The 144,179-nt window shown below is 41.0% G+C and overlaps 4 protein-coding genes and 1 non-coding gene across 8 annotated transcripts; 1 reads left to right on the top strand and 4 right to left on the bottom strand.

Moving 5' to 3' along the window:
* Window positions 1-27,493: 27,493 nt before the first annotated feature.
* Window positions 27,494-36,006, top strand: LOC138839341 (integrator complex subunit 6-like). The gene is made up of 5 exons (XM_070038913.1): window positions 27,494-27,568; window positions 32,922-33,111; window positions 34,828-34,932; window positions 35,366-35,459; window positions 35,793-36,006. The coding sequence occupies exons 2-5, from the start codon at window positions 32,928-32,930 to the stop codon at window positions 35,863-35,865; spliced, it is 456 nt and encodes a 151-aa protein (XP_069895014.1). The 5' UTR covers window positions 27,494-27,568; window positions 32,922-32,927; the 3' UTR covers window positions 35,866-36,006.
* Window positions 36,007-50,905: 14,899 nt separating this feature from the next.
* LOC138839340 (uncharacterized) lies at window positions 50,906-75,538 on the bottom strand. 4 transcript variants are annotated; one of them, XR_011375946.1, is made up of 11 exons: window positions 75,460-75,538; window positions 73,083-73,266; window positions 71,176-71,412; window positions 70,494-70,585; window positions 65,003-65,156; window positions 63,229-63,354; window positions 62,739-62,832; window positions 54,656-54,839; window positions 52,357-52,491; window positions 51,831-51,924; window positions 50,906-51,003 (listed from the first exon to the last, which is right to left on the bottom strand). XR_011375946.1 is itself a non-coding variant. In XM_070038912.1 (8 exons), the coding sequence occupies exons 2-8, from the start codon at window positions 73,258-73,260 to the stop codon at window positions 62,313-62,315; spliced, it is 954 nt and encodes a 317-aa protein (XP_069895013.1). In that variant the 5' UTR covers window positions 73,261-73,266; window positions 75,460-75,538; the 3' UTR covers window positions 62,102-62,312. The 4 variants fall into 4 exon arrangements, 1 of the variants encoding a protein (XP_069895013.1); XR_011375947.1 differs by having other exon boundaries at window positions 54,668-54,839; XR_011375948.1 differs by having other exon boundaries at window positions 63,265-63,354.
* A 7,922-nt stretch (window positions 75,539-83,460) lies between these two features.
* LOC138839339 (integrator complex subunit 6-like) lies at window positions 83,461-96,867 on the bottom strand. The gene is made up of 7 exons (XM_070038911.1): window positions 96,831-96,867; window positions 89,819-90,004; window positions 88,311-88,436; window positions 87,659-87,784; window positions 86,372-86,497; window positions 85,622-85,715; window positions 83,461-83,679 (listed from the first exon to the last, which is right to left on the bottom strand). Exons 2-7 carry the CDS (start codon window positions 89,997-89,999, stop codon window positions 83,592-83,594), a joined length of 741 nt encoding a protein of 246 aa, XP_069895012.1. The 5' UTR covers window positions 90,000-90,004; window positions 96,831-96,867; the 3' UTR covers window positions 83,461-83,591.
* A 30,927-nt stretch (window positions 96,868-127,794) lies between these two features.
* Window positions 127,795-140,840, bottom strand: LOC138839338 (uncharacterized). The gene is made up of 6 exons (XM_070038909.1): window positions 140,805-140,840; window positions 134,089-134,275; window positions 132,325-132,450; window positions 130,990-131,112; window positions 130,366-130,459; window positions 127,795-128,029 (listed from the first exon to the last, which is right to left on the bottom strand). Exons 2-6 carry the CDS (start codon window positions 134,267-134,269, stop codon window positions 127,912-127,914), a joined length of 642 nt encoding a protein of 213 aa, XP_069895010.1. The 5' UTR covers window positions 134,270-134,275; window positions 140,805-140,840; the 3' UTR covers window positions 127,795-127,911.
* A 2,739-nt stretch (window positions 140,841-143,579) lies between these two features.
* On the bottom strand, window positions 143,580-143,686 carry LOC138840617 (U6 spliceosomal RNA). Its single transcript, XR_011376169.1, has one exon. It is a non-coding gene; the product is annotated as a U6 spliceosomal RNA (small nuclear RNA).
* Between the last annotated feature and the right edge of the window lie 493 nt (window positions 143,687-144,179).

Below are 144,179 nucleotides of genomic sequence, written 5' to 3'. Positions count from 1 at the left end.
CTTTCCCATATCTTTTTTGCTCAAGGCTGGCACTCTACCATTTGAACTTCAGCTCTATTTAAGGGTTTCTGGTGGTTAATTGAAGATAAGAGTCTCACAGATTTTCCTGCCTGTGGCTTTCAACTGTGATCCTCCATGCTCAGCCTCTTGAGTAAGTAGGCTTACCAGCATGAACCACAAGCACCCAGCTCATGGTACTGTTTGAGACAACCATTTCAGGAAGTGCAGACTGTGACAAGTTGGTGACACAATGTTAGCTGTACTTCATAATGTTGTACTCCGTTTCCTGGAAGACAATGCCATGTTTATGAGTGATATAATTAATGAGATGGACATGACCCTTCCTAGGACTGCAGATGGTTCTACCAAAACATAATGGGTGTCAGTGAAAATCTAATCTACAATGAGTGCAAATAGATGTGCCTTTTCCATGATAGAAGCAGACCAAAAGAATCAACCTGCCACTTGGAAGCTGACTAAACACTCTGGGTTTTGTGCCAAACTGTGGGCCCAGTGTGAGTTACTATACTTTTGGCAGATTGAGTAGTTGCTAATAACTCTGCCCTCCATGGTACTTCATGGTTCTATGCATAACTTCCTTCCCTGAAAGTGCTAAACCTAAAGAGGGATGGGATTCCTAGATTAGAGTTGTCCATGAAGACATATAGCATGTTAATGGTGACCTTAGCCCTACAGCCTGTCAATAATGGTAGTTAACTAGAAAGAAGTTTCTTTTTTTCTCATCTTTTAATTTCTTTTTAACTAGTAAATGCTAGGCAGTTTTTCATTTTCTTTTAAGTTCTGTTTCTTTTCTTCTCTTGACTTCCTTTATCTCCTCTTCACTTTCCTTTTGTTCTCCCTCCTTTAATTTCATTGCCTATGAAATGTTTACTTTGGCAGCTTCTCTTTGCTTTTTTTTTCTTTTTGTGTTCCAAACTGTCCTGGAAGTTACAATTTTTTTTTTCAGCATCCTGAATGCTGGAATTATAGATGGCAATTGGACTCTGCTTGAAAGTATATTCTCTCTGTTTTAGTCACATCTATCTAGAAGGAGGACATATTTGGGTTATATACAGAGAGAGAAAGGAAAGTAGCTTAGGGAATTAGCTCACCTTTCTCTGGAGGATAAAATGTCTCATAAAAGGCCATAAGCTTACAAGCAGACCCATAAAATTCAGTAGCAAGGCTCAGCCCATATTTGTAGCCTCAAAATCAGGATAGTCAATGATATAACAGTACAGTGTCAAGTTAGTCCTGGGGGGAGGGGTTGTGGGGTGAGATGGTATACATTGCAGTGGATTAGACATAATGAGTGCTGAAAGCCAGGCATCCTGCTTCTTTCTGGGTTATCAAAGAAGTGCTGATCACAAGCCTCCTGCATATTGGGCTTTGGGTGTACACAGTCCTTGGCTTCTGTAGGTTGGCTGTGGCCAGACAGGTATTACTGGACAATGTCTATGTTCCAAAACCCCTTCCATCCTCCCACAGTAGTAGATCAAGAGTTCTGGGAGAGAAACCTCCCTGCACTTCTATCCAAGACCACTAGAGGGAGAATGTGTAGCCTCGAGGCAGCAAGTCCTAGATATGCCATCTGGAGAGCCAAGCAGCTACCCCACCATTTAGGTCAGTATTTCAGCTCTGAAGAGGCCGTCTTTTGAGCTGTTGGGGTTGTGAGGCTGGGGTTGAGGGTCTTTGCTCAGTTTAGTGAGTTTTACCCCAGTGATCCCCCACTTTTTGGAGAGGGTCAGCCCATCCTGATAGGGACTAATTTTCTAGATGTCTTTTGTATGTATAACACACCTAGGGGACTCTTCTCTGCTTTCCCTTCCAATCACCCCCATTTATGTGTCTTCTAGGGATCTGGGTACTTCCTGGGCTGTGGGAGTTGTTCCCGTAAAGGCACATCTGGAAATTGAAGCTGGTCTTGAGCTTTCTCTGTACTGGCTACTCCACCTTTGTGACACAGTTTGGAGGTGGCTATTTTCTAGAGGGGTAGCTATAAGGAAATTGAGTCATAAGGGCATCAGAATAAAGGACAGAAAACAAACTCAACAGACAGACTTTATTTGTGAGTGAAGCCTGGGAAGGGTGACCAAGTCTCCTTCAACCTCTCTGAAGGGGAAAATGACCCACTCTCTTACAACTTGGGTCCCTTAAAATATTTGGCAGAAAATGAAGTCGGTGTGGGGGGTGCAGTGGGCAGATGGAAGTAGGGTGAGATGGAGATGGGTGGGTAAGCAATGTTATTTTGACTGAGGAGTTCCAAGGTCTCAACAGCATCTGTGTTTGTCAGGGGTGTAAGACTTGGCCTTTGTCTTAGGCTCTCTTCCAAGACTACCAGTTTAAGGAGAAGAGAGGTGGAGATGGTTCAGGGGTGTCTGCAGCAAGGATAGTTCTAAGATATGGCTGTCAGGGTAGAGGTGAATGCTTTAGGTTGTTATTTTCCATAAGAAGCTGCATAGAGGAGGACCCATACAGGTCTTTTACCAGAACCACGTGGGCAGCAACTGAGACTTTAGTGTGTGTCTTCATCCCACAAGATTTCAGGTGAGTGTACTCGTAAAGCTTGGGGTGGAAGGAGAGACTCTGTTGTGACTTGGGTGTCAGTCTCAGCACTGAGATGGGAACTTTCCCTAACTTGCTTGGCATTGTAACACGCACTTCTTCCCTGGACACTCTATTCAATATTTCTCCAACAGTTCTGAGCACCTATTTGTGAATCTGAGTTCAGCAACATGGAAAACTTCCAGTGTCATCTCTGACTTGCAAGAAGGAACGACCTAGTCAGCTGTTACTATTGTTACCAATTGGCCCTTGCACCCAGCACTTGCCTATTTTTGTTATGAAATAGGTTCTTTTTTTTCTTTTTTGTCCTGGCCTTTTTGCCTGGCCCTCCATCCTACTATGTAAGCTTCCAACTTAGCTTGGGTGATACTTACGTAGGGTAATGGCTAGCTTTTTATTGCTTGAGGTGGAATCTGGTGAGCTACTTTCTTAGACTGGCCTTGACCTCAAGCCTCTTGAATTTAGCATCCTGAATGAAAAATACTATCATGAGTTACCAGGACAGCTAGTTGGTTTTTTATGGTTTTTTTTTTGTTTTTATTTTACCTAAATGTGTCCTTTGTTTTTTGTTTGCTAATATTTTAATATTTTTTGTTGCTCATGGGGCTTGAATTCTGGGCCTGTGTGCGGTCCCTCAGCTCTTCAGCTGAAGGCTAGCATTCTACCACTTCCAGGCTTTTCTGTTTATGTGGTGCTGAGGAATGGAACCCAGGGCCTCATGCAAGCACTCTCCCACTGAGCCACCTTCCCAGCCCCTGCTAATCTTTTATATATGAGGAGGGAGTCTCTATTTCCAGAAATATATCACATAGTTATCTTTTCCTTTAATGCTGCTGTTACATGTGTGCATCCAGTTTGTATTGACCTCATAACCTGTATAAGGAATTAGGCTCTTTTGTCTGGCTTTTATTTGGGGGGAGAGGTGGTTCTAGGGCTAGAACTCAGAGCCTGAGCACTGTCTCTGAACTTTTTTGCTCAAGGTTAGGGCTCTTTCCGATTGAGTCACACTACTACTTAAGCTTTTTGGTGGTTAATTGGAGACTTTCTTGCCCATTATTGGGGAATGGGAAAAAAGCAGGAAAAGACCAAGATATGTATTTACTAATAAGGAAAGAAACAAGGATAGTGGAGGACCTAGAAAGTTGCCACAGAGGAAGAAGTGGAATACTAAGCCAAATACAGCTGAGATGAATGACAATATCAACTAAGATTGTGTGTCTTGTCCACAATGGATTTTGTGTGGAAAAAGGCCTTAGTAAGCCAAGCGCTGGTGGCTCACACCTGTAATCCTAGCTACTCAGAAGGCTGAGATCTGAGGATTGTGGGTCAAAGCCAGCCTGGGCAGCAAAGCCCGTGAGACTGTTATCACCAATAAACCACCAGAAAACTATCAGTGGCACTTTGGCTCAAGTGGTAGAGCGCTAGCCTTGAGCTGAAGAGCTGAGGGATGGCACCCAGGCCCAGAGTTCAAGCCCCATGACCTAAAATTAAAAAAGGCCTTAATGTACCTCCTTTCAGGTGGTGGTGGAGGACCCATGACTTCTTTAACTGGGTTTGCTTTATTTTTAGTCATTTCAGAATTTTTACTTGCTTAATCAGCCACAATTTCCCAGAAAACAGTAATGGACATATTCCATTCATGACAAAATTTGACAACCACAAAACTGCAAATTACTGAAAACTTCCAGGGAAAGGTGGTGAATATTTCCTCTAGGTAGATGCATTAATGAGCAGAGAAGAAAGAATAAAAACACACAAAATGTGACAGAGCAAGTTAAGGTAACTCCTTTAAGAGTTCATAATTTCTGTGTAAGAGAATACAGATACATGGTCTACAAAATGTGGCAAATATATACAAAGGAGTTTTATTCAGCTATAAATAAGAAAGTTATGTCTTTGGCAGGAAAAAGGATGGAACTCTATCTAGGTCAGCTTAAGTGAAATATGCCAGGTTCAGAAAGTAAATGCCAAATATTTTCTCACATCTTCAGATTTTTGGAGGAATAGAAAGGACATGAAGGTTAAAATGGAGCAATTAGTGTTGTGGAAGCGGAATTGTAGGAAGGGAAAAGGGCTATGCTTCTGTAAAAAAATACCATAATCAAAACCTTTTATCCTACAGAATTCATTAACTCTGAAACATTAAAAATTAAGGATGTTTTATGGTATTAAATAGAATCACTTTATATATAGTTAAAATACAAATTCCATTAAAGCTACCTGCAAAATTGACCCACAATTATAATAATGGAAACATCTAATTCACATAGAACATGTTCCCTAAATGTAACACAATTATTGCCAATATCCCAAAACAAAGAATCTTAGAATTTAAAAAGCCATCTAAGTCGGGTGTCGGTGGCTCATGCCTGTAATTCTAGCTACTCAAGAGGCTGAGATCTGAGGATCGTGGGTTCAAAGCCAGCCCAGGCAGGTCAGTCCGTGAGACTTATCTGTAATAAACCACCAGAAAACCAGAAGTAACGCTATAACTCACGTGGTCGAGCACTGGCCTTGAGCTGACTTGCTGAGGGACAGCGCCCAGGCCCGGAGTGTCCTACAACGGAACAACAACAACAAAAAAAGGCCATCTAAATAAATCACTGAGACCTTCCAGTGATGCACATCGAGTTCTAGCTGCTGAGTTTCTAGATGCTGAGGCAGGAAGATTGCTTGAGTATCAGAGCTGTAGGCTATTCAGGACGATACAATAAATCTTCCTGAATAAAAGAAAAAGAGACCACTTGGTTGTATGATCAGCCTAGACTTGTCTGGGATAGCTGTTCCCATAGGCAGTCCCTATGGAATTCATGAGGTATAGTGAGGGGTGAGACTGGGTCTCCGGGCTGGCACAAATGTTGTGCTAGTTTACCAGGCTTTTGAACATCTGCCTCTGGGTTTGCACAGCCGCCAGCTTTTCCAAGTCTGTTGGGGCCTCAGAAGTGATGGGGGCCAGTGACTACATTACATTAACCCTACATCCTCTGAGTTCCAGGAGCGGCATCTGTGGTACCTGTTGTGTACTTGTGCGCGCCCCCCCCCCTACATACATCATGTAGTACGCATGCGCAACCCCGCGCGCGCCAACCTAGAGGCGGGTCACGGAAAGTCTTAGTGGACTTCGTGAAGCACACACGGCTACCCTTCCATTTTGGAGGCGCTTGTGGATTCCCACTTTCTGGTCAGTATTTCAGATCTGGGGAAATAGAGTGAGGCAGAATCTGCTTCTTGGGGTTCTTACCCAGGCGTAAGACGTCTCTCACATATTGTCAGTGGGGATGGGGCGTCCTCTTTCTTGGGGGGGTGTTGTCGTGTGGGCATAGTGCTGATGTTTACTCCGCAGTGCAGCTTTGCGTAGGTCCCGTCTGTTGTTCGTGTTGTGGGAGTTGAGGTAATGTGGTCAGAGGGCTATACTAAATTCTATGTGGGTCTTTCAGCAGTGATGCCCTGGGTGTTCTGAGGGGGGCTCGGCACATCTTCAATGGGTTTGAGTGTTCTGGAGTCGTTTGTAGGACCGGACATGAAAATATCCCTTATTTTCTCTTCACCTCCTCCCCCCAGTCAGTTGGCTTCTGGGAATCAGGCACTCTTCTAGACAATGTATATTGTTTCTCCCGTGGTACATCTTGGCACTGGAAGTGGTCTCTCATACTGACCTAATTTTCAATGGTGATGGCAAATCCTTGGCTGCACCACCATGGAAGTATAGGGGGGGTGGGGGTTGTTCTAGGGGGCGGCTGCATAGATGAGGATCCCTACGGGTCTTCTCCCATAACGACTTGGACTGCAAAGGAAACTGGACTTTGCAATTGGGCTTTGGTGTGTATCTGCATCTTACAGAAAGATTTTCAGTGAGTTTTATCCTGGAGCTTGTGGGAGATGTAGAGGTGGCGGAGGGAGATGGGGGGAAGGGGAGGGGCAGACTTAATTAGACCAGGGACTAGTTCTCTGCTACAGGGTAGAAACATTTCCTGGCTCACCCGGCCTTCCACTACATGGAAGCTTTTCCCCGGGTCCTCTATTCAGTGTTTCTGAAATGGCCTTCTTCAACATCGGACACTTTTTGCTACATTGTTGGCTTATAAACCCATCCTGACTAGTCAGCCATCGCTATTGCTGTGCCTTAACCTCCACTTCTTTCCTAATGAGACTAAGGAATTTCTGTTTGTATTGTATTCCGGATTTTATTTTTATGTCCATTCTGGGACTTGAACTCAGGGTCTGTACAATGTCCCTGAACTATTTATTTATTTATTTATTTATTTATTTATTTATTTTTATTGTCAGTCACGGGACTTGACCTCTGGGCCTGGGCGAGGCCCACTTGAGCCACAGCGCCACTTCCAGTTTTCTGGTGATCTACTGGAAAAGAGTCTCTGGACTTTCCTGCCCGCACTGGCTTTGAACCGTGATCCTCAGATCTCAGCCTCCCGAGTAACTATCATTACAAGTGTGTGGCACCGGTGCTCAACATCCTTGAGCTTTTGTGCTCAACGCTAGCGCTCTACCTACCACTTGAATCACATTTCCATTGCCGGCTTTTTGGTAGTCTATTGGAGGTAAGATTTTCAGACTTTCCTGCCTGATCTAGCTTCAAACCGTAATTGTCAGTTTACTATCCAGGCTGCTTTTTAGCTGTGATCCTCAGATCTCAGCCTCCTGAATAGGTAGGATTATAGACGTGAGACACAAGTGCCCAGAAAAATTTTGTTTGTTTGAGAAGTAAAGTTTAATTCATGATTTCAGATTTCCTCTGCAAGTACTCCATCATTTATTCACTTATTCATTTTTATTTTTTGCTTATTTTTCAGTGATGATCTTGCTTTTTTTCCTGGATTCAACCTTGAATTTAAATCCTCCTACATATGTCTCTGATATTACTGATATTAGCATCAGCATGCTTCTTGTTTGAGATATATACTTGCTAACTTTGCCTTACCAGGCTCCAATCTTGCTTTTTCTGATATCCTTAGGTACTGGGATTACAGGTGTGGGCCACTGTGCAAACATATTTTTCAGCTCATTTGCCTGGATTTTTTTGGCCTTTGTATTATAAAATTTGGGCAATGTGTGGGTGGTACATACCAATAATCCCACCTACTGCACACACAGAGATCAAATTGTGGTTTTAGGCAAGATTGGTCAAGGTTAGCAAAATTCTATATCAATAAATAAATTGGATGTAGTTCAGTGCACCCTGATAGCTCAGTTTCACAGATGGCATAGTTAAGAGGCTACAAAAGGCTGGTGTCTGCACCAGCCCTAAGGTAAAACAGAAAACTTTATCAGAAAAACAACTAAAGCAAAAGTGCATGGAGTAATTGACTCAAATTATAAAACAGCTGCTTTGCATGCTTTAAATACATGCCAAATAATTGTTTGTAGTTGTACATGTATTCTGGGTTCTTATCATATGATTGTACATATTAAAATAGAAAATTTCAATTAACTTTTGTTTTCACACTATGGTAATGTATATTTACTTGAACATGAATTTTCACATTAACATTTTGTTGTTAGTGCTTTTATTTTCTTTAATAACTTCCCCAGGCAAGTGCCAGTGGTTCATGCCTGTAATCATAGTTGCTAAAGAGGCTGAGATTTGAGGGCTATGGTTTGAAGCCAGCCTTGGCAGGAAAGTCCCATGAGACTCTTTATTTTCAGTTAGCTGCTCCCCAAAAAAGCTGAAACTGGAGCTGTGGTTCAAGTGGTAGAGTGTAAGCATTGAGCACAAAAGCTCAGGGACAGCACTCAGCACCCAGGCCTTGAGTTTAAATCCCAGGACTGACACACAAAAAAATCTTATCCCGCCCAAAATCCATGGAAAGAATATTCTGAACATTCTAATTTTCCCAGGAACTAGATGTCAAGACTTTGGGGCATATTTCCAGTGGTGTTTAGATGCTTATTATTGTTTTTTTAGAGATGTGTTGCTATTATTCAGAATTTCTGGTTGGTGCAATTATTGTCCTGAGGTCCAGAGATTTCACTACAGTCATTCACCAGCCTTAATGGACTGATATCCTTTTGAATACTGTATTGACATAGATATGCCATCTGTAAAGAATGGTTTAGTTTTCCCTTTCCAATCCATACACCTATATGTCCCTGGGATTTTGGTCCTTTCAGAGTATACAGTACATCAATGAATAGATAGCAGACTTCTTGTCTTCTTCATGTACTTGAAGAAAATGACTTGGTTTTTCATCTGTTACTTGGACTTTTGCCATATGGCTTTAAAAAATTGTCTGGAGTCTAGGGCTCACACTTGTTATACTAGCTGTTCTGGAAGCTAAGATCTGAAGGTCTAGCTTCAAAGCTAGCCTATGGAAAAACCAGTGACATTCCATTAATCAAAATGACCAGCACAAACGTTGGCTGAAGATGAGGCTGATGTAATAGGGTGCTAGAAGAGCAAGTGCAAGGTTCTGAGTTAAAACTCTAGTATTGTCAAAAAAGATTTTTCAACTTCTTTATAGATACCTAAGCAGTTCCCTATTATCAAAGTTATTAATTAATTTGAAACAGAGCTAGCAGTTGAATTGTAACCCATCTTTAAAATGATTGTATTATTTAACCTGCTTTTCTTGTGGATGTGGTTGACCTGGATGAATTGATCTTCAAATGTTGAACCAGCATCCTCCCCTCACCCCCGCCTTCAACTCTACCATGACATGAAATGTAAGGTTTGTGTATGTTTGTATGTGTTTATTTCTTTTTAATACCAGTCGAGCCTCAGGGACTTTCCTGCCCGAGCTGGCTTTGAACTACAATCCTCAGATCTTAGCCTGCTGATTAGCAAAGATTTCTAGCACCTGGCTATTTATTCTTTTATATTTGGTGATACTAGGTTTGAACTCAGGGATTCACCCCTGCTAGGGAGGTATACTACCATCTGAACCAGGGTCTCAGCCCTTTTCACTTGATGTTATTTTTTACACAAGGTCTTCTTAGCTAGGGCTAGCCTGGACCTCAATCTTCTGATTTAAGCTTCACACCTTAGCTAGAAAGAAAATATACTAGACTACACCCAGATTTTTTTTTTTTTTGGTTGAGGTGGGGTGATGTGAACATTTTGCATGTACTTGGATCAAACCTCAGTCCTCCCCAGCTCAGCCCTACAAGTATTTAGGATGACAAGCATTAGCAATCATGACCAGCTAGTTTTTTTTAGTTATTGTTGTTGTTATTTGCTGATCATGTGGCCTGAACTCTGGGTCTGGGAGCTGTCTCTCAGCTATTCAGCTCAAGGCTAGCGCTGTACCACCTGAGCCACAGAGCCACTTCTGGCTTTTTCTGCTTATGTGGTGCTGAGGAATTGAATCCAGGGCCTCATGCATGCAAGACAAGCACTCTACCACTGAGCCACCTTCCCAACTGACCAGCTAGTTTGTTAAAAAATTAAATCTACCCTTTGCTTTTTTTTGCTAATATTTAAGATGTTTGTCTTTATTTTCAGGAGAGATAATAGCTTTTAGTGGCCTTTTTCTTTTTTTCCCATTTTTTAATTGTCAAGGTGATATATGGAAGGGTTACAGTTATATAAGTAAGGTAATAAGTACGTTTCTGGTCAAATTTGTTACCCCTTCCTTCATTTTCTCCTACTTTCCCTCCCCCCAGCCCTATAAGTTGTACAGATCATTTCCAACATACTGTCTTGTATATGTCACTCGGCCTTTATTTTTGTCAGTTGTGGGGCTTGAACTCTGGGCCTGGGAACTGTCCTTGAGCTCTTCAGCTCAAGGCGAGTGCTTGAGCCACAGCACCACTTCCAGATTTCTAGTGGTTTATTGGAGATAAAAGTCTCACAGACTTTTCTGCCCAGGCTGGCTTTGAACCATGATCCTCAGATCTCAGCCTCCTGAGTAGCTAGGATTACAGGCGTGAGCCACCAGCACCTGGTTTGGGCCTCTTTCTTTTAATGCCCACATTACATATTGATAAAAGGTTCGAAACTAGTTCCATCTTTCTATATTATAAAAATTTGTGTAAGGTCAATATCTCTCAAGAATGTTTCAAGGTCCCCTTGGTGTAAATCATCTAAAGCAAAGGAAGGCTTTATTTTTAATTGTAATTAAAAATTTTATCACATACAAAGTTATTCAGAATTTCTATTACACATTGTATAAATTTTCACAAGTTTCATTGATCTACAACTGTATCCATTTTATGTCAGTTTTAAACTCATGAAAACCTAATACCTCTCTTCCTCCTCTCCTTTTCTAAACTCTTCTTAATCAATGACTATAGCTCCCTTTTTATTGTTAATATTATTTGTTTTTAGGTAATTTCTCTTCTCCAAATTTTGATCACATAATTATTCAGATTTCAGGAGACAAGATTTGGACCTCATTGATTTATTTTTTCCTTTTGAAACATTAATTTTTCATCAAGTTAAAAGTAACTGGGCTGTGAACACCTTTGTGCTAAAACTCCTGTATAGCATGTATAGCTGTATAGCTTGTATAGCTTGAGGCCCTGTATTAGATCCCAAGTATTACAAAAAAGTACTCTTTCTCTTCTTCGTTGGGATTTAGGTTTTTGTGTTTCTGTGGTTTCCTGACTACTCAATATTGCTGCCACAATGTCTCATCACCATATTGTTCTGGAAGCTTTCAGTCCTGTTCACAGTTTTGGGGTTTTGTTCTCTTTTTTTTGTCGGTCATGGGGCTTGAACTCTGGGCCTGGGCACTGTCCCTGAGCTCTTCAGCTCAAGGTGAGTGCTCTACCACTTAAGCTACAGGGCCACTTCTGTTTATCTGGTGGTTAATTGGAGATAAGAATCTCACAGACTTTTCTGCCTGGACTGGCTTTGAACCTCAATCCTTAGATCTCAGCCTCCTGAGTAGCTAAGATTACAGAGGTGAGCCACTGGCACTGCTCCCTGTTCACAGTTTTGTGGTTGTTGAATTTTGTCATGAATGGAGTATGTCCATTGCTGTTGCAGCAAATAATGGCTGATAAAGCTGGTGATAATTCTGAAAGGCTTAAAAGAGAAGTGAGTCCAGTTAAAGAAGTCATGGGTCCCTCATCACCACCTAAAAAGAAGCACACTAAGGAGAAAGAAGAAGAGGATGGAGTATCCCACCTTGACACCTCAGCCCAGGCAGAGGGAGAAGGTAATAATGTCTCATGTCTTTGGTAAGTGGGCAGACACTGCACATGTATAAAGGTAGGGGAACACCTCTGAAATAATCAAAGAGTTGGAGGATGTTGTAACCATTGCAAGCATAAAGTTGTTTTTGTAGATAAGATAAGGGCAGCTTTTAGACAGGAAGCCATTGCATTTCCCTTGAGCCCATAGTCACATTCTGCTCATATGTCACCTTCCCCTATCATCAGCTCCCCTGTCTGGCACAATAGAGGAGATCCTGTCTCATTCTTCACACAAAATCTGCTGTATTCGAGCCTCATAGTCTAAGCTATTCACTTCTCAGCAGTATTTGGCCCACTTGTGTACTTCTTCCTCTATGCAACTTTCTAGGACATTTTCCCACTTTTATTCTCCATACTAAATGTCTTTGTGTTTTCTTCCATTTCTCTTTCCCTTTAATATAGTTGTAATAATTTCCAAATCACATAGTTTTCCCTATTTTTTCTATCCCACTCTAGCATGACATATCACAATATGCTCCACCAATTCTTTTCTGATTAGTCTGCTTTCAATTCCAGTCCCTGTTGCATGACTCTTCTCTTACCCTGCCACCGCAATGATTAACCAAGCAGGAAATGAGACATTGATGCAACAGGTCACACTGCAAACCACTCTCTCAGCTCCTAGGCACTCAGAAAATCTTGAATTCTCACTCTAGTCTACAGGCTAAGCACCTCTGGATCTACCATGTTCACTAAATCCTGGTGGACTCTTATCCTTGCCTCTGACTTTCACTCTGGTTCCTGTTTCTTCACTGTGACTGATGCTCTGTCCCTCACCATAGCCTGTCACTCCATCTGCATGTTCTAGCCAACTCTGTCTAATTCACTGGGTTCTACTTGAAGGACACGTCCAAGAAGGGCTTGCCACCACCTGCGAGCTGTGGACATTCATTCTGCTCCCTTTCAATACCTGTTTACCTCTTCACCAATGTGAATCCATTTGTGAGTGTGCTGCTGCCTACTTAGGTACACTTGGTTTTTTTTTGTCAGTCTTGGGGCCTGAACTCTGGGCCTGGGCACTGTCCCTGAGCACTTTTGTTCTAGGCAAGTACTCTACCACTTGAGCCACAGTGCCACTTCTGGTTTTCTGATAGTTTATTGGGAATAAGTCTCATGGACTTTCCTGCCCAGACTGGCTTTGAACCAGGATCCTCAGATCTCAGCCTCCTGAGTAGCTAGGATTGCAGGTGTGAGCCACCAGTGCCTGGCTAGGTACACTTTCTCTTTGACCATACTCCCCTCATGCAATAGAAACTGTATGAGGACATGGATCAGTTCCTATCTGCCTTCTTCATTACTGGTTCCATGCTTCTAACCCAGTGCTTGAGATACCAGAACATGTATAAATAACATAGTGGTGTCAGAGATGGAGTGAAAACCTATTATTTTGACACAGAGGGGAAAGCATAAGAAGAATTATCTAACCCATGAGACTTTGGCTGATGTGGTGCAAATATGAGACACTTGGACCATGTGAGATTTGAGGTTTTTTATGTGTAATGTGTGTAAAGAAGTCACTTAATCGTGGATGCCAGAGATCTGTGCAGGTTTGCTTCTTAGTGATCCTGTCTACCTACATTTCTATATATGCTTCTGAAGTCAGAGAGCACCAGGAGTATTTCTTCTACTCTGTATTCTGAGGCCAGTTTGTCACGAGTGGGATTGCTTTCTGGAGAATACCCTTCTTCTGCATTAAATTACTTAGCTTGTAAGGAACAACACAAGGTATATGTAGTGCCATGAAACCCTCCGACCTCACAGCTCATCCTCTTCATTTGTTTTATAGGTGCTAATGTTGGCCCAGATGCCTCAGAGGAAACCATGGAGAATGATCAGGACCCACCTGAAGGCTCCTTGTCCAAATTCATTCCATCAGAGCAGGTGGCAGGTGGAGCAATCACTCCCTCTAATCCACTGGTTTCTCAGTCTGAAGACTCCCCTGGTAGCAGTGGAGATTGGCTGCTTTTCAAATCTGGTGATGACACAGCTGAAGAAGGAGATGAGAGCATCAACCTAGCTACAGGTTACTCTAAATTTAAAGCAATGCCTGCACCTTGGGTGGTACCTGCCTCCTCTCCAGCAAGACCAGGGGAAACTATTGCTGATGTAAAGTGTGAGCTCCGGAAGGAAATTCGGAAGATGGGACGAAGTAAGTTGGGGAAAAATTGCTGCTGATAAAACCCAGGGGCAGGGAGGCTGGGAAGGGATGTGAAGGGTAAACAAAGGAGAAGGCTGCAATGCTTGGTAAGAAATGTACGCATTATCCTGCCCACGTAATTGTAACTCCTCTGTACAGTATGTTCACAAATAAAATTAAATTTAAAAAACCCAGGGGCAGCTATCATTGTATGATGTAGATGAGCTTAGCATGGCCTCAGGAGAATTTTGGTAGAACAGCCTTTTCAATATAGTTTATGGTGGATTCTCTATTGTTACTTATGTGTCCCAGTAGGCCCCTTTCTTCCTTCTCATTCTAACCTTGGTGATTGTGTACAAGAGTATGGTTATTAGGTATGAAGCCGAATTTCAATTGAAGAATAAAAATCACACATACAGGGCTGGGTTGGTGGCTCAGTGGTAGAGCGCTTGCCTTGCAGGCATGAGGCCCTGGGTTTGATTCTTCAGCACCACATAAACAGAAAAAGCTGGAAGTGGCCCTGTAACTCAAGTGGTAGAGCGTTAGCCTTGAGCTGAAGATGTGAGGGACAGTGCCCAGGCCCAGAGTTCAAGCCCCACGACCGACAAAAGAAAAAAAACCACACAGACACACTATGTAATATTCTGTGTCATGAATCACAGTTCACAAGCCTTCATCAAGATTGACTTAGGTTTCTTATTCACTCAGACATTTTTGTATTTCTTCAGAGTATGGAATGATCTTCCAGTTGCTGGAGGAAGTGGAAAGACCTCTGGTAGTGAGGAAGGAACTTGTTGAATTTTCCATCAAGGAAGCAATGAGGTAGGTTGTAAAAGAAATTGTACATCTTTTAGCAACTGGGCCAGTACGGGACTGAGAGTGGGGATTAGAGAACATGGCCCTGACCTGAGCTTCTCAAGTCTTGGCCCTTAATTAAGGTTCAAACTACTATAACCATCACTGATGGTTTCTACTGAGCCTGATTCAGTTTATTAGCTCTGGACTGTTAGTAGTTTGAGCTGAACCATGCATTGTGCCTCATTTGACAATCTATGTCCTTGCTGTGTAGCTTTTACTATATGTTCCCTTTACTGTATCCACATAGGTAGTTATATCCTTCAGTGCTTCTCATGTCATAGTTTTATCTGGGTGTCTTTTGTTTAATTACTTGTCCCTTTCTTTTCAGATTCAAAAGACGAGACTTAATTAATCAACTTGAGAAAATACTGAGTAAAATCGAAGGCTGTCTCAACAGAGATGCATGTTGACAGATATGTGTTCTGATACTGTTACGTGTTACATCGTGTTACATGATCAGTAAGAAGCAAAAGCTATTTTTCTGTATTAGATAAGGTAGACAGCTGAAGTTTACCATGTGTTACTTGAGTACTGCCTTATATAACCTATGAAAAAGAAATGAAATATTTGAATGTTACAAATTGCTGTTAGTAAAAGTTGCATTTTGGCCCTGTGAGTTTGTTTTGAAAGTACAACTTATTTGTGTGTTCTCTTGTTTTCTTGTTTGTATTGATGGTATTGGTATAACGGTGAGTGAAATCTTATCATCCACCTAGTCTGTGTAGCTGGTTGGAAAGCCATAGATGGTATTTATCACTTTCTGTTTAGGATTTCCCATTACTTTTTATTTCTTTCTCCTAATATATTTTTTGTTGGTTGTGGGGTTTGAGCTCTGGGCTTGGGTGCTGTCCCCCCGCTCTTCAGCTAGCACTCTACAAGTTGAGCCACAGCACCACTTCCACTTTTCTGGTGGTTTTTATTGGAGTCTCATGGAGTTTCCTGTCCAGGCTGACTTTGAATCTCGATCCTCAGATCTCAGTCTCCTGAGTAACAAGGATTACAGTCACCAGCCACTGGTGCCTGGCTCCTAATATATCTTGAGATGATATCTCCCTTTGTATCCCAGATTATCTCAGACTTACTGTGTGGGCCCATATAGCCTAGAACTCCCAACACTTTTGCCTTGGCCTCTTAAGTGATAGAATCTCTACCCATATCCTATCCCCATTTCCCCAAAATAGCTCTCAGCAAATCGTGGTGCATGTTATGTCACCACAAGATTGAGTTCATACTGTCTTTACTATCCTTACATGTCCTGCTTAAATTGAGCTGCTCAAATTTTCCATTAGCTCTACCATAATACTCAGGTGCACAAAGAAGACTCAACACTACAGACATGGTACTCCTTGACTCTTGTACTGTATACCAATTTCATTTAAGAGCTTGAGTGATCTCTCTAGACTGTATAGTAAAAAAATGACTATGATGAGCCCAAAGGTCCATGTTAGAGTTTTAATTTTCACATCAATGCAGTAGATTTCTGGTTTGAGCCTTGGTCTTGTTATGAAGCCCAGGTTGGTGAGGAAAGTTTAGAGGTCAGGCTGGAACTGAACTGACAACCTTTATCTAAATTCTGAGATTTAGTAGTATATTCCATCATACCTGGCTCCAAGCAAGCACTATTTTTAATATTGAGGACTGAATTTGGCCTCTTACTTGCTAAGAAGGTGTTCTATCACCTACTTAGCACTCTCTGGGAACCCCCTTTTGCATTGATTATTTTCAAGGTATGGTGTTACACTATGACAAGGTTGGCCTGGGCTATGATCCTCCTATTTTTCCTTTGCTGTTAGGGAGAACAGGCCTGTGCCACTTTTTCCTGGGCACTGTGTTTCCCACCTAATCACAATAACAGGTGGACCACACCTTACCCAGCTGTTGATTCAGATAGAATCTACCAAATTTCTTTTTGTCCCACTGACCTTGAATTTTGACTCATCAGTGGAGCAATTTTATGTTCCTAGCTGTTAACTATTCTTCATTGAACTAGAGACCTATGTAAAAATGTATACTAAAAACAACCCAATAACTTGAGGGTAGGAATGGGATGGGGGAAATGGAGGAGAAATAATGGAAGGAATAACATTGATCAAGATGCAATATTCATAATCTCACTTGCTGAATTGAAATCCCTTTGTACAATTACATAATAAAATAAAAGGAAACCTATAATCCTGCAGCCAGAAGTTGCTGGGATAGAAAACAAAGTTTTACTATTAGATATGTCTATAATCATAGCTACTCAGGTGGATAAGACCTGAGAATTACAGTTTAAAGCCAGCCAGGGGAGAGAAATGCCTAAGACTTTTTTTGTCGGTCATGGAGCTTGAACTCTGAGCCTGAATGCTGTCCCTCAGCTCTTAGGCTCAAGGCAAGCGCTCTACCACTTGAGCCACTGCACTACTTCCAGTTTTCTAATTGTTTATTGGAGATGAGTCTCATGGACTTTCCTGCCCAGGCTGGCTTTGCATTGCCGTCCTCAGATCTCAGCCTCCTGAGTAGCTAGATTACAGGCATGAGCCACTGGCGCCCAGCCGCCTAAGACTCTTTTTCTTTTCTTTTCTTTTCTTTTCTTTTTGTGTCTTGGGACTTGAACTCTAGGCCTGGGCACTGTCCCTGAGCTCTTCAGCTCAAGGCTAGCACTCTACCACTTGAGCCACATTGCTACTTCCAGCCTTTTCTGTTTATGTGGTGCTGAGAATCGAACCCAGGGCCTCATGCATGAGGGGCAAACACTCTACCGTTGAGCCACCTTCTCAGCTCCCAGCCTATGACTCTTAACACCAAATAACTAGCAAAAAAAACAGAAGTGGAGATAAGGTTCAGTGGTAGAGCATCTGCCTAACAAGCATGAGGCCTTGCATTCACACATCAATGCTGCCAAAATTATAACTATCAGTGGGGCTTTAAACAGTCAATTGTTAGAGGAAGTCATGTCAGGATGGTGGGGAACATGAAATTTGTTACATCATTTCCCATTAGCCCCATCTTTTCCCATGAGCTGATTGCTCTACTTCATTTCCTGGAAGTCAGTGCCATATTTATGAGTGATGCTATGTGGTGAGCATAGCCCTTCCTAAGACTTCAAATGGTTCTCTCAAAGCACAGTGGGTGGCAATGAAAAGTCATATTCACAATGGGTGTCTAGTCAAGTGCAAATAAAGTTTCATTTTCCCTGATGGAAACAGAACAACCAGCCTACCATTTGGAAGCTGATTGTGATAGGATGTGGTGCCTTACTGAAGATTCATTGTGACAGATTAGACTATGCCACTTGGTCAATTGAAGTTCATGTTTCTGTGCCTATGTATAACCTCTTTCCCTGGTTCAATGACCTTCATGTACATTATTTCTTAAAAGATCAATCAGTGATGAAAAAAGAATGAATTAGAGTTCTTAATCTTACTACTTCAAGAAAACAAATTTGTCTCCAGTAGTCTGGAATGCAGGTTTTCACTTTTTCATTTGTTTCCTTTGTTTATTTTCTACTCTTTCCTTTTCTTTTTTCTTTTCTTTGTATTTTTTATTGTGAAAATACTATACAGAGAGGTTCAAATTACATGGGCAAGATAATGAGTACATTTGTCATAGGTCCCATGGTTTCCTTTATTTGCAATATCTAGTATATGTCTGAGTCAAGCAGAAAAGGTCAGATAAGTTGATGTTAGGGAAATGAACCCTAAGCTATGTATTCAAATATTTTTTTTCTCTTGTAATTGTTTCTAACACATTTATAAGATTTCTTTGTTGCTTCCTTTGTACTTTTTCATTTCATTCAATCCGTTCCTTTCTTTGCATTCATTACCTTTCCATTCAATTCCCTTTCATTTCATCTCTTTTCTTTCCTTCTCTTTCCTTCCCTTTCTTTTCTTTTCTTTTTTTCTTTTTTGTCAGTCATGGGGCTTGAACTCTGGGCCTGGGTGCTGTCCCTCAGCAATTCAGCTCAAAGCTAGCACTCTATCACTTGAGCTACAGTGCCACCTCCGGTTTTCTGGTGGTTTATTGGAGATAAGAGTTTTACAGACTTTCCTGCCTGGGCTGGCTTTGAACCTCGATCCTCAGATCTCAGCCTTCTGAGTAGCTAGGATTACAGGTGTGAGCCACTGATGACTGGTTCCTTTCCTTTCTTTTCTTTTCTCTCTCTTTCCCTTTCTTTTCTGTCTGTATTCCATATTGTCTTGGAACTTAGGACATCCTTTCACAGCATCCTGAATGGTAAGACTTTAAGAATACACAAACAGACCCAGTTCAAAAGTAATATCTATTTTAGTAACAATAATCCAGAGACAGGAACTCCATAGCATATAGAGATTGGTAAAGAGATTTAGATACTTGATTTTGGAGGCTGACGAGTCCCACAAGAGGCTGTATGCAAGCTGCTGACCCAGGAACTCTAGAGTTATGGCTCAGTACACGTCTGAAGCCTTGGAACCAGAGATGCCAGTGGTGTGACTTTCAGTCCAATGTGAAGGGGCAAGAATCTGGGCACGACTAGACTGCAGTGAATCTGTACTCACAACTCAATTTAAAATACAATTCTGAGCTGGGCACTGCTGGCTCTTACCTGTAATCCTGGCTACTCAGGAGGCTGACATCTGAGGATCATAGTTCTAAGCCAGCATGGGCAGGAAAGTCCGTGAGACTCTTATCTCCAATAAACCAGTCAAAAAAGTTGGAAGTAGTGCTTTGGCTCAAGGGGTAGAGTGCTAGCCTTGAGCAAAAGAAGCTCAGGGACAGCATCTAGGCACAGGGTTCAAGCCCCAGGACTGACAAAAAACCCCACAACAATTCTATCAAGGGAAGGGATGATATTGTTCAAAAAGAAATATACTCTTTCCCTGGCTTATGTAACTGTAACCCCTCTGTAAGTCACCTTTATAATGACAGTAAAAATAAAAATAACAACAAAAAGGGCAATTCTAGATTTTTTTCCTTTGGGGAAATTCCAGGGGTGATGAACTCCCACAGGTTTTGTTGTTCCTTTGTTTCTGAAGAACTATGAGTTGAAGCAGTATCTTCATTGGTATGTGTTTTCCTACTATCAGCATTGAGTCTAGCTTACAAAGTTTCATATGAACAATCTGCTGGTGTTCTAATAGAAGCTTTCTTTCACACAACAATGTTTCCTCTTCTCTAACTTCTCTATTCTTATCTTCTTTTCCCTCCCCTCCTCTCTCAGTGCTAGTTTCAGGATTTGGACTCAAATCCTTGTGATTGCTCTGCTTGCTTGCTCAGCTGGTATTCTACTATATTAGCCACCCCTCCCACCAGGTTTTATGCAGATGATTTGTGAGTTGGGGTCTCAGATTTTTCTGCTCAGTTTAGTTTCAAAATATAATCCACAAATGCCCAGCTCCCGATTAGCTAGCATTATAAGCACGAACTACCAGCAGCTGACTAAAGTGCTTTTCTCTTGCTTTCTTTGTGTGTAACATTTTAAAGTTTATGACACATCTTCATACAGCTCTCTTTAGATTTATTTTTTAGTTGGAGTTTTATTATTCCTTTAAGTAATTATGCAGGAGTTGGAACATGTCAGTCTATGCATCTTGATCAGTGTCACTCCTTTCATCATTCTCTCCCATCCCCTCAACTTACTTTGTTCTGTTTTCACACACACACACACACACACACACACACTAATTATAACTATATTTGTGTACCCTTCCTCTCTCCATTTGTCTGCCTCACCTCCCCTTAAACTCCACCCCTTGAGAAAAAAAACTTATTTCACTTCCCGGTATTCATTTTGTTAAATTGCAACCTAATTGTTCAAATCATTTTGTTAAATTGTAATCTAGTTTTTCAGAGCAGTTCAATCTCTGGAATCCTCCCAGGCATATATGATGCTTCAGTATATTTGTTCATGGTGTGGCCTGTAGATTTGTTTATGTATGTTAATAATTTAAATCTAACTTCCACAGATGAGAGAAAATACATGCCCTTTGTCTCTTGGAGACTTGTTTTGTCCAACTCTATCAATTTAATTTTTTTTTTTTTTTGGTCAGTCATGGGTCTTGAACTCTGGGCCTGGGCTCTGTCCCTGAGTTCTTCAGCTCAAAGCAAATGCTCTACCACTTGAGCCACAGCACCACCTCCAGTTTTCTGGTGGTTGATTGGAGGTAAGAATCTCATGGACTTTTCTGCCTGGGCTGGCTTTAAACCACAATCCTCAGATTTCAGCCTCCTAAGTAACTAGGATTACAAGCGTGAGCCACCAGTGCCCGGCTCTAGTTCCTTATAGTGACATAATATCATTCCTTATATATTCCATTATATGATATCACATAATATTTTCTTGATCTGCTTGATCAGCTATCCCCGTAGTCTGACTATGGTGAATAGTGCAGTAATAAACATGAATGTGTGAGTGTCATTATTGTATCCTCACATGTATTATCTTGCATAAATGCACGAGTGATAGTTCTGTTCTTTGAAGAATCCTATTGTGTCTGCGTTAGATTATATTCCCACCAACAGGGTAATGGAGTTCCTTTCATCTCTGGAGTTTTAATTTGTATGCACACCTCTCACTTCAGATTGGGCAAGCTTTATACCTGTTAGCTTTCTAAATAGAATATCTGATAACTCACTTGTGTCACAATCTGGGACATCCAAACTAGATATCTGGTTCTCCTTAATGATATCTCATAAATCCCTTATGCTCTTTCTGGACACCTTGCAAGCTCCTCTTTCTGCATGGTTTCTGGTTTGTATGTAAAATATTTTACTGAGTTCTACTTAAGAGTTCCCCCCAGTGTCTGCCTATGATACTGCAGCTTCTCAGATGTTCTAATAGGAAGTAATGGTGTGCCCTTTTCTGAACTCATGAGTTAATAGAAAATGTCCGAGATCCATTTCAAGCAGGATATGTAATAGTCCAGTAAAGAGTGTGTGAATAATCCCATGGTGCCATGCCAGGCATCATGATCTGCTGAGGGCTATCTCAGGAGCAATGGAAATAGAAAATGTGTAGGGAATGTGACTGAGGCAAGAGAAACAGGAATTCCTGAATAGCTAAAGGAAGGGAAGCCGTGAGTCAAACTAAGAAGAAAAAAAGAAATTTAAAAGATATTAATAATTACCAACACATACCATGTGACCTGCAGCTGAGAATAGGCTGGTAATAGGATGTCCCTGATGATACACTAGGAAATAAACAATTACATGAACAATTAGGAGACCGCTCACATCAGACATAAGGTCAAAGCCCAACTTCTACTAACAATCCTTTTCTTACCCTCTGTGAAGTATTTTTTTTAATTAACACATGCTATGAGGCTTCAACATTAGCCTATTACCTTCTCTGGCATAGCAAACTACTGGCTTCTTACTGATCAGCGTCACAAAGAGATTATATGTTTGGTTTTCATTATTTTTTAGATGGACATTGAGCCTTTTTCAATATCTCCTCAAGAGTCGGTGAATGCCAAGAAGGGACATCAAAAGACAAATGACTTGCAAAGCACTGTGGGACACCAAGCAGGGAAAGTAATGAGTTTGACTGCACAATAAAACCACATAAGCAAAGACTATCAACTGAGAATGAACAACCGGCTTAGCCCAGACTTCAGTGAAGTCAGAGGGTTGAGTGGGCTGAGAAAGCTGAGTTGGGCTTAGAAGACACCAACATGATGAACAGAGCTTGAGTCAGCCTTACCCATAAGGAAGAACAAGGGATTGAGAAGTTCAGCAAAAGGGCTGTTTAATACCCCTAATTCCTGGTCCTGAATAGGCTAGATTAATGAAAGAACAGTGAATTCCTATTGCCATACACTTTACTGCTTCCTTGATGGCATATTCTTTCCTCCACTCACCTCATGAGTTTACCATTACATTAAAAATAACTGTGCTACTGATGTAGCTCAGTGATATAGTCCCTAAGAAGTCGGCTGGAGGCCCTGGATTTGCCCTGCCAAAAAATGAAGTCTCATCCTTCCACTATTTTTAGATTTTGATTTGATGTGCTCTTGTTCTACATTCCCAAATCTACACAGCTTATTAATTTTCAGACTTTTCTTTCTTAATATTAGAAAAGTATAAACTCCATTCGTACTTTCACTTAAACTGCAACTTATCAGCTTGATGATGCAATATTTTTTTTCATACTCAATTGCTGTTGTAAGGTGAATCATCCCAGAAGCCACATTTTGAAATACAGAATATTGGAGTCTTTACTATCCAGTTAACAACTGCAGGCAGCCAGTTGTTACAAAGGCCTGCAGCACACAAATGCAGCTAGGAAACAGGCTAAAGAGGAAAGAAAGAACAAAAACAGTACAAACAATACCAACAATCCAATTCATCTCCAATGGAGAGCTGAATTGGGACTCAATGGTGACTGGAGACAAGCCAGGAGACAGGACACAGGACATGTTCATGGAGACACAGGTGGCATGGCGTCCTGGCAGATATGCTGGTCCAGGTCTAAATAGGGTTGGCGCAGGGGGCAGAGCCACAGGAAATTCCCACTCCCAGGCACTGAACTGACAGATTCAGTAACCTATCAGCCAAGTGCCTGCCCCTGCCTCCAGGGATCTGAACACGCCCATCACCTGGGAGGCAGAAGATGGGCAGGGGATTTTCTTCCCTCAATATGAAGACAAGATGCCATGTGGCCAATATGGCTCCAGCCAGACCTGACCTCCTTACTTCATTGCCTTTTTGTCACTTTTATAACATTTTAGATGAGGTCTATGTATGTTGATCTGGCTGACCCCTGAATTCTGAGCAAAACAATCTCCAGCCTCCTAAGTAGTTGGAATTCAAGTGTATACCATTGTACCTGGTCCTCAGTTGTATTTATTTAGAAGTCTGTCTATATTTCAGGATTCCTTTTTTTATATCAATATTAATTTCATTGCATTTTTTATTTAAAGAATATGGCCCATGTGAAAATAATTGTTCCTACTGTTAAAATTGTGGCCAGGTTTTGCATGTTGGATTTAAATGTTTTGAGAAAAATCAGTATTTTATTAGAAAGTTAGGATAAGAGTACAGAAAAGTTGAAGAACCTTTCATGAATGAGATTTTTTTATCATAAAACCTACACCTTCAGAAGAAAAGGCTTCTACAGCAAATTTAATGAAAAGAGATATTCTTTTAGGAAGAATGTTACCAAAAGCTGACTTGACAAAGGGTACTATTCTGAAATTAAGGGAAGGATTTTGTACTTATTAATGTTGTTCTCACTCTTTGCAAGGTATCTGAGATTTTCAATACATATGACATTTTCAGAGCCAGAACTCACACTATTTAAAATTACTTACAGGAAATGATGTGAAATTTGTGAGGGTCATTGGCTTTTAAAACAGCCTGAAAAGTCTCTCCACTCTCTTGACTTCCTAGATCAAGGAATTGGTGTGAACTAAAATCCAGTGTACTTTTTCATCATTCTTTCCAAACTTATACTTGTTTACATGTTTATATTTAATTAAATTATGGTTGGTTGACGCTTGTATGTCTAATCTGGGGAAAGAAACCCTCTGAAATGCTTCAAGTGCAGGAAGTTGCTGCAATACTAAGAGCTTCCTGCAGGTGGGACCAGGGGCAGCTTTCACAGAGGATACTGGTACATTCTCCTTGCTCATACTCACCTTCCCCCATCATCAGCCCTCCTGTATTGTGACTCATATTTCCTATGGAATCTCTGTGAAGAGGTCCCAAAGTGTGAAAAGATGTTATTTGTTTCTCAGCAATGTTTGGCCCTCCTTCTATGTCTACTCTGTAGGACTTCCATTTTCTTGCTCTCAATATTAGTGAATGCTTATCTCCATCTTCTTCTGCCTTTTCCTTTCTCTTCCCCTCAACTGTAATAATTTCCATATTATACATTTGTTCTTATTTTCTACCCCATTCTGACATATCACTAGTCAGTTCCTACGATACTTTTCTGATCATTATGATTTGCATTTCTTTTTATTTATTTATTTATTTATTTATTTGTGAACCTACTGTACAGAGGGGTTACAATTACATGGGCAGGATAATGCGTACATTTCTTATCAAGCATTGCAGCCACCTCCTTTGTTTACCCTTCACATCCCTTCCCAGCGACCCCCCCACCTCCCCCCCCATCCTCCCCCCCCCATGATTTGTATTTCTACAAAAGGATCTGTGAAGATTTGCTTCTTAGTTGTCCTATCCACCTAAGTTTTTTCATGCACTCATGGAGCCAAAGGGTATGATGAAGTTTGATTATATTGTGTATGCTGAGGTCAACTTGTTAGATGAGATATTTTTCTGGACAAAAATGTCTGCTCTGAAATACGTTAATTTAGCAAATAAGGATCACATAGATATGCATGTTTTATAAAGAATCCTGTTACCCTTCAGCTTAGTCTCTTGATTTCATTTTCAGATGCCACTGTCAGCCAAGATGTTCATAAGCAGGCCACGGAGAAAGGTCAGTAACTACATAAAGGCTCCATGTTATAATGTGTTCTATTAAAGCTTATATAGGTGACATAGTGAAGTGCTATCACTAGTCTTCTGTATCTGATGACTTTTCTAGTGTCCATAGGGCTAGGCTGCTTCTCCAAACTGGTACTAACAGTTTGGAGAAGAAGACATGACCTATCTACAGTAGGTAACCTTAAAGTTGAAGTAATGCCTGCCCTGGCCATCAGTATCTGAAAAAGACCAAGTTCATATGAAACATGAGCTCAGGAAGGAAATTCAGAAATTGAGAAGAGGAAACTAGAGGGAGAAATGCTAGTCATAAAAACTGAGGATTATTATGATTTTATCATGTATGATAGGTTGCTACTGTCTCAGTAAAGAAGCCTTAGACACAATTACATTTTTAAACTAATTTTTGGGAGTTCCTCTTCACTGTGAATAAAATATCCCAGCAAACCATTTTTCTTTCCATCCTGATCATACTTGGTCAGTGTCAACAAGGAGATATCAGTAGATGTGAGAGAGTATCTCAACTTAAGGATTTCAAATACTTTTCATTCCTCTCCTCCCTCCATTCTATACCATAGGCTCATGATGATGGAGACAGGAATGAACCAAGATTGACTTGTTTCTTCTTCACTTTTAAGAACCACTAAGGGGTTTTTGTGTTTTCAGAATGCAAAAAGGATCTTTTAGTTGATTGATAAAGAGGAAGGATGTATGGAGGTGACAAAGAAGGATCAGCAATTTGGTAGGAGGTCTCTAAAAATGTAAAGTACATTTTTTTAAACTTTTGCTATTGCTGGGGTTGGAACTAGGGAGAGATCATACTTGTTTGGGTGATACTATATCACTTGAGACAAAACCTATTCACTATTTTGGGAATGGAGTCTTAAGGACGTATGTTCTTGGGCTAGCTTAGAAGCTTGATAAATAGGATGTCAGTTTGACAACCTAGGATTACAAGACTGAGCTACCAGATGCAGAATGAAAGACAAATTTATTTTTAAAAATTATGAAATGAGGCTTTAAATCCCATGTCCTGTCTGAGGAACAGAATGTGTTTTATGTTTTGATTTTTTGCCTACTTGTCCTATTTTTAACCTTGTTATAGTAAAATAAACCCTAAGTAAAATGAAAAAAAAAAAACCTGTGGCAAATGTCAAACTTGAAAATGAAGGTGAAGGCATTTCCCTTTAATTTCTAAAGAAGATGAGGATGACTGCCATCAAGTCAACAATATATTGAGAATTCTGAAAACTCAATAGAGCCATGGAAATATAAACGTGTATGGTTGAGAAGGAAAAACTGAAATTCTAATCTTTCACATATGACTTTTCAGTAGATGCACTGCACAATCCTATTAATCCTAATGAGGATGGTAATAACTGTATATACAAGTTTCTGAATTTATGGACAATCATCAGAATCCACTGTGTTTCTGGCTAATTAACAGCATATCCCTAGAAAATAAAACATGAGGTACCCTGAAAGTAAAGCCCAAATATTAAAATCCCAGGAGTTCATGAAATGACAAGTGTGCTACAATCCTTGGTAAAACCTCTTTTTCTCTTTCCTTGTGAAAGACAAAAAGTGAATTGAAACAGGCAAGAAATAAAATGAGTGGTATATTAACATAAACATTGTAGGAGTTTTCCTACTAAATGCAAAACCACCTGATAAAACACAGGAAAAGTTATTCATGAAGAAATCCTCGGTACATGTTTGGACACATTAAAATGAATTCTTTGTAAACAACAAATATACGCAACAACAACAATAAATACAATTAAGGACTGTAGTTCCTTGAAGTTCAGGTTCTTTTAACTGTTCTTCCCTATTGTGGTGGGTTCTTTTAACAGCTCTCCCCTATTGCAGTTGGGAAAGGACTTTGGGCTTGTACAAATGTATCCACCTGCATCATCCACCTAACCTGCACTTCCACCCCAGGCCATAGAGGGCACACATGTGCAGCTCGTGTTCACCCTAGAGGCGATCCTAGAAAGTCCCCGTGGGCCTGCGCTGCACCGCTTCCCACCATTTTGGTCCTGAGGTGTGCCGCCATCCCGGTATTTTGTAAATAAGGCAAGCCGCTGCCCCACCATTTTGTGAGGTACACTGCTACCCGCCACTTTTGAGCTGAGGAGTGCAGCTACCCTGCCATTTTCAACCTGATGCGGGAAGCTAGCCTCCATTTTGGAAGAGAGGAGCGCTGCTATTCCGCCATGTAGGGCGTGAGACATGTACATACCTTGCCATTTTGGAAATGAGGCGGGGCGCTGCTGCTCCGCCATTTTGGCATTGGGGCGTGCCGCTGCCCCGCCATTTTGGAATTGGGGCGTGCCGCTCTCCTCCATTTTGGAAGTGAGGTGTGTTGCTACCCTCCATTTTGCCAGTGAGGCTGGCGGTGACCACAGCGTTACTGAAGTGCTCACAGTCTCCCAACTTCAGGTGTGTATTTCAGCAGTGAGAAGGTTTGGGGAGGCATTTCTTCATTTCTGTTCCCTGCTCACCCAGCTCTCAAGTGTGTGTCTCAAGTATCTCCCTGCTTGTGGTGGGGGAGTCCTACTATTTGGGGACTTTGGGGCTGATCGGGTGGTGATATCGGAATGTTCAGGTCTTGCTTGCTGGTCTGCTATCAAGGGGATTCCAGGGGGTCAATCATCTTGCCAGCAGCAGAGCCACACTTCACCTCACTTGTCGGCACTAAATGGCATCTTCCTTGAAGACCTCATTTTCTCTGCACTGCTAATTGTGAATTTTGGCCATGCCTCTTTGGTAAAGTAGTGTGGCAAAGAGCAGTTTTCTACAGGGGTTGTCGCTTTGGTTTGCACTCATACGGGTCTTCTTTCCAAACCAAGCATGCAGCAAGGGAGTCTTCAGTGTGTGCTTTATCCTAGAAAACAATTTCAGTTGAGGAGGTAGCTTAACTTGGGACTTGGTCTCCGATGTGAGGTGTGTACTTCCCCGCATTTGGCTTGGCTTTAATCACTAGAGAGCTCTTCCTTGGACATTGTCCAACATTTCTGTGTTGGAGTTCAGTGGCTATGTGTAAATATCAGTGCGGCAACATGTAATATTCTTAACAACTGACTCCAAAGCCCGTGCTGCCTAGTCAGTGTTACTCTCACGGGATTTATGCTTGTATTTTTTTGCCAACTAAATGAAACTGAAGAAAACTTTGATGTTTTTCAGTTTATTTGGAGATTGGAGCTTCGAACTCAGATCCTGGACATTGCTAGTCATTTGCTGTGTCACTTACCAACTCCAGGACCCACATGTTTTGCTTTAGTTATTTTTCAGAGTAGGTCTTCCTTTTTTGTTGGAGCTAGCTTGGAGCCAAGATATCCCTACTTATGCCATTCATATGTCTGATATGCGCATGAGAGCTGGTATTGGTTGAGATGCACTGGAGCTTTTTTGGCCCACAGATGATTTGTCTGATCTGTGGCTCCTCTGTACTAATACAGGCCATAGCCACTGTGCAAGTCCAATTTTTACGTAACTTGCAAAAATTTTCCTGATATTTTGTTAGAAAAATTAAATGTGATGCTCTAGGCCTGTTTTTCAAATAACTTGCATAAAATTTGTTGATATTTGTGTTATAAAAATTAGACAAGTTGCTCATGGCTTACAGATATACTTTGAGGCACTCAACAGGCAGAGACAGAATTTCCACTGTACGCTACCTTAAGCAAAAATGACAAGAATCTACCTGAATAAATTGGAGGATATGTAGATAGACTTATAGCACTGAGTGTGGAAACCTGAACTAAAGTGTAATATTAGCTCTCAAAAATAACTAAAGGGAGGAAAAGTACTGGGGATTTGGCTCAAGTTACTCAGTGCTGCACAGCAAATGGGAGGTGAATTTAGACACCATTACTATAAAAATGTGTTTTCATCCGGGCGCCAGTGGCTCACGCCTGTAATCCTAGCTACTCAGGAGGCTGAGATCTGAGATTCACGGTTCAAAGCCAGCCCAAGCAGGAAAGTCCGTGAAACTCTTATCTTACCAATAAACCACTAGAAAACTGGAAGTGGGGCTGTAGCTCAAGTGGTAGAGCGCTCGCCTTGAGCTAAAGAGCTGAGGGACAGCACTCACGCCTAGAGTTCAAGCCCCATGACTGACAAAAACAAAAACAAAAAAAAGTGTTTTCACCTCCACATGTATTCTGGAGAAAATTTGGAGGACTTTCTGCAGGTTCCTGTTATGTTTCCATACTGCCTTTTGGGAGCCTTTTATTTGAAAGAATCTGTTTAACAAATGGTATTTGGTCATTGGAGCTCTTATTCTCTTTTTAAAAAGTTGTCTACCTTAAAGCCACAGACTATCTCAAGTATTCTAGTTTTCCATAAGGTGTTCATGTGTCATTTTTCCTAGTGCCTATGCAGAGGATGAGGAAAAGGACGACCCTTCTCACGAGTTTTGGTTTGAAGGTCACAGATCTAGCTGTTTTATACTCCTGTATTTGTTTCCAGAATGTCTGTTCTGTTACATCATTGTATTTGCCTATCCTGACTCCAGTGAAATATCATTGACATTCTTTTTTCTTTTATACTCTATCCCATATATGCTGATATAAGTTCTGTGTTAATTATTTTGGTATGTCTCCTAAGCCCTTTGATTTCTGTCATCATGTGAGGTTGGTTGCCAGTGTTCAAACAAATTTCACATGGTAGGATTGTTAGCTTGATTATTAAAATCATTCTTGGGTATGTGTGGGGTTGATCATAGTGATTTTTTCCCTCTTTTCATAGTGAGTTGTGCTAAGCACTCTTTACACCTATACTAACAATATTCTTCCTTATTTTCCATAATGGGATCAGTTTTTCTGAATGCTTATTTATGTATTTTATGCATGGCTGTAGCACAAGTTTTTATTCCATTTACTGCTAGACTCTCAATATTTGGGGCTCATTTTCAGTGAACATGTAACTTTCATTTTCTAATGATTTGTTATTAATACAAAAATGCAGGTGATGCCATAGAATTTCAATAAATTTGTCTGTTGACTGAACACAGGTAGCTCAGGCTTACAATCCTATGTACTCAAGAGTTTTTGAGGTTTGAAGGAACATGGTTAAAAGCCATTTCTAACAGAATAGTGTGTCTTCTCCAAGATAGCCAGCTAAAATTTGGCCTGGAAATATAGCTCAAGTAGTAGTAGAGCATCAGACCAGCATATAAAGTGAGCCAGTTCAAGTTCCATCTCCAGTACCTACAAAAAAATCACAAGAAGTCTTTATACTTTTTTGTCAAGTTATTATTATTCCAGTTTGTGAACATTTTATGCATGAATAGGAGTTGAAAGGCAACCCATCTTTTAAAAGGTTGATGTTATTTTCTCTTTTTTGTAGGTAGGTTAACGGTGAATTAACTATTTTTTTAGCTAGCAGGCCAACTCTTGAGCCACAGCTCCACTTACAGCATTTTTGGTGGTTAATTCGAAATGAGTCTCTTGGACTTTCCTGTCCAGGATGACTTCTGTGATCCTCAAATTTCAGCTTCCTGATTAGTTGGAATTACAGGTATAAGCCACTGGTGTCTAGGTCTCCTGTGTGTTTTGAGGGCTTCTTAGTGAAAAATTTCGGGAAAGGGAAGTTTTTATTATTTCGGCTAAATTTTTTATCAGGTAAAATAATATTGAGATTTTTCCTTCTAATTTTCCTAAGTTTTATTCTTCTACAAGCATATCCTTTTCATGTCAGGTTTAAATCTCATATGTCTTTTTCCTCTTTTTAAAATTTCTTTTAGATGAGTTTGTTTTCATTTTCATTCTGTTAGTCTATCTATATAGAACTTGTGTTTGAAATCAGGGCTCTGTACTATATTGGATTGCTTGTTAGGCTGGCAGTGTATCACCTGAGCCATGCCTCCAGCCTGGCTTGTGCTGGTGATTTTGGAGATGAAATATGAACTCTTGTTCTATAAATACCTTTGAACATCAGTCTTCTGGATTTTGCTTAGTGAGTAGTTACTACTAATAGGCATGAGCTATTGTTACTGGGCACACTTTGTTCTTAATATTGTTTTCACCTCATTAGTTTTCCCTCATATAACAGCAACTGTTTGGAAGTAGAGAGCTGTGGCTCAAGTGGTAGAGTGCCAACCTTGAATGGAAAGTCTTAAGGAACAGTGTTCAGGTACTGAGTTCAAGCCCCAGTACTAATGTGCATGCATGTGCTCACAAGCAACACAGAGCAAGTGGACTGCTGATGTAGTTTGATGACAAAATGCCTAATTTTCATGCAGGAGTCCCAGAATTTTTATCCCAGGCATGGGGGAAAAAAAACGAAGCTAATCCTTTACATTGATTGGATTTGGGTTTGATATACTCTTTTGTTGCATTCCTAAGGGTCACAGCACACTTTTTTTTTCAGAATCCCCTCTAATTTCTATATTAACAGCATAATGCAAACCTAGTGATGTAATACCCTTCCTATATTCACTTATAATTTGTTTTAATTCTTTAATCTTATTTTTAGATCAGGTCTCCTTATGTTGCACCAGCAGGCCTCTAGGTCCTGGGCTGAAAAAAATCCTTCTGCCTGAGCCTCTGTAGCACCTAAAAACTGAGGTGTAAGCTGGGCATTGGTGGCTTATGCCTATAATCCTAGCTATTCAGACTGAGATCTGAGGATCAAGGTTCAAAGCCAGCTCTGGCAGGAAAGTCCGTGAGACTCTTATCTCCAATAAACCACCAGAAAACCAGAAATGGCACTGTGGCTCAGGTGGTAGTGTGCTTGCCTTGAACTGAAGAGCTGAGGAACAGTGCCTAGGCCCAGAATTCAAGCCCCACAACTGACAAAAAAAAAAGAACTTAGGTGTGCCACTGCACCTGGCTCTCAGTTAAATAGATCAGAAAGTAGGGTTTGATTTCAGAATGCTTTCTTTTTAGTAGTAATCATGCTCATTTGATTGCATTCCACATAGAACATGGTCTCTGCAAAAAATATTCCCATGGTGAAGATAGTGGCCAAAATTTTGTATTTAAGATGTATTTGCATTTGGGGCTGGGAAGGTGGCTCAGTGGTAGAGCGTTTGCCTTGCATGTATGAGGCCCTGGGTTCGATTCCTCAACATCACATAAGCAAAAAGAAAAAAGCCGGAAATGGTGCTGTGGCTCAAGTGGTAGAGCGCTAGCCTTGAGCTGCAGAGCTGAGGGACAGCGCCCAGGCCCAGAGTTCAGGCCCCATGACCGGACCCAAAAAACTAAAAATTTGCATTTATATTTCAGTTGCTTGCCATACATTTCTATTAAAGACCATAATGCAGGCATCTTCTTTCCTTTCAGTAATAAACACATGATAATCTGTTTATCATGTGTTCATTATAACTTTATAGAGGTATATAGCTCTCACATCATTTCCCTTTTACATCTCTAATTCCAACCCTTTTATTTTTATTGTACTTTTTAATACTGAATTCTGTATATATGAGAAAATATTCCATATTTGATTTCCTAACATGGCTCATTTCAGTTAAGCTGATGATGAACAGTTACATTCATTTCCAACCAACGACCTCTCTTTATGGTGGAATAAAAATCACTTCTGTATTATTTCCCACAATTTTTAAACCATTCATCTGCATTCCTCTCATTGGAGTTATGAACTTTTAGAGGAGTCATTGTATCTTGCTCTGCCATACGTTATGTGTTTCCATGATATTTTGGCTGCTCAGAAATGGAGTCACGCAGAGAAAACTCCATGTGAACCCTCTTGCACTGGAAGCTTTCACTCAGTACATTTTATTAGTGGCTAAATTTTATCACAGAATGTTTCCATTGTTGTTTTCCAGGACATAATGGCTGACGATGCAGGCGAGAATTCTAATAAGCCTGAGAGTCAAATGAAGCCAGTTAAAGAACTCATGGGTCCTCCTCCACCACCACCACCTAAGAAGAAATACAAAAGGTCCCTGGCAGCCAAGAAGAAATCAGCAGGAGATGGAGCATCTCCTGAAACCTCAAGCAAGGGAAAGGACGAAGGTAATCATGTGTTTGATGGGTGGGAAAGAACCTGCATGTGTCTGCGAAAGGAACCTCCTTTGAAATGATGCAAGCATTGTGTGTTGCTGCAAGCATAAAAGTCTTAATGCAGATGAAAGAGGTAGGCTGCTCATATTTCACCTTTTGCTCATACTTCACCTTCCCCTATAATCACCTCTTTCGCCTGGTGTAAAGCAAGGGATCCTGCCTGCTCCTTCACAAAAAAATTCTATTGTAGACTAGGCCCCCTTGGTATAAGGTGGCCTTGCTATTCATTTCTCAGCAATATACGGCCCAGTTATGTATTCCTTCTTTTATGCCAACTTTCTAGGACTTCTATTCTCTTCCTTTCCTTATTGGTAAATGCCTACTGTGGTCTGTCACACTTTGCCCTTTCTGTTCCCTGTAGTGTAATTGGAATGATTTACAAATCACACATTTTGTACTTTCTAGCCCACTCTGACATGATGTATCACCAGTTAACTCCAACAATTCCTTTCTGATTACTCTGGTTTCTATTCCTGTTCCTGTCCATATATATTGCTTTAGTTTGCCACCACAGTGATTACATAAGTAGGCAATTGGATCACACCACATCAAGCCTTGCTAAAGAATATCCTCCAGGCTCTGAAGCATTCAGAAGACCATCAGAATTGTCACAGTGGTCCATAGACTGAACACTTCTTGGACACATCATGCTCTCTATGCTGAATCATAGTGGCCTCATTTTCCTTCTCCTTGCCTTTGCACTTTATTCTCTGCTCCCTAGTTCTTGTCACCGTGACTTCTGTTTACATGCTCACCACATCCTGTCACTCTCTACATGTGCTAATCAGCTTTGTCAAGGTGACTTCCCAGAAGAATCACCGCTTTGCAGCTCTGGACATTCCTTCTACTGCTCCCTTTCACATCCCTGCTTTACAGTTCATCATCAAGAGTCTAGTTGTGAGTATGCTATTGTTCACTGTACATTCACTGCATGACCTACCCCATATAACAGTGTAAGCTGCATAATAACAGTTATAGATCCTGTCTTTCTTGCTTGCTGCTGCTCTCTAACTTATGACCTGGTGCCTGGTAAATCAGAATATGTGTAAATAACTTCCTGGTTTCAGACTTAACACCCCAATTTGACATCAAACAGATTCATGAACAGAATTATCTACACTATGAAATTTTTGTAGGGTAAATATCGGGCACCTGAATATCATGTGAGATTTGCATTTTTCTTCATGTAAATTGTATGAAGTCCTCATTTAATCATGGACGATAGGGGTCTGTGGTGGCCTGCTTCTTAGTTATCTTGTTTGCCCAAATTTCTGCATATATTCATGGAGTGAGAGGGCAGCAGGAGGATTTATTGAATCTATGCTGAAATCAACTTGGGAGGCCTGTAATTTCTCATTTGCAAACATCTTGTTCTGAAATAAATTAGCATGTAGGAGCACCCAAATGTGTATATGGAATTAGGAGACCTCATCATTCCACAGTTCAGCCTCTCAGTTTGGTTTTTATGTGGCACTTTCAGCCAAGTTGCCCATGAACAGACAGTAGAGAAAAGTCAGGGCCTGTCTGTAGGCTCCTTGTCATAATCTAGGCCCCTAGATTTTGTAGCTCTTCTGAAGACTTCTCTGGTATCAGTGTGACTAAACTACTTCTCAAACACAGTAGTAGCACACTTTGGGGAAGAGATACTGACTAGTACCCTCTTCACAGGTGACCAAAAAGCTGTGGCACAGGATGTGCTGCCAGGAGGATCTGAAGACCACAATGCTAACATAAGACGTGAGATCAAGAAGGAAATTCAAAAGTGGGCCCGAGGTAAGTAAGAGTAGAAAAGCTAGGGACAAAAACGAGATTACTGTCATCTCATGATGTTGAATGGCTTGACACTGCCTCAGAAGAAGATTGCATTTTTCACATACATTACAATGGTAGTCGTCTTTGTGACTAAGTGTCCCAGCATACACTTTTCTTGTTTACTTTCTTACCTTACTTGATTATTGTTCACCATATTTTATTGTTAGATAAGGACATGTACCTCACTTTAATATTTAAACACACATAGGCATGCACTCATGCATACACACAGATATACTAAATGGAAACATGCAATCAAACAGGTAAGCACACACAGACATACTTACAAATTCTATGGAACATTCTGTTATGTATCATTACAGATATATGTATTTGCCAATGTTGACTTGTGTTTAACATTTATGAGAAATACCAAAATATTTTTGATTTTCAGGATATGAACGGATCTTCCAGTTGCTTGAGCAAATAGAAGGACCTCTGGAAGTGAAGAAAGAAATTGTTGAATATGCTATCAAGAAAGCAATAAGGTGAGTGACAATAAAAGCTTTCCATCTTCTTTTGCAACTGGGCCCAAGCAGGGCCAGAAATAAGGGTTATAATTGATCCTGACCTTCACTCATGGTAAAGGCTGACTCAAATGATGTTTATATTGGTATCTTCTGAGCCTGACTGAGTTTCCCAAGCCTACTCAGCCCTCTGGCCTACCTGAAGTCTGAGCTGAACCACATATTGACAGTCTTTATCCTTGCTTGTTCCTTACTTACACATAGGCGATGGTCTTCCAAGTCCTTGTTCCTCAGTACTTCCCAAACATTAGTTCTGTGGACATCTATTTCATGACCCTTCTCTTTAATTTTCAGATTCAACTGCCGAGACTTAGTTAAGAACCTTGAGAAGACACTGAAAAGATTCGACAGCCGTCGTGTCAGATAATGCAACTTTAAGCAAATAATTCTCTTACAACATTTATCAATAGAATGCCAGAACTAGTTTGCTGTGTTAGAGAATGTACCAGGCTAATGCAAAAACCTCTGAACATGTTACCAGAGAATAAAGAGGGGGAGTATTTGAATGTTACAGGTTTCTATCAATAAAGGTTTCTGGCCCTATTTGGTTTGAAAGTATATTGTATTGTAGTATGTTTGTTTCCTCATATATATCATGGTGTTATTTTCTCACTAGAAAAATCCTATTACCTTTATGGTCTGTGCAACAGGTGGGAAGAGTCATTTTTACTCTTGCCTTGTTTTTTTATTTTAACTTTGTGATTTCTTCAGACAAGCTCTCCCTGTGTATCCTCAGTGACCTAGAAATCACTGTGTAGCCCCACCAAACCTCGAATTCCTGATGCCCTTGCCCCCAGGCTCTTCTGTGCTTGAATGGAAGGTGTAGGTGACCACAGCTGGCTTCCTTATCTCTTTGTGTTCCTTTTGTCCCAAGAAAGCTCTCAGCAGGTCATAATGTCTGGCATGTCATCATGGGATTATTTACATACTTTTTCCTGAAGGTTCTAGTCCATTAAAAGTCCTACCTCAGAGCCGGGTGCCAGTGGCTCACGCCTGTAATCCTAGCTACTCAGGAGGTTGAGATCCTCAGGCCAGCCTGAGCAGGAAAGTCTGTGAGACTCTTCTTATCTCCAATAAACCACTAGAAAACTAGAAGTGGCATTGTGGCTCAAGTGGTGGAGCACTCACCTTGAGCTGAAGAGCACAAGGACAACACCCAAGCCCAGAGTTCAAGCCCCATGACTGACAAAAAAAAAGTCCTACCTCAATTACCTTGCTGATACTTAAAAAAAATGATTCAAGTAATAAGTACACTTCCTTTTGAATAGTATCATCCCCTCCCTCATTCTCTGCCAGTTTTTCCCTTCCCAGCTTCCTGCCCCCCCCCCCCCCCGCCAAAGTTGTATAGTTCATTTCTGACAGCGTCTAGTGTGAAAATTTCCACTTAACTCACAAAACTCAGGTGTTCATGGAAGGGCTCAAGACATTGCAAACATGATGCTCTTCTGTATCCCAATTTCCTCTGAGAGCCAGCAGTCATCATTGAAGATGCTATAGTAACTTATTTTGCCTGTGACTGCCTAAAAGTAACCCAAAGTGCCCAGTTGAGGTTGCAAAGTTGAGTGGGATTCCATAAGTTTGTTGCATGAATTGTTCCTTCTGTAGAGCCCAGGCTGTCCTGGTAGTTGCTACATTGCCTATGATTCACGTGAATTCAAATCTTCTGCCTGTCTCTGGATGCTCAGTTTTGGGGTATACCCAATATATCTTGTTCCAAACAAACACAGGGTTTTCTTGTGTGTGTGTGTGTGTAATAGTGTTTGACTTCAGCATTGGGATTTACAGGTAAATAGGCAATATGCTACCTCTTGAAGCATGGCGTGCCTAAAGCTCTCTTTTCATTGTTGATTTTTCTGGGTAAAGTTTGCTTAAATTCCTTGGTCCACCTTGGCTGTAATCCTACTTGTGTTTCCCTGGGTTGTGGATGACGTGTGCATGCCATGCCATCTTGTCCAACCATTAATTGAGATAAAGTCTCATGAAATTGTTTTAGCCTACACTGGCCTTAAATTGCAATGCTCAGTGGAGTAATTATAAATTCCAAGCTTAAAATTTTTCTCTGTTGAAAAAGAGCCATAAACTTGTAGCCAAAAGATGCTTTCATAAAAAATGAAGTTTTGCTACATGATGTGAAAGAATAATGAGAGAAAATTACATTTTTGAGGGTAGGAAGCTAGCTATTTATGGCTTTTTTTAAAAAAAAATCTGAGACTAATACAAAAACTTGGTATCTGATGTTTTCATTCATAGGTTGATGCTCTTACCACCTGAGCCATACCTCCAAACCCTGGAGCAGTTTCTTAAAGTGGATCCTACAGCCTTGCTACCTTGTAGATTATTTCAATCCAGCCCTGAAAGTTCCTGTCAAGAAGCCAGAACTCACTGAAGTTCTGGCTCAAGAGATAGAACATTTCTTTAGCAAGCATATAGCCTTGAAGTCAGACCTCAGTAATAACAAAGCTAGAACTATTACTGAAGTTTTAAATAATCATGCCACTCTGAGCATGGTGAGAAGTATGGCAAGGTTGGTGACACACTGTTAGCATGACTCTTGTTATACATTATTTTCTGGAAGAAAGTGCCATGTTTAGAAATGATGCAATGTGGGATACTATGATGGCAGACATGACCCTTCCTAAGACTGCAAATGATTCTCCCAAAGCACAGTGGGTGGCAATGAAAATTTAAATCCACAGTAAATGTCTTAAGTGCAAACAAAAGTGCCTTTTCCCTGATGGAAGCAGATCAAAATAAAATACTTTACCTGCCACCTGGAAGCTGACTAAGCATTCTGGCATATGGTACCATATTAAGAAGAAAACAGCCATAATGTCAATATTTATGACAGACTGGAGAGATGGAAGTGACTGACAGAATCAGTCTTGGTGATTGGAAGTTCATTTTCTGGGCCTATGTTTACTGCCTTCTCTGACACTGAGAATTGATGTTCCTATTTTGTAGGAGATGAGATGGTACCCCTAAGGAGGTATGGGATTCCTAGGACAGTAATCTATGATAAGATGGGATGGAAATGGAGATCTTAGTCTTACAATTTTAAGAAGGAAACCTGCCACTCTAGTGATCTGGAAAGTATTATATTTTTTTCTTTTGTTTCCTTTTTGTTCCATTTCTTTTTCTCTTATTTCCTTTCTTATTTTCATTTCTTTTTTTCTTTCTTCCTTTGCCTTGCTTCTCTTTTTTCATTTATATTTCAGGCTGCCCAGGACCACACAGTCTCTCATCTCAGCCTCCTGATTACTGCGATTGTAGTTATGGACCATATGTATTCCAAAAGTTTCTCTTTGATTCATTAATAGTTCTTTGGTCATAGGAACTACACAACATGTAGAGAGTGAGAAAGATTTATTTAGAGAATTAGCACACTGGATTGAGGAAGCTAAAGAGTCCCACAACAGGTCATGTACAAGGTACAGACTCAAGAAGCCAGGTAGCATGGCTCAACTTATGTCTGAAACTTTAGAACCATGGAAGACAAAAGTAGTTCTCAGTTCACAGGGGTCTGGGTGGTGTGTTGGGTTGCACTAGTGTGAGTCTAAACCCGTATTTCAACTTTATGAACTTTTGAGAATGTTTTGTAGGGAAATTTCAGTGGTAAACTCTCAGGCTTTATCTGAGAAATTCATAGATCCTTCTTTGAGGTGACAACAATTGTGCTTGATTGTATATTCTCAATTGGTGATTTTTCTTTTTTTTTCTTTTTTTCCATCGAGGGGCTTGAACTCTGGGCCTGGGCGCTGTCCTTCAGCTCTTCAGCTCAAGGCAAGCGCTCTACCACTTGAGCTACAGCACCACTTCCGGTTTTCTGGTGGTTTATTGGAGATAGGAGTCTCACGGTCTTTCCTGCCTGGGCTGGCTTTAGAACCGAAATCCTCAGATGTCAGCCTCCTGAGTAGCTAGGATTACAGGCGTGAGCCACCAACGCCCGACTAGTTTTTCTTTTCTCACTATCACAAAGTGGGTTATGAAAAATCTGTTATTCTAATAGAAACAGAAACTTCCTTGAACACAATAAGGACCTCCCCACTGTCTCTGTCTCTGTCTCTATCTCTGTCTCTGTCTCTCTCACACACTCACACATGTACATACACAGGTGACTTTGATGATTCCTCAGCGGATCATGGTTTCACATGGGTTGCTCTTCTCCCAATTTCACATCCTCAGCGTGGGGAGCTGGAAACAGGCTCCAACCTGTTTGTCACAAAATGATGAATACCTTCAATCTGCCATCCTTCCTCACTGCTCTTTTCCTTGCTTTCTTTCTGTGTGACTTTTGAATGATTATGTTATATGGTAATGCAGATATCTTTAGATTTTCCTTTGTTTCCAGTGTCATTCTGTAGTTTTATTTATACAAGCAGTGAAGGGCATTTTCTGGAATACCAGCTTTAATCCTTTTTAAACACATTACTATAAGAAGCCAAATTGTAATGATACAGCAAAATGAGGCCACTGGCATTAATACAGACAGCAAAGGCCTACATCCAGGTGGTGCTGACATCAGGGAAATTCCCAAAACCTTCCTTGCCTGAGTGGTTGCCACTGACTAAGGCTCAAGTAGCCTGTATTCACAGGGGGTAATTGGTATTGCTGCATGTCATACTCACGACCTCGTGCAACAACCAGTGTGGAACAAGGCAGCCCACAATTGCAGTGATGCGATTCCTGAGATAACTAGCAGGCTGTTCTCCATATTATAGCATTATTTGATTGTATGCAAATTTGACAAATGTATCATATTGTTCTGTAAGTTTTGTTTTCAGTATTTGTATTCTTCTTGAACTTTCTCTTCATATTCTTTCAACCAATGTTAAGAAATCTTCCCAATTGGCCGTAGAGTAAATAAGGGCTGGGTTTTTGTTTTGTTTTATTTTGTTTGTTTTTCTTTCCTGGTCCTATGGTGAATTTGGTCTAGGCAGTGTCACTGAGCTCTTTTGCTCAAGGGTAGCACTCTACTACTTGAACCATTGTGCCATTTCAAGTTTTCTGGTGGTTAACTGGAGATGAGTGTCATGGACTTTTCTGCTGGGTCTGGCTTCGAACCGTGCTCCTCATATCTCAGCATCCTGACATAGCTAGGATTACAGGCGGTGAGCTATCAATGCCGGGCTGGACTGTTCTTTTCTAATAATGAAGATTCTGCAGATGAAGTCCCTGGCGAAGCTGGCCCACTGAGGGGAAATGTATGTGGCTGTGAATGAGAACGAAAATCTGGATCTGTCTGCTGGAAACTAGTTTCTAAATGTCTTTTCTTCTGCATACATTTCTTTTAAAAAATTTTTATTTATTTTTTATTGTGAAAATACTGTATAGAGAGGTTACAATTACATGGGCAAGATAATGAGTACATTTCTTATCAAGCATTGTAGCCTCCTCCTTTGTTTCCCCTTCCCATCCCTTCCCAGCCTCCCCCCATCCCCCACCCAATCATCCCCCTACCCACCAAAGTTGTAAAGTTCGTTTTTGACATGAGAACTTATACTTCTCATTGTTGCAACGGGTCCACCTGTATCCTTATTTAAACGACTTGTTTTTCCCTTTCCTCTCCACAAATTATACCGACATCAAATGCAGTGAAAGCAGGGGTTATACTGTGGGGGAGGGACATACAAAGCAACAAAAAAATAATCTTTTTTTTTGCCAGCCCTGGGGCTTGAACTCAAGGCCTGGGCACTGTCCCTGAGCTTCTTTTGCTCAAGGCCAGCACTCTACCACTTGAGCCACAGCACCACTTTTGGCTTTTTCTGTTTATGTGGTACGGAAGAATCGAACCCAGGGCTTCAGGCATGCTGGACAAGCACTCTACCACTAAGCCACATTCCCAGCCCCAAAGAAATAACCTTATAAATGCGTTAGAAACAAATGCATGAAAGAAAAAAGCATTTAAATACATATAGTAGGGTTCATTTTCGTAACATCACCTTATCTGACCTTTTCTGCTTGACTCGTACATATACTAGATATTGCAAATAAGGGAAACCATGGGGCCTATGTTTCTTTGGGCCTGGCTTACTTCACTTAATATAATTTTTTTGCAAGTCTTTCCATTTCCTAACAAATGGGGCAATGTCATTCTTTCTGATGGAGGCATAGAATTCCATTGTGTATATATATCACATTTTCTTGATCCATTCATCTAAGGAGTGGCATCTTAGCTATGGTAAATAATGCTGCAATAAACATAGTTGTTCTGGTAGCTTTAGTGTGGTCTTGTTTGTGATCATTTGGGTAAATGCCCAAAAGTGGGATTGCTGGGTCATAGGGGAGATCTATGTGGAGTCTTTTGAGAAGCCTCCATACTACTTTCCAAAGTGGTTGAACAAGTTTACACTCCCACCAACAATGATGTTTCCTAAAGAATTTGTTCCGTATTAAGGCCAGGAAGGAGACATCACTAAAGGGGGTTCCGTACTGTGGTACTTCCCTGGCCAGGTGGCTGAGAAGTAGGCAGTGGTAGCCTTGGTTGAGCACTAGGGGGCGCCAAGACGCTAGGCTTGGCAGCGGGTGGAAATCCAGAGTCCCTTCTAAAGTAGCTCCACACGCTAAGGCGGGGAGGTGGGAGGGAGAGGCAGGGTTTCCTAGGCGTTTGGCTGGAGTTGGGTCACGGAGGGAAGGGATGTAAGAAGGGTGACTCACTGACCACCTAACCAACGGGTGCAGCCGGTAGTTGTCAGGGCGCCTGCCCAGAATCTGGCTGCTCTGCTGCAGCGGTCACCATCTCCGTTTGCCTACTCAGCCTCCACCTTTCGCGGCAGGGGCAATGACTAGGGCCGGTAGGGCAAGGGCCGGAGAGGAGGTGGCCACTCACTGGCTGCGCAAGGCGGGGCCTTCCCGCCTTCTCAGTCCCTGGGTCCCCTGAGAAAGGTTCTGACTTTGGTCTAGGTTGAGATACCCTCTAGCGGAAATCGACTCCCTTTGGAAGTCGATCCAAGGCTGGGCCGCAACTTCTAAAGGCGCCAGAGATCTAAAGTTGCAAATTTCCAAAGGCGCCTCAGAAGTTTGCATGCGGCGGCAGATGTGGACGGCTGGCAAGATGGCTGTACGGGCGTCCAACCTAGATTTGTTTTTTCAGCTAAGAACTGACCCATAAGTTTCCAGCACAGTCCTCTGAAGGGTGCATCGCTGAGGGGCCGCCCTCAGTCCCTCCTTCCCCGCTCGCCCCCTCCAGACCAGGCCCACCCTGTGAGTCCGCAGGAGCCAGATGAGACTGGAGAAGGGACCAGACCTGGTGCTGGCCACAGCAGCCCACGGAAAAGACCTGTACTCACTCTCTCTCTCTCTCTCTCTCTCTCTCACTCTCTCTCTCTCTCTCTCTCTCTCTCTCTCTCTCTCTCTCTCTCTCTCTCTCTCTCTCTCTCTCTCTCTCTCTCTCTCTCTCTCCTCTCTCTTCCTCCCTCCCTTTCCCTCCCTCTCTCTCCCTCTCCTTCTCCCTCCCTCCTTCTTCGTCTCTCCCTCTCTTAAAGTTTTAACATTAGAACTTTTCTCCAGGGGAAACATACTTCAAGGCTTGACTTTTGCACAGATATTGAGTAAAATACAGATTTGTCTTGTGTCTCTTCGTAGAAAGGTAAATCAAAGCTTCTAGTACTCATTTTATTCTACATACTATGTGTTCAACTAGATCTGTCATTGAAATTATTGGTTCAATGATTCAGCATTATAAAAACCAATAGGTCTCTGTTACATAATAAAATATCAGTTCGGGGGGAGGGGGGGAGGATTGGGAGGGGAGGCTGGGTAGGGATGTGAAGGGTAAACAAAGGAGGAGGCTGCAATGCTTGGTAAGAAATGTATGCATTATCCTGCCCATGTAATTGTAACCCCTCTGTACAATATGTTCACAAATAAAATAAAATTTAAAAAAATATCAGTTTATTGGTCATCACAATTGTTTCAAGTGCACCTTACTAACAAAAGTATCAGTTAATCCAGTGTAAAATTTTATACTTTCTCAGACTTACTGTGAATTTTGTTCTGTATCTTAAGTAAAATTATAATAATGTTCTCAAGCTATCAACAACAGATATGTACGTTTGTGAACTATGAATTTTCTAATTAAATTTTACATGCTAAACATGATTTTTTTAATTTAATTTAATTTTATTTGTGAACATACTGTACAGAGGGGTTACAATTACATGGGCAGGATAATGCGTACATTTCTTACTAAACATTGCAGCCTCCTCCTGTGTTTACCCTTCACATCCCTTCCCAGCCTCCCACCTCCCCCCCAATCCCAATCCTTCTCCTTCCCCCCCTTCCCCCCCCACCGACGCTAAACATGATTTTTATATGATACTGTTTCTTTTATTTTTTTGGGTCCGGTCGTGGGGCCTGAACTCTGGGTTTGGGCACTGTCCCTAAGCTCTTCAGCTCAAGGCTAGCGCTCTACCACTTGAGCCTCAGCGCCACTTCCAGCTTTTTTCTTTTTGCTTATGTGGTGCTGAGGAATCGAACCCAGGGCCTCAGGCATGCAAGGCAAACGCTCTACCACTGAGCCACCTTCCCAGCCCCTATGATACTGTTTTAACTATCAAATGTCAGTATTTTACTACAATTTTATTATAAAATGTATATTACCACTAAATGAACTTTGACTTTAAAAAGCAAATTTGCTTTAGTTGTACATTATTTGTTATGAATACAGACCTGTTTAAAGGCAAAAAAAATTTTTTTAAGTATATTCGCCAGGCACTGGTGGCTCATGCCTGTCTGTAATTCTAGCTACTTGAATGAGATCTGAGCATCGTGGTTCAAAAGCAGCCGGAGCAGGAAAGTCCAATTAACCACCAGAAAACCAGAAATGGTGCTGTGGCTCAAGTCGTAGAACACTCACCATGAGTTGAAGAACTGAGGGACAGGCCCACAGTTCAAGCCCCAGGACCGACAAAAAAAAAGTGACCCATACTTCCATGTAAAAAATTTTTATTGATACTATATGAACACAAAATTTCTAGAAAACTACAAAATACCTACCACTTTATCAAGAAGGCATCCAAATGTGTCATTTTGCAAAGACATGAAAACATCTTTGGAAGCTCACACAAAAATAGCATTTTCAGAGTGATGAAATAGTTACACTGTCATGGATATTTAAGTTATCACATGTATGTACTATGAAAGCTAGAATACATTTGTTTTTACAAAGTACTTTGTAAAAAAAATTCTCAGCACACGAACTCTATAATTTTCATATGACTAAGATAATGTACTGTGAAAGCTAGAATACATTTGTTTTTACAAAGTACTTTGTAAAAAAAATTCTCAGCACATGAACTCTATAATTTTCATATGACTAAGATAAATTCACTTTAAATTCACCTCTTAGAGTTTTTCTTGTTGATCCAGAGGCTTGAACTCAGAGCTTGGGCACTGTCCCTGACCTTTTCTGCTCAAGGCTAGAGATCCACCTCTTTGAGCCACAGATCCACTTCCAATGTTCTGGTGGTTATTTGGAAATAGCAGTTGCACAGATTTTACTGCCCAGGTTGGCTTCAAACCAGGATCCTCAGATCTCAGCCTCTTGAATAGCTAGGATTATAGGTATGAGCCACCGGTGCCCGGCTCTAGATTTTCTTTTTAATTGGAATTCTTTGAGCTTTAATTTGTATGCACAGCTATAAGAGCACTTATAGCTGTGCATACAAATTAAAGCACATAGCATACACAGTAATTACATCTGTCATGTCACTCTCTTTAAAAAAAATAATCTGAGATATCCATACTGGATATCTTGTCCTCCTTGATGGTATCTCATAAATCCCTTAGTCTCTCTTCATACCTCTTTTTCTGCCTCTTCCTTATTTCAAGCCTTGACTGCAAGTTTACTGATTCTTTTGCATGGTCAGATCTACTACTGTTCAGATCTACTACTGTTGAGGCCTTTTAGTGAGTTTTTGAATTAGTTACTTTATACTTCTATTCCAGAATTTCTCTTTTGATTTTTCTTCATAATTTCTATCTTTATATTGATACTCAACTTTTGTTCATGTATCAATTTCTTGAAATCTATTTGGCTAGAGTCTATATGTGCTACTTTAATTTATTGTCATGATGATGATTATTTGTAATCTATGTCAATTCATAAAGCCTAGTTTTTCTAGTGTTTGTAGAAATTTATTACTTTAAGCTATGTTTTGCCCTTTATTTTGTGTGCCTTGCTTTAGCATTTCAAAAATTAGTTTCTACCACCGAACTGAATAGTTGTATATTTGTACAGAGAGGATTTTTGCCTACTCTGGACACCTCCCAAATTCTTACTATATCCTCTCTGGGCTTGGTTTTGAAAAGTTTTTCTCATTTCTACTTGGACATCCCCCTAGTGTCTGCTTCTAAAACTGCAGCTTCTCAGATGTACTTACGAATACTGGTGCTGCACCTACACTATATGTGGTATCAGAGACTCTGGAACATGTCCATCCACTGAGGTTAGTTATGTTTAACTAGGGTGAAGGCATCTAATGCTTGTGTTTTCTTACAGTGGTGATTGCTCCACATACTATTAATTCCGTGTTTCTATGTGGAAGAAAGGGTCTCTTGCTTCCCATTTTATAATTCTAATGACATCACTTCCTTAGTACATTACACTTAAAATAAACTATAACACCAGATTTCTTATGTGGATGGAATGTCAGAGCCTTTTGATTTAAATGTGTGTTCATTGAGTAAAATAATAACTGCCATTTTCAGACTGCTTAGTAGAAGTGGTGGTTTGGAAATGTCGTGTTTCTTAGTGCCATTCTGGAAGGTGGAAGTCACTAAATTCTCTTTAAATTAAAACTTATGGCAGGCAACATCTTCTGTGAAGCAGCACTTAGCTGTGTATTATGGTCACATGATCATGGTAAAAGGTGTAGAGGGCTGCATGTGTTTTGAGAAGCAAATGCCTGTTACTGTGGATCACAGTTGGTAAGGCAACATTTTGTACTTTTCAGTTTTTAGCTCTCCATTTGTAAGAGAATATTCTGGAACTAGACACTTGATCAGTCAAGACCGCTAATGCACAGTGGTGAGGAGGTGCCTTAGGGTCTAGTCTCATGAGGTCACATGGAGGGGAAAGAACAATGGGTTCAGACAGACTTGGCTTTGAAGTTTTGTTCCAAGTAGACTATCATTTGTGTGCAACCTGGGGCTAGTTAACTTAGATTTTGCATTTCCAGATCCTCAATTTGAACTGAAGGACCTGAAAGAATGTGGTGTCTGGGAACATTGTTGTCAAAATGAGTAGCATAATAGAAATGAATAGCTACCTCTAAATGTTCTAAGAACACTCTGGAAAGAAAACTATGGGATTAGACTTTAAAATTCCAGCAAAAGTCCATATGGAAGATCTGAAATACTCTGCAATTGCTGAGAAATAAGCCGAAACCTAATGGAACAACACAGAAAGAATATCCTAGAGATCCACGGTCAAGAGTCACTGATCCCACAGGACCATAAAACGTGAACTTTAGATGAAAAAAACAAGTATGGTAAATCACATTCTAGGTCCATGAGTTAAATCTTAGCACTTAGAGCTGGGAAAAAGTGGCTCTCGCCTGTAATTCCAGCTACTCAAGAACATGAGATAGAGATCTAGAAGGTCACAGCTTGAATCCAGCCTGAGCAGAAAAGTCTACAAGACTCCAACTCCAAAGTAATATAAAAAGTCCAGGCTAGAGTTGTAGCTAGAATGGCATATGGTGAGCCATACAAGTGTGAAGCCTTGAGTTAAAATACCACTACAGAGGAAGGAAGGAAGGAAGGAAGGAGGAAGGAAGGAAGGAAGGAAGGAAGGAAGGAAGGAAGGAAGGAAGGAAGGAAGAAGGAAGGAAGGAAGGAAGGCAGGCAAGCAGGCAGGCAGGCAAGAAGGAAAGGACGAAAGAAAGAAGGAAAGAAAGAAAGAAAAAGAAAGAGAGAGAAAGGAAGGAAGGAAGGAAGAAAAAAGAAAGAAAGAAAGAAAGAAAGAAAGAAAGAAAGAAAGAAAGAAAGAAAGAAAGAAAGAAAGAAAGAAAGAAAGAAAGAAAGAAAACATCCCTGAGACTAGTCCCATTAAGAGTTAGGAGGTATGGGGATTTATAGAATGTCTCAAGGTCTATGGGGCATAACACTGAAGGGGGTGGTTCTGGGAGTCTAGCCTATGTTCCTTTTCTCTTTTGCTTTTTTTTTTTTTTTTTTTTTTTTACTAATGTCAGCAGATCAAATTGAACACACACAGCTACCTATATAAGACTCTCCTCATCAGAGGCACACAGCAAAGGAATCGACACTCAACCAGGACAGGAACCTTCAAAACTGCAAGCCAAAATATTCCCTTTCCTTTTATAAGATAGCTATTTCAGGGCTGGGAAGGTGGCTCGGTGGAAGAGCGCTTGCCTTGCATGCAGGAGGCCCTGGGTGCGATTCCCCAGCACCACATAAGAAAAAAGGAAAAAAAGCCGGAAGTGGCGCTGTGGCTCAAGTGGTAGAGCGCTAGCCTTGAGCTGAAGAGCTGAGGGACAGCACCCAGGCCCAGAGTTCAGGCCCCACGACCGGACCCCCCCACCAAAAAAAGATAGCTGTTTCATAGTTTTCTTTACAGTGCTGCAAAGCTACTTGATACATCACACCATACTGACAAATGTTTATGCTGTTGATAGTGTCTCCATTTTCCTCAGATGGACCCAAAGTCAATTGTTAGTGCGTCATTGTGTGTTGGAAAGATAATCTGAATTCTCAGGGAAGCCATGGTACTGAGATGTGAATTGCACTAATTTAAAAAATGCCCAGTTGTCACTGTGGCTCATATAGGGACTGACCGAAGTCAGGTCACCTCATAATGGGCTCAGGTTTTCCCCAAATCCACTTCATCATGGTTTGTGACACCATCAAGAATATGAAAGAATACCAGGCACCAGTGTCTTATACCTATAATCCCAGCTATCCAGGAATCTGAGATCTGAGGATCAGAGTTCAGAGCCAGCCAGGTATGAAAGTCCATGAGACCTTTATCCCTAAGTAACCACCAAAAAAGAAGGAATAGAGCTGTGGTTCAAGTATTAGAGTGATAGCCTTGGACAAAAATACTTCGGGGAAGGTACCCAGGCTAAGTTCAAGCCCCAGGGCTAGTACACACAAAAAGAACCTGAAAGAAACAGAATGGTGATTATGGTACCATCCCTCTCAACTTACCTGCTTTGTTAAAAAAACTGCTAGAAGTTAGACAATGACAGGTAATTATCATAAACCTGATCCAATAAGTTGTTCTCGCTCCTCACTATCCTGAAATGCTGCCTCAAAGTGTGACATGATTGTTTGAAGCCTCACTGAATAGTTCTAGCTTTGTCAGTACTGGAGTTTGATCTCAAGGCCTTAATGCTTCCTAGGCAGTTACTTTACCTTTTTTTTTTTTTTGTCGGTTGTGGGACAACTCTGGGCCTGGACACTGTCCCTGAGCAATTCTACTCAAAAAGAGCGCTCTACCACTTGAGCCACAACACCACTTCTGGTTTTCTGGTGGTTCATTGGAGATAAGAGTCTCACAAACTTTTCTGCTCGGGCTGGCTTTGAACTGTGATCCTCAGATCTCAGCCTCCAGTGTAGCTAGGATTACAGGTATAAGCCTTTGGCACCTAGCTGCTTTACCTTTTGAACCCTAACTCCAACAATTTCTAGCTCATGGCATCAGCAATCTGGGATTCATGAAATAATGTAGGAGTGGGAAATGCTGTTATGCATTATATGTAGCTGCTTCAGCAAGGGAAGTTAACAAGATGCCTTCCTTTTACTTGTATTCTTCAATATATAGCAAAAGTGTGTGTTACTTACCAGAAACTTTTGGCTGTGGGATTATGTCTTAATTTCAATGGAGCAATGGATTCAATAGGGAAATTCTATTTATTCCCACATATAGATTGCAATTTGAGGCTGGTAGGGGCGCAAAAAAAAAAAAAAAGGTTCAGGAGACCCTCATTACAATCAATGGCTGGGAATAGTGGAATGCCTTTGTTCTCAGCCTTGAGGGAAAACACAATCGCTGGGCAAAAGTAGCATGTACCTGTCATACTCAGTAACAAATTGAAGAACAATAGCAAGACTATACGTTGGCCAAGCATTAGAGGTTATCCTACCTGAAAAATAACCAAAATAAGCAAAAATTGGCTGTGAGAAGGATTCAAGTGTGGATGGCCTCTCTGGGAAACACAAGGCCTTGTACAATTCCCAGCCATGCAAAAATTCCTCCCCCAAACCGCAAGACAATTGCAAAAATAAAATAAACTACTATACATCTGATGTCAAATATTTTCAGCTAAGAACTTAATGTTTAGAGATGGAGACAAAAAGGCAGTATGTTCAAGGCTACCCTATTCTTTAAAAGAACATTTCTGAAATAACTAAATTGAAACTCTCACCTAAGGACTTTAGGTTACTCCTAGACTATGATGAATAAAAAGGTTTAAAATAGAGCCTGCAGTAATGAAATTAATTGGAATTCAATACGAGGGCTGAAGAGTACCATGTTGGATGGCTTCAAGTCCTTCTCGGAATCCTGAGACAGTGATAAAATTAGTGGAAAATATCAGTGAGACAATTCAGGCAGAACATGTAGTGGCCCAGGCCCTCCAGGAAAGATGGGGTAAATAATGTCATGATGACGTGCCAGGCATCAATCATGTACTGATGAGGGCTAATTTGGGACAATGAGAACACAAAATGAATAGGGAAACTGGCTGGGGAGGATCAGCAGTTCCATGATAACTGGGACTGTCCAGTGGTCTTAGTCAACGGTGATATTCAGGAAGAACTTGTCTCAAAAACTACAATGAAAAAGAATAAAGACTAGGAGCTGGTGGCTGATGCCTATAATCTTAGCTAATCAAGACTGAAATCTCAGAATCTTGATTGAATGCCAACTTGGGCAGGAAAGTTCATGAGATTCCTGTCTCCAATTAAACACCAAAAAGTTGAAAGTGGAGTTGTTGGTTAAGTGATAGGGCACTAGCTCAGGGACAGTGACCATGCTTCAAAATCAATTTCATGTACATGCATGAACATGCACGTGTGCACACACCACTCTCTCTCTCTTACACACACACACAAACACACATACACACAAACACACATACACACACACAGACACACACACATACACACACAGACACAGATTCAAAATAAAATCAGGAATCCTCAAAAACCCTTAAAAATAGCACCCCTGACTTTGAAAGCTGCTACAGAGATCAAGAGGCTAAAAAGGATTGTCAAAAGAGGTAATAACACCTCCAACATGAGAGAAAACAAAAGAACAAATCAGCAAGCTGTTCTTTCAAGCCAAACACATAAGGCCAGATTTTTAATGTGCAATGCCTTTATTAGCCTATGGAGGGGAATTCATTTAACAACCACAGGCTAAGAGTGTTTATCATCAGCTTGGTACATTCTTGAAGACAGTCAACTACTTCTGGCAACTCAGAGAAGGATGATGATGTTTTCAGGATCTTCTCATAGAACTCATTCATTCTGATTTTCCAACCTGAAAATACAGACCAGTAATAAATCAATGACAACCAAAGACACTGTGACATGAAGGAACTATGAGAGACAGGGAATGGAGACCACCATCTGAGTGGATGTAGGAAGGTTGTCCGCACACTAAAATTTACACAGGCAAGGACAGAGGCTGGCAACTGAGGATCAGTTCCATGCTTGGCCCACACTGTCTCTGGCTGCAGAGCTCAGTGGGCCTGGAAAGATCACTCGGGATAAGAAGATACCAACAAATGTTCCTCCCCCACGGTATAATCCCCGTTTTCACTGTATTTGATTCCCGTGTCCAGCATCTTGTATATGCATTTTTCTAATTTGGGGAGGGGAAGGGAAATAACAAAATGCTTAAATAAGGATACAGGCTGACCCATTGTAACAGTGTTATGTACAAGACACTATGTTGAAAATGAACTTTACAACTTCGTTGGGGGGGGGGGCTAGGGTGCGAGGGTGTAGCTGGGGAGGTGGGGAAGGAAGAGATGGTAAGAGAAAAATAAAGGAGGAGGCATCAATGCTCAAATACACTCATTACCTTACTCATATAACTGTTACCCCATCTGTACAGTTTTTTACAATAAAAATGTGTATATGTATGTGTGTGTATATATATATGTATATATATGTACACACACACACACACACACACACACACACACACACACACACACACACACACACACACACACACACACACACACACACACACACACACACACACACACACACACACACACACACACACACATATATATATCCAGAACCTGCTTTGATCCTATGGTGAAAAGAAGATGGACAGTCCTTATTGCCACCCACCTCCTCATTCTCTCGATGATATATTTAGAAAATAGTTTCTCCACTCTCAGAATTCTTCTCACATCTTCAAGCAACTGGATGACCTCTTCATAATCTGAAGAAACAAAAATCCCTCAGTACTTCCCCAAACCAAAGCTAGATCAGAAATCAGTTTGGGGGATGCCTGTCTCTGTAATGATAGATTATGGTATAGAATGTTACATATAATGCATGAGCACACTTACATGTGTATGCATGCACACTTCTTCCTGCATGTGTGCACGTGTATGTATTTGGTTTCAAACACATTCATTTGGAGACTGGCTCATACATAACCACAGAATTGTTAGAAACTGATTAACATTAGAAGGGAAAGTAAAAAGGTGGTGTTCTGGGACATATTAACCAAAATAAAGAAGAAGCCACTTTAAATTATGTACCAAATGAGATTCTGGGAAAATGTCCTAATCTTGAGACAGTTACAAGCTACTACACATGAAAAATACAGCTACCGTCAGTTTTTATTAGAGATTTTCCATCTACTTACATTGTAAAAGCTGCTGAATTAGCTGCCGCTTGTCAGGAATGACAATAGGTTTGATTATCCGCCGCCTTCGCCGTCCTGCTGCCGAGGTATCAGCGACCACAGCTGGTGCAGCCACTGCTTTGACATTGCGGTTACCTACAAAGAGGTCGCTGCTCACATCCCCTCCCCTAACTGTGTTACCACCAGGTTTGAGAAGCATTCCATGGCCACTGCTAGCAGAGGAGTGTCCATACACACAATCCAGTAGACTAGGGGAAGCATTGCTCCTGCCACCTGCCTCCTGCCACCTGCATAAGCTATGAGGGAACACTTTTTCTCAAGGACTGTTTAGGTGAGCACTCACTAATTCCTATGGGCGCTCATGGGTGTCTTGGTTGGAAGCACCTGCAAACCAAATACAGAGGTAGCACCATGAGGTTACAGGGTTTCAAGGCAATCTGAATGCTCGTCAGGGGATAAACTAATTGATTTTTAGAAGTCAACGGTTTGCAAAAGAAAAGATGTGAGCTTGAAAGTTGGCTTCAGCATGCAGATTAAAATACATCCCTTTAGACTCTCTGGCTCATGAACCTATTCAGAAACTTAGGTGGACAGTTCAACAATCAACCAACCCTTCACAGATGCCTGGGATCTGTAATTCACTGAGACTTAATATATTTTGCATGCAGAAAATCCTAAATCTCCCGTGATGCACAGATGCTTGATACGCGTACCTCAACACCCCAAATGCCATAGTGTGGATATTCTGCTCATGCTTCCCTCCCAAGGAGCTATTCCCTGCAAGTGTGACACTTCATTGATATGTATGCTGTTCTCTAGGCAGGTAACAGAGGCTGGGGGTCAGCAGTAAGCTGTACCTGTCCTTATATGCCATATATTATTATTGCCTGGGAGAGGGCAGAAAGACATACAGGAAGTGCCTGATAGAGACCTTCATACTCATAGATGAAATTATTATTTATTTTATTTTGTCGGTCATGGTGAACTCTGGGCCTGGGCGCTGTCCCTCAGCTTTTCAGCTCAAGGCTAGCGCTCTACCACTTGAGCCACAGCACCACTACCAGCTTTTTTCTTTTTGCTTATGTGGTGCTGAGGAATCGAACCCAGGGCCTCATGCATGCAAGGCAATCACTCTACCACTGAGCCACCTTCCCAGCCCCCAGTTTTCTGAATGGTGTATTGGAGATAAGAGTCTCACGGCCTTTCCTGCCTGGCTGGGATGAAAAGCAATCCTCACATCTCAGCCTCCTGAGTAGCTAGGATTATAGGTGTGAGCCACCAGTGGCCGGATCAGAGCTGAAATTATATAGAGAAAAATGAAGCTTGTATTAGGAGCAGTAGAATGAACATGTGCAGCTTCTCAGGCAATGACAGGCCCTTCTGGTAGGCATCCTCTTAGCAGAGTCCAAGGAGACAGAATCAGCTTGATCACATGCAGGAGACTCAGAGGATGTAGTGAGCTCAGGCCAGGGCCTCAGTAACACTGTGAAGAAGCCGAGACTAAAGAGTGAAGCTCAGAGGCAAGGAGAGGGAGAAAGAGACCATCTGGTTTAGTATAGAGAGCTAGAGAGCATGGTGGGTCCAGGAGATGCCCAGACTGTGAACTCCAGGTATTATTCTGAGTGCTTCAGGTACAGAAGTTGTGTTTCACTGTGGCTTGATGTGGAACAGCTTAATTGCATGCTTGTTTCATCATTATGGGGGAAGAGTCAGAAAATACAGTTATGACAGGGCCTGGAATAGAAGGCAGATTTATCAGAAAAGAATTACTGGAACAAACTGCTGGTGCCCTGGCAGAATGGCTAAAAAAATAAGGAAAATGTGTGATCTGGATATTCTTACAATTACAATACAGGGGAGGAGATAAAGGAAAGGCAGGAAAAGACCAAGATGGACATTTACCAATAAGGAAAGAAACAAGGAGAATGGAAACCCTAGAAAGTTGCCACAAAGGACGGAGTGGGACAACTTGGCCAAATACTGCTGAGAAATGAATGCCAATATCAGGTCAGAGTGTGCACTTGTGAAACTGTGGAAAGAAAGGACACAGGAGGCAAGAGGTCACCTATTACACCAGGCAGAAGAGGTGATGATAGGGGAAGGTGAAATATGAACAGAAGCTGACCACCAGCCTATGTGACCTGCCCTGGCATCCAGTGTGAACGGTGACACTATTCCCCCTGCAGGAAGGTCTTTTGATTTGTAGCAACTGCCCAACCCTTTCATTCATCAATTCAGAGGGGTGTCATCCCCCTTGCTCTCATGCAGGTGCTTGCCTACCCACTCAAATGTTGCTTACCTTCTTTCTTACCTAGGCTTGATTCCTCATGTTGGGATTCTCCCTCCACTTCTGGGTTATTCTGGGATGTGTCCTCAATGTACCTCTTTTTATATGGTGGTATGTAGCTCAGAGCTTGGTAATCTGAGTCCGAGTCCCATTGAGAACTGTCAGAAGTCTCCTCTTCTTGGTCAACCATAATTTCCTAGTAAACAATAATGAACTTATTTGAATGGTGACAAAATGTAGCTATCACAAATCTGCAAACCTGACTGAAAGCTTCCAGGGCAAGATGGGGAATGAGAAGTTCCTCCATGTGGCTGCAGGCAAGATGCCCTAGAAACACACAAAATATGGTAAAGCAAGGCACTTTTTAAAGCTAGTGCACTTCAAAACCTAGTAACTTCTACACATGAGAATGCAGATACATGTGTGAAATAAACACAAGTGACTTTTATTCAGCCATTAAGAAAGCAATATTGTTGGAAAATGGATGGAATTAGATATCATCACCTTAAGTAAAACAAGCTAGTTTTACCAAACAGGTATTTTCTCACATATGCAGACATATTTTCTGAGTATTTTGTCTCACAGGCCAAACTTGAGAGAAGCAAAAAGACAGGAAAACTAAAGGAGAAATATTATCTTGTGGAAGGGGACAAGAGGCAAAGGCAGAGTGATATACCTATGTGGAAATGACATCACGAAACCAAGGATCATATGCTATTAGAATACATTGATACACATAGGAATGAAGAAGCTGAGATTTTGTCTATAGCAAATAGTCAAAATATAAATGAAATTAAAGCCCAAATACACAAAGTTGGCCAAAATCACAAACATGGATTTTTTCATGTAAAACCCCATATTATCCACAGCAAAAGGAGAAATCATTCTTTTAAACATACTTCTTATAAATACAACTGAGAGCCAGAGGCAGTGTTCCAAAGTGTGAGGCGGGACTATTGCTAGAGCTGATGCACTGCAGGTCATCTGGGCAACCTGAGCAGCTCTCATATACAGATAAACACATCTGAAAAATTAAAGAAAATGCAATTGGATATCCGGAGGATATGTCATCCTCAATCTTTCAAAATTCCTTTAATATTGAAGATAGAAAGGATTACCATGCTAATATTAGGAAAGAAAAAAGGCTGAAATGTATTAAGATGTGTAATCTTAGACATGAAGAAAAATAAACCAAACCTACATCCAAATAAAGTAGGAGAATTAAAAATTGAATGTTTTGGGGCTGGGAAAGTGGCTCAGTGGTAGAGCGCTTGCCTTGCATGCCTGAGGCCCTGGGTTCAATTCCTCAGCACCACATAAGCAAAAAGAAAAAAGCCAGAAGTGGCGCTGTGGCTCAAGTATTAGAAACAAACAAAACTAAGAAAAAGAAAACACTATAGATCCAAAAGCAGTTGAGAGAGGGGGAAAAGTTATCTTTTTTCCCCTTGGCCATAGTGCTTGTTTCAGAGCCTGGGTACTGCACCTGAGCTCTTTTTCTCAAGGCTGGTACTCTACCACTATGAGGCATAGCTCCACTTCCTATTCTTGAGTGGTTAATTGTAGATAAGAGTCTCATGGGGATTTATCTTCTCAGGCTTGCTTCAAACTCCATCCTTAGATCTCAGCCTCCTGAGTGGCTTGGAGTACAGGTGTGAGCCATTGGCTTTGTCCTGGAAAAAGTTATCTTTATAAAAGGTATATCTGAAAGGTGTATCTGAAATCAAAGCCTGGCATGAAACCCAATTCATTAGAATAAAAGTAAAACTCACAAAAGTGTACCCAAAATGGATAGAAATTTCAATCCTCTATTTGATAAAAAAAATTTTTACCCAAAGTATAAAGGAACCCTCCTTTGCTCACAAGGCTGTCACTGAGGAATTCTCAGAACCTTCAGGAGAAACATTAGCGTTACAAAAATTATTTTCTAAAATACAAGACAGGGACTGGTTCCCATTTCATTCAATGTGATCAATATGTGCCTATAGCCAATAATTAACTAACAAGGATGTTAATAGAAAAGGCAATTACTGAGTCTACTGCCTCTTGAAAATACAGACATTATCGGTAAAAGATTAAGAAACCAAAAAGAAAGGGTTAGAAAGGGAAAAACATCTGGTTTTTGTGACTCGTCTGTAATCCTACTTACTCTGCAGGTTGAGTTCAGGAATATTACGGCTATGTTGGGCCTCAATGGGAGGATCTTATTCTGGTGCTAGCTCTGGAAAAGTATAAAGCCACTCTGAAAAAGAATGAACACATAGAACTAACCTGTTTGTCATGCTTGTAATCCTAGCTACTCAATAGGCTGGGATCAAGAAAAGGCAGGAATGTCTGTGATTTGTTGCCAATCAATAAGCAAAACACAGACGTGGAGGCAGAGCTCAAGTGGTAGATTGAAAGCCTTGATCTTCCAGTTCCTAAGTTCAAGCCCCAGGATGAGCAAAATTAAAAGAATACACAAACATGAAAGTTGTTCTGCATGTGGTTCTAATTCTAGAGTTATTCCTAAGTTACTTAGTTCAGCTAAGTTACTTAGTTCCATTTCACCTTTTATCAATTAACATCTGGAAAACAACCAAAGATTGACAGTGTGGAGACATCAGAGAATGCAAGTGCAGGCACAGTGAGAGTGATGGCAGACTATGGAGCACATGCTTGCAAGTTCGGGTGACACTAGAAATTCTCCACGTTGCTGAACCCAGATTCACAAATAAGGGCCCAGCGTCATTCCAGCGATGCTGTAGAATGCCCAAGGAAAAAGTGTCTGGTGGCTGAGGCCACTCAGGCCAGGAAAAGTCCCCACCTCAGTGCTGGACTAGTGACCTTGGTCCCAACCAAGCTACCTGCCCTTCTAAGTTTTTACCTTAAGATTTCAGTACCACCTCGAAGCTTCAGTTCCTGACTTACATGGCTCTCATAGAGGAAACATATGGGCCTTCCTCTGAAGCTGAGTCTCCAGAAATACCATCTCTCTCTCTCTACCTCAACCTCACAAAGGAGTCATTGCCATGGATTCACTATGTCCAGGGCAGTGACGGCAGCTGTCAATGCCTAAGACATCCTTCAGTATCAACACGTAATAGTGGAGGAGCCACGCCCACTGCCCCGGAAGGACTGGATACCAGAAACCTTGTGACCAAAGCTAGGGGCCTGAGGAGCCACCAACACGGAAGAGGAAGAGTTCTACTGGCAGGGAAAGTTCGCGACATTATGTACTTCAGCCCCCCCCCCCTCCAACCACCACCACCACCATGACATGACACAATAGAAGGTGTCATCCCACAAACCAGGGCATCATCCTGAAGGACGCTAAGAGAACTGAGCGCAACCCCTCAAGCCCCAGGGCACGAGACAATGGGCAGGGCCTACGCCAAAGCCTCCTCCCCCCCCCCCCCCCCCGGAAGGAATGAGCCGCCATGACAGCTGTAGGAAGTCGCAGTCCCACCCTGACTAACAGGAGCTCAGACAGATAGACCTAAGGGCTAGGTAAGACCCCCACAACACCCAGGAAGCAAGCTCTGCCCATCTCCACCTCTCCTGAGCCAAAATACTGACCATTCGACGAGAGGCCGCACACACTCCCAAAATGGCGGGAGAGCTTTGTGCCTGTAGGACCCACCTCTACAGTGTGAGCGAAGCTGCACATGTGCAGTCTAGGGGTCTAGGGCGGAAGTGCATGGGGTCTCTCCCTCAACTCTGGACATATTATATCCTTTCTTTCTTTCTTTTTTTTTTTTTTGTCAGTCATGGGGCTTGAACTCTGGGCCTGGGCACTGTCCCTCAGCTCTTCAGCTCAAGGCGAGCACTCTACCACTTGAGCTACAGCGCCACTTCCGGTTTTCTAGTGGTTTATTAGAGATAGGGGTTTCACGGTCTTTCCTGCCCAGACTGGCTTTGAACGGCGATCCTCAGATCTCAGTCTCCTGAGTAGCTACGATTTACAGGCGTGAGCCCACTGGTGCCTGGCTGGACATATTATTTCTGAGAATGGAAACTAGGCACAAATCAGTTGCCCTGTCTGGCCCCATCCAACCTGAATAAGATGAAGGTTATACACACCTAGAAACCAAATGTGCAGAAGGTTGGTGTACCAGCACAATCACTAGTCCAGCTGAAACACCCAGGAACTGGGCTTTTGATGCACACTGGTCCTGACATCCATCCAAGCATTTTGTTGTGACAACCACACTCGAGTTTAAGACTTAGTTGTACCTGTGTGGTAGGACTCTTGCCCAGCATGCAAAAACCCTTGGGTGCTATCCCTATCCCTTTGGTAACCCTTATGTTTAAAGGAACAAGATAGGGTTTCCTTTTCTTTCAGCAAGAGAAAATGTATGAATTGGAGTTGGCAGTCAATTGCAACCTGACTTTTGTAGTAAAGTAAAAGGTGCACTCATGGTTTTAAGAGATGCAAAACTATTTGACAAAGTAACAACTATTCACAATGAAATATCTTCACATTTCTTGGGCTTAGTCTCTGACCTAAACTCATGTTGTTTTATTCCTAGGGATACAATATTAGCCACATTCCCTGAAAATCAAACTAATCCTAGCTTCCTGGGGTCTCAGCTTTTATTCAAGCCTATACTGTGGCATTTATTGACTGACAGGTAAAATACGGGTAGAACTCTTGGTAAACAGCAATTCCCCGACAGTTTTACTCTGGTTCAGCTGCTGTAAGAGTTTTGTCTTTGTAATGCTAGAGAAATGAGGATGGTGTGTGGAATGAGTGGTTTATGTGTGTCTGGACAAATGATTCTGGTTCATGAACTTACCCTAGTCAACATCCCTGGAATTCTTTTTATTCAGCTGTAGGGCTTGAAATCCGGGCCTGAGCACCATTCCTGAGATTTTTGCTCAAGACTAGTACTCTAACACTTTGAGCCACTGCACCACTACCAGTTTTCTGGTGGTTGTTTGGAGATGAATCTCATGGACTTTTCTGCCCAGGCTGGCTTTGAACTGCTATCCCCAGATCTCAACCTCCTGAGCAGCTAAGGTTACATGCATGAGTCACTGGTGCCTTGCATCCATGAGCTTTCTTACTCAAGGCTAGTGCTCTACCACGTGAACCACATATCCACTTTCAGCTTTTTAGTAGTTAATACAAGGTAAGTCTCATGGACTTTTCTGCTTGGGGTGGCTTTTAACCACTATCCTTAGATTTCAGCCTCCTGACTAAACTAGTGTAAGCCAAGTGTAAGCCACTGGCTCCTGGTTGTGAGTTTTCTGGGCAGCTTCACTCAGGTTCACCTAACTGTGGGCTAATAGGATGCTCATGGTTAAGCTGTCCTAGGGAGAAGTTGAAACAGAGCACAAGGGTGAAAATATGACAACTTGTACGACCTCAAGGCTTGCAACTTGTAAGACCTCAAGGCTTGCAACTCTTCTTGTGACTCCCCTAATTTTGAGTAAACACTCTTGAGGTGGTTTTTGTTTCGTTCGTTTGTGAAGTTTTCTTCCTTTATCTTCTAACATATGAGCCTGGGATTATCTAGATAACCAAGGTGGCCCACAAATTCCCAGAGTCAAGCAATCCTCCCACTGTGCTGCTTTATATGACAAATGTGTAAATTTATTTCAGCACAAAAACAAAGCAAGGGGAATGTTGATTTTACCATTTTAGCCAAAACCAGAGAAACTGCTCTCAACTCTAGGAAAACCCAATACTGCCCACAAACTACATAAGGCAGCTTAAATCTTTCCTGAATTAAGAAATTGGAAAAACTTACAATTGTAAGCAATTGGAGAATACCCTAGTTGTGGAACACTTACCCAGGCACCAGTGGCTCATGCCTGTAATCCTAGCTACTCAGGAGGCTGAGGACTACTGAGGACTGTAGTTGAAACCGGCACACACACAAAACAAAGCCTGTGAGACTCTTATCTCCAATTAGCCACAAAAAGGCAGATAGTAGAATTGTGGTTCCAGTGGTACAGTGCTAGCTTTGAGGGAAAAAAACAAGTTCAGGCACTCAGGTACAGTGTCCAGACCCTGAGTTCAAGCCCCAGGACCAGCAGGAAAAAAAAACACATAAGCACTGAGAAAAAATGAGAGAGAAAGCAAAGAAAGAGAAGAACTTGGAAGGAGGGAGGGAGGAAGAGACTAAAATAGAGATTCATTATGTGTTCCTTGTTTTGATTACTTTCAGATTTCCAAAACAAACTTTCTAGGTTACAGTAGAGTGACATTACAGGAAGAATCCAAAGCTGCCCATCAAGTGCTGTGTGAATCATGACTTTTTAAGAAACAAAGCAACAACTAGTAAATGACTCAGGTAAACACAAACTGAAGTAGTTCATTACCACTGTAATTTCCATACATTCTAGAAATCCCTCCAAATTGAACATTGAGTCTGTCCCCATTAGCCCATGCCATTATACCAGTTACATTGGATTGATAGTTACATCATTAGCTTTCCTATTTTGGAAGGCTCAGATATAGTGTAATCCATTTACAGGGGTTCAGTACATTTAGCATATGGCCTCTTACAAAATGTTTATCTTGTAGGATCAAGTGGGTTATTTCTCTAAACAGAAAGGAAGTCAAGAACGACAAGAAGAGGTACTTATGGGGAAAATATTAAGAAAAACATGTAGTATGTGTTAAGAATTAAAGGGTATGGGAGAAAAGAGAAACTCCTGTTCCATTCATTAGTTATTGATAAGCTGAAGTACTGAGGTCACCATTAACTTGCTACCTCAGCAAAGACAACTCTTAATCTCTTATAAACCCTGTATCTGTTTAAGTGGAACATATCCTCTTCTAAGAAGTAATAGAATATCAAAGTCATGGAGTTGGTTAAGGAGGTTGGTTATGCATGGCCCAGGATGAATTGCTGTTCACTATCATGGAAGGATGCATAGTAAAAAAAAAAAAAAACTACCTAATCCCCCACAAGTGTAGATATCCAAGCTAAAACCACAGAATGGCAGCATACTCTAAAGTGTATAATCCATTTGAAGTACCAAGTTGTTATGGTTTACATCCATCAGGGGAAAATCACTTCTCACTTGAAGAGACATTGTGGATTTAGATTTTCATGACCACCATCTACACTTTGAAATAATCATTTGAGGTCTTAAGAAAGGACCAGTGCTCCTACCTCGTAAGCTACAACTTCAGCTATTTGTAGCTTGTGGTACTAGTGCTCTAGGCTTTACAAAAATAGTATAGGAGATGTCAATACAATTTCTTAGAATGTGTTATGTAAAATTTCTTCCATATTCCAGTTCACAATTTCAGCAAAGGAGGGTGTGCTAGAATTACTTCCATTCTTATTTTTACATATCCGGTAACAAAACTGTGTGTCCATTCCTAGCTCACAGGTCTTTATTTCAAAGGAGATTTAAAGACTTTGCTACCTACTGCAGAGACAGAGATGGTAATAGGATTGTCCTATTGGATAATAACACCCCAACACAAGCGAGAAAATAAAACAACACAACACACAGAGCTATACTTTTAAATCAAACATATAGCACCAAAGCAACTTTTACTAAAAAATTCAACCAGAAAAAAAGCTCCATCCACCCCTTTTTTAGCCACCAGAATACAATTTTTAACACCTGATAACATGTTTCAGCATTAACCTCCTACTTTCTCTAACTTAGCAAACTATTTTTGACATCTTATATCCTAACAAGACAGCATGAATGAAGCTTCATTTTATTCAAGGGTATGGGTGTCCACATGTTTCAGTAGCTTCTCAAGATGCTGAATTAAATTGCAGCACTTGAATCTGAAAATAAAGAGAAGGGTCAGCAAATAAAAGATACACAATCAATGATTTGAGAAGTAATATGGAACATGAAGCAAGACTGTCACCTATGTGAAAGTTGTGTGTTCAGCCAAGGGCAAAGAATGTCAAGTGAGGATTAATGCTTGGTTCAGCTCAGAAATCAGGGAAGCCAAAGGGCTGAGTGGGTCTGGAAAGGTAATTCAGGCTCAGAAGATACCAACATAAATATAACATGGGTCAAGCCTTAACAATGAGTAAGAGCTAGGGACTGAGAAGCATGGAGAAAGAGCTCTTGTGTATCCGCACAAGGGCCAGGTTACTGAAAGAAAACAGACGGTTATGTTACTACTCACCTTACTGCTTCCTTGAGAGCAAATACCAAAAGTTCTTTATTGACTTCTTGAGATCGTTTCCCTTCTTCAAGCAACTGAAAGACCCTTTCATATTCTGAAAAGACACATCAGTGATTCTCAAAAATGAAGAAGACAGTTTTGTTTCAGTTCTGTTTCAGGAATTATTAATCATGACAGAATGTTAGTCATTGTATACGTGTATATGTAGACATGCATTTGTGTGTGTTTGAAAATTTTTAAGTCAGATACTAGCCCATACTTAATTAGGAAAAGTCTAATATAACCTAGTATGATCTAATCTAATACGATTAGAATGGAAAATGAGTGAGATTACTAGAACACATTAGCTACAATATAGAGGAACCACCGTAAATTATGTAAAAATGTAAAATTGGCAAAGATTCCCTCTCCTGGGGCAGTCGGCCAAATATCCTGTATGACCACATAACCACCTCCACAGTTTACTATGAGCTATTCTTCCCCTACTTACTTTGTCCCAACATCTCAATTTCCTCCGTGAGCTCACGTTTTTTATTAGCTTTGATTTCCTCGAGTACTGCTGGTAAGGGATCAGGCACCACATCTGGTGCAGCCACTGCTTCAACATTGATATCACCTGTAGAGAAAATAGCTGCTCATATATTCTCCCCCAACTGTGTTGTCTCTAGGTTTTGAGAAAAGGCCCATCTCCACTTCTAGCAAGGGAGTGTTCACACATAGAATCCAGTGCACTGGGGGGAGCACCGCATCATGTCATCTGCATAAGCTCTGATGAAAGATTTTTCCATGAGGAGCATTCATGGAGGCCCGCACCTGTCTCCACTGCCTGCTCACAAGAGTCTTGGCCAACAGAAACACCTGAAAACCAAATTAAGAGAATGAGCTATGAGGTGGGAGGGTTTCATTGCACCACGTGCACCTCAGGGTGCTCTTCATGAGATAAAGTAATTGACTTAAGAAGATGAGGTTTGTATGGAAACTGCTCCTGTTTGAAAGTCAACCTCAGCAAAGATTAAAATAAATTCTCCTGATGCCCTCTGACTTCATAAATGCATGTATAAACCTAGATAGACAGTACAATTAAGAATCAACACTTCACAGATCCCTGGAATCTGTAGTTAGCCATCACCTTGTCACAATTTACATGCAGAAAAGCTCAAATGTCACATGGTATTCAATGTTTGTATTTGTACCCAAGATCCCCTATGATCTTGGTCAAAGTGGAGTGATTCTCACTCCAATCTGACAGCTCCATATTATTCACACATGTGTAAAGTTCCAGGCACCGGGTCAGAAGATGGACATCAGCAGTGAGCAGCAAAAACAGACACTGACCATTTAAACTTATGAAGCTTACACTGTTGTGGTAGGGTGAAGTCACACAAAAAGTGCACAGTGAGAAAATGCATACTCACAGATGGACTTTAGACCATGGATATGAAAGGAAACAGTAGAGGGAATGGTCACCCACAACTCGCGGGTGGTGGCAGTCTCTCCTTGGAAGTGTTCTTTAAACAGAGTCCAAGGAGGAGACACAGCTGAATTTACCCAGGATGTGATAAGGGTCAGAGTAGCAGCTACAAGATAAAGAAACAGGATCCACAGAGTGAAGTTCAGAGGCAAAGAGAAATGGTGAACAGAGAATGAGAGTCCCAGAGGTACAGAGCTTGTGCTGCCATGGTGCAACTGCTTATTTCATCATGTTGGAGGCTCAGAGAGTGACAGAGGCATGAAATGAAAGCAGTCTGATCAGAAAAGAACTGTTGTAGCTAAGTGGTAATGTCATGCCAGTATGAGTTAGAAAATAGATAAAATGTGTATTTTGGAAATTGTTTCATTTATATTAAAGGAAAATTGAAAATGAAAGATAGAAAAAGACTAAGACGGGGTGTCTATCGCTGCATAAATAAACAATGAGAATGGAAATCCTAGAAAGTTTCCACAGGAAGGGAATGGACAACTGGGCCAAATACTGCTGAGAAGAATGGCAATGCCAGCTCAGACTGTAGGTTTTGTCCACAACCCATTTTGTATGCAAGGAAGAAGCAGACAGGAAAGCTAATAATATAGGAAGGTGAAGTACAAGCAGATGACCACCGGCTGAAGAGAAATGCACTGCTTTCCTATGTGAAACCGTTCCCGTCTCACATGCTGGGAATTGTATATGATTATATCAACTACCAAAACTTTCATCATTATCAGAGAAATTTCTTTCCCCTGGCAGACATTCAGGTGTCTGCCCGCCCACCAAAGATTATTATTACCTTCTCCCTTTTCCTTTGACAATTGACTCTTGGATGTCACCTTCTCAGTGTGGCTTCTCTGAAGTGACTGTTGATTATCCATGTCTTTGTTCACTGGGTATGTTTCGATTCCAGGATTTTGTAAATAGTCACCTTCTACATAAGTCATCAGATCCTAGAAAATAGCAATGGGCATATGCCATTAAGGATAGAATTTAGTGAAAAGAAAACTGAAGGCTTCCACACCAAGATTGTAAAGGAGAAGTTTTCTCTATGTGGCTACAAAATTGAGCCTTTAGGAAAGCATAGAACACACAAAATATAGAAAAGCAAGTGAATATGACTCTTTTAATAGGTCATAACCTCTATGGAAGAGAATTCAAAGAGATGGTCTAGGAAAATATGGCAAATCTATACAAAGCAGTTTTATTCAGCCCCAAAAAGAAGAAAGAAAGAATGGTGGAACTGGTATCTTCAGGGTAATGTAAATAAGCCAGTTTCACAAAGCAAATACTGAATATTTTCTCACATATGTAGAATTTCAGGGAAGCACAATGACTTGAAAGTTAAAAGGAAATTATTAGGTTTGTACAATGGGATATAGGCAACGTCAGGGTGATATGTCTATGTGGAAATGCCATAATGAAATTTATTATCATATGCAATTAATATACACTGATAGAAGCAAGGGAAAAAGAAGTTCAACTAGAAATCTATGCCAAGCAATCAAAATACAAATGCAGTTAAAGCCTAAATGCAAAAACTTAGCCGGGTTCTGGTGGCTCATACCTGTAATCCTACCTACTGAGGAGGCTGAGATCTGAGGATCACGGTTCAATGCCAGCCCAGGCAGGTAAGTCTGTGAAACTTTTCTCTACAATTAACCACCAGAAAACCAGAAGTGCGCTGTGGCTCAACTAGTAGAGCTCTCGCCTTAAGCTGAAGAGCTCAGGGACAGTACCCATGCCCAGAGTTCAAGCCCCATGACTGACAAAAAACAAAAAACAAAAAAACTTAGCTATTGTGGTTTCAATGGAAATATTTATTTATCTTAGTGATAATGGTCTCTATCTAGAAAACAAGGAAATTAGGAAGGCTACTACTAAAAAATAAAGTATTCCAAAATCAAACTCTACTTCTATATCAATTCAACTGAGAGACTGGTGCAGTGGTGCACACAGCTCCAGAGAATGAGAAAAAAGGACTGCCTGGATCCCACTTACTGGATACTATCAAGGCAACAAATATTTTTATATTTATCTAAAAACAATGAAAATAAAAATTGCAAGAATGAATGAGGAAAATTTGTGTCACCAAATTTGCTTCTTCAGTTAAAGTTAGAATATTATATATATTACATATAAATACTGAAACAGAAGTCAAAAAATTCATATACTATATACCTTAGGAATGCAGAGAAGAGTGCATAAAACCCAAATGGATTTGAAGGATAGGCCTTAATTCTGTTTTATGTAGTTTCTACATTAAATTCACAGATTCCAGCATATAGGCTGGTGTTTTATCCCTGTGCTACAAGTTCATCCATGTTATTGTAATGTGATGGCAAACTAATGTGTTAAAAAGAGAAAAGAATAGATCACCAAGTGTTTTTTGTAACCAGAATGATGATGACTATGTGGTCAAAACATGGGCAGGATTAATCAAGGAAATCTAAATGTATAAAGAAACTAAATGTACATAGAAATTAAAGCCTTTGGTGATAAATAAGGAAGAATAATCTTCCCATGGATGGGTAGAGACCTTCTTAATACTCATTATGATTCAAAAGGACTAGTAATTTAGTTACAATTCCACCATTGTAAGTTAGAAAACACAGTCTTCAATGAAAACAACAAACTTACAAGACAAATACTACCAGATATAGGCCTAACATTTTTAAATTAGTAATTTATCTTCAACTAAGGGACACTCTTAAAGAGAGTATGAAAGCAAAAGAGGGAATTGCAGAAGCCATTAGAAATTCTGTAATTTATATATGTACCTAATGTGTGGTAGGAATCCAGAACCCATGTACAAGTACAAATTCATCTTTTTGGTATTAGTGGGATTTATATACTCAGTACCTCCCATTATCTAGGCTGCATTTGATTACTTGACCTACATCTCCATTCCTTTTTTTCTTTTGGTTATTTTTCAAATGGGGTTTTCTTGAAAAAAAATAGTTCAAGGTTGACCTCAGACCGACATTGAACAATCTATTGTTTCCCCTCAATAGGATCTCAAGGTGCACTCAATTATATCTAATTTGTTTGATAAATGGGGTATCATTAACATTTCCCCTTGAAGGACCCAGAAATTGCATCCTCCTGATTGATGTCACTAGATGTTGGGATTTACAGGCATATACCATGAGCTGAATTATTATAAATTACAAAAAAAATGTTTGTAAAGATAACTGAAAAACAAATCATGCAGTGATCCCCCAGTTAGTGGGGAGTCATAGCTCAGAAGAATCACAGCTGAGTCTGCTGAGACAAAAATTCAGCTCGACTTGATCTCAACCAAGAATCATGACACTAATATTGATTACCTGAGAGAAATAGGTATGATCTTCTCAAGCTAGCCTCGGAAAATGCAAACCCCTCTCTAGAAAATAAAGTAAAAAAATGAATGAGGAGTAACTACACTGCTAAAGCCCCTCCATTGTAACACGCAGGACCTGTTAGTTCAGTAGGAAGATCTAATCCATGGCCATTCAGGAATAAAGGAAAACCATACCACAAAAAATAACCAGCACAAAAAGTAACTAAAAACATGGATAAAGTGATAGAGAGTATGTTTATTAAGCCTGAGTCCATGAGATATACATCCTCAGCACTAACATCCCCCTGAAAACCACTGTAGTTATTTCTTGTCAGGAGTGGAGGAGCATGCTTGTAATCCTAGCATTCAGATTCTGTGTCAGAAAGATTGAAAGTTCAAAGACAGCTTGGGCTTGGCTGTACAGCAGGATTCAGTCTCAAAAAAACCCACTACTGATTGATATGTGCAAATTTAAACTTTTACGTGGGCACACTGTGTTAGTCAGAGGAAATCATGTGCAAAATGATTTACTAGAGTGTGCATTAATGACCCTTGGCTCAAAGGAAACATTCAGTTCAAAAGCTGAGCAACAGTGTCTGGACTGCTTAGAGCCCTTCATTAGAACAACTGAGTTTTTGATAGGGTTAAAAAATTTTTTGGCCCAAATCAGGCAGGATATGTTTTCTTGAATTCTTGAATTTAATTTAGATGGATGTTATATTATTTGATGTTCCCCACTTCTCGCTTCTTTTCTCATTTTAAAAACTTTTGTTGTACGGCTTCAAGACCCTAATTCGCCCCCCTGCCCCCCCCACGCTTTTCATCAGTACTTCTGATAAAAGGATTTTTAATAATTACTAACTCTTCATTCGTTTCTAGAATGTTTTTGACTACTTATCAGGATTTCTCTGCTGAAAGTCTTCATCAGAACATGATCATGGACCACAAAAAGGAACTCTCCAGTTTCCCTACTTCCAGAGATCCCTTTCACAGTCGACTATGAAGAGAAATAAACAGCATTCCATATCCCAATAAGAAATGATTTTTTTGCAGCCTTGTTTATGAGATCCAAGATGCCCCTCAATGGATGAATGGAATGTGGTATGTGTACACAATGAAATTCTGAGCTTCCATCAGAAGATATCGTACCATTCATAAGGAAATGGAAAGACTTGCAAAAATTATATTAAGATCCAAGAAAATATAGGTTTCATGGTTTCCCTCATTTCTTGTAACTAAAATGTGTCTATAAATCTACAAGTAAAAATACACGTGGACATAATAAATTATATAGCATTAAAGACATTCATGCAAAGAAACCAAAGTATGATATTCTTAGGAGAGAACCACATAGGTCTTTTGTTTTTGTTTTCTTCCTTTGTCTTTGCTGGCATTTTCTGTACCCTTTGTCTTGTATTGGGGAGGTATTTGGGGAGCACAGAAATGGTGGGACAAGGGGTGAACAAATGCCATAGTGATACCCACTATACATTATGTGGTAAAGGAACTATAAGACTTGTGGAAGGACACTGGGAGGGAAAAACTAGGAGAAAATCAAGGAATAGGGTGACACTGTTCAAAAAGAAATGTATTCATTATCTGAGTTATATAACTGTAACCCTCTGTACATCAAATTGCAATAACAGTAAAAATATGTTAATGAAAAAAAAATTTTTTGGCCCAAATCAGGCAGGATATGGAATGGACCAGACCCTTCAGTAAAGAAAGTATGACACGTATTATGCCAGGACAGGATACAGGACTGCCTGAGGGATATGGGGATAAGAAATGACTAGGGAAGCTGGACATGGTACATAAGGGAAAAAGAAGTCTTTTCTGTCTAACTCAACTGTCTTGTAGCCAGGCACATTATGTACTTCCTGGAATTATTTACTTCATGACTTCAGTTGTAACTGCTGTTGTGCTGTCTGTAACTAGCCAGCCATGTCAAAGGTATGAATCTTTACCAATGGAGTTAAAAGAATCGACTCTCCCCTTGAATGGGAACTTTCCACTGACTTTATCAACCTCCTCCAAATGAAACCATCAGCAGCCCTGTTCCCAACCATACATAACAAGAAGAATATGAACCTTTACCTCCAAGAAACAGCCTCCTCATCCCCAGTACGCACCTTTCACTGAAGGTTAGAGTGATTTCTAACTTCCTTACATTATCCCACCACCCTGGTAACCAACTGCAAAAAATGTGACCCTGACTCCTTACAAGAAGGGACAATGTCAACCCTTGGATTAGGACAAAAATAAAGCAAACCACCTCTTCTGGTGTGTCTGCCTAGCTCTGGAAAAAGTGGCAGCACACCTCTTTGTATAGAATTTAATTGCCTTAACAAAACCTGTATCTCAGGTGTCTATTCATTTGCTGACACCAGAGTCAAGTGTTTCCAACAGCAGAACCAACCTTGCACTCTAACAATTAAGGCAAGAGCCTTAGGAGTTCTAGACTAGTTGGGAAACACAATGATTCTGAAGTCACTTGGGATACAGGAGAGGCTATGCCTCAAGAAATAGAAGGGAAAAAATTAATGGGCATTCATGAAACAGGTACTTATACATATCACCTTTGACTTTGTGCCTGGTACAGAGACCAGGAAAGTAATAGGATTTTCCAGATGATGTAATACCATCCCAACACAGGTGAGTAAACAAGAGACCACCACAACAAAAAGATGTCATTTCACATGGGAAGAACAGGGTCAAAATAGCATAGACTGCCAACTGAGGATCAATGCTTGGATCAGTTTAACTATAGAGAGGCATAATTGGTGAATGGGCCTAAGTCAGGTTCAGAAGACACTAACATAAACATCTGTGAGATCAGCCTTACTTAACGATGAATAAGGGGCCAGAGATGGGGAGGCTCAGGGTAGGGACTGTTCTCCATCCCTCAGTCCTAGCTCTGCATAAGCCTGATGGCTAGTACACATAGACAGACTCAATTGCCACCCACCTGTGTTGCTTCACCGAGGATATATTCAGCATGTAGCAGCCTTATTTTCAAATTTTCTACTACCCTAAGCATCTGAAAGATGATTTGCTGTCCTGAAAAGATAAAAATTCCTCAATAGTTCTCAAAAATAAGGATGAATCCTAAAATCGAACAGTAAGTCAATGGTCAATGCTTGTCTAGATAACTATGCATCATGGTATACAAGATGAGAAAGAGAGAGAGAGAGGAGGGAGAGACACGGGGAGGGAGAAGAGGGAGAAGGAAGGGAAGAAAGAGAATGGAAGAGGGAGAAGAGAGAAGATGGAGAGTGAGAGAAAAAGAAAGAGCAACATAGACACACAGAGAGAGATTTCATTACTTCAATTTACATACTTGATTTTATATAGAGTCAGAAAACTCTTAGGAACAATGACCTAGCAAGATAAGAATGGTAACAACAAAAAAGATGTCTGCCAAGACACTTTAGTCCCAGTAAGTAGCGACCATCCTAATTATACAAAATAATGTAATTCTGGGAAAAGTTCCCAGTCCTCACGCAATTGCCAGCTATCCAACATGACAAAATGACAATTCAATCCCAGTGACTTTCTCGTAACATCTAAACTTTCTTCCTGACAGAAGCTTCCAGCACCAAATCATCCATCACACACAATACAGTCAACTACTTCAGCTTTGGAGTCACCTCTAAGGAAGACATCCATCAAATCTTCAGTTGTATTATCATCAGGTGTCTTATCATCAGGCCCATCTCCACTGATACCAGGGGAGTCTTTACACACAGAACCAAGTGGATTGGGGGGAGCACTGCCTCCTGCCACCTCCTTAAGCTGTGATGAAATACTTATCGGCAAGGAGGCTTCAGGTGAGCCCTCGCGTTTCTCTGTAGGCTGATCATGGGAGTCTTGGCTGACAGCAGCACCTGAAAAACAAATTCACAGGCTAAGCTGTGGGGTGGGAGAGTTTCCTCATGCCACAAACACATCCAAGTGCTTCCTTCATGATAAGATAGTTTATTTCAAACCAGGATATTTATCTAGATAGATCTCAGGCTTGACAATTTGACTTCAGAACACAGTAAAATAAATCTGCCAAGTGCCCTTAGACTATGAATGCATGCAGTAATATACATGGACAGAAATACTAAGTAAACATTCACAGATCCATGGCATCCATGATTAACTGTCACTTTTGACACATCTTGCAGGCAGAAAAGCTCTGATCTCACATGATGTCCAGGTGCCTGATCCATACAAACTATCACACAAAATCCATAATGTAAATGATTCTGCTCATGATTCTTTTCTGTGTCAAAATAAGATACTTTTCAGTCTAAGTGAGATATTTCTGTGTCATTTGCACATTTCCTGATGTTCCAGGTACTTCATCAGATGCTGGAGTAAGTAATGATCAAGACAGATAAGAATAACTCCTGCTCTTATGTAGCTTACACTGTCAGGGAGAGTAGGTCACACAAAAAAAATGCCCAGGAAGCAGCTGCACACTCACAGCAGAGATGGTCCCAGTGCAGAAGCAAGAAGGAGTGTGAAAGAAGGTAGTAGAATAAAAGTCCCCAGCTGCCAAGTGATGGTAAGAACTAATGGGAGGTTGTCCTATAACTACTGCCCAATGAACATACAGTGATGCAGAAGCATAACAGGATGTGGCAAGGACTGTGGCAATAACTATAGTAGAAATAACTAGGGACCGCATAATGAAACTTACTGAGAAATAAAGGGAGAAAGGGGTTTCAAGATTAGTGTTAAAATAGTGGGCCCAAGGGGTGCCCAGCCTGTGGGTGGATCTCAATAAAGATTCAGTTGGTGTTTTGAGTGCTTAGGACATCTTAGGGCAGTATAGCCTTGAGTGCCGTAAGTTGTTTCATTATTTCATCATTCTGGTGACAAGATGACAAAGTACACATGTGATAAAGGCAGGGGTGAAAAATAGTCTGATCAGAAAAGAATTGTTGGAACGACCTCATTCTGGACTAGAATACTAAGTACAGAAAAAAATGTGTGGTTTCAAAATAATTACAAATTAGAGGGAAAAACAGGAAACCAAGATAAACATTGGCCAATAAGAATCGAAAATTGGACTTCTAGAAAGGTCCAAGGAGGAATCATTGGAAAACTGGGCCAAATACAGCTGAGAAATTAATGACAGTGTCCGTTCAAACTGTGGGTCTTTTTTGCCAACCCTGGGGCAGGAACTCCGGGCCTAGGCACTGTCCCTGAGCTTCTTTTGCTCAAGACTCTTTACCACTTGAGTCACAGAGCCCCTTCCGGCTTTTTCTGTGTGTTACTGGGGAATTGGACCCAGGGCTTCATGCATGCTAGGCAAGCACTCTAACCACTAAGCCACATTCCCAATCCCAAACTGTGGTTCTATTCTATAATAGATTTTGTTGGAAGGAAGAGTCAGGATCCTCTGTATTAAGCCAGCAAGAAGAAGTAATGATGTGGCAAAAGAAAAATTTGATAAGAAGGTAAGCATGGACTGAAAGGGAATGCACTACCTTTCTAGACAAAAGCCTCCTCTATCCCACCTGCAGAAAACTCTTTATGCTCATAGAAAGTTTTAAAACATTACCTTCTCCCTCTGCTTTTATGGTCTCAAGTTGGGATCTTTCCTCTCCTTCCAGTTTCTTCTTGGATAAAACAGCCTCAGTATGTCCCTTCTCAGGTGTTGGCGAAGGACCTGTGACTTCTTTAGCTGGACTCTTTTCTCTCTTAGGATTTTCAGGATTCTCATCTTCACAATCAGCCATAATATTCTGAAAAACAGCAAGGGATTTAATACATTCATGACAAAATTCAATAACCACAAAACTGCAAACAGGACTGAAAGTGTACAGAGAAATCTCCTCTATATGACTGTATCACTGAGCAGTGAGGAATTAATAGAAACACAAAATTTGACAGTGTTGCAAGGGGACTCCTTTGAAAGTTCATAACTCTTATGTAAGAGAATGATGGATGATCCTCCAGGGATTCATGTGTCTATTAAGAGAGCAAAAAGAACTTAGCTGTTAGCTCACACCAACAATCCTAAATCTCAGGTTGCTGAAATCTGACTGGTTAAAAAAAAAACAAAAAACAAAAAAACAAGTAAGTGTGCTGGTAGCTCACGTCTATAATCCTAGATACTAGCTGAGATCTGTGGATTGTGGTTCAAAGCCAGCCTGGGCAGGAAAGTCTGAGATTTTTATCCAATAAATTACAAAAACAAGCCAGAAGTGGAGCTGTGGCTCATGTGGAAGAGGCTAGATTTGAGCAAAAGAAACTCAGGGACAGTGCCTAGTCCCAGAGTTCAAGCCCCAGGACTGGCAAAAAAAAAAAGCCAAATGAAAACTGGAGTCCCTGTGGTCAAGCCCCAGTACTAGCACATAACACACAAACACACACACAAAGAAAAAAGAAACTTCAGGAGGTATGCAAACCTTTTATAAAGTATTTCCTAAAATAAAAAGTATTAGTACTCAAACCATTTATGAAATTAACATTAACCTGATACTAACATTTAAAAAGAGTTGTAAAAGACCACTATAAGCCATGATACTTCATGAATATAGAGACAAATATCCCAAAAGTTTAGCCAAAAAAAAAAGCAAATATGGAAGGATAAAAAGACAAAAACAAACAAGAACCCCAGATACATGCAGCAGCTAATGCATGTCATTCTAACTAGATAGGAAGCTGAGTTCCAGACATTCACTTTTTTCTTTTTTGAGGCCAGTCTGGGAAAAAATTACATGATATCCCACTTTAACCAATAAATTGCTAAACTATTCATACTTTAAAATACTCCCAATCAGAAGTAGGAAGTTTACAAAAATGAAGCTTGAAATGTAGGCTACTGGACAAAAGACAAGGCTCCATTTGAAAAATAAGAAAGTATATATGGGGGCATGGCTCAAGAAGTGTATCATCTGTCTAGCCAGGGTGACCCTCTAAGTTAAAAACTAAGAGCACCTACTCACTAGACACTATATTTAACATAAACTATACAACTTGTGGGTGAGGAAAAGACAAAAAACCTGCAAGAGAATAAGGAAGGGGTGACACTGTCCAAAAAGAAAAGTACTCTTTACCTGACTTATGTAACTGTAAACTCTGTTTATGACCCTTATAACAATAAAAACATTTTTTTAAAAAGAAATGTACTCATTACCTGACATTTAACCCCTCTGTTCATCGTTTGAAATAACAATGCAAAATAAAATTTAAAAAACTGTTACTAAAAATAAATGCATAAAATCAATAATCTCTATACATTTCATGATAGAATTCAAAGCATGAGGGGAAAAGCAGGTTCAATACTTGAAGACAAATTTATATTAGCCACATACAGAGAAAATGTAGGAAAATAAAACCACCCATTTTAAAGATGGGTTACAATGAAATGCCTGAAATCTCTAATACTTTAAAATGATCAAAAAGTTCAATAAAAGGAAACTGTCTTGTATTTCAAACAAAAAGTTGAAATACCCTTTTTTACTACTTGGTAGGTACAGGGGTTTGTGCTCAGTCTTGGTGGTCTTTCACTTTAACTATGATCATAGGATGGCTTTTGCTGGTCATTTTGGAAATGGAATCTCTAGGACTTTTCTTTCAGGGATAGCTTGGAACCACCTTCTTGTTAATCTCACCCTACTGAAGGGCTATGATTACCTGCATGGGCCACTACATTTGGGATGAAACAGAAAAAATTTAAAGCTCCTAGCTATTCAGGAGGCTGAAATCTGAAGATAGCTGTTCAAAACTAGCCTACATAGAAAAGTCTATGATATTCCTATTTCTAATTAATCACCAAAAAGCCAGAAGCAGACCTGTGTCTTCAGTGATAGAGCACTAGCTTTGTGCACAAAAGCTCATGGATACTGTCAAGGCCCTCAATTTTGAATTCATAAGAACTGTCACCCCCCAAAAATTGTCTTAAGCTTATGACAAATTAAAATTAAACTTACAGCCCGGCGCCAGTGGCTCACGCCTGTAATCCTAGCTACTCAGGAGGCTGAGATCTGAGGATCACGGTTCAAAGCCAGCCTGGGCAGGAAAGTCTGTGAGACTCTTATCTGCAATAAACCAGTAGAAAACCAGAAGTGGTGCTGTGACTCAAGCGGTAGAGTGCTTGCCTTGAGCTGAAGAGTGCAGGGACAGTGCCCAAGCCCAGAGTTCAAGCTCCATGACTGACAACAACAACAAAATTAAACTTACAGTTAACAGGAAAAGGCTTTTCCCAAAATCAGTAAAGGAGAAAAAGATGGTTGGTATCTATTTAACAGTATGTTTGGAATCCTAAAAACAGTTGCATAGTAAACTCTCATACCAGAGTACTACTATGCCCTGAAACACACAAATCTGGAAATTATCCAAGGTGTCTACAATTTCCGGAGTCACCAGAAAAATACAGTTGCATCCCAGTGAGAATTACAGCTAAGCATCCAGCCCTGGCTTGTGATTCTGGGGTACAGCGATAAGTGTTTCACTTTGTGACACCCAGATCCAAACCCATAGCTATGGCAGCAATCCTGGAGAGAGCAGCACTAAGGAAACAGCTCTCCTGTAGCTGAGGCCAGCATGCCAGAAAGGGCTGGCACCCCATGCTGAGGCTGAATTCGAGGTCCTATATGACCTGCTTTGTTTACAAGCTGAAGGACGGCACTGATCTGGAATGCTTGTCTGAAACACAGACAAATTCACAACTAGGACCTTGACACTTGCCTGTCCCAGGAAAACCCCATATGGGTCCTGTCCAATGCAGTCACGTCTCTAGAAACAAACCCCACTGGTTAGGGTAAGCGTGGGGCAGGAACAGAAATACGTCCAGAGGTGGGGAGGAGAGCAAACGCTGCAAGCTTCCTCAAGTTCCCCCTCGCCACTACCCCCACCCTGTCCTCTCCCTTTCCGCTCCCGATCCCTTTCTCCTCCCCTTCGCCTGCCCCTTCACCCACCCCCTTCTCCTCCCCACTCAGGTGAGGGAGCAGGCCACCCCCTGTGCCCAAAGGAAGACAAAGTGTTGGAACTCTTTAAAAGGCTCAAGGAATCAGGGAAGAGCCACCAAGGGTTTTGAACCCACCCCGCCTGGACACTTCGTCCGCATGACTCCACCTCCTGCCCCCCTCTGCCAACGTGTCTTCCCGGCGCCGAGTAGCCGCTTGGAAAAGGCCTGAGCAGACACGAACATGGACCCCAACCTGAACCCCGAGCACCCCCCCGCCCCACAGAACCCGGCCAAGGGCCCAAGGGGAAGCCTTCTGCCCCAGCGAGCAAACCTCCAGATGCGGCGGCCCAAGAGGACCCAGGGAGTAGAAGCCACTCAGGAGAACGGGGAATAATGACACAGAGGTTGGGGGCAGTGAGAACGCAGAGCGGGGGTCTTATCTAGAGCCCAAATGCAGACCTGAAGTAGAGACGGCGCCCAGCTCCAAAATGGCGGGCAGCGGCGTGCCTCACCTCCAAAATGGCGGGCAGCGGCCACCTCACTCTCAAAATGGCGGGACAGGAGCCTGCCTCACTCTCAATATGGCGGGGCAGGAGCCTGCCTCACTCTCAAAATGGCGGGACAGGAGCCTGCCTCACTCTCAAAATGGCGGGGCAGCGGCATACCTCACTTACAAAATGGCGGGCAGCGGCATACCTCACTTACAAAATGGCGGGCAGCGGCCACCTCACTTCCAAAATGGCGGGGTAGTAGCCCGCCTCAATCCCAAAATGGCGGAGCAGTGGCACGCCTCACTTAGAAAATGGTAGGAAGTAGCATGCCTCACTTCCAAAATGGCAGGACAGCGGCGTGCCTCACTCTTAAAATGGTGGGGCAGAGGCCCACCTTATTTCCAAAATGGCAGGACAGAGGCGTGCCTCACTCTCAAAATGGTGGGCAGCGGCGCACCTCACTTCCACAATGGTAGGAAGTAGCGTGCCTCACTGCCAAAATGGCGGGGCAGTGGCACGCCTGACTCCCAAAATGGCGGGGCAGCAGCCCACCTGACTCCCAAAATGGCGGGGCAGCAGCCCACCTGACTCCCAAAATGGCGGGGCAGCAGCCCGCCTCATTTCCAAAATGGCGGGGCAGGAGCCTGCCTCACTCTCAAAATGGCGGGCAGCACACACTTCACTTCCACAATGGTAGGAAGTAGCGTGCCTCACTGCCAAAATGGTGGGGTAGCAGCACGCCTCAATTCCAAAATGGCGGGTAACTGCACATACCCTTCCAAAATGGCGGAGTAGCGGTGTGTCTCACTCCCAAAACTGCGGGGTAGCATCCACCTCACTCCCAAAATGGCGTGGCAGTGGTGGGCCTCTCTCCCAAAATGGCGGGACAGCAGCACGCCCCACTGCCAAAATGGCGGGAAGCAGCGTACATCATATTCAGAGGGATTTTCTAGAACTACCTCTAGGGTGCAGACGAGGCTGCACATGTGCGCCTTCTGTGGCCTGGGGTGGAAGTGCAGGGAAGATTTGTCCCAGGCAGCTTTTCTTTTCTTTTTCATCTTCTTTTTTTTTTTTTTGGCCTGTCCTGAGCTTGAACTCAGAACCTGGACACTCTCCATGAGTTTCTTTTAGCCCAAGGCTAGCTTTCTACCATTTGAGCCACAATGCTATGTCTGGCTTTTTTGAAATAACAGTTTTATGGACTTTGCTGTCTTTGAACCGCAATCCTCAGAGCTCAGCCTCTTGAGTAGCAAAGTCCCAGAGGTCTTTGATATATTATCGTCCAAGGATGGAGGGATCATGGGACCTAGCTACAGGCCAGCAGCACCTACTTGACCCTGGCAATGGCACCTGTGCCCCCTCTGCAGAAGCCAGGGGTTGTGTGCATACAGAGCCTGATGTGCTGGGAGGCTGATGACCCAAGGAAACCCTGGCTCCCACCACTCATTTGGTCACATGCATCATTCAGGCATTTTTTCCCCCCTGGGGACAACTGCTAATGACAATCTTGCTTGTTCATAAGAACACCCAGTAGGACCCTGATCCAGAAAGCCTAAAGTCCTGGGTGCTATCCATGGTCCACCTGTGGCTACACCTTTTAAAGGAACCAGTCCCTTTCCTTTTCCTCAGCAAAACATTGGCGTGAGCTAGAAATAGCATCAAATGCAACCTATCTGCTGGTAACATGAAAGATGCACTGATGGTCCTAATGGATACCTCTACCATATGACAAATTCCCATAGCAACTATTCCTGGGGAAAAGCGAGAGTCAGTCTTACAAAAGTCTCCTCCCAAAACGCAGAGTTTGTGGTTATTACTGGTGGAGAAATATTAGTCCCACCCATTGTAAAAATCAAACAAATCCAAGAGATCCTTGGAAATTGCTTCTATTCAAGTCTGTAATGCATTGGTTGCTGGCTGCCAGATGCATGAAGGACTGGAGGTATTTGTGTTCAGCAGGTCAAAGCATTTTTTTTCCGGAGAAGCCCAAACACAAGTGCTTTTCAGGAACTTGTACTGCATAAAAAATAGTGAAGATAATTCAGGAGGAGAGTTTGGAGTATAGGAGTGGCTATCTAATCAGGTGTGCACTGCTGTGGATAATAGGATGCTCATGGTTGAGCTGCTATCCTGTAATGTTACGGATTTCACAGTACCTTTAGAATAGAGCACATTTTATGAGACTAGTGTAAGGAGTAACACTCAAAGACTAACAGGTCTCCTTCTGTGACTTCCCTAATTTTACAGACTAAAGACTTGTTAGCAAGGCTCCAGTGACTCACACTTACAATGCAGTCTCCTCAGGAGGGTGTCTGAAGATGGTGGTACCAAGCCTGCCTGGGGAAGAAAGTCCATGGAACTCATATCTCCAACTAAACATCAAAAAACTGGGAGTGCAGCTGTGACTAGAGTATTTGCTTTGAGCAAAAAAGAATCTCAAGGACAGCACCCAGGACCTGAGTTCAAGAATGGTATAATAAACAAAAACAAAAAACAAAAACAGGAAGAAAAACAAGAACATCCCCCAAAGATTTGGTGTTGCTGTTTCACTTCTGAATAGATTTATGTTCCTGACACATTTATCTGAGACTCCCCATATTGTCCAGGTTTACTCTAAACACCCAGGCTCAAGCATCTTCCTGCTCATTACCATGAATGAGTTGTATTACTTGGGTATGTCACTATTCTTGACTAGAAATACTTGGTCTGGTAATATTTACCAGTATTCTCATTCATTTTAAGCAACTTTGTGTTTTCAGACCTATGTCTCACCTATTCTAGATGTGTTTTTCCTTATATATTTTTATGTCAGTATAAACCAAACACTGAGATAGCATTGACCAGCACATTCCTGGGGCTGTATCAGTGATAATGTCTAAAAAAATTAGAAGGAATAGAGACAACCTAAAAACAGTGGTAGGTTCTAGCCATAGGAGTTAGGATAAGGAGGATGAAAGAAATGAAGAAGGTCACGGTAGATTCTTTGAAAGTATGAAAATATAATAATGAAACCTCTTGAACTTATTTTGGGAAGGGGAAAAATGGAGTGATAACAGAGGATAAGACAATATCATAAACAGGTATGGATTGCCAACATGAGTTTATCCCCTCCACCTGTATTTAAGATAATAAATAATAATAATAAATAAGATAATAAATAAATAAATAATAATAATAATTTAAGATAATAAACCCTAAGAGACTACTTCATTTAACATGGGTTTTCCAGTTCCTCCCATTTCTTTACAAGTGATGCAATATCATTCCTTCTAATGGATGAGTACAATTGCATTGTGTATATGTACCACATTGTCTTGATCCATTCATCCATCTATGTTGATTTCATACCTTGGCTATGGTAAATAGTGTTGCAATGAATATGGTTATGATGGTGGCCTTACTCTATCCTAGATTGCAATGTTTTGGATAAATACTTAAGATTAGAATTGTTGACTCATAGGGTAGTTTTATGTTTAGTTTTTTGAGGAGCCTGCATAAAATTATGGTAAGTCATGTCAAGAAAGACAAATTTTGTGTTTTCTCTCATGTATGGAAACTAGAATTTATCTATCTATAAATATGCATTTTGGGGTTGTATCCAAGTGTTCACTAGTGTACTGACCAAAATATAGTAGTTTCAGGTGAGAACTCACTGTAAGTCCTTAGGAAGGCTAACTCACAGTCCAACAAAGTAAACACCAGGAATTAGATACTCAGAAGTGCAGGATGGGGTTATGGAGAGAGTACAGAAAAATGAGGAGAGGAAGGGGAGGATGCATTCAAAGCATGCAATGCATGAACTACACAATTAAGAAAATTGAGGAAAGTGGTGGGGTTGGGAGAGATGGGTGAAAATGATAAATATATGACTTTGATCATTATTTACTATATTCTTATACTACTCTGTTGAATGAAAACTCCTTTCTACAACTACTTAAAAATATTTTAAAAGAGAAAGCAGGAAGAATGATGATAAGCTACTACCTCCTTTGTATGTGCTAGGTATTATACTATATGCTTTTAGCTATTTCATGTTCATAATAAACCAGTAAGTAAAAACCTTAAATAACTGAAAGCTTGGGTAATGTGGTAAAGCAGTATCGTGACTGTCATGTTGTGAAAGTGAAATTCTGTGTCTAATTAAAATTTGTTTTGTTTGAGGGAAAAGGGTGAAAAAGTTCAGCTGTGGAACTCACTGGACATGGATGAAAGTGAACTATACAACTCATGGGTAGAGACAGGAGGGAGGGACTGGGAGAGCATGAGGGAACAGAAGACACTGTATGAAAGGAAATGTACTCATTACCTAACTCCTGTAATTGTAATCACTCTGTATGTCACCTCCGTAATAAAAATAAAAATTGTTTTGTTCTTGCTGGTGATGCTGTAATCCAGGATGGTAGGCATGTGTTCTACACTGAGCTACAACCACAGTATAGATTGAAAAAAAAATCCAGGCAAAAGTGTATTGCAGCAGAACATGACAGATTCTTATTGGATGGGAATCTTGGAGAGAGAGAATACTCATAGTGTTGTACTCTTGGTCAGTTGGGTTGTTGTAGCAGACTATCATAGCCAGAGTAATTTAAACAAAACACACTTTCTGGGCTGGGAAGGTGGCTCAGTGGTAGAGTGCTTGCCTTGCATGCACGAGGCCCTGGTTTTGATTCCTCAGCACCACATAAGCAGAAAAAGCCGGAAGTGGCGCTGTGGCTCAAGTGGTAGGGTACTAACCTTGAGCTGCAGAGTTCAAGCCCCATGACAGGAAAAAAACCCCACACTTTCTTCTCATCATTGTGAACATGAGGAAATCCAATATCAGGGCATATCAGGATACAAAAAGGATCTGGTGAGGGACTCTGCATGCCTCTAGTTTGTAGTCAGCTACCTTTCTATATTCAGGCATGTGTGTGTGTGTGTGTGTGTGTGTGAGAGAGAGAGAGAGAGAGAGAGAGAGAGAGAGAGAGAGAGAGAGAGAGAGAGAGAGAGAGAGAGAGAGAGAGGTATTTCACGCTGTAACTGAAGTGATCCCATCAGGGACATCCTTCCCTTATTACCTCATCACAAAAACCCTACAACATTCCATCAAAATAAGAAATATGGTGAGTGGCATGTTTTTTTGTGCCAGTCCTGGGCTTGAACTCAGGGCCTAGGTACTGTCTTTTCATTTCTTTTGCTCAGAGCTAGTATTCTACCACTTGAGCCACGGCTTCACTTTGAGCTTTTTTGGAAGTTTATTAGAGATGAGTCTCATGGACTTTATATCTGCTGGCTTCAAACTGGGATGCTCAGATTTCAGCCTCCTGAATAGCTAGGACTACAATACTACAATTGTGAACCACCAATTCTGGCCACTTTGGTTTTTAAATACAATGTACTGAGGAAACTGATGTTCAAAATTACTAAATAGGAACCTTCCATTCACAAGAGAAACATGAACTTGACAGTACATAGAAAATCATCACTCTGAAAAATACACAAAACACTACTTTGTGTATCCCTGTTAAACAGGAAATCAACAAATCTTAGCACCCACTTTGAAAATAACCAATACAATGAAGGGCTAGAAGTGTTGCTAGAGTGTTAGAGCATGATCTTATAATGCAAGAGTTCATAAGAACAATCACCATTACTGTGGGGAAAAAACTCTAAAACCAAAAAGAGACTCAGAGCCAGATATGATGAGGCACACACATAACCACAGCATTGGAGGCTGAGGTAGGAAGATTTCATGTTCAGGGTGAGAATGGGCTCCACAGCAACTTCCATGCCAGCTTTGTCTCCATAGCAGGCACAAGGCTCAAAAACAAAATTACATGTGAAAATGGCAATTTTAACATAGTCACACTGTTATTGATAGACAATCATGGGCAACATGGGTTTCCACAGAGTCTGGAGTAATGAGTCCTGGCTCTCTAAGAAGCTGGGATGTAGAATAAAGACTGAGTGCCTGGAGTGTTCAAAGCCCTCCCTGGAACACCTAACTTTTATGACTGAGTTAATGAAGAATTGGAGAAACCCAATCAAGAAGGATATGTCATCAGCTAGACCCTCTAGTAGAAGGAGTTTGATTTATCCAGTTTGAGTTTGAGTCATTGGTTCCAGGCCAATCACCATGACTTGTATAGGGCTCTCTCAAGACAATGGGAATAAGAAATGGGTGGAGAAGCTTTGCATAGTGGCACAAATCTATTATCTAAGCATTAAAGAGGTTAAGGCATGAAGATCACAGGAAAGCCTGGGCTACACAGTGAGTTCAAGGTCACCCTAAATATACAAGGAGAGAACTCTTTCCTCAACAATAAAGAGAAAATGAAAGGAAAGAAACAAAAAGGTAGTTTTAAATTCCATCTTGTTGGGAACAAGAGGACAGTAATAGGGTTTCCCAAATGAAGTAATAACACAAAGGATCTCAAGGGAGTAAACAAATGAGCACACCAACAGCAAGCTGTCTTTTTAAAGCAAATTCATAGGGTCACAGCCCAATTTTTACTAACAGAAATTTATAACATTCAAAAGTTCAATTCCTTTTACTTATTCATTAGCTTTTGATGCTAGAAGGCAACTCTCTTAACAATACAGTAAGTTTTCAGCATTAGTATGCTACATTCGTGAACACAGAAAACTACTTCTTTCTTTTTTTGAGCACTGTCATAGCAGGATTTTATATTTGCAATTTCTTTTTGTTGAGTCGCTTGTTGATTTTCTTTAGCCTTTTTTCAAGGTGTTTAATTAAGTCTTGGGTTTTGAGTCTGAAAAGAAAGGCACAGGTCATTATGAGGTAAGACACATCAAGGGAAATGAGGCGTGGGAAATAAAAGCCCTAAATTCTCTCATAATCTGTAAATTTTAGCAAAAAGAAAAGAAAATTGAATTGCTGATTCACTCTGACATTGCCCATTTTCTTATCTAATTAGCATATTCTACGATTCAGCAAGAGAATCTTATAGGAGTCACTGATTTTAGTAAATAATTTCATTTTTGTTGGTCATGGGGCTTGAACTCTGGGCCTGGGCATGGTCCCTGAGCTCTTCAGCTCAAGGCTAGTGCTCTACTACTTGAGTCACAGTGTCACTTGCAGTTTTCTGAGTGGTTTATTGGAGATAAGAGTCTCATGGCCGGGTGCCAGTGGCTCATGCCTGTAATCCTATCTACTCAGGAGGCTGTGGCTCAAGTGGTAGAGCGCTCGCCTTGAGCTGAAGAGCACAGAGACAGCGCCCAAGCCCAGAGTTCAAGCCCCATGACCGACCCCTCCCCCCAAAAAGTCTCATGGACTTTCCTGCCCAGCTGGCTTTGAACTGTGATCCTCAGATCTCAGCCTCCTGAGTAGACAGGATTACAGGCGTGAGTCACTGTGCCTGGCTTAGTAACTAATTCTTCTTGGGCCCCCAAAAGTATTTGCTCTGAAAAATACTTATCTCAAGGATAAACAGCTATCTTGAAAGGAGTGTGAAATGTAATTTATTGTTTAGAGAAAAATACAGACATTAACTCAAGTTTGGAGGAAAATCTCAACTACATCAATAAAACAAGATTAGCAGGCCAGTTTTTTGTTTTTGTCAGTCATGGGGCTTGAACTCTGGGCCTGGGCACTGTCCCTGAGCTCTTCATCTCAAGGTGAGCACTCTACCACTTGAGCCACAGTGTTACTTACGGTTTTCTAGAGGTTTATTGGAGATAAGAGTCTCACAGACTTTCCTGCCCGGACTGGCTTTGAACCATGATCCTCAGATCTCAACCTCCTTAGCTAGGATTACAGGTGTGAGCCACTGGCACCGGGCTAGCAGGCCAGTTTTTATGTCTCTTGGCCTAATTGGTAAAACAATATAACACTAAAGATGAAGGAACATACCAGATGTATTCACTAAGGTGAATTTGAGCCAAACCTATACTGCTTTTTCACCATAAATTCTTATGATGCTAAAACACTTAATTATACCTCTTATGAAATGTGACTGTACAAACATCTAGGTCATGCACTATCCTTTTTTAATTTTGCCTTACTAATAAATCATCACAATTCTTTTTTCACAATATCAGCAACAAACTTGGTACCCAGAAGTCAGGAAGAGATTTCCTTTTGCAGACTATGTTCCTAGAGCATCAAAAGTCACTGATGAATCTGGGTGCTGGTGGCTCATGCTTATAATCCTGGCTACTCAGGAAGCTGAGATCTGAGGATGGGGGTTCAAAGCCAACTTCGGCAGGAAAGTCCATGAGACTCTTATCTCCAATTCACCACCAGAAAACTGGAAGTGGTGTTGTGGCTCAAAGTGGTAGAGGGGAAAAAGCTCTTGGAGACAGTGCCCAGGCCCTGAGTTCAAGCCCTACAACCAACAAAAAGTCATTGATGTAGGAAGAATTAAAAGACCCCCAGAGATCCTATGACCTGGAAGACAATGTGGGAAATGGAAAGGTAGCCTACCACATACTTGGAAATTGTATATCAACAAAATAAAAGTAATAAAGCAAAGACAAATGACTATCCCACTCTGCTCACACTGCAGTGAACTGTGTGTGGTGGTCCTGGAAAAACACGGAGGCTCATATGATACCCACATAAATTCGGTGGAGGAGTCAACCTTAATTATAAGTGAAGTCTAGTGATGAAGAAGGTCTGGTCTCCACCTCTCACTTCAGGTCCTGCATGGATCTAGTTGCTAAAGAACAAGGATAGTTCCTTTTTCCCCTCACCTTTTCACCTCCTTGATAGCATATTCAACAAGTTCTTTCTTAAATTCCAGAGTTCCTTGCATTTCATCAAGCAACTGGAAGACTCTTTCATATCCTAGAGAAAAGTAATCCCCCATAGATTGTAAAAAATAAAGAAGAAACACATCAATTTTGCTGAATATCTAGCTCAGTAATTATGTATCATGGCATACAATGTTAAATGGTATATCCGTGTGTGTGTTTGTGTGTGTATGCTTATAAGTAAATGCCTAGATACTTGCTTGTCTGTGTGTTAAAGCTTAAATTGATATATTGTCCCATATGTAAGTAGTAACCTCAATAAGGAAGTTTAGAATGACAAAAAAGTGTCCATTGTTTAACTTTATACAGAGGAACCATCAAACATCATAAAATGCAACTGTGGCAAAGATTCCCTTTTCCAAGTTTTTGGAAAGTATTTTACATCATAAAAAGACACAGGAACTCAGGTATTTTTTGGTTGGTTGTGGGGCTTGAACTTTAGGCCTGGGCGCTGTCCCTCAGCTCTTCAGCTCAAGGTAAACATTCTACCACTTGAGCTACAGTGCCATTTCCGGTTTTCTGGTGGTTTATTGGAGATAGGAATTTCATGGACTTTCCTGCCTGAGTTGGCTTTGAACCATGATCCTCAGATCTCAGCCTCCTGAGTAGCTAGGATTACAGGTGTGAGTCACTGGCATCTGGCCACCCAAGTATTTTTTATCAGTAGCCATCTACCCAATGTACACTTACCTTCTCCCAAGTTCTCAATTTCCTTACTGAGCTCACGATTAGTATCGGCACTGAATACCTTAGATCCAATTAGCTTCAAACAGGGCACCACAGATGTTGAAGGCACTTCTTCCACTATGAAGTCATCTGTAGAGAGGTCACAGTTCGTATCTCTTCCTCCAAATTTGTTACTGTGAGGATTGACTGCCCCATTAACAAAGGAGAGTGGAGTAGGGGAAGCACTGGGCATCCAGTGGAGTAGGGGAAGCACTGGGCATAACCTTGTCTCTCCACAAGATGTGTTTATTGGTATTATGGGTGACAGTGGCATCTAGAATCTAAACTGAGAGGCTGAGCTGTAAGGCTGAAGGTCTTGTCAACCCACATGGACACCTGAATGCTCTTTTAACTTAGAGTGATTTATTTCCAAGCAAGAAAGTTATCCACAGGGAAATATAGTGTTGACAAGTTTCCCTCCATACCTAGGGTACAAAAAAAACCCTCCTCCTGGCCTCTGGTACCATACTTGGACTCAGAAACTGAGGTGAAAAGGACAAATAGGAGTAAACTTTCCAAGAAACATTTCATTCGTGATTACTTGTCTCCTCAATACAAATTACATAAAACACAAATCTGGCGTTAGAGGCATGACTCAGGTGACAGATCAAATAGCCACTGAGCAAAAGCATCAGAACAGATGCTAAATTTGAGTCCTGGTCTCAAGAGAAAAATAAAGAAGAAAAGCTCAAATCTCACATAATATCCATGTGCCTAGTATGTGCACTCCATTACTAAAAATCCCATGGTGTAAGATTATTCTGCTTCTACTTCCATTCTCTGTCAAAGTGTAGTGCCTTTACTAAGTCTGACACCTCTATGTCATTTATACATGTTCTGCTGTTCCTGGGACAAGGACTAAAGCCGAGATCAGGAATGAACAAGACAAGAAATTGCTCCTCATTTATATCTAGCTTAACTGTCATGGAGTGGGGGACAAGTCAGTAAAAGTGCAAAGTGAAGGACAGCACACGTATAGCTGGACTCATGTTGGTGAAGAGGCAAGAAGAGATAGAAAAGGGGGTAGTAGAATGCTATCCACAGATGTCAGGGAGTGAAAGAGCCTGTTGGAGGTGTTTTCTAAGCAGATTGTATGTAAAGAAGAGGGGGGGGGGGCTGAGCCAGTGCAGAGGGAGAGTGACAGGATTTGGTGAGGCCCAGGACAGCAGCCACAATGGGCAGAACAAGGGATCAGAGTGAAAGTCAGCACTTCAGTATTTTCCAGAAGCCATGCTCCAAACATACACTTACCTTCTCCCAAGATGTCAATTTCCTTACTGACCTCACGATCAGTACCAACAACGATTACCTCAGGGTCTGCTGGCTTCACACTGGACACCACAGTTGATGAAGGCATTGCTTTGACTTTGCTATCACCTGTGGAGGGGTCATTGTTCATTATCTCTTGCTCCAACTATGTTACCACCAGGATTGACAAGCAGGCCTGCCCCCACTGACATAAAGGGAGTTTTCAGACACAAAATCCAGTCGAGTAGGGGGAAGCACTGGGCATGAGACATCATAACCTTTGACGGAACCCATTGTGACATAATAGCATTAACATAGCCCCTGACTTCTCCACAAGTTGTTGTTCATTGATATCCTGGCTGATATGAACACCAGAAATCCAAATGGAGAGGCTAGGCCTTGAGATAAATGGGTTTTATCCACCCACATGGACATCTGAGTTCTCTTCATAAGCTGAAGTGAATTATTTTAAAGCAAGAGTTTTGTCCACAAGGAAATCTCATAAGAAATTTTCTTCTGATACAAAACACAATGAAAGCTCCTCATGGTACCTGATGTCATGTATGTATGCAGAACAGGTGAAGAGGAGAAATAGGAAGTGAACTTTCCCAGAAACATCTGAAACATGATGACTTATCACCCAGACACAACTTACCTTCTTCCAAGATGTGAATTTCCTCACTGACCTCAGGATCAGTACCAACAACGATTACCTCGAGTTCTGCTGGCTTCACACTGGACACCACAGTTGATGAAGGCATTGCTTTGACTTTGCTATCACCTGTGGAGGGGTCATTGTTCATATCTCTTGCTCCAACTATGCTACTACCAGGATTGACAAGCAGGCCTGCCCCCACTGACATAAAGGGGGTTTTCAGATACAAAATCCAGTCGAGCAGTTGAAGCACTGGTTTGCCACATCATGAACTTTGATGGGCATAATAGCATTCACATAGCCCCTTACTTCTACACAAGGTGTGTTTGATCATTGGTATCCTGGGTAATAGGAGCACCTGACATCCACATTGCAGGCTGCATTGCAAGGTAGGAGGGCTTCATCTACGCACATGCACATGACTGCTCCTTACAAGCTAATGTGATTTATTTCTGAGCAAAGGGAATTTCCACAAGGAAGTCTCATGCTTGACAAATTTTTCTCCACAAACAGAGCACAATAAAAGCTCCTCACGTCCTCTTGTACAATGCATGTATGTAGTGAACTTTCCCAGAAACATCTCATATGTGACTATCTCCCTGACACAATTTATACACATAAAAGATCATCCACAGGTCCTGCTGAAAGGTATGAAGCAGATCATAATAAGGGGGAGACCAAGCTATCCTGACCAAATGCAGAGGGAGAGTAACAGAATTCAGAGTTAAATTCTGAGGCAAAGAGAAAGAGAAGGTGTCCAGGATAGGATATAGACAGAAGCATGGGTTTAGGAGGTGGATGGCCTGTGTACCACAGTGTATAGTCAGGTAGTGTACAGAGTATTTGGAAGCACAGAGAACTGTTTTTTGGCATGGTCTGGTGTGGCATGGTCTAATTACCTGATTCTTTCTTCATTGTGGCAACAGGATGGGAGAGTGCAGTCACAACTGGTGTGGGAAGAGGAAGCATACTGATCAGGAAAGAACTGTAGGAACTGATTGGGGATACATAATGCCATAGTGGGCTAGAAATAGAGAAAATTCATAAATTGGAAATTGTTGCAATTGGGTTGGAGAGGAATAGAAAGGAAAATGCAGAAAAACATGGAAACAGGCATTCAACAATATTGAGAAGAAACAAGGAAAATTGAAGCCCTAGAGAGCAGAGGAAGGAAAGGAGTGCACAACTGGGCCAAACATTGCTGCAAAATGAACGTTAATATTTGCTCAGTTTGTGAGCATAGAAATTGTGTCCATAGAAATTGTGTAGGATGTATGAGTAATGAGGCAGGATCCTCTGTAACACCAAGCAGGAGAACTGATGTTGGGGGAAGGTGAGGTATGAGCAAGAAGACTCTACCAGTATTCTGTGTGAAAGCTGCCCCTGTTCCACCTGCAGGAAGATCTTTATGCTTGCAGTTACCTTCAACATTTTTCATCAATTCAGAGGAGCTTCCTTCCCTTGTACACATGCAGATGACTGCCCACTCCCCCAAAAAACATGGTTACCTTTCCTGGTTTTTTTGACTAAGGCCTTAGGATGGGATTCTTCCTTTTTGGTTGCTTTCTTCATGGATGTAAGGGCTTTCGTACATCTCTTCTTAGATGATGGTACAGAATCCGAGCCTTCTTCAACTGGGTTCATTTTGCTTTTTTTCCTTTCAGAATTTTCAGGTACTTCATCAGACATAATTTCTTGGAAAATAATAATGGACACCATTCATTACAAAATGTCACCTTCATAAAAGTAGAAATCAAATGAAATTATCTAGAACAAGACGTAGACTTAGAAGATTCCTCTGAGTGGCTGCATCATTGAAAAGTCGGGAAATCATAGAAACACATAAAATTTGACACAGCAAGGTAAGAGGAATCGCTTGAAATTCCACAAGTCTTCCATAGGAGAATGCAGATGGGTGTTCCAGAAAATGTGGCAAATACAGAGTTTGTAATTTTATTCAGCTACAAAGAAGAAGAGCATCTTGGTATTGACCAGAATAGACAGGTTTATTCTGATGAAAATAAAATATTTGCACATCTGAAGTATCAAACTAAAAATGAAACCTCCATGAACAGTTGAGACTCTTAGGCAAATTGCTTCCTAAAATGTTGAAAATGAATTAGCTCCTCCACACATTGAATGACATAAATATGAACTTAATGAAAACATATACCAAAGAAATTAAAGTAGAAGACAACTATGCAACATGATCATAACTGAAAATAGGAAATCCTAAATAAAAGATTAGCAAACATGTCTGGTGTTGTAATTCTAGCTACTTACAAGGCTGAGATGTAAGAATTACAATTCAAAGTCAGCCAGGGCCGGAAAGCCCATGAGACTCTTATCTGCAATTAACCACCAGAAAACTGGAAATAGCACTGGGGCTTAAAGTAATAGGGCACTAGTCTTGAGCAAAAGAGCTCAGGGACAGTGCCTGGAGTTCAATCCCCATGACTGACAATAAAAGACTGGCAAAAAAAAAAAAAAAACAGAGAAAAAGGATCACAGGTATAACAAAACACCAAAACACAACTCTGCCATGGCTCAAATTTAGAATCTTAACTTGGAAGGCTGAGAGGGAAGATGAAGGGCAAAGCCTAGTCTGGACAAAAGTTTACCATTTCAACCAGTAAAAAGTGGGATGGTAATGTCAGCTTTCTTCTCAGCTAAAGCAGAAAGCTTAAATATATCCTCTGTTGTCAGTGTATTTGATTTTGGTCCCCGGCATCTTGTATATACATTTATTTAACTTGAGGAGGGGAAGGGGAATAACAAAATGCTGAAACAAGGACACAGAATGACCCATTGCAACAATGATACTCACAAGACACTATGCTGGGAACGAACTTTACAACTTCGGGAAGAGAAGGGAAGGGAAGGGACAGTAGGAGAAGAACAAAGGAGGGGGTAACAATGCTCAACAAGAAATGCACTCATTACCTTACTCGTGTAATTGTAACCTCTCTGTACAGCATATTTACAATAAAATGCTAAAAAAAAAATTTTAAAGAATCGGTTTAGGTTACTCCAGACAAAAAGTAAGAACTTACTGGAAAAATGACAAAAAGGGAAAAGGACTAGTGTTAGGGCTAAAGTGGCAAAGCACCTGACTGGCAAAAGGGCTCTGAATTAAAACACCAGTAGTAGGCCAGACACCTATAATCTTAATTAGGTGTCTGAAATATGAGGATCAAGATTTAAAGCCAGGAAGTGGCTCTGTGATTCAAGTGGTAGAGCGCTCGCCTTAAGCTGAAAAGCTGAGGGACAGCGCCCAGGCCCAGAGTTCAGGCCCCACAACCAACAAAAAAACAATAACAAAAACCCCAACAGCTTTCAAATCAGTATAGTAAATAAAACACTGTTAGAAAAGCAGTATCAATCTAGAAAAAAAAAAAAAGATTTAAAGCCAGGCCAGTAGAGAATTTAGAGTAACTCACACATTAACAAGCAAGAAGCTGGGAAGTTAAAGCATGATGAAATGGTAAAGCAATAGCAATAAGTGAAAAGCTGAGATGAACAAGAGGTCCCAGGCTTCAATGTCCAGAACTGGCACAAAAAAGAAAAAGGAAAAAGCAATCAACAGAATAAAAAAACCACTGGGCACTGGTGGCTCACGCCTGTAATCCTAACTACTCAGGAGGCTGAGATCTGAGGATCACGGTTCAAAGCTAGCCTGGGCAGAAACTCCGTGAGACTCTTACCTCCAATAAACCATTCAGAAAACCCGAAGTGGCACTGTGGCTCAAGTGGTAGAGTGCTTGCCTTGAGCTGAAGAGCTGAGGGAAAGCGTTCAGGCCAGAGTTCAAGCCCCATGACCAACCAAAAAAAAGAAGAAGAAGAAAACGAAGAAAAAAAACCCACCAGCACCATGAAAAACAAATGAACAAATAAACAAACTGTTGTGGTAAAGACCAAAACAAGTATGTTATGGTAAAGATCAAAACAAGAAAGCCAAAGCTCATTTAACATTTGAAGTAGTCAGTTAACTACATCTACAAAATGCATTGAAAAGAACACAACCATTTTATCTGTTTTTATTATTATTGTATTTATGTAATTGTAAACAAGGGTTTTCATTTAAGATGTCACTTTAAGAGTAAAATATAGTGTTTCTTGTTTCCTCGTTTTGGAGTTCATTTCACAGAATATTATTTTATATGGACACCTGCCCATGTTTATTGAGCCTTTGTCCACTACTCCTATGCTTAGCCTCCTTTGGCCTCTGTATGTTAATGATTAGGGTCCTATATAATTTATCATGTCCCAGGCTTATTTATTTATTTTTGGTCATTCAGTGTGTTTACTTGTAGATTTATAGGCACATTTGAGTTACCATAAATGAGGGAAACTGCAGCCTATATTTCTTTGGTTCTGGCTTGCTTCACTTAATATAATATTTCCCAAGTCTTTCCATTTCCTTACAAATGGTACAATATCATTCTTTCTGATTCATTCATCCACTGAGGGACATCTATATTGATTCCATATCTGAGCATTGTTGCTGTTTTGTTCTGTTTTCCTTTTGTATTGTTTGTTACTTTGTTTAAATTTGGGAGGGTAAGGAAGGGTACATAAAGGGTGGGATAAGGATGAACAAATACAACAGTGATACTAGACACTATGTGGAAAATAAACTGGATATCTTATGGGTGGAGATGGGAGGGAAAGATTGAGGTAGAGTGACGGAAGGGGAAAAGTGGTTCAAAAAGAATTGTACTGATTGTACCTGATCCATGTAAATGTAACCCCTCTGTATATCAACTACACAAAAACAATTAAAAATAAAAAGATTAGTGTTCATCCCTTCTACCATTCTCCCTCTTTAAAAAAACAATGTGTTTAAAATTGGGTTACTGTTCAACTTCTGTTAATGCTTTAGAATGATCAGCATCTTGGATAAAAGGTAAATGCATCAAGTTTCTATAGAAAAAACTGAAAGACAATTTTTGTTGCCCTATGCAAGGACCTCCTTCTCGATTGGCTTATGTGATCAGCTGCAGCTCTATGACCTGAGATACTTCTAGCCCTTCTTTTTCCTGGTTGGTTTAGAGATGAATGGGTGGACATTTTAATATTGGCTTGGCTTTGAACCTAAATTTCTGGCCTTCTGAGTACTATAGACATGAATCTCAGCCACATAAGCCAAAACAACTTTTAAAAATAAGCTATGACAAAGATCTAAGGTACAGGTGAAATCCCAACACATTTACCCCCAAATCTGGAAAAAAGAAAAGGACAGTTTCTATCTATTTAAGAACGTATTGGGTGGATGCCCTGAAAGTGAAAAAGGGCCAGACAAATGTAAAGGTATATTGATTAGGGAAGAAAAACTAAAAATTTAAAACTTCACAGTCAAAAAGCTATCAGTCCATATAGGTTAGTAAGTTTCTGGACCTAGGGACAATAATCATAACCCACCAGCATTTTCCTGTAATAAACACAAATTCCTAGAAAATAAAAGCTAAATAACCACTGAAAATGAAGCTCAAATGTTGAAATATAGAAGTGAATGAAATGAAAGCTGACTTATAGTTCTGTGTAAAACATATAAACCATTAATCAGCCTTAATAGTAAAAAGAAAAACTATGATCATTTTCCCACCCCACGCCAAAATGATTTTAACTATCTAGCTTACAATATCACCCTTTTAAACTTGATAGCCTAATAATCAACACTACAGAAGTCAAAGGACTTAAGAAACCCAAACAGTCTTCAATAAAAGCAACACAGTTAGCACATATATTGACAGATGTCAGATTGAGTATAAAAGGAAAAGTAATGTAAACCATTTGGCACTGGATCCAGAAGAGGTGAATACACCAGTACAACAGGACAGATATGGAAACAAATACAGAAATACAAAACAGCTATATTTGTGACCTCTAGACCAGAAAATCACTGCAGAAAGGATGGTTCCTTTTCTTTATCAAATACACAAGGCATAATTATACATTCACTCTTATTTAGTGGGAGAACATTAATAGTAGGATATTATCTTTGTGGATTTAGAATAGGCCAATTTTTTAAGAGAATAAATGCCCTATACATAAATATAGCCTCATTAGTAGAAAAATAGGCAATTGTAGAAAATCCTCAATATTTTCTATTTTTATACATGTAAATGTAGTATGGGAATCCATACTACATGAAAAAGAGATATAATTTTTATTTGGGAGCATTAAGATTGGGATCAGGGAATGGCAGTTGCTAGACAGGTATTCTAGTAATTGAGTGAAGTCACCTGGCCATTTTTACCTTTATTTATTTATCAGATAGGGTCTTAGATTTAGCTCAGGGCTGATCTCTCACTGCCCTGAGTCTGTCTAGGTCTCCCTCCTAAACTAAAATGTCAGATGTATTCTGCCCCATCCAATTTCTTTCTTTTTTTTTTTGGGTCCGGTCATGGGGCCTGAACTCTGGGCCTAGGTGTTGTCCCTCAGCCCTCCAGCTCAAGGCTAGCGCTCTACACTTGAGCCACAGCGCCACTTCTGGCTTTTTTTCTTTTTGCTTATGTGGTGCTGGGGAATCAAACCCAGGGCCCCATGCATGCAAGGCAAGCGCTCTACCACTGAGCCACCTTCCCAGCCCCCCAGTTTATTTCTTTATACGGAATCGTCTTAACAATTTGCCCCAGATGGCCTGGAACTGCACTCCTTCAGATCTCTGCCTCCCCAGTAGGTTGGATTATAGTCCTGTTCCATCCTACCCCACACTATCCAATTTGCAACACAAAATGACAAAACTTATACAAGCAATTTTAAAAGCAATGCTTCCACACTGTTCTAGGCCTGGAATCTCAGATTTTGAGTAGACATAGAGTACAAGAATCATGGTTGAGCCAGGCGCCGGTGGCTCAAGCCTGTAATCCTAGCTACTCAAGAGGCTGAGAGCTGAGGATCGTGGTTCAAAGCCGGAGCGGGCAAGAAAGTCCGTGAGACTCTTATCTCCAATAAGCCACTAGAAAACCGGAAGTGGCGCTGTGGTTCAAGCAGTAGAGCACTGGCCTTAAGCTGAAGAGCGCAGGAACAGCGCCCAAGCCCAGAGTTCAAGCCCCACAATCGACAAAAAAAAAAAAAAATCATGGTTGGAGCATACTGGGACAAAACTTTCTCCAAACTCCATGTCAAACAATAATTATGGTGGAATTCATGGCATTTCACTGAGAGGCATAGGTAGAAGGACCTAGGTCCCAGTTGTTCCTAGCAACAATGAAAGACCCCTTCTGAAAAAAATCACTATGGAAAAAATCTAAGTGAAGGCAAATTCTAAGCTATGATTTCAGCTAAATCCATAAAAGAGAGTTTAAAAAATCCAGAAAAGAGTTTTTAAAAATCCACAGTTCCTTAAGTCAGGAGAGGATTGCAGTCACAGCAAGAGTGACAGTTGACTACGAAGCATATACTTGCAAGTCAGGAGTGCAACTGGAAGTTCTCCATGTTGCTGAATACAGATTAACAAACAGGTGCCCAGTGCCATTGCAAAAATACTAGAATGAGTGCCCAGGGAAGAACTGTCTTATGGCTGAGGCCAAGAAACCAGGGAAAGTCTCCATCTCAGTACTGAACCTGAGACCTGGACCCCAACCAAGCCATCTGCCTTTCCAAGCTGTAGTACCTCATTTACCTAAAATATTCTACTAAGATGTAAGCATAATCCTGAAAATCCTGTCCTTGGCTGACATAACTCTGGTAGAAGAAACCTAGGGTTCTTCTCCTATACAGTTGCCTCTTTTAAAAATTACACTCTTCAACCCATCATTCCCAAGGAGCTGGGGCTAAGGATTCATTATTATCTGGACAGAGACTCTGAAGTCAACTCTCCAAACACTCTTTTTGTTTTTTGCCAGTCATGGGCCTTGAACTCTGGGCCTGGGCACTGTCCCTCAGCTCTTCAGCTCAAGGCTAGTGCTCTACCACTTGAGCCACAGCACCACTTCCAGCTTTTTTCTTTTTGCTTATGTGGTACTGGGGAATCGAACCCAGTGCCTCATGCATGCAAGGCACGCTCTCTACCACTGAGCCACCTTCCCAGCCCTCCAAACACTCTTTAATACCAAAATCCAGCAGTCCCTAAGCAGTCACTACCCAGGAGTGTACGAGTTCCTCAGAAGCCACGTTCCCCCGACAATGACTAAGAAAGTACAAGCAGGGAAGAGACTTGATGTTGACGTCTGATATCAAACACAATATTGACATATCCTTCCCCCAACAATCTACTGAGCAGCCAAAGAAGGTGCCGTCCTAGTAATAGAGCTTCACTCATGAAAAACTCTCTGAGAACTGAGCACAGTTCCCCAGGCCTAGCCCCTCAAATCCACAGCACAAACAAGACAGGGCCTAAGCGAACCAACCGCCCCCCCTCCCTTGGAGTGACCATCTAGTTGTTGCCGCCACAATGCCGCCTCAAATTTACCAAGAAGTAAGACCTCATCTTTACTGATAATAACATTAAGAGAGACATTTCAACCAGTAAACAAAGCGCTGCCCCCTTCCTCTCCCCAGTGCTGAAATTCTGACCTAGAGATAGAAGTCTGAGACGCCTCCAAAAGGACCGTTTAACTGTACACGTCGTTTTCAAAATGGCCTCTAGCTGTGTGCCTATTTCCAGAGGGACTTTCTAGAACCCGCCTCCAGGGAGGTGCCGTGAGCGTGCGTCCTCTAGTGGTGTGGGGTGGAAGTGCAGGCCAGCTGTCTCCTGGGGCTCATTGATTGATTCAGTGTTGAGAGAGGATGGTTTCATGGAAACTAGAAACTGTCTAGTAGCTGTCTATCCACACCTGACCTACATAAGCTGGAGGGATTTTTGTTTTGGGGGTTTTTTTTGGTCATGGGGCTTGAACTCTGGGCCTGGGCGCTGTCCCTCAGCTCTTTGGCTCAAGGCTAGCGCTCTACCACTTGAGCCACAGCGCCACTTCCGGTTTTCTGGTGGTTTATTGGAGATAAGAGTTTCATGGACTTTCCTGCCCAGGCTGGCTTTGATCCTCACATCTCAGCCTCCTGAGTAGCTAGGATTACAGGTATGAGCACCAGCACCTGGCTAGACTAGAGTTTTTATATACCCAGAGCTAGATGAGCAGGAGATTGATAGCCAGCACAACTACTGGTCCAGCCAAGAGAGATCTAGGAATCTGACTCCTGTCACTCAATGTGCCTGGTGTCTCATCCAGGTATTTTCTGTTGTGACAATCAGTCAAGTCTTAGTCTGAATTGAATTTTCAGTCTGCAAAAATTCTGTGGGTGCCATCCCTAGCCCTCTTGTGCCCCTTATGATTAAAGAGACAAGACTCCCTATCCTTTTCTCAGCAAAACAAAGAATGGTGAATTCGAGTTGGTAGGAATTGCAAACTTCCATTCATAGTAACAAAAAAATGTGCAATGATAGCCTTAATGGGTTACAAAACCTGGTGACTAAACCTAGAAACAATTATTCTCAGGGGAAAAAAAAGCTTCCCCATCACATTTCTTAGACTAAGTCTCTGGCTCAAACTCATGTTCCCTTTTACTCCTAGGGATAAAATAGCCATACTATAAAATTAGGTGAATCCCAGTTTCCTAGGATATCACCGTCCATTCATGCTTCCAGTATGGGTTTTCTTGGCTGACAGGTGCTGACTAGGATCAAGCTGTTGGTGGCCAGAATTTTGATGATAGTGTTACTCTGGATTAGATCTTGTAAAGAGTTTTCAGGGCCTGGTAATGCAGAGAAATAACGATAAGGGTATGTTTTGAGGGAAGTCCCAGCCAGATACCCTGTTCAATGGTTAATCTGAGGCTTACTGTTAAGCTACCATAGGGTAAAGATGCTGGCTTCAAGATTACTTTGGGTCAGAGCATGAGTGAGAAAAAGGCTACTTGTAAGTCCTCAAGGATTACAGCTGTTCTATTATGACTCCTAATTTTATTAGGTAAACACACTTTATAGTAGATATCCACTATGCTAGATTTCCACCAGGGTATCCCATACTACATCACTTTTCATCAGGGCGCACTTTTGGGAAATGAATCACAGACTCCTATGAACACTTTGTCACCAACTTATGTTACTCACATCCTGTAATCCTGAATCAAAGAATGGTATAATTGTTGAAAGCTTCACTGGTAGTTTTACTACATTTGTCAGTAGTGGGGTCTGAACTCAAGGCCTTATGCTTGCTTGTCAGGGGCTCCATCTCTTGAGACACAACTCCATCTACTTTTAGCTGGTATCAGCTCTCTAAGCTTCATTGAAAAAGTATGGGAGGTGCCAATTCCATTCGTTAACATGTGCTACATGGAACTACTCCCTCTATAACCCAGTTCACATCTTCAGTAAAAAAGTATGTGCTGGGAAGTGGTGCTGTGGCTCAAGTGGTAGAGAGCTAGCCTTGAGCTGAAGAGCCAAGGGACAGTGCCCAGGCCCAGAGTTCAAGCCCCATGACCGATAAAAAACAAAACAACAACAAAAAACCACAACAAAAAAGTATGTGCTGGATTACTTTCACACTTATTTTTCCATATCCAGAAGCCAAACTTTGTGTTCATTCCTAGTAATTTTTGGTTATGGGCTCATAGGTTTTTATTTCAAAACGGAAGTTAATTCAAGAGCTGGGCATGATAGCACAGTGCTTTCTCAGCCAGAGTAAAAACACAATGACTGGGCAAAAATGGCATGTACCTGTCATGCCCAGTGACCAGTGAAAGCCAGGCATTAAAGCTCTTACTGAGATGGGCACAGGTAGCTCATGCCTGTAATCCTAGCTACTCAAGAGGCTGAGATCTGAGGATTGTTGTTCAATGCCAGCCCAGGCGAAGAAAGTCCATGAGACTCATCTCCAATTGTCCACCAGAAAATCAGAAGTGGTACTGTGGCTCAAGTGGTAGAGCGCTAGCCTGAATTGCTTAGGGACAGCGTCAGGCCCAGAGTTCAAGCTCCATGACCGACCAAAAAAAAAAAAGCCACATCTTACTGAAAAATAAACAATTCCAAAAATGGTTTTAGACATGGCTCAAGTGGCCCTGTCTGACAAGTATGAAGCCCTCAGTACTATCTCCAATATAGCCAAAGACAGAACACCAAAGAAAACACCCAAACAAAACAAGCAAAAAGTAACACCCATGATGACAATGATTCACACATTACAAAATGGCTATGACAGTAAATTCAAATCCATAATTCAAAATAAAGAGGAAGTGAGGCAACTGATTAAATCATTCTACACTACAAATTTATACTGTATATAATGATATACAATTAGTGTTTGTTGATTAAAAATAATGTCCATAAACATAGGCCTCATGGTTTCCCTTATTTGCAATAACTAATGTGTCTGAGACAAGCAAAAAAGGTCACATAAGTTGATGTTAGGTGAAATGAGCCCCAAGATAAATATTCAAATGATTTTTCTTTCATGCAATTGTTTCTAACATATTTACAAGATGATTTCTTTGTTGCTTTGTATGTCCCTCCCCCACGATATAACCCCTACTTTCACTGTATTTGATGTTGGTATAATTTGTGGAGAGGAAGGGAAAAAACAAATCGTTTAAATAGGGATACAGGTGGACCCATTACAACAATGAGAGGTACAAGTTGTTAAGTCGAAAAACGAACTTTACAACTTTGGCAGGGGGAGGGGGGGTGATGGGGGGAGATGGAAAAGGGATAGGAAGGGGAAACAAAGGAGCAGGCAACAATGCTTGATAAGAAATGTACTCATGTACATTGTACATGTACATGTATCTTGCCCATGTAATTGTAACTCCTCTGTATGGTATTTTCACAATAAAAAAAAATGTCAAAAAAAGTATCACCCAATTGAATGAAGCACGTTTATGCCATTAACATCGCATTCAAAGGCAGAAATAAGGCAAATTCAGAGATAGCATGGGCTCCATAGCTGCTTCCAGACAGTCTGGCCTTCCTTCTAGGACTAAATCCCAAAACAGCAAGCAATTAGTGGGGTGCTGGTGGCACACACCTGTTATCCTAGCTACTCTGGAGGCTAAGATCTGAGGATTGTGGTTCAAAGCCAGCTTGGGCAGAAAAGTCCCCATGATACTCTTATCTCCAATTAACCACTCAAAAACTGGAGGTGGCACTGTGCTCAAGTGGTAGAGCGCTAGCCTGAGCACAAAAAGGCTCAAGGACAGTGCCCAGGCACTGAGTTCAAACCCTACAACCAGTAACCAAAAAAACAAAAGCAACTATATTTGTATAAAAATTGAGACGCTTGGGAGTTCTGGGAAGATGGCGGAGGAGAAGCTGGAGGCCAAACAAGCTCTCACATAGAAAGCAGTTTTAGTGTTCCAGTGAACAGTCCTAAGCCAGAGAATCACACCAAGTGTGCCATCACAGTACAGAGAGTTAGGCCAGAGAGGGAAAATCCAGGCAAGGATTTGAGCACTTGCCAGCAGCCGCCACTGCGGCAGCAGTGGTGGCCGCAGTGGCCGTAGCTGCCATACCTGCAACACAGTAAGTCTGGGAAGAAGGAGCCAGACGCGGTGAGCTAGCGGATTCTACTCAACACCAGCAAGAACTGACAAGGAGCAGATCTTCATCCTGCAGTTCGAAGACCAGAGACAACCCAGGAACCAAGACTCGACATGAGTAGAAGCCTGACGTCCTCACTCCTTCTCAGGAGGTAGAGGAGGGAAGGCCACCCCCCCCCCACTACTGGAGATCTCCATTTTTGATACTGACACAGGCCTGGCTGAGCTGCTAGCTCCAACTCAGGCCTTAGAAGAAAACTAGAGACATTTAGCAGGTCACCAGAACCTAACCTGACCTGCCAGACTCAGCTCCACCCAGGGAAAAGTCAACCAGCTCAGGCTGCCAGCCCCAGGAGTGGCTTTCTTCACTGAGTAAACAGAGTCAGAGGCTGCCCCTCCCTTTAGCAGCCTTGACAATCAATTGAAAATCTGTAAACATAAACCCTGAAAGTGGCTCTAGGCTGGGCTCTGTAAGTCTCTCACAATCTAACTCCTCAGGGGAAAGCTACTCTTTGCTGAAAGCCCTCAACTCTACCCAGAACTTAGCCTCATCACAGCATCTCCAAACTTCAGGAAACAGCCATCTCCCTCTTTTGGAATACTCAAAGCAGATCTCCCTCCCATTGAACTAGCCTGGGAGGAGGATCACAAAATCCTGGGTAAAGCAGAGCATTTTTCTGCCTGCTCAAACAAACTGACTTAAGAAACCAACCAAACCACAGGAAAATCAAACACCACGAGCACACCAGAGACTCCAACAAGAGGCTGGTTACAGACACAAGGGAGATACAGGATCTTCCCACCCCTCCCAAAAAGAATCAAAGAACTTTTTTTTTCTTTTTTTACCTTTTATAAAAAATTTTTTCTAAAATTTTTTATGTTTTTAATTTTTACCTTTTTAAAAAACTTGTTTTCTAGTAACTTTTTTTCTTCCTCTTATAATTTTTATTTTAGGGGTATATGTGTGTGTGTGTTTCTTTCATTCTTTTTTTTATTTCAATATCTAGTGTATGTCTGAGTCAAGCAGAAAAGGTCAGATAAGGTGATGTTAGGGAAATGAACCCTAAGATATGTATTCAAATGTTTGTTTTTTCTTTCATGCGATTTGTTTCTAACACATTTATAAGATTATTCCTTTGTTGTTTGTATGTCTCTCCCCCACAGTATAACCCCTGCTTTCACTGTATTTGATGTCGGTATAATTTGTGGAGGGGAAGGGGGAAAACAAATTGCTTAAATGGGGTACAGGTGGACCCATTGCAACAATGAGATGTACAAGTCGTTATGTCGAAAACGAACTTTACAACTTTCATGCGGGGGCAGGAGCAGGGAGGATTGGGTGGGGGGTGAGAGGCAGATGGGAAGGGATGGAAAGGGGAAACAAAGGAGGAGGCTACAATGCTTGATAAGAAATGTACTCATTATCTTGCCCATGTAATTGTAACTCCTCTGTATACTATTTTCACAATAAAAAAATTTAGATTTTTTGGGTTTTTTTTGTTTAGCTCTAATGAACTTCTGATCTTTTTTTCTTTCTTTCTCATTCTTTTCACCTTTTCTTCTTTCCTTCTTCTTTGTGTGACTTAATTGCTGTGCTGCACATCCTCAGATATACCCATAGTCGATTATTAGACCTTATCCCCCATTGTGTACACACTTAATCCAGAAATTTATTACTCAGTTTAAAACCTCTTAGACTTAAATTCCTTAATAGCAGTATTACCTCTTCATCCCTATATATTTTAAGTATTTTTATTTTTAAGTTTTTCACATCTCCTTTATATCCCTCCCCTTCTCTCATTATATCCACGTTCTTCTCTGTATATTTTGTTTTCAAAGTTCCATAATTTTTAAGCATTACACTTTTTATTTTTTAATTTTTGCTTTTCTATTTTTTGTCTCTTTTTTCTCTTTCTTCTTTTTTTTCTCTCTCTCTACTTTCATCCTATCCAACCTATTTCCCACTTTGAGATTAGCACTTAGTTAAGTAAACTCTCCCTGTGCCTTCCCACATTTCTCTATTCCTATTTTTACCCACATCTCTCCCTAAACCTAATAATTTCTGGTTTGCCAAATTCTTCTTTGCAGTTCATAGCCCATTAATATATAGTTGTTTAATGTTAAATAGATATAACTGTTGAACTAGATTGTACCTGCAGACTTTTGACTGTGCAACTATAGACTTTAGCTGATGCTTGGCTTAAGATAGTATTCTAGCACAAAACTGGTGTTACTTTCATCCCAAATGGGTAGAGTAAGCCGGAAAAACACAAGAAAAATGGCAAGTCCGGGTATCTCAACTCCCACTCATGATAATCAGGGGACAGAACAGATAATGAATAATCCAGAATTGAGTTCCCAAATAGCTCTACAAACACTGATGGCAAACATGGTAAATGAGAAGACTGTAAACATACAAAGGACTCTGTATGAGCGTTATAGGGAAAGAGAGGAGGCAAACCAAAGGTTAATACAGGAATATCATGAGCATGAGGAAGCTACTCAAAAACTGATACAAGAATTGCATGAGCAGCTTGAGAACACTCAAAGAGAAAGGCAGGAATGGCGTGAACGGGAGGGAGCTAATCAAAGAGTAATACAGGAATTGAGAGAGCAGGATGAGAATACACAAAGATCACTAAAGGCATTCATGGAATCCATTAACAAAGAGCTGAAGGAAGTCAGGGAGACCACAAAGGGAATGCTAAATGGAACCCAACAGAAGGAATGGGAGTCCAAGGAAACCATAACCAATCAACTAAGTGATTTGAGAATAAACACTGAACACCAAATTAAGGAAGTAAAGAAGCTCATACAAGATCTAAAACAAAGCTTCAACAAAGAATTTGAAGCCATCAAAGCTGACCAATTAGAAGGAAAAGAAATAAAAAACAAAGTAGAAAGTCTTGACAGCAGGTTAGACCATGCAGAAGATAGAATCTTGGGGATTGAAGACAGCCTAGATACTATAAAGAACATACAACCATCCAAGACAAGTCCAAGAAATATGATAAATCTATTCAACACTTGGAAGACACCATCAGAAGGCCTAATCTGAGGATAATGGGAGTAGAGGAGCACCTAGAAACAGAAGTTAATGGTCTAGGAAATTTGTTTAACAGGACCCTAGCAGAGAACTTCCCAACCATGCAAAAATATAGGCCTATTCAGATACAAGAAGCTTTTAGAACTCTAAATAGACAAGACCAGAATAGGACATCCCACCATCACATTATAATCCACACAGGATCAATTCAGACCAAGGAAAAGATCCTTAAAGCTGTCAAGGAGAAAAGATCAATCACCTATAAAGGGAAACCAATTAGAATCACCTCAGATTTCTCAGCAGAGACAATTAAAGCAAGAAGAGCCTGGAATGATGTATGCCATGCCCTAAAGACAAACAACAATCAACCAAGAATACTGTACCCAGCTAAACTCTCCTTCGTAACTGAAGGACAAATAAAAACCTTTCATAGCAAAGAAAAATTGAAACAATTTATCTTCACCAAACCAGCCCTACAAAAGATTCTTAAAGATGTCCTACACATAGAAAACCAACAAGACCACAATAAAGGTCAAGAAACCGCACCCAAACTGAGAATCCAAGAACCATAGGAAGAACTCAGTAGCTGCGGCCCCCAAGAAGTTGGAATAAATGGCAGGAACTCCCAAATACCTCTCAGTCCCATCTCTCAACATTAACGGGCTTACCTCTCCAATTAAGCAACATAGACTGTCTAGTTGGATTAAAAAGCAAGATCCTTCTATCTGCTGCCTTCAGGAGTCACATCTTGCCCATAAAAACAAACACCTTTTCAATGTTAAAGGTTGTAACAAAATCTACCAAGCAAATGGCCCCCATAAACAGACAGGAGTTGCAATCCTAATATCAGATAAAATAGACTTCAAATTAAAATTCATAAGAAGAGATAAAGAAGGTTGCTACATACTAATTAAGAGATCTCTCCTTCAGGAGGATATTACAATTCTAAATATCTATTCGCCAAACAACGGAGCACCCAAATTTATCCAAGAAACACTACTTTCCCTCAAATCCCATATAGATCCAAAGACATCAATTGTTGGGGATTTTAACACACCACTTTCCCCACTATATAGATCAGCTCGGCAAAAACTCAACAGAGAAACCGCAGATCTAAACAGCTGCATAGATCAACTAGATTTAACAGACATCTACCGAGTATTTCACCCAGCAGCATCAGAATACACGTTTTTCTCAGCAGCACATGGAACATTTTCTAAAATGGACCACATTTTAGGCCACAAAGCCAACTTGTCCAAATTCAGAAACATTGAAGTTATACCTTGCATTCTCTCAGACCACAAGGGAATAAAATTAGAACTCAACACCAAAAGCCACCAAAGAAAGTCCGGTAACACATGGAGGCTGAACAACACACTGCTGGATCACGAATGGGTCATGGAGGAGATTAGAAATTCAAATGTTCATGATATTCAACAAAAATGAGCACGCAAATTACCAGCTCCTCTGGGACACAGCAAAGGCAGTACTCAGGGGCAAGTTTATAGCTCTGAGTTCCTACATCAACAAATTGGAGAGATCTGAAACCAACAATTTAATGAGACATCTGAACCTCCTTGAAAAAGAGCAGCAAGATAAACCCCAAACCAGTAGACGGAAAGAAATAATTAAAATTAAATCAGAATTAAATGAATTAGAATCCAAAAAAACTATAGAAACTACTTGTAGAAAACTAAAGCTAGATCCTTATATATCACCCTGCACCAGAATCAACTCCAAATGGATCAAAGACCTAGGAGTCAAAGCAGACACTCTGAAAACATTACAGGATGGAATAGGAGAAACCCTAGGTCTCCTTGGCGCAGGCCGAAATTTTCTTAATAGAGACCCAGAAACACGACAAATCAAAGAAAGGTTGGACAAATGGGATTGCATGAAATTGCAGAGCTTCTGCATGGCAAAGGACATAGCTAGCAAGATCAATAGAAAGCCCACAGATTGGGAGATCTTCACTAGCCATACAATGGACAAGGGTCTCATATCTAAAATATACTTGGAACTCAAAAACTTAAATCCCCCAACAACAAATCCTCAACGAAACAAACTGCCGAATAAATAAGTGGGCTAAAGACTTAAAGAGAAACTTCTCTGAAGAGGAAAAAAGGATGGCCAATAGACACATGAAGAAATGCTCAACCTCCCTAGCCATAAAAGAAATGCAAATCAAAACAACGTTGAGATACCACCTCACTCCAGTTAGAATGGCTAAAATCAAGAACTCTAATAACAACAGATGCTGGAGGGGATATGGACAGAAGGGAACCTTACTTTATTGTTGGTGGGAGTGTAAACTTGTTCAACCACTTTGGAAAGTAGTATGGAGCTTCCTCAAAAGACTCCACATAGGGCTCCCCTATGACCTAGCAATCCCACTTTTGGGCATTTACCCAAATGGTTACAAACAAGACCACACTAAAGCTACCAGCACGACTATGTTTATTGCAGCATTACTTAAAATAGGTAAGATATGGAACCAACCCAGATGCCCCTCAGTAGATGAATGGATCAAGAAAATGTGGTATATATACACAATGGAATTCTATGTCTCCATCAGAAAGAATGACATTGCCCCATTTGTTAGGAAATGGAAAGGCTTCAAAAAAATTATATTAAGTGAAGTAAGCCAGGCCAAAAGAAACATAGGTCCCATGGTTTCCCTTATTTGCAATATCTAGTATATGTCTAAGTCAAGCAGAAAAGATCAGATAAGGCGATGTTAGTGAAATGAACCCTAAGTATGTATTCAAATGTTTTTTTTTCTTTCATGCAATTTGTTTCTAACACATTTATAAGATTATTTCTTTGTTGCTTTGTATGTCCCTCCCCCACTGTATAACCCCTGCTTTCACTGTATTTGATGTCGGTATAATTTGTGGAGGGGAAGGGGAAAAACAATTCGTTTAAATAGGGATACAGGTGGACCCATTGCAACAATGAGATGTACAAGTCATTATGTCCAAAACGAACTTTACAACTTTCGTGTGTGGGGGGGGGGGGGCTGCGGGGAGTATTGGGGGGGGGAGGATGGGAAGAGACGGGAAGGGGAAACAAAGGAGGCTACAATGCTTGATAAGAAATGTACTCATTATCTTGCCCATGTAATTATAACTCCTCTGTATTTTCACAATAAAAAAAAAATGAGATGCTTACCTGGCAATCATGGGCAAAATGGCTTATTACAAGAGTCCACATTCATGATCCTTAGCCCAAAGTAAACTGAAATTAAGTTAAAGGGCTGAATAAAAACATGCCTGGAGCCCTTCTCTGAACTCCTGACTTTTGCAATAACAGTGAAGAAAATTTTCATCCAGGCAATTCAGACAGGATATTTAATGCCCTGTAATTTTCAGTAAATTGGTTGTGAACAATCCCATAGTGCCATACCCGGCATCATGTCATGTTTAGGGCTGAGATAATAGGAGTACAAAATGGATAGGGAAACCAGCTGTGGTAGCCCACACTTCTAATTCCAGCACTGAAGGGCCTGAGGCAAGTGCATTAGAAGCTCAAGTCTAGATGGGTGCATGAAGTGAGTTTTAGATCACTGTAGATACACAGACAGACCTTGTCTCAAGAAATACTAACACAAAATATGCATTTCTAATAAAGACTGTTATACATACCATCCATGACACCTGCTGCAGAGACCAGGAGGGCAATAGGACTGACTACCTAATTAGATAATAACATCCCCAAAACAGGTGAGGAAACAAGAAAACACACAAAAAGCTATATGAAACACACAGGGCCAAAGCAATTTTAATAGAAATTCACAACAAAGGTTCTACTTCTTTTTCTTAAGACTCTGGAATGAAATTCTCTTAACACCTGCAAAGTGGCTTCATCATTAGCCTACCATCTTCTCTAATACAACAAAGTACTTCTGGGATCTTACTGATCAATGTAGTAACAAGATTTTATGTACAGGGCTTCTTTTTATTTGTGGGAACTTGTATATTTTCTTCATTATCTTCTCAATGTTCTGAATTATCAGCATCTGAAAATAAAGAGAAGGATCAGCAAATAAAAGACACCCAAACAACCAATGACTTGGGAAGCATTAGGTAATGTGGAACAGGAAGAATACTACTTTTGAGAAAGTAATGTGAGCCCACACTGTAAATGTCAGAACAATCAAGGACTGTTAGCTGAGAATTGAAGCCCTGTTAAGCTCAGATTTCAAGGATACAAAGTGACAGTTTGGGTCTGTAAAGCTACAAAGTGACAGTTTGGGTCTGTAAAGCTGTCAGGCTCAGAAGACACCAGCAGAAACATCACAAGACTCAGACTTAACTATGACTAAGAGTCAGGGGTTAGAAACCTCAGAGAAAGGGCATTTGTGTACCTCCACTCCTGGACCTACAAGCACTAGGTTACTAAAAGAAAACTGACAGTTCCTATGCCCCCCAACTTAATGCTACATTGATAGCATTTCAAAGAGTTCTTTTGTCACCTCCAGAAGTCCTTGCCCTTTGTCAAGTAACTGAAAGATATTTTTATATTCTGAAAAAACAAAAACCTTTCAGTGGTTCTCAAAAATGAAGAAATTAATTTTGTTGCAGTCCTGTACCAGTATGAATCATGGCAGAAAGTTACAGAGTGTGAGTTTGTATGTGTATAATATTATGTTTGTGTGTGTGTTGTGTGTATGTTTTTAAAAGTTCATTTCAGAAACTACCCTATACTAATAAGGAAATTTTAACAATGATGAAGTAAAATTAGAATTTAAAGGATAAGAAAAATCATGGAACACATTAGTCACAGTAAAGAGGAATAAACATAAACTGTAAAAATATAAATCTGTCAAAGACTTCCCTTTCTGAACCAGCTGGTCACATAACTCTTATTTGACCACATTTCCATCTCCCCCAGTTCATCATGAGCCATTCTCCTGTTTACTTTGTCTCAACTTCTGAATTTCCTTTATTAGCTCACGTTTTATATCAACTTTTGGGCTTGCTGGCAAGGAATCAGGCACCACAGCTGGTATAGTCATTATTTCAACTTTGGGGTCACCTATAGAGAAACAGCTGCTCATATCCCCTTCCTGAACTGTGTTATTGCCAGGGTTCAGAAGCAACTCATTTTCACTGCTACCAAAGGAGTGTTGACATGAAGAATTCAGTGGGCTGGGAGAAGCACAACCTCCTGCATAAGCCACCTGCATAAGCTTTGGTAGTAGATTTTTTCCACAAGGAACTTCATGTGGACCCTCACCTTCTTCTTTGTGCTGCTCATGATCATCTTCACTCCTATTCACATCTGAAAAACAAATGGAGAGGATAAGCTGTAAGATGAGAGGGTTTCACGGCACCACATGCACATGGGTTGCTCTTCATGGATAAAGTGATTTCAGAGGATAAGGGTTTTCAAGAGAAAAAGCTCATGCTTGAAAGTTGATCTCAGCACACATCTTATAATAAATCCTCCTGATGCCCTCTGACTCCATAAATGCCATAGGTGGACAGGACAAATACAAATCAACCCTTTATAGATCCCTAGAATCTGTAGTTAACTATCAACTTGACACAATTTGCATGCAGAAAAGCTTAATTCTCATATGGTATTCATCATCTGATATTGTATTACAATAACCTAAATTCCATAGAAATGATTCAGCTCATACTCCCTTTGTGTCTAAGTAGGGTGCTTCATAGCTCTATGTCATTTTATACATGTCTGAAGTTCTAGGCAAACTGCTGATCTAGAGATCAGCAGTAAGCAACACAGAGAGATACCGCTCATTTACCCTTATGAAGTGTACACTGACTGTCATGCATGAGGAATTCACACACAGTGGAAAGATAAGAATGTTTGTGGCATGGAAGACTGTTCTCAGCAGAGTCTGGAGTGTCATGGTTTAAATACTTGTTTCATCATCCTGGTTGCAGACTTACAGAGAGTACACAGTTGAGAGAAGCAGGAATTAAAATCAATCTGATCAGAAAATATCAGCTAACTTGCAGCTAACTGGTGATGTCATACCAGAGTGAATTAGAAAATAGAAAAAAAGTGTGATTTGGAAATTATTACATTTACATTCAAAGGAAATAGAAAGTGAAAGAGGAAAGGACCCAGATGGGTATTTGCCAATAAGGAAAGAAAAAATTAGAACGGAAATACTAGAATGTTAGGACAAAGAAGAGAATAGACAACTGGATCAATACTGATGGGAAATGAAAACAATGTCCACTTACACTGTGGGTCTTATCTACAATAGATTTTGTTTTAACAAGGAGGCAGGACATCAACTATTATTCCAGGAAAGCTCATGATCTGGGAAGGTGAAGTATGAACAGATGATGACCATGGGCTAATGAGGACTGCACTGGCTTCATGAGTAAAAACAGTTTCTGTTCCACATGCAGGAAAACGATCTCCAAATCACAGAAGTTTCTTTCCCCTGGCAGATATGCAGGTGTATGTCCACTGACAAAAGATATGATTACCTTTTCCCTTCCCATCAGTTGTCGTCTCAAGAAAGGATCCTCCTTCTCCTGCTGATAGATGCTTCAGTGATGATAGACGATCCATGACTACACTCACTGGATACTTTTCATTTTCAGGCCTTGCTGAATTCTTACTTGCTTCATAAGCCATCAATTCCTAGAAAATAGTGATAGGCATATTCCATTCAGGATAGCATTAAACTACAAAACTGGAAACTGGACTGAACATTTCAAGGCTAAAGTAATCAATGGCAAGTTTGCTTCATTTGACTGCATCATTGAGCCTTCAGGAAACCAGACTTATACAAAATATAGAAGAGCAAGGTAAGGTTACTCCTCTAAGTTCCTAAACCCAGTATAACAGAATTCACAGTGATAGTCCAGAAGATGTGGCAAATTTATACGAAGGAGTTTTGTTCAGCCGTAAAGGAGGAGAAATGATATCATTAGGAAAAGGATGGAAATGTACATTTCCATCTGTGAAATAAGCCACTGTCCCCAAACAAATGCTAAATATTCTCTCATATGTGTAAAATTTCAGGGAAGCACAAAGACATGAAAGTTAATAGGGAATTATTAGGGTTTTACAAGAGGAAATGGGCAAGGAAGGTCAGAATGACAGGCTTATGTGGAAATGAGATAATGAAACCCATTATAATGTGCAACTGATATACACTGATAGACTTAAGGGGAAAAAGCCTGAGTTATGATCTTAAATAGAAATCTATGCCAAACAAGCAATATATAAATTAAAACCTAAATGCAAACCTTAGCCATAATCTTTAACTGTGGAAATATTTATTTTCTTAGAGACTATGTTCTCTACCTAGAATTCAATCAAACTACCATGTTTATTACCAAAAAAGGAAACCTCCAAAATCAAATGCCATTTTTAAATCAATTAAACTGAGAGCTTGGTTCATTGATATTCACCAGTTTCCAGCTGCTCCAGAGGCTGAGGCACAAGCATTACTTGAACCCACTTGTTGGACCTTAGCCAAGCAAGAACTTAAATTTTTATTTATTGATTGACTGGTTTGATTTTTTTGTCAGTCATGGGGCTTGAACTCAGGGCTGGGCACTGTCCCTCGGCTCTTCAGCTCAAGGCTAGCATTCTACCACTTGAGCCACAGCGCCACTTTCAGTTTACTGGTGATTAATTGGAGATAAGAGTCTCATGGACTTTCTTGCCTGGGCTGGCTTTGATTCACAATCCCCAGATCTCAGTCTCCTAGGAAGCTAGGATTACAGGGATGAGCCACCAGTGCCCAGCTAAGAACTTTACTTTTATCTAAAAAGGAATCCAAATTTTTAATAATGCAAGTATGTATGAGGAAAATATTGTATCACCAACTGTGATACTGCAATTAAAGTACAAGAGAAGATTTTAAATATAACATGCTGATTCTAGAAAAAGAAATGTCTAAAAATTAGTATGCTTCCAGTTCCAACCAGCAGATTCTGGGTCAACCAAAGCACTGGTTGTGTACTGCGCTTATGGGGTGAGGAATGAGTTTAACCACACAAATGGTAAAACTGACCCTGTCTCTATCAATGTCCACTTTGTAAGTTCAGAATGACCTAGGACTATCGTAAGGAGTGGGGCAGTGGAGAGACAGAGAGCAATTTCAAGAGGTAGATAACATAAAATTACGAGTACTGAGGTACCATTTTTGGTATCAGACCCAGGATGCCAGAAATCACTTAGACATATACAGAAATAACTTTCTTTTTTTTTTCTTTTTTGGTCAATCGTGGGGCTTGAACTCTGGGCATGGGCGCTGTCCCTGCGCTCTTCAGCTCAAGGCCAGTGCTCTACCGCTTGAGCCACAGCACCACTTCTAGTTTTCTAGTGGTTTATTGGAGATAAGAGTCTCACAGACTTTCCTGCCCGGGCTGGCTTTGAACCGTGATCCTCAGATCTCAGCCTACTTAGTAGCTAGGATTACAGGTATGAGCCCAGCTTAATACCTACTTTCTTTTGACAAGATTATCACAGAAGATCCAACACTCATAAACACAACCAGAATTTTCCACTGGTATAATTCAAACACAAGTGACACTCCTTGCAGCCAGTCACAAGTCCCCACAAGGCTTTAAAGTTCTCACATCTTCCCAAATTTCATTAATCATTTTGTAACTTTTTATTGTAAAGGTGATGCACAAGAGGGTTACAACTGCAAAAGGTAATAAGTGCATTCATTTTTTTTTTAGGGCATTGATTTTTAAACACTGCCACTTCCTCATTTTCTCCAGGTTACCATTCGCCACTCCCCTTTCCCCACCCTGTTGTAAAGTTCATGTCCAATGTAGTGTCTAGTGAATGTCACTGTTGCATTAGTTCATCCTTTGACCTGCTGTTTCTGTCATTCCCTTTCACTTCCATGAATCAGGTAAACTTATATGAGACAAAGGGTACAGAAAACTAAAACAGAAAAAAAGTAGAACTGCATACAAGATATAATAAGAACTTCTTGTTTCCAATTCTTGGAGTTCATTTTGATACACTTCATTATATATGGTCCTATGAACTTACCAATTAGGCTATGGTGATCCCCTCCTAAAAATATCATAGACATATTCTAGTTATTACAAATGAGGGGAAAACATGAAACCTATGTTTCTATGGGCCTGACTTGCTTTGCTTAATATATTTTTTCCATGTCTTTCCATTTCCTTACCAATGGGGTGATGTCATTCTTTCTGATGGAAGCATAGAATTCCATTGTGTATATATACCACATTTTCTCCATCCATTCATCTACTGAGGGGCATCGGGGTTGGTTCCTTATCTTAGCTATGGTAAACGCTGCTGCAATGAACATGGTTAGGATGTTAGTTTTAGTATGGCCTTTTTTGTGGTCATTTGGGTAAATGCCCAGGAGTAGGATTGCTGGGTCATAGGGGAACTCTGTTTAGTCTTTTGAGGAACCTCCATACTGCTTTCCAGAGTGGATGAACAAGTTTATATTCCCACCAACTGTGTAGTAGTGTTCCCTTTTGGCCACATGCCCTCTAGCTTTGCTTATTATATTTTTTGATACTGGCCCTTCTAACTGGAGTAAGGTGGAATCTCAGTGTTGGTTTGATTTACATTTAGGGCCAGAGATGTTGAGCATTTCTTAGGTGTTCATTGGTCATTCTTATTTCCTCTTCAGAGAAATCTCTCTTTTAGTCTTTAGCCCACTTACTAATGAGGTGGTTGTCTTTGAAGATTTGTTGGGGGGGGGTATTTAATTTTTTGAGTTCCAAGGATATTTTAGATATGAGTTTTTTTCTGTTGTATGGCCAGTGAAGATCTCCCAATCTGTGAGCTTTTTATTGATCTTGCTAGCTATGTCCTTTGCCATGCAGAAGCTCTGCAGTTTCATGCAATCCCATTTATCCAGCTTTCCTCTGATTTGTTGTATTTCTGGCTCTTTACTAAGAAAGCTTCAACCTGTGCCAAGGAGCCTTAGTGTTTCCCCTATTCCTTCCTGTAATGTTTTCAGGGTATGTGCTTTTAATGTTTTTTTAATGTTTTTAATGTTTTCAGGGTATCAGCTCAGTAGCTATGTACAATATGACCATATGAGATGATGCTAAGCAAAATGAACTCCAAGATATGGAAACAAGAAGGTTTTCTTTGTTGTTGTTGTTTTTAATGTCCTATGTGGATGTCCTATTTAAAGTTATTTCTTTTTTCTCTCATTTTATCTTTTTCCCCCCTATGGTTTATCTCTTATTGTCACTGTATTTGATTTTGGTATCCTGTGTATTTTATATATGTTTATCTGAATTATGGAAGGGAAGAGGAACAACAAAATGGTAAGATAAAGAACAAAGGGTGATACCCCTCTGTACGGTATTTTCACAATAAAGAAAAAGAACAAAGGGTGAACCAATGCAACAGCGATACTCACAAGAGAACGTTGGAAATGAACTTTACAAGTTGGAGGGGGCATTCGGGGAGGAAAAGTAGGAGAAAAATGAGATAGGTAAATCCTTAGCGGTAACCAGCCCCCACTCCAGAAAACTTATTTGTGGTCAGAACTGGTGGATCAGGGTTATAATTCCATCATTCAGATGCTGTGTCAGAAAGATTAAGAGTTCAGAGATAGCCTAGGTTGCAATAATAACTTCTCAGCCAGCCTAGGCTACACAGCAAGACCTAGTATCAATAAACTAAAAATACTCACTATTGACTAATGTATCCTATGTGGATACATTAGGTATTGAGTTACTCATAAGAAATCACTAGAAAAACGATTTACAAAAGTCTCCATTAATGATCATTGTCTCAAAAACAACTGGTATTCGGTACAAAAGCTGAGCAATACTGGACTGCTCAGCAACCCCTTGGTTGAACACGTGAGCTTGTAAATTTATTTATTTATTTTTTTTGCCAGTCATGGTGCCTGAACTCTGGGCCTGGGCGCTCTCCCTAAGCTCTTCAGCTCAAGGCTAGTGCTCTACCACTTAAGCCACAGCACCACTTCTGGCTTTTTTTCTGCTTATGTGGTGCTGAGGAATCAAACCCAGGGCCTCATCCATGCAAGGCAAGCACTCTACCACTGAGCCACCTTCCTAGCCCTAGCTTGTAAATTTTTAAGTGGCTCAAATCATTCAGGACATGGAATAACACAGACAATTCAATAAATAATGTGTGAACTGTACATCTTTTACAAATAGAGATTCATAACATTATAAACCTTTGGAAGGTAATGCTCTTAACACATGCTACTAGACTTTAGCATTATCCTGCTACATTCTCTAACAGAAAACTGTTTCTTGCTTCTAACTTGTTCCTAGATCATAACAAGATTATTTGTTTGGGGATTGTTGAAACAGATATTGATTTTTTCAGTGATTTCTCAAAATGCTAAATTAAATCATGATTTTGATCCTGAATATAGAGACCAGTCATTAAACACAAGACTAGCAAAGAAACAATGTCCCAGTGGGCACTGTGGGAGATGGGAAACAGAGATCTGCACTCATGTTGACGTGGTGAGGTTGTACACATATTAAAAATCACAAGAGTAAAGGTAAGGACTGTCAACTGAGGATAAATACTCAGATAATCTCAAACTACAGTGAGGCAGATGAGTGGACGCAGAAAGCGAGGTCAGGCTTAGAACACAAAAGTTCACTCAGCCTTAATTAACCATGAGTGAAGGCCAAGGATCGAAAAACTTGAAGCAGGGGCTGTTTTCAACACCTTGGTCCTGGCCCTACATGAGCCTGGTGACTAAAGAACATGGACAGACTGAATTGCCACTCACCTTTACTGTTTCACTGATGGTGTATTCAGCAAATTTTATTCTTCCTTTCATATATTCAACTTCCTGAATCAACTGTAAGAAAGTTTGATGTCCTAACGAGACAAAAAAAAAATCCCTCAATGGCTCTCAAAAATTTAACTATGGTGCATACCTGCCTAACTATTCATCATACTGTAGAACATTACAGTGAGATATAAACAGAGACACAGAAAATAACAGATTTAATTACTTCAACTGAGATATTGGATAATAATCAGAAAAAAAACCTTAAGAATGTAAAGACAGAAAAAGTGTCTATCAAGACTCTTTAATCCCAGTAAAGAGGAACCATCCTGTTATATAAAATAATGCAATTCTGGAAAAGAGTCCCTCTCCTCATATAGTTGTCAGCTATCTAACATGATAAAATAAGTTACCCCAGTTTTATCACTAGCTATTATTCCCTAATTTACTTTCTTTTAATACATGATATTTCTTCATGATCTCACATTCCGTATCAGCATTTACTACTTCAGGACCTTCTGTCATCAAATCATCCACCACATACAGTGCAGTCACTGTTTCAATTTTTTTGTCACCTGTAAAGAATTCGATCCTTTTAACTTGTCCAACTGTGTTACCACTGGGTTTGAGAAGTGGCCAATCTCTACTGCAACCAGGGGAGTCTTCACACACAGAACTCAGTGGACTGGGACAAGCACTGCCTCCTGCCATCTTCTTAAGCTGTGATGGAATACTTTTTCTCAAGGAGATTACAAGTGGGCCCTGACCTTTCTCCATAGGCTGCTCACTGGAGTCTTGACTGACAGCAGCACCTGAAAAACAAGTTCACAGGCTGAGCTGCGGTGGAAGGATTTCCTCATGCCACAAACACATCCATGTGATTCCTTCCTGATAAAATGATTTACTACAGACCAGGATATTTACCTAACGAGAGATCACATGCTTCACAATTTGACTTCAACACACAGTAAAACAAATCTAGCACTCTACCACTTGAGGCACAGTGCCACTTCCAGTTTTCTGGTGGTTTATTAGAGGTAAGAGTCTCATGGACTGTCTTGACCAGGCTGGCTTTGAACTGTGATCCTCAGGTTTCAGCCTCCTGAGTAGCTAGGGTTACAGGCGTGAGCCACCGGCACCCGGCTACTTTTTGACACATTGTCCAGGCAGAAAAGCTCAAATCTCACATGATGTCCAAGTGCCTGATAATTATAAACCATCACACAAAATCAGTAATGTAGATGATTCTGCTCATGATTCATTTCTGTGTCAAAATAGGGTACTTTTGACTCTTAAGTGAGATACTTCTCTGTCATCTGCACGTTTCTTGATGTTCCTGGTACTTCATCAGATGCTGGGGTAAGTAATGATTAAGACAGTTAAGAATAACCGCTTCACTTGTGTAGCTTACATTATCATGAAGAGTAGGTCAAATAACAAATGCCCAAGAGGCAGCAGCACATTCACATCTGGAATTGTGCTGGTGAAGAAGCACGCAGGGATGTGAAAAGGAGTAGAATTAAAGTCTACAGTTGTGAACTGGTGTCAGGGCCTTCTGGTAATTGTCCTTTAAGTAGTGCCAAGATGGAGACAGAACTGGCTTAAGCACAGGGAGAGGAATGGTGATAGGATGCAGTGAAGGGCAAGGCAGAAGCCAGAATTAAAATAACCTGGGACAACAGGGTGATAAAGAAGGGAAAAGGAAGCTTCCAGGATTCGTGTAGAGAAAGTGGTGGGTCCAGGACATGCCTAGCATGTGGAACCTAGTGAGCCTTCAGTTGGCATTCTAATTGCTTGGGGCATTCGGGATTCTCTTCAGCACAGCCTAGAGTGGCATGTCCATTTGCTGGCTTGTTTCATCATTCTGGTGACAGGCTGAATTACACATGAGACAAAGGCAGGAATTGAAAGCAGACTAATCAGAAAAGAATCATTGGAATCAACTCATGATAAATCATGCCAGATTTGGCTAGAAAGGTACAGGGAAAAAACATGTGATTTAGGAATTATTATAATTACATTCCAGGGAATAGAGAAAGGAAAAAAGAAACTAGTCATTTACCAAAAAGAAACAAGGAGAATGGAACTCCTAGAAAGATGCCACAGAGTGGAAAACGGGGTCTAACACAGCTGAGAAATGAATAGCAATGTCAGTTCAGACTGTGGGTCATATCCACAGTCTGGGAGAAGAGAGGCAGGATCCTCTATACTGAACCAGCCAGAAGATTTGATGATGGGGTAAGGAACAAGAGAAAGCGACCAGGGGCTAAAAAGCCTTAGCTGTGTAAAAACTGCCTCTATCTCACCTGCAGGCAACACTTTATGCTCACAGAAACTCTCAAAATTTTTATTTCAGGTGCATTTCTATCCATGTGAATACATACAGGTGATTGCTCACCCAGCAAAGATACAATTACCTTCTCCTTTTGCCTTGGTGACAGTATCAAGTTTGGATTCTTCCTCTCTCAATGAAATCTTAGATTTAACAGCCTTAGTATACCTCCTCTTAGGTATTGGTGGAGGACCCATGATATCTTTATCTGGGTTAATTTCCCTCTTAGGCCTTTCAGAATTTGCACCTCCATTGTCAGCCATTATTTCCTAGAAAACAGCAATGTACATATTCCATTTATGAAAAACTTCAACAACCACGAAACTGCAAACAGGACCAAAAGCTTCCAGGGAATGATGGTGAATGAGATGGTGAATCACTGAACAGTCAGGAATGTATAGAAACATTAAATGTGTCAGACCAGGAGAAGGGCACTCTTCTGAAAGTTTATAGATCCTATATAAGAAAATGGCAGTGATGGTACTTAATGTCCAGAAAGTGTGTGAAAAGCTGGAACTTAGTCAAGTGCTGTAATCCTATATGTCAGGATGCTGACATCTGAGCGGTATATTGTAAATAGTGAGGAAAAAAGCTTAATAAGAGCTAGAGACCCTCAGGTTAAGACCCTGTGCAGGCATGCATGTGTGCACACACACACATACACACACACACACACACACACACATGAAGTAAAAGAACATGAGAAACATGAGCCATTAACAAATTGTTTCCTAAAATTAAAATAAAAAGCACTGGTTGTTAACTCACTTATGAAACCAACATAAACCTGATACCAGCATATAAACAAGGGTTTTAAAAGAAAAGATCACTATGGGCTATGATCCCTTGGGAATACTTGGCACTGTGGCTCAAGTAGTAGAGTCCTAGCCTTGAGCAAAAGAAGCTTAGGGACAGCACCCATGCCCTGAGTTCAAGACCCAGACTGGCAAAAAAAACTACAACTCAATATGGTCATCCCCTACTATAGAACAGACTACGTTTAGCAACTCAGTTTATAATTCTATCAGGTTACATTTTAACATTGGCAACTTGATGATCAAGAGTACAGAAGTCAAAGGGCTTAGGAAACACAGGTAATCTTCAATTTAAAAACCCACATTTACACACACTACCTGACTACCAGATATGAGATTGAGTGCAAAAGCCCAAATAATGGAAATAATATGACACTGGAGTCCAGAGAGGTGAATACCCCAGTGCAACAGGACAGAATATGGAAACAAGATGGCTAGATTTATCACCTACAGACCAGAAAATCATTTTGGAAAGGACAGTCAAGGAAAAAACTACACAAATATCATCTTGATTCTTACTTGATAGTAGAACTAGAATACTTATGATATTCTCTTCATGATCCTAGGATAGGCCAAAAAAATTAAGAAAATACAACAGCTAACCTCCAAATGTAGCCTCATTAGTTAAACTGAGAATTTGTCTCACTGAAGGATTCTCTTAAGATAGTTGGAATGCAAAACAGAATCACAGAAGATATTTCAAATGTTCAATTTTGTTATAAGTATAAATTCAGGATAGGAATCCAGAATAACTGTACAACTACAAACTATTTTTGTTGGTTGTGGGACTTGAACTCAGGGCCTGGGCACTGTCCTTGAGCTTTTTTGTGCTCGACTAGTGCTCTACTACTTGAGCACAGCACCACTTTCAGTTTTTGAGTGGTTAACTGGAGATAAGAGTCTCACAGAGACTTTTCTACCTGGGCTGAATTCAAACCACAATTTCCAGATCCCAGCCTCCTAAGTGGCTAGGATTACAGGTGTGAGCCACCAGCACCTGACCCAGCAGTGCTGTCGTTTGGATTCAGGACCTGGATGTTGTAAGGAAGGTACATAGCCAATTCCTCTTTCCTTTGCTTCCTTTAGTGATTTTTTTTCAGATAGGGTCTTGTTTATAGAACAGGGCTGACCTCTCTCTTCATTAGTCTACAAACATTTGCTTCCTAAGATGTCGAGTGCCCTCAACCACATCCAACTTATTTGTTGAAATGGTCTTCCTCCCAGCTGGCCTGAAAAGTGCAATCCTTTAAAGTAGGTCGGATTAGGGTCCTGTACCACTCTTTACATCTATCTATATAATACAAATTTCCATCATTCTCATGTCTAAACCAGGTAGGGATCCAACGAAAAAAAGAACTACAGAACAATCTTTCTGAATAAAGATCCAAAGCTTTTCAATAAAATACTGGTCAACTAAATTCAGTAAGTACTCCAACAAAATCATACATTATGATCAAGTACATTTCATCCCAGAGATGCAAGGCTGGTTTAACATACATAAATCAATAAATGTAACACATCACATCAACAGAGCCAAGGACAAGAAACACAGGATCATCTCAAAAGATGTAGAAAAAGCCTTCAACAAAATCCAATATCCACTTGTGTTCAAAGCTCTGGAGAACCTAGAAATAGAAAAATACAAGCCAAGATACCATAAAGACACTTACTTGCACATCCATGTTCATTTCTGTATTACTCACAATAGTTGAGTTGTGGAAACAGCCAAGATGCCCTACAATAGATGAGTGGATCCAAAAAATGTGATCCCTATACACAATAGAATTTTACAAAATCATTAAAAAGAATACTATTATGTTATTTGCAGGAAATGGATGGACCTAGAACAAATCATGTTACGTGAGGTAAGCCAGGCTCTAAGAAAGACAAATGATACTTTTTTTTATCATATGCAGAATATATATATCTAAAATACCAGGACATACAGGTGTCCAGGCCTTCACTCACAGTGAGACCAAAGGATACTCTTAAGAGAGGAAATGAAAGGCACAATGGCTATGTGCACCTGATCGTACAAAATAATATTTGTTGAAATGAACCCCAGGAAATGAAAGCAAGAATTTGTGTTTTTTTTCCTTTTTGTTTTGTTTATATGTAAGAAAAGGCACAGAAATGGAAGGACAATAGGTGAACAAATGCAGTAATGATCCACACTGGACACTATGTTGAAAGTGAACTATAGAAATTATGGGTGAGGATGGGAGGGAAAAACTGGGAAAGAGTAAGGGATGGTGTGGCATTTTCCAAAAAGAAATGTAGTTTACCTGACATTTAACTGTAACCCCTATGTACATAACCTTTATAATAATAATAAAAAATATCAGATAACTTATCTTAAAAAATATAAAACATCAGAAAACTTCTACAAGCAATCACAAAGATAGCACTTTCATAGAGGTTCAGGCCTGTAATGTTAGGTAGTAAGGACACAGAGCAGAATCATGGCTGGAGCCAGCTGGAACACAATTTAGCTGGGCTCATGTCAAAATATAATCACAGTGACAATATCAGCTGAGATCCATTTTCGGAGGTACTCCATCTCAAGCTACCTCAAGAAAAAGTGTAAGAAGTCTTCTGAAAAAAATAAGAAAAAAAGGGAAACTGTCCTAGATGTGACTCATACCTGCATAGTAAACTCCCAGTCCAGAATTCTACTGAACATATCCAAGTGTCCACAGTTTCCTGAGTCATCAAAAATATGCTAGTGCATCCCCAGCGAGAATGACAGCTAAGCATCTAGCCTTGGGTTGTGAGTCTGGGGTACAATAAGAAGTGTTTCATATTGTGACACCCAGATCCACAGCCATAGCTATGGCAGCAATCCTGCACAGAGCAGCACCCAGGAAAAGTTCCTCTGTTGCTGAGGCCAGCATGCAAGAAAGGGCTGAGGCCGATTTCCAGGTAAGAAACGACTCCATTTTCCCCTAAGTGGAACACCTGCACTCATCTGGATTGTTCCTCTGAAACACATAATCACCCACAACTAGGCCCCTACTACAGGGGCTTGTCCCAAGAGACCTATATGGGTCCCATCCAAGGCAGGTGCCCCTCTAGAAACAGACCCTGCTACTCAGTGTCAGCAGGGAACAGGGCAAGAAATATACACACTAGTGATGAACAGAGAAATTTGGTGAGCATCCTCAGAGACCCCTCCCCACTTCCCTTCTCCTCCCCATCCCCTACCCACTTCACGCTCCCCTGCCACCGCTGCCTTGTGTCAGCATGGGACAGAGCTAGAAATATTCACACAGGTGTTAAGCAGAGGAAACGCAGAAGCTTCCTCAGGGACCCGTCTGCACCCCTCTCCTCCTCCCCCCCCCCCACCCTTCTCCTCCCTCACACCCGCCCCCTTTCCCTACCCCCTTCTCTACCCTCCTACCCACTGGAGTGGGAAAGCAGCCCAATTTACTGTGCACAAAGCAAGCCATAGTCCTGGAATCCTCTAAAAGGTCCAAGGAACCAGGGAAAAGCCGCCTGGGGCTTTGCACAGCCCTGACGGGACAGTCTGTCCACGTGAAACCTCCCCCACCCCCACCCCCACCCCCGCCACACACACACACACCAATGTGTCTTCCCCAGAGCCGACTTGCAGCTTGGAAAAGACCCAAACACAGAAAAGCATGGACTTCAACCTGAGCCCCAAGCACCCCCCCGCCCCGCCCCACAGAACCCGGCCAAGGGCCCAAGGGGAAGCCTTCCGCCCCAGCGAGCAAACCTCCAGATGCGGCGGCCCAAGAGGACCCAGAGGACACAGAGGTTGGGGGCAGTGAGAACGCAGAGCGGGGGTCTTATCTAGAGCCCAAATGCAGACCTGAAGTAGAGACGGCGCCCAGCTCCAAAATGGCGGGCAGCGGCGTGCCTCACCTCCAAAATGGCGGGCAGCGGCCACCTCACTCTCAAAATGGCGGGACAGAAGCCCGCCTCACTCTCAATATGGCGGGACAGAAGCCTGCCTCACTCTCAAAATGGCGGGACAGGAGCCTGCCTCACTCTCAAAATGGCGGGGCAGCGGCATACCTCACTTCCAAAATGGCGGGCAGCGGCCACCTCACTTCCAAAATGGCGGGGTAGTAGCCCATCTGACTCCCAAAATGGCGGGGTAGTAGCCCGCCTCAATCCCAAAATGGCGGAGCAGTGGTACGCCTCACTTAGAAAATGGTAGGAAGTAGCATGCCTCACTTCCAAAATGGCAGGATAGCGGCGTGCCTCACTCTTAAAATGGTGGGGCAGAGGCCCACCTTATTTCCAAAATGGCGGGCAGTGCCGTGCCTCACTCTCAAAATGGCGGGCAGCGGCGCACCTCACTTCCAAAATGGTAGGAAGTAGTGTGTTTCACTGCCAAAATGGCGGGCAGTGGCACGCCTGACTCCCAAAATGGCGGGGCAGCAGCCCAGCTGACTCCCAAAATGGTGGGGCATTAGCCCGCCTCATTTCCAAAATGGCGGGGCAGGAGCCTGCCTCACTCTCAAAATGGCGGAGCATCAGCGTGCCTCACTTCCAAAATGGCCGGCAGTGCCGTGCCTCACTTCCAAAATGGCGGGCAGTGGCGTGCCTCACTTCCAAAATGGTAGGAAGTAGTGTGTTTCACTGTCAAAATGGCGGGACAGCAGCCCGCTGCCTCACTGCCAAAATGGAGGGGCAGTGGCACGCCTGACTCCCAAAATGGCGGGGCAGCAGCCCGCCTCATTTCCAAAATGGCGGGGCAGGAGCCTCCCTCACTCTCAAAATGGCGGGCAGCACACACCTCACTTCCACAATGGTAGGAAGTAGCGTGCCTCACTGCCAAAATGGTGGGGTAGCAGCACGCCTCAATTCCAAAATGGCGGGTAGCTGCACATGCCACTTCCAAAATGGCAGAGTAGTGGTGTGTCTCACTCCCAAAATGGCGGGGCAGTGGTGGGCCTGGCTCCCAAAATGGCGGGAAGCAGCGTACATCATATTCAGAGGGATTTTTTAGAACTACCTCTAGGGTGCAGACGAGGCTGCACATGTGCGCCTTCTGTGGCCTGGGGTGGAAGTGCAGGGAAGATTTGTCCCAGGCAGCTTTACTTTTCTTTTTCTTTTTTTTTTTCTTTTTCTTTCTTTCTTTCTTTTTTTTTTTTGCCTGTCCTGAGCTTGAACTCAGAACCTGGACACTCTCCATGAGTTTCTTTTAGCCCAAGGCTAGCTTTCTACCATTTGAGCCACAATGCTATGTCTGGCTTTTTTGAAATAACAGTTTTATGGACTTTGCTGTCTTTGAACCGCAATCCTCAGAGCTCAGCCTCTTGAGTAGCTAAGTCCCAGAGGTCTTTGATATATTATCGTCCAAGGATGGAGGGATCATGGGACCTAGCTACTGGCCAGCAGCACCTACTTGACCCTGGCAATGGTACCTGTGCCCCCTCTGGAGAAACCAGGGGTTGTGTGCATACAGAGCCTGATGTGCTGGGAGGCTGATGACCCAAGGAAACCCTGGCTCCCACCACTCATTTGGTCACATGCATCATTCAGGCATTTTTTTTCTCCCTGGGTACAACTGCTAATGACAATCTTGCTTGTTCATAAGAACACCCAGTAGGACCCTGATCCAGAAAGCCTAAAGTCCTGGGTGCTATCCATGGTCCACCTGTGGCTACACCTTTTAAAGGAACCAGTCCCTTTCCTTTTCCTCAGCAAAACATTGGCGTGAGCTAGAAATAGCATCAAATGCAACCTATCTGCTGGTAACATGAAAGATGCACTGATGGTCCTAATGGATACCCCTACCATATGACAAATTCCCATAGCAACTATTCCTGGGGAAAAGCGAGAGTCAGTCTTACAAAAGTCTCCTCCCAAAACGCAGAGTTTGTGGTTATTACTGGTGGAGAAATATTAGTCCCACCCATTGTAAAAATCAAACAAATCCAAGAGATCCTTGGAAATTGCTTCTATTCAAGTCTGTAATGCATTGGTTGCTGGCTGCCAGATGCATGAAGGACTGGAGGTATTTGTGTTCAGCAAGTCAAAGCATTTTTTTTCCGGAGAAGCCCAGAGACAAGTGCTTTTCAGGACCTTGTACTGACTGGCAAATAGAGAAGACAATGTAGAAGTAGAATTTGGAGGATGCTAGAAACCCAACCAGGTATGCACTGAAGCGACTAATAGGATGCTCTCAGTGGTGTTACTCTCAGTTGAGGTTCCTGGTTTCAAAGTTCCTTTGGAGTGGAGCATATTTGATGAGAATAGGGAAAGGTGTAAAGCATAACGTTTAGTACATCTTCAGTGACTTGCCTAATTTTATTGTGGAGAGACTTGTTGCTACTATTTCATTAATTTCTGAACATTTATTTTCTGACCCATGAAGCTGGGATTCTGTTTTGCTTAGGCTGTCTATAAAAACCCAACTCAAATGATCCTCCTGCTCATTACCATGAATGATTGGGCTAGTAATTGGTGTTACCACTCTGGAAAATTATCTTTTAATCATATTTACCAGTGGTTTTTAAGCTCCCTCGAGTTTATAGACCTACTAACCCATGCTAGATGTGCTTTTTCTTACATGATACACTTAAAAGTCAATATATCCAAAGTAAGTCCAGTGAGGTGTCATTCACTTGCACCACTTTATCACTCTTTATCACTATTTAAAAACTTAAAGAATTAGACAAAATTGAAAAAAAAATCTAAAAACAGGTTATTAGGTTCTAGCCAGAGGAAGTTGGGCTAACAAGGAGGATGAAAGAAATAGAGAGTCAGGGTAGATTCTTTGTGATAGGAATATAGAACAATTAAATCTGTTGAAATAATTTTGGAAGAGGAAAATTAGAGCAATCCAAAACCTAAGAGTTATCATAAACTGATGTGGATTGACACCAATGAAATCCTGAGACCCAAACTACGTCTTTGCCCTTGACTAACACAGAGGCTGTAGAGACCTTGAAACTCCTCAGTCAAAATAACATTGTTTATCCACCCCACCTCCATCTAACCCCGTTGCCATTTATTTCCACACACACACTGCTGACTTCATTCTTTCTGCCTCATATTTAAGGAGCACTCATTGTAAGGGAGGTGCACTATTTCCCCTTCAGCCATGCTGAAGACATGGTTGCTCTTCCCAGATCTCACTCCTGAATAAAATCTGTTGAGATCACTTTCTGCCCTTACTTTATCCTGATAATCTAATAGTTCAGTTTTCTTACACTGTGTCTATTTAAAAGTAGGAGGTCTGTTTTGTTCTTGCTGGAGATGCTGTTATCTAGGACCTTGTAATCATGTGCTTTACAATGAGCTACAGCAGGGGCAGTGCCCAGGCCCTGTGTTCCAAGTCCAGGACCCCCCTCCACACGCACACACACTCCATAACAGGAATTTGTTATCCAGCAGTTAATCACATGTTTTTATAAATACATTCTGTGCTATTCAATGGAAAAACCAAGCTGGGCATCTGTGGCTCACACCTGTAATCCTAGCTACTCAGGAGGCCTGGAGGATCACGGTTCAAAGCCAGACGGGCAGGAAAGTCCGTGAGACTCTTATCTCCAATAAACCAATAGAAAACCAGAAGTAGCGCTGTGGCTCAAGTGGTAGAGCACTCGCCTTGAGCTGAAGAGCACAGGGACAGCGCCCAAACCCAGAGTTCAAGCCCCATGACCGACAGAGAAAAAAAAAGTGAAACTACAAAACTTGGCAACTGACTCTTAAATGCAATGTGCTGGGGAAGGTGATGCCATTGAGATTACTAAATGGAAGCTTACTCTACAACAGAAACATGAAAATAACAGTACGTGAAGAAATCACCACTGTGAAAAATACGCAAAACATGTGTACACCAGTTAAGCATGAAATCAACAAATCTTTAGAACTCACCTTGAAAATAACCAATATAATGAAGAGCTAAGTGTCACTAGAGTGCTGAAGTACCATCTTGTCAAGGAAGAGTACATGAGAACAATCACCAGTGTTAACAACAAAAAAAATAACAACAGCAAAAACACAAAAACCAATAAAAACAGTAGTCAGGTAGAGCCAGGCATGAGAGGACACACACATAAGCACAGAATATGGAGGCTAAGACAGGAAGATTTCCAGTTCAGAGTCAGAGTGGGATCCACAGCAACTTCCATGCCAGCCTGGTTTCCATAGAAAGTATAAGTCTCAAAAAGAAATTACAGGGCTTGAGAATGTGGCTTAGGGATAGAGTGCTTACCCAGCATGCATAAAGCCCTGGGTTCAATTCTTCAGTACCACATAAACAGAAAAGGCCAGAAGAGGTGCTGTGGCTCAAGTTGTAGAGTGCTGGCCTTGAGCAAAAGAAGCACAGAGACAGTGCATAGGTCCTGAGTTCAAGCCCCAGGATTGGCAAAACAAAAACAAAAAACAAAAAAACATCCATGTGAAAACTGCAATTTTAACATAGATGAATTGAGTTTTTGATAGGCAATCATGGGAACATGGGTTTCCACAGAGGTTGAAGACATGAGTCCTAGCACTCTAAGAAACAAGAATGCAGAATATACAGGTTGGGAAAAACTGTGCGTGGAGTGTCAGAGCCCTCCTTTGAACATTTGAGTTTTCTGACTAAGTTAATGGAGAATTTGATAACCCAATCAGCCAGGGTGTCATCCTTCAACCCCCTAATACAAAAAGTCTGAGACACCCAATGGTGCCAGGTTAAGCACCATGCCCTTTAGAGGGCTATCTCAGGACAATAGGGAAAAGAAGTAGGTAGAGAAGCTTTGCATAGTGGCACAAATATATTATTTCTACACTAGAGAAGCTAAGACATGAGGATCACAAGATTCAGGGAAGCCTGGGCTAAACAGTGAGTTCAGAGTCACTGTGGATATACAGGGTGAGAACTTTTCCCCAACAATAAGAAGAAAAAAATGAAATGAATAAGGCAATTTTAAATGCCAGCTATGATTAGACAATTTGTTGCAAAGAAGAGGACAGTAATAAGGTTTCCCAGATGAGGCAGTAACACAAGGGATCCCAAGGGAATGAACAAATAAACACACCAACGGCAAACTGTCTTTTCAAAGCAAACCAACAGGGTCATAGCCCAACTTTTATTAATAGAAATTCATAACATTCGAAAGCTCCACTCTACTTACTCATTTTCTTTTAACTATAGAAATCAATTCTCTTAACTAACACATTCTATAAAACTTAGTATGCCATATTATTGAACATATCAAGCTGCTTCTTTCCTCTTACTGAGCACTCTCGTGAGAGGATTTTACACTTGCAGTTTCTTTATTTCTGTTGATGCGCTTGTTGACTTTTCTCAGTGTCCTTTCAAGGTGCTTAATGAAGTCATGGGTTCTGAACCTGAAAATAAAGACAGGTCATTATAAGTTAGGATATATCAGGGAAAATGAGGCATGGGAAACAGCATTCAAGAATTCAGAGACAAATTTTGTATCAATGGAAAGCACTTAAGTAATATTTGCCTTACGTTCTCTCATATCTGTAACTTTCACTTAAAAAAACAAGAGAATTGATATACAGGATTCTTTTTTATTTTTATTTTATTTTATTTTCAGTTGTGGGGCCTGAACTCTGGGCCTGGGCGCTGTCCCTCAGCTCTTCAGCTCAAGACTAGTGCTCCACCACTTGAGCCACAGCGCCACTTCTGGCTTTTTTCTTTTTGCTTATGTGGTGCTGAGGAATCAAACCCAGGGCCTCATGCATGCAAGGCAAGCGCTCTACCACTGAGCCACCTACCCAGCCCCTGATACACAGGATTCTATGTGAGTACATACAGTGAAACCAAAAGAGGATACTCTTCAGAAAGAAACACAAAACCACAATGCCTTCGTGCCTCTTCATATTAACATAAAAATTACACCCCTCCCCCTCCACATGAACACCAAGGTATGGAAACAAGAGACCTCTCTTGTTTTTCTTTTAATTTTTTATATTTTTATTTTGTGATGAGTTTGTCTTCTTTTCCTTATGTATGGTATATTCAAGTGTATATTTTTCAGGAGAGTTGCGTGGAAGGTACAGAACTTGAGGGGAAAAGGGTGAAAAAGTTCAGTAGTGGAACTCACTGGACACTGGTGAAAGCAAACTATATAACTTGTGGATAGAGATGGGAGAGAGGGACTGGGAGAGAGTAAATGAAGAGAAAACACTGTACAAAAGAAAATGTACTCATTACCTGACTCATGAAATTGTAATCCCTCTGTACATGACCTCTATAATAACAATAAAGTAAATTAATTTTAAAAACATAAGAGAATTGCATTTCTCTGTTCCTCTGACCTTGCCTGATTGCTCAGCTGATTAGCATACTCCAAGATCGAACAAGCAAACAATTATTTTTAAAAGACACTCGACACTCATTTTTTTTGGGGGGGGTCCGGTCGTGGGGCCTGAACTCTGGGCCTGGGCACTGTCCCTCAGCTCTTCAGCTCAAGGCTAGTGCTCTACCACTTGAGCCACAGCACCACTTCCATATTTTTCTGCTTATGTGGTGCTGAGGAATCGAACCCAGGGCCTCAGGCATGCAAGGCAAGCACTCTACCACTGAGCCAACATTGGGTACAAAATGTATTGGCTATGAAAAATACTATCCTAAGAATAGACACCTGTTTTGAAAAGAGTGTGGGACTAAATTCCTCTTTTGTCTGGACAAAAGGCATAGACATCAATGTTTCATGTTTAGAGGATAATCTCATCTATAACAGTGACTCAATTTTAACAGAAAAGATTTTTTTATCTTTGAACTTAATTGATAAAACTATGTCACAGGGATGAGAGAATGTGCTAGGTGTCAGAACAAAGGGGGGCACTTTTTCTAAGGTGAATTTGAGGCCAAATCATAACCTAGTTTTGCACCATAAATACTTATGTTAAAATATTCATTGTATCTGTTATGCGATGTGACTGTACCCATGTCTAAGTCATGTACAATCTATTTTTCCTTAGCTTTCCTTTACTAATAAATTTTCTTGGTCTATAACTCCATGTGTCTTCACATTCTATTTTTTTAACAACTTTGTACCCAGGTGCTAAAATGAAGCCTCTTATCTTTTGGAAACTACTATCCTGAAACATGAAGCATCACTGATCAAGAAACAAACAAAAGACCATCAGAGATCCTATAACTTGGGAGGCACTGTGGAAAATGGGAAGGGAGCTCATCACTCACTTAAAAATAGTGTGTCCACAAAATAAGTCACACAGCAAAGACGTTGGTCAACTGAAGATCAGTATCCCACTCTGCTCACACTGTAGTGAGACTGAGTGGGAGAAGAAAACAGAGGCTCATATTATAACCACATAAATTCAGTGTAGTTAGCCACAAGTATGAATGAGGGATACTTATGAAAAAGGCTAGAGCTAGGGGGCTGGGAAGGTGGCTCAGTGGTAGAGCGCTTGCCTTGCATGCATGAGGCCCTGGGTTCGATTCCTTAGCACCACATAAGCAAAAAGAAAAAAGCCGGAAGTGGCGCTGTGGCTCAAGTGGTAGAGCGCTAGCCTTGAGCTGAAGGGCTGAGGGACAGCACCCAAACCCAGAGTTCAGGCCCCACGACCGGACCCCTAAAAAAAAAAAAAGAAAGAAAAAGGCTAGAGCTGGGGCTGATTTCCACCTTTCACTTCAGGTATTATGTGGATCAAGTTGCTAAAACAAGATGGTCAGGCCTATTGCAACTAACCTTCTTAACTCCTTGAGGACATATTCAACAACTTCTTTCCTAAGTTCCAGTGGTCCTTGAAATTCATCAAGCAATTGGACAATTCTTTTATATCCTGAAAATAAAATAGTCCTTCAGTGTTTCTCCCAAGAGAGGGAATTAAAAAACACAAATCCTGATTACTGAAAGCCTCTTTCAGTAATTATGGGCATACAGTTACTGTGTGTGTGTGTGTGTGTGTGTGTGTGTGTGTGTGTGTGTGTGTGTACATGACTGGATGTGCTTGCCAATGTGTGTGTGTGTGTGTGTGTGTGTGTGTGTGTGTACATGACTGGATGTGCTTGCCAATGTGTCTGCAAGCCTGAGCATGTGTGTGATGGTGTGACTTAAATGCTTCAGATAATGCCCAATTAGTAATTTGCAATCTCTTGTTAACAAGAACCAAGCGAGATGAGAATAAAAAAGAAAAAAATTGTCTAGTTTTTACTTTATCATAGTAAAGAGAAACCATAATAAATTGTTTGAACAAGGCAATTCTGGCACTGAAGACCTCTTTCAAGGTTTTTGAAGCTATCTTTACATCATAAAATGACACAGATGCTCCAAGTGTTTATCAGTAGCCATCACACCCTCACACATACATACCTTGTCCCAACTTTTGAATTTCATTCTTGAGCTCACGTCTCAGATCATCATTTTCCTCAGAGCCTGCTGATAAGGAATCAGGCACCACAAATGGTGCATGCATTGCTTCAGCTTTGTGGTCACCTGTAGAGAGATCACTGCTAATATCTCTTCCTTAAATAGAATCACCATTGGGATTGGCAAAAAGCTCTCCCCTACTGATATCACTCAAATCCTCAGACAAACAATGCAGTAGAGTACGAGAAGTGCTGTTTCTGTTACAGTACAAGAATTCATGTAACATATTTTGACAAAGAGGCTTCAGAGAGGCCCTGATCTCTCTACAACGTGTGTTTATTGGCATTATGGGTGGCAGTAGCATCTATAATCCAAGTTGAGAGGCTGAGCTATGAGGCTGAAGGTCTTGTCAACCCACATGGACATCATACGCTCTTAAGCTAAAGTGATTTATTTCAGAGCAAGAGACTTATCCACAGGGAAATCTTGACAAGTTTCTCTCCACACATAGAGTACAAAAAAGCCCTCCTGACCTCTGGTACCATACCTATACACAGAAACCAAGGTGAACAGGACAAACAGGAGTAAACTTTTCCCAGAAACGTTTCATTCGTGGGTACTTGTCTCCTCAAAACAATTTACATAAGGCACAAATCTGGGGTTAGAGGCATGTCTCAGGTGACAGATCAAATAGCCACTGAGCAAAAGCATCAGAACAGATGCTAAATTCGAGTCCTTGTCTCAAGAGAAAAGAAAGGAAGAAAAGCTCAAATCTCACATAATATCCATGTGCCTAGTATGTGCACTCCATTACTAAAAATCCCATGGTGTAGATTGTTCTGCTTCTACTTCCATTCTCTGTCAAAGTGTAGTGCCTTTACTAAGTCTGACACCTCTATGTCATTTATACATGTTCTGCTGTTCCTGGGACAAGGACTAAAGCCGAGATCAGGAATGAACAAGACAAGAAATTGCTCCTCATTTATATCTAGCTTAACTGTCATGGAGTGGGGGACAAGTCAGTAAAAGTGCAAAGTGAAGGACAGCACACGTATAGCTGGACTCATGTTGGTGAAGAGGCAAGAAGAGATAGAAAAGGGGGTAGTAGAATGCTATCCACAGATGTCAGGGAGTGAAAGAGCCTGTTGGAGGTGTTTTCTAAGCAGATTGTATGTAAAGAAGAGAGAGTGAGAGAGAGATGGCCTGAGCCAGTGCAGAGGGAGAGTGACAGGATTTGGTGAGGCCCAGGACAGCAGCCACAATGGGCAGAACAAGGGATCAGAGTGAAAGTCAGCACTTCAGTATTTTCCAGAAGCCATGCTCCAAACATACACTTACCTTCTCCCAAGATGTCAATTTCCTTACTGACCTCACGATCAGTCTCAGTAACGATTACCTCAGGGTCTGCTGGCTTCACACTGGACACCACAGTTGATGAAGGCATTGCTTTGACTTTGCTATCACCTGTGGAGGGGTCATTGTTCATTATCTCTTTCTCCAACTATGTTACCACCAGGATTGACAAGCAGGCCTGCCCCCACTGACATAAAGGGAGTTTTCAGACACAAAATCCAGTTGAGTAGGTGAAGTGGCACTGGTTGTTCCACTCTGATGGACATAAACTTTGATGAACATAATAGCATTCACGTAGCCCTTTACTTCTACACAAAGTGTGTTTGTTCATTGGTATCCTGCCTAATAGGAACACCTGACATCCACATTGCAGGCTGCATTGCAAGGCTTCATCCCCCCCAACAAGCACATGACTGCTCCTTACAAGCTAAGGTGGTTTGTTTCAGAACAAGGGGGATTTCCACAGGGAAATCTCATGCTTGACAAATTTTTCCCCAGAAACAGAGCACAATAAAAGTTCCTCATGTCCGCTTGTCCCATGCATGTATGTAGAAACCTAGGTAAGCAAGAGAAATGGGAAGTGAACTTTCCCAGAAACATCTCATATATGACTGTCTCCCTGACGCAATTTACATACAGAAAAGCTCATTCCTCAGCAAAAGTAAAGAAATGTACATATTATCCAATTTGGAAGAAATAATTTCATTGTCAGAGTTCGTAGAGTTCATAAGCTTTATAGACCATGATAATGACAATTCTCCTTGTGAAGGTTAAAATGTGTTTGTGACTTTAGCTAGGTATCACTATCCCACAATACTGTGAAATTTATGTAATCACTTAATCTCAATAAAGAAATAAAAAATAAAAGCTCATTGACAGGACCTACTGAAAGGTATGAAGCAGATCATAAGAGGGAGACCAAGATGGCCTGAGTAAATGAAGAGGAGTATGACAGGATTTGGTGAGGCCTAGGAAGCAAACAGGGAACACTGTGAAATTCACAGACAAAGAGAGAGAGATGGATATGTCCAGGATAAAATGTAGACAGAAGCCTGTGGGCCATAGTATGCACTCAGGTAGTGTACAGAGTACTTAGAAGCATGGAGAACTGTTTTTTGGCATGGTCTGATGTGGCATGATCTAATTACTTCCTTATTTCTTCATAGTGGCAACAGGATGGGAGAGTGCAGTCAGGATAGGGATAGGAAGAGGAAGCATATTGATCAGGAAAGAATTATAAAAACTGACTGGAGATACATAATGCCATATTGGGCTAGAAATTGAGAAAAAATATGAATTGGAAATTGTTGCAATTGGGTTGGAGGGGAACAGAAAGGAAAAGGCAGAAAAACATGAAAACATGCATTCAATAATATGGGGAAGAGATAAGGAAAATGGAAGTCCTAGAGCACATACAGAAGAAGGAATGCACAACTGAGACCGACATTGCTGAAAATTGAATGTCAACATCTATTCAGAGTGTGGTCCCTGTCCACAGAAATTGTGCGGGAGGTATGAGTCACGAGGCAGGATCCACTATGTAACACCAAGCAGGAGAGCTGATGTTAAGGGAAGGTGAGGTATGAGCAAGGAGACTACACAGACATCCTGTGTGAAAGCTGCCCCTGTCCCACCTGCAAAGAAGCTTTTTATGCTTGCAGTTACCCTCAACTCTTCTAATCATTTCAGATTGGTTTCCATCCCTTGCACACTTGCAGGTGCCTTCCCACCCCCCAAAAACATAATTACCTGCCACTTTTCTCTTGGATAAGTCCTCAAGATGGGATTCTTTCTCCTCAGTTGCTTTCTTCTTGAATGTAAGGCCTTTAGTGTATCTCTTCTTAGGTGGTGGTGAAGGATCCAAGGTGTCTTCAACTGGGTTCATTTTTCTTTTAGATCTTTCAGAATTCTCAGCTGCCTTATCAGCCATTCTTTCCTGGAAAATAGTGATGAAAATATAACAAAATTCACCCAGTATAGAACTGCAAACAGAACTAAAAGTTTCCAGGGCAAGAAGGTGAATATAAAGTTTTCCCCTTGTAGCTGCCTGTTTTAAATCATTTAACAAAGAGTGAACAAATGCAGCGATGATACTCACTCCACGCTGTTGAAAATGAACTACACAACTTGTGGGTGGAGATGTAAGGGAAAAACTGGGAGAGAAAGAGAAAAGGGGTCAAACTGTAAAAAAAAAGTAACAGAAAAGAAATGATAGGAGGAACAAAGGGTGAAGAAATGCAGGAGTGGTACTCATTAGCTACTTTGTTGAAAATTTGTGTGTGGGAATGGGAGGGAAAGACTGGGAGACAGCGTGGTAAGCGGTGACACTACAAAGAAATGCATTCATTACCTGATTTATGTAACTTTAACCCCTCTGTATATCTCCTTTACAATCATATAAAAACTTAAAATATTTTTGAAACAAAAAAGAAAGAATATAAACACAAAAACTGTTGCAGAAAAGGGCAAGAAGACGCCTCTGTAAGAGCTTGCAGATGATTGGTCTAAAAAATGTGGCAATTATATGCTTACTCAGCTATAAAGGAGTAAGTTTTGGTGTTGTTCAGAAAATGTATGGAAGTGGAAATTCTCAGGTTAAGTGAAATAAGTCAGTTTCAGAAACCAAATACTGAATGTCTTCTCCCCACCCCTATGCAGAATTGAGAGGAAATAAAAGGATATGTAATAAAGTAAAGTAATTTGGGATGTAGAGGCCAAAGTAGCAAGGGAAGAAGGGTATAAATATGTGCAAATGTCATCATTCTTTTTAAAATTGGGTTACTGATTAACTTGTATTTATGCTTTAAAATGGTCAGCATTTTGGATGAAAGCCAAATGGGTCAAGCTTGTACAGAAAAGCTTGAAAGAAAATGTTTTTGTTTCCCAGGGCAATGGCTTAAACTCAGTGCCTTCTCCTTGATTCCCTTGATTGGTCAGCTTGGGCCCTATCACCTAAGAGATCTAGCCCTTCTTTATTCTGTTTGTTTTAGAGACGTACTGTCTAAGAGTTTTATAGCTGGGTTGGTTTTTAAAGTAAAGCTTTTAGATCATGGCCCCTTGAGTAGTAAGGATTATAGACATCAGTCCCAGCCACAAAACCGACTAAAAAATTTTAAAACCACTATGAAGAAGATGAAAGTTAACAAATGAAATAACTTAAGCCATGGCTCTCAAATCTGAAAAAAAAAAAGTCAAAGACGCACGATACCTATTCAAAAGAGTGTTGGGCATCCTGAAAGTAGTAAAGGAGGGCCAAAGAAATGTTAAAATATATTGGTTTAAAAAACACAAATAAAACTTTTAATTTTTTAAACCTAAAGATTCTGGGAAGATGCACTACTCAAATGATTGTCAATCAATTCAGTCAGCAAATGATATTGACAAGTTTCTGGACTTCAGGTGAGTAATCATAAACAACCTACATTTCTATAGAGGAATGACAGATCTCTAGAAAATAAAGCCTAAATTACCACTGAAAATAAAGCACAAACGTTGAAACACTCCTAAGTGAATGGAGTGAGAGCTGAGCTACAACTTTGCATAAAAGGCATAAATCATCACTTAGAGAAACAGAAGCCCTGGTGAAAAAGGAGGAGGAATACTGTTTTCCTATGAGTCAAAAGAATCATTTGAGTCAGCCCTCCAGGCCACCCCAGAATGCTTTTAGCAATCTGGTTTGCAATCCCACGGTGTTAAACTTGTTTGGACGTTGACAACCTGAAAATCTAAATTATCAAAGTTAAAGGGCTTAGGAAAGCCAAGCAGTCCTTAATTTTAAAAAAGACTTTATACCACCAGATATTGATTGAATGTGTAAGGAAAAGAAATGTAAATCATATGGCACTGGAGCCAGGACAGGTGACTACAACAGAACAGAGATCCTGGAAACAAATGCAGAAATATCAAATAGCTAAATTTATGACCTCCAGGCTAGAAAATCACTGAGGGAAGGATGGTCCTTTACACTACTGCACATACCAGGAAAAATGCTAACATATTTGGGAGGCGATTTTTTTGAAGAGAATAAAATCCCCAAGAATCAAGTGTGTCCTCTTTAAACTGTGAATTTCTATCAAATTTGTGGTCTCTCTTAAGATAGTATGAAAGCAAAACAAAACATAGAAGCTCTACAGAATTCTCTACTTTTTATAGGTGTAAATATAGAAATGAAATCTAGAATGCAGGTGAATCTACCAACTTTTCTTTTGTGTGTGTGTGTCTGTCATGGGACTTTTACTCTGGGCCTGGGCGCTGTCCTTCAGCTCTTCAGGTCAAAGCTAGCGCTCTACCACTTGAACCACAGTGCCACTTCCAGTTTTCTGAGTGGCTTATTAGAGATGAGTCTCACGGACTTTCCTGCCTGGCTGGCTTTGAACCTTGATCCTCAGATCTCATCCTTCTGAGTAGCTAGGATTACAGGTGTGAGCCACCAGCACCCAGCTAACCAGCCATTTTTATTTGATGGTACTGAAGTTTGGATTCAGGGTCTGGCACTTGCTAGTCAGGTGCTCTAATGCTAAGCCAAGTCACCAGTCCTTTGTTAGCTTCAGTTATTTTTCAGATGGAGTCTAGGTTTTAGCTCAGGGCTGGGCTCTCACTGCCATGAGTCTATCTAGGACTCCCTCCTAACTTACTGGGTCACATCCAATTTATTTGCTCATATGAAGTCTCCCTAATATTTCATCCCAGCCGGTCTGGAACTGCAACCTTTCAGATCTCTGCCTCCTGAGTAGGCGGCTTTAGGGTCATGTACAATCATACCCTACTCAATTTGTGTATTATAAATGGCAACAAAATTGATGCAAATAGCATTTTTTATTTTTTAATTGAAAATGTGATGAGCTGGGGCATTAGTTACATAGGTAAAACAGTAAGTACACTTGGGTTTCTTATCACCATTACCCCATCCTTCTTTATCTCCCACTTACCTCTCCCTACCCTCTCCTCCCCCCCCCCCGCCCCCGCCAAGTTGTAATGTTCATATCCCACAGTGTCAAGTGAGTATCAATGTTGCTGTGGTTTATCTGTTGTTCTGCTGTTTCTGATTTCCTTTTTTTTCACATATTGCATAATCAATTATGCAAAACACAAGGCACAAAAAGCTAAGAGAAATGAAGAAAGAAAAAAAACAATAGAGAAAAAAGTACAAACTATATACAGGGTCTAATGAGAGCCTTGTTTCCATAAATTGGAGTTCATGTTAATATGCTTCATTTGATATAGTCCCTTGCACTAAGCAGTTGGGTTCTTGAGATCCCTTTAAGAATATCTTCTACATATTCTAGTTCTTACAAAAGAGGGAGATCATTCGACCTGCTTTTCTTTGGGTCTGGCTTACTTACTTCACTTAATACAATTTTTCTAAGTCTTTCCATTTCCTTATGAATGGAGCAATGTTATTCTTTCTGATAGAAGCATAGAATTCCATTGTGTTTATGTACAACATTTTCTGGATCCATTCATCTACCAAGGGGCATTTTGGTTGGTTCCATATCTTGGCTATGATAAATAATGCTGTGATAAACATGGTCATACTGGTGGGTTTAGTGTGGTTTTGTTTGTGGACATAGGATTGCTGGGTAATAGGGGAACTCTATGTGTAGTTTTTTTGAGGAACCTTCTTCACACTGCTTTCCAGAGGTGTTGAACAAGTTTGCACTCACACCAACAGTGTAGTGGTGTTCCCCTTTAGTCACATCCCCACCAGCATCTGTTGTTAGATTTCTTGATTATGGCCATTCTAAATAGTGTAAGGTGGAATCTCAATGTTGCTTTGATTTGCATTTCTCTAATAGCCAGAGATGTTGAGCAATTTTTCATGTGTCTCTTGGCTATTCGTATTTCCTTTTTAATAGGTAGTGTTTCTTTGGGGGTTTGTTTTGGGGGAATTTAATTTCTTGAGCTGTTGGTATATTTTAGATATGAGACCCTTGTCTGTTGTATGTGGTGGAGATCTACCAGTCTGTGGGGTTTCAATATATTTTGCTAGCCATGTCCTTTGCTGTGCAGAAGCTCTGCAGTTTTATGTAATACATTTATCCAGCCTTTCCTTGATTTGTTGTGTTTCTGGATCTTTATTAAGAAAGTTTCAACCTGTGCCAAGGAGTCCTAGTGTTTCTATTTCTTCTTGTAATATTTTCAAGGTATCTGCTTATACCTCGAGGTCTTTGATCCATTGGAAGTTGATTCTGGTGCAAGTATGCAATTGTATTTTAAAAGCTAATTCTTTCCCACTAGTTCAGGCCTGAAATCCCAGATTATGAATAGGCACAGAGCAGAAGAATGGAGCCAGCTGGGATAAAAAGCCAGACTACATTTTTTATTTATTATAAATATGATGTAAAGAGGCCAGACTACATCCTAATCAATAATCACGAAGGAATTCACAATCCACTTACCAAAAGACATAAATGAAAGGATCTCATTATTCCTCACTGGACCCTAGGAAAATGTTTAAACCCATCTGAACAAGTACTAAGAGATATACATCAGAAAAATTGTCCTAGATGTGGTTCAAATTCTAGAGTACCCACATGGTCAGCTCCAGACTTTGAATTTCACTTCACCTTCTATCATAAAAAAAAAAACTGGGAAAATAGCCAAAAGATCATCAGTTTCAAGAGACATCACAGAATTGCAAGTGCAGGCATAACAGGAGTGATGGGTGACTACACAATACTTGCTTGCAAGATAGGGGTGCCACTCCTACAATAGATGAGTAGATCAAAAAATGTGGTACCTATACACAATGAAAGTATGCACAGCCATTAGAAAGAACATGTTATTTTCAGGGACATGTTAACTATCATGTTAAGTGACGTAAGCCAAGCCCATGTACATGATTTTCCTCATATGTGGAAGCTGTATCTAAAAAACATCAGGACATAATAAATTATACAGGTCTCTACACCTTCATACATAGTGAGCCAAAGGAGGATATTAGGGGAGGAACAGAAAGGTGCAATGTCTATGTGTCCCTGATCATATAAAACATTATTTACTGAAATGAACTGAAAGAAATGGAAATGAAGTTTTCTCTTTGTTATTGTTTTTCTTTTCTTTTTGTTTTGTTTGCTCATTTGGCTGTCTTTGGGAGGGTAAGATTAGCACAGAAATGGAAGGACAAAAAAATGAAGCAATGCAGCAGTGGTGTTCATAGACACTGTTGGAAATGAACTATACAATTTATGGGTGAAGATAGGAAGGAAAAATTGGGAGAGAGTGAAGGGGTGACATTGTCTAAAAAGGAATCTACTCATTACCTGACAAGTAATTTTAACCTCTCAGTATGGCACCTTTATAACAACTTTTTTTAAAGCTTTTGAAAAAGTACTAGCAGATATACATCAGAGAAATTGTCCCGTATGTGCTTCAAATCCTAGAGTATCCACATGGTTAACTCCAGACTCTGAATTCCATTTCACCTTCTATCAAAAAAGAAAAAAAAATATGTAAAATAGCCAAAAGATCGACAGAGACATCAGAGAACTGCAAGTTCAGGGACAGTGGCCAGGCAGTACCTGCTTACAAGTCAGGAGTGATGCTGGAAGTTCTCCATGTGATTCAAAATGGGTACCCAGCTCTATTGCAGAAATGCTGGAGAAAACCTGACCGGTGCAAAACAGGAAGTCTCCACTTTAGAGTCAATGCGAGACCATGCCCCAACCAAACCACCTGTGACAACTCCTTCCCCTCTTCCCACCCAAGCAGCAGTGCTTCATTCAGCAAAATTTTTCTACTAAGGTCTAGACACAACCTTGAAATTCAGTTCCCGGCTGATACGGCTTTGGTAGAAGACCTTAATGGTTCTCCTCTATGTGGCTGCCCTTCTAAAAAAGCAGTTGTCCAAACCCTAGCAAACCAAAGAAGCATTGTCAAAATTCACGATGATCAAGGTGAAGACAGCAAGGTTAGTGCCTAAGACATCCTTCTAGTGCCAAAATGTAATGGTGGAGGAGCCACGCCCACTTTCCAGGCATTGCTGGATACCAGAAACCACGTGACGGAAGCTAGGGGGCCTGAGGAGCCGCCAATATGGAGGAAGAGTCCCAACGGTGGGGAATACTTACAGAACTGTGTCTTGCCTCCCTCCCCGTGTGTCTTTTTTTTTTTTTTACAAAACTGTGTCTTGCCTCCCCCCCATGCTCTGAAACCTCAAAGAAGGCGTCCCCTCACAAACCAGAGCATCACTCCTGAAAGCCATAAGAGAACTGAGCCCAGCCCCCGACCACAGCCCCTCAGCCCCCACGACACAAACAAAACCCAGGGCGCATGGGAAAGCCTTCTCCTCCTGTGGAGGGAACATCTAAATATTGCCAATACATAACTGTCACAAATACCGATACAAGTAGGACCCCTGAGTAGGAATATTTGAAACAGACACACCATAGGGATAGTGGAGACCCCCTCCCCCCCCAGGGAGCAGCTTCTGCCACCCTTAACCTCCCCAAGGCTTAAATACTGACCTGAAGTTTGGAGCCCACGAACACTTCCAAAACGGTTGGGCAGCACACACCGCACTTCGAAAATGGCGGGATAATGGGGAACTGCGCATCCGGTGAGACTTTCTAGGACTGTCTCCAGGGTACACGTGGGACTGCACGTGTGCCCTCTATGGGTCTGGGGTGGAATTGCAGGGCAGGTGCCTCTCCTGGAGCTCTTTAATACATAACTGAGAATGGAGGGGTCATGGAACCTAAGCTCTAGCCAGTAGCATCTACCGGCCTTAGTCAACCTGGAAGAAGCTAAGGCTATGCAGTGAGATTAGTGACTAGCATGACAGTTGTCCCAGCTCAAAGACCCAGGTAGTCTGGCTCAAGCCACTCACTTTGCCTGGCACTCCATCCAGGAGTTTTCTATTGTGACAAGTCAGGTCTAAATCCATGTTATAGCTAAATGATAGGGCTCTTGCCTATCATGGGCAAAACCCTCTGTGACACCCACAGCCATATTATAGGGTGGGACTTTTTAAAGGAACCAGAGATCCTTTCTTTTAAACTCAGCAAGACAAAGGAGGGTAAATGAGTTGGGGAAAAGACCATTATGCATGCTATATTACCCGAAAGGTACACTGATGATCTTAGTGGATGTCAAAACCATGTGATAGCCAGGTGCCAGTGGTTCACACCTATAAGCCTAGATATTCAGGAAGCTGAGATCTGAGGATCACAGTTTGAAGCCAGCCCAGACAGGAACATCTGTGAGACTCTTATATCCAATAAACTACTCACAAAAAGCCAGAAGGGGTCAAAGGGTAGAGTGCTAGCCTTGAGCCCAGGACCTGAGTTCAATCCCCAGGACTGGAAAAAAGTTATAAACTTCAGCAAAAAATATTCGCTGGAAAAGCTTTCACAGCATTGCGTAGGTAATTTTCGGAACAAATCCTACAGTTTGTTTCATTCCCTACGGGGAAATAATAGCCACACTCCCTGAAAAATCAAACAAAATGAGCCTCCTGTAGCCTCAGCTTCTATTCAAGCCTGTACAGTAGGATTTCCTGGCTGATAGTTGCCAGCAGGATGGAAGCGTTTGTGGCCAGTTGATCCATGGAACAGCAATTGCAAAGGTGTTTTAGGGTCTTGTAATACTTGACAAATGGTGATGGTTTGGGGTAGAATTCTGAGAAGAGCTCTAACCAGGGTAACCCTTCCAGTAATTGGTAGGATGTCCATGGTTAACCTGTCCTAGGGTGAAGTTACTACATTCAAGATTACATCAAAACAGAGCACACAGGTAAGATAGGGAAAAATCTTTAGGCTTCAAAGCTTCCAGCTCTTCCTGTATGATCCTAATTTTATTGAATGAACACTCTTGAGGCTATTGCTACCACAGTGTCAATTTTGAACAGGTGTTTTTTTTCATGTATTTATTTTCTAACATATAAGCCTGGGGTTTTCTAGATTACCCTGCTGCCCACAAATGTCCGGATCCAAGCAATCCTCCTGTTGTGCTGTTTTAAACTACAAATGTTGTGATAATTTGTTATAGCAATAAAAGGAAGGGGGATAATGATTACACTATGTTAACCAAAGCCAGGAGAACTGCTTTCAATTATAGGAAAGCCCAATATTGGATTTAAAAAAACACCTTCAGAGGCAGCTTAAATCTATTCTGAATCATAATGTGGACTTGCATTTACAAATAATCTGAGCAAGCTAGAGGTGCAAAGGTAACACTAGTAATGAGCAAAGGTGTTTTGCAATTAAATGATCTTCAGACTTCCCAAAGGAAACTTTTGTAGCAGAGCAAAGTGGCATGATAGGAAGTAAAAAAAAAATTCTGTCCATCAAGAGTGTTGTGTGTCACAACTGTTCTTCAGAAGCAAAGCTAAACACAAACTGAGGAAGTTCATCACCAGTGAAAATTTCTGTTTAAAAAAAAATTTTAAAGTCCTCCAAGTTGAGCTTTGAATCCAACCCAGTATAGTGCACCTAATATGTGCCCAAGCCTGTGTCCTTGATCTAGAAGTGAGTTACACCATTGATTTCTCCGCCTTTAATGTGTCTGGTATGGGTCATACTACTATCCTTCATAGGCATGCGTCTAGCACAGGTGCTCTTATGAGTCTTTTCATCCACAAGAGTCAAATGAGCTACTTCCCTAAGTAAATCACTTTCTGTGTCTCTGTCTTTATGTATCCTATGTAGGACCTGTCTCTGGAGACAAGTAAAATAGAATCTGCTTTCCAAGCCCAGTAGGATGTATATTTCTTTTTCTTTTTTTTTCTTTTTTTATTGTGAAAATACTGTACAGAGGGGTTACAATTACATGGGCAAGATAATGAGTACATTTCTTATCAAGCATTGTAGCCTCCTCCTTTTGTTTCCCCTTCCCATCCTATCCTCCCCTCCCCCCCAGCCCTCCTCCCCCCCCACCAAAGTTGTAAAGTTCGTTTTCGACATATGACTTGTACGTCTCATTGTTGCAATGGGTCCACATGTATCCCTATTTAAACGATTTGTTTTTTCCCTTCCCCTCCACAAATTATAACAACATCAAATACAGTGAAAGCAGGGGTTATACTGTGGGGGAGGGACATACAAAGCAACAAAGAAATAATCTTATGTGTTAGAAACAATCGCATGAAAGAAAAAAACATTTGAATACATATCTTAGGGTTCATTTACCTAACATCAACTTATCTGACCTTTTCTGCTTGTCTCAGATATATACTGGTTATTGCAAATAAGGGAAACCATAGGACCTATGTTTCTTTGGGCCTGGCTTACTTCACTTAATAAAAAAATATGGAACGTTTCACGAATTTGCATGTCATCCTTGCACAGGGGCCATGCTAATCTTCTCTGTATCGTTCCAGTTTTAGTATATGTGTTGCCGAAGCGAACACTGATGTATATTTCTATACAATTAAAGAATGTGGGTTGCTTACCTGTTCCAGTACAGCATAGAATAAAAAAGAAAAAGAAAGTAAAAGCTAAAATGGAAAAAGGAAAAGATATGAAAGTGTAAAGTGAAGAAAATAAAGGAAACAGAAAAAAGAAAACAGTAACAATAGAACAGAAGTCAAGAGATGACAAAAGAATGAGGGAGACAAAAAAGAAAAAGAAATTTTGGAAAGGGAAGAAAATGAAAAGAGAAGAAAGACAATGTATGATGTATTAAGAAGAGTTTTTTGTTAAAAAAAAAAACTGCTGGTCATTTTACTAGCTATTGACAGGTTGTAGTACTGAGGTCACCATTAACTTCTTATATCATCACAGATGACATGAATCGCCTTGGAACTCCAAACCTTCATAGTTTCATCTCTTTCTCCCAATCAATAATGCTATATCAAGGTCATGGAGTTAGGGAAAGAGGTTATGCATAAGCCAGGAACTAAC

Source organism: Dipodomys merriami, unplaced genomic scaffold (assembly GCF_024711535.1).
Source record: "Dipodomys merriami isolate MVZ:Mamm:240054 unplaced genomic scaffold, mDipMer1.0.p SCAF_3, whole genome shotgun sequence".
Lineage (NCBI taxonomy): Eukaryota > Metazoa > Chordata > Mammalia > Rodentia > Heteromyidae > Dipodomys > Dipodomys merriami.
Note: the sequence above shows the minus strand (reverse complement) of the source record. Positions and strands in the feature narration are given on the sequence as shown.

Coding starts and splice junctions, on each gene's coding strand:
- LOC138839340 (XM_070038912.1), bottom strand. CDS start 73,260: ATGGCTGATTGTGAAGATGAGAATCCTGAAAATCCTAAGAGAGAAAAG. Junction 70,586..71,175: donor GATGGATGTCTTCCTTAGAG/GTGACTCCAAAG, acceptor TTATCTTTTCAG/GACAGCAAATCATCTTTCAG. Junction 65,157..70,493: donor TCCTCGGTGAAGCAACACAG/GTGGGTGGCAAT, acceptor GCTATTTTCTAG/GATCTGATGACTTATGTAGA.
- LOC138839341 (XM_070038913.1), top strand. CDS start 32,928: ATGGCTGACGATGCAGGCGAGAATTCTAATAAGCCTGAGAGTCAAATG. Junction 33,112..34,827: donor AAGCAAGGGAAAGGACGAAG/GTAATCATGTGT, acceptor CCCTCTTCACAG/GTGACCAAAAAGCTGTGGCA. Junction 34,933..35,365: donor AATTCAAAAGTGGGCCCGAG/GTAAGTAAGAGT, acceptor TTTGATTTTCAG/GATATGAACGGATCTTCCAG.
- LOC138839339 (XM_070038911.1), bottom strand. CDS start 89,999: ATGTCTGATGAAGTACCTGAAAATTCTGAAAGGAAAAAAAGCAAAATG. Junction 87,785..88,310: donor AATTCACATCTTGGAAGAAG/GTAAGTTGTGTC, acceptor ACCCCTCCACAG/GTGATAGCAAAGTCAAAGCA. Junction 83,680..85,621: donor GCTATCAAGGAGGTGAAAAG/GTGAGGGGAAAA, acceptor CTTTCTTTTCAG/ACTCAAAACCCAAGACTTAA.
- LOC138839338 (XM_070038909.1), bottom strand. CDS start 134,269: ATGGCTGATAAGGCAGCTGAGAATTCTGAAAGATCTAAAAGAAAAATG. Junction 132,451..134,088: donor ATCCAAGAGAAAAGTGGCAG/GTAATTATGTTT, acceptor ACCCCTCCACAG/GTGATAGCAAAGTCAAAGCA. Junction 130,460..130,989: donor AATTCAAAAGTTGGGACAAG/GTATGTATGTGT, acceptor TTTTATTTTCAG/GATATAAAAGAATTGTCCAA.